We start from the raw sequence: 144,179 nt of genomic DNA, 5'->3' as shown, positions 1-144,179 counted from the left end.
CCAAGTCACTATTTTGCAAGTTGTTGGAGTCTGGGTGACCATCCTTGGACACCGCTATTATGGATTTGCTCTGTTCTTACACCCATTTGATATTGGTGATACTGGTTTCCCTTTGAGAAAAAGCATACTAAGCTAACCGGACCTTTGGTTTGACTCTATACATTCTTCTGTTCTTATGCTCAAATATCTTGAGCTGATCTATATGGGAATAGTTATATCTTACTGTGTTATTGCTCCATCCTTCCTAACTTTTGCAAACATTTTCTGCAGCTATTTGTGTAGACAATTTTTTTCATGTTTCTTATAAGGTATTTTTCCATTTATTTGGGTAATATCATAGGGCCCATATCAAGACCTGCTAAAATTTATTCATATATATTATACCTATGAGGAAGAAGCATATATCAACATGTCATGGTTTAACCCCAGCTGGCAACTAAGCACCACACAGACACTCGCTCACTCCCCCCCGGCATGGGATGGGGGAGAGAATCGGAGGGGTAAAAAGTGAGAAAACTCACGGGCTGAAATAAAGACAGTTTAACAGGTAAAGCAAAAGCCGTGCATGCAAACGAAGCAAAACAAGGAATTGATTCACTACTTCCCATCAGCAGGCAGGTGCTCAGCCATCCCCAGGAAAGCAGGGCTCTATCACGCATAATGGTTACTTGAGAAGAGAAACACTATCACACCAAACGTCCCCCCCTTTCCTTCTTCTTCCCCCAGCTTTATATGCTGAGCATGACATCGTATGGTATGGAATATCGCTTTGGTCAGTTGGGGTCAGCTATCCCGGCTGTGTCTCCTCCCAACTTCTAGTGCACCCCCAGCCTACTCACTGGTGGGGTGGGTTGAGGAGCAGAAAAGGCCTTAATTCAGTGTAAGCACTGCTCAACAATAATGAAAACATCTCTATTATCAACACTGTTTTCAGCACAATTCCAAAACATACCCCCAAACTAGCTACTATGAAGAAAATTAACTCTATCCCAGCCGAAACCAGCACACAAGAGAAAAGTAAACAAGGCTGTATTGGGTTTACATGGCAAGGTTTTGGTAGCGGGGGGCTACAGGGTTGGCTTCTGTGAGAAGCTGCTAGAAGCTTTCCCTGTGTCCCACAGAGCCAATGCCAGCCGGCTCCAAGATGGACCAGCCAAGGCCGAGCCAATCAGCGACAGTGGTAGCGCTTCTGGGATAACAGATTTAAGAAGGGGAAAAAACAACTGCGCGACAGCAGCCAGAGAAGAGAGGAGTGGGAATATGTGAGAGAAACAACTGTGCAGACACCAAGGTCAGTGAAGAAGGAGGGGAGGAGGCGCTCCAGGCACCGGAGCAGAGATTCTCCTGCAGCCCGTGGTGAAGACCATGGTAAGGCAGGCTGTCGCCCTGCGGCCCGTGGAGGTCCACGGTGGAGCAGATATCCACCTGCAGCCCATGAAGGACACCATAGCAGAGCAGGCGGATGCACCCAAAGGAGGCTGTGGCCCCACGGGAAGCCTGCACTGGAGCAGGCTCCTGGCAGGACCCGTGGAAAGAGGAGCCCATGCTGGAGCAGGTTTGCTGGCAGGACTTGTGACCCCACAGGGGACCCACGCAGGAACAGTCTGTTCCTGAAGAACTGCACGCTGTGGAAAGGGCCCACGCTGGAACAGTTTGTGAAAAACTGCAGCCCGTGGGAAAGACTTGCCTTGGGAATGTTCAGGGAGAACTGTCTCCATTGGGAGGGACCGCGCACTGGAGGCAGGGGAGGAGTGTGAGGAGTCCTCCCCCTGAGGAGGAAGGAGCAGCAGAAACAACGTGTGATGAACTGACCACAACCCCTGTTCCCCATCCCCCTGCACTGCTGAGGCAGGAAGAGGTAGAGAATTCAGGAGTAAAGTGAATAAAGTTAAGCCTTGGAAGAAGGGAGGGGTGGGGGGAAAGTGTTTTAAGATTTCGCTTTTATTTCTCATTATCCTACTCTGATTTTGATTTGTAATAAACTAAATTAATTTTCCCAAAGTCAAGTCTGTTTCGCCCATGACGATAATTGCTGAGTGATCTCCCTGTCCTTATCTCGACCCACGAGCCTTTTGTTGTATTTTCTCTCCTCTGTCCAGCTGAGGAGATGGACTGATAGAGCAGCTTTTGTGAGCACCTGGCATCCAGCCAGGGTCAACACACCACAAAGGCTGAAATTAAAAAAGGAGCATAGTAATGTTTTGTAAAGGCCATTTTTCATTTACCTGTTTAAAAAAAATAAAAAGGCCAAAATAAGTGAGAGACACAGCTTTCCAAAATATTTAGAGAAATGTAAAGGAGTTCACCTTAACATCCTATTTTGTAGCGAAAACTTAGAGGGCTTTGGTATTAAAAAAAATACCTTCCAAAACAGATGAATAATCAAATAAAGGACTATATCCACTGATTGCTACTCTAGACTGTGTCTACAGATTTGCAAAGAGAATGAAATTAAGCTTGGCTCAATATCCACTCACACTGAATTGCAGTCTTTCCCTTTCCATGCAGAGCCATAACCTCTGGGTCTGTAGAGACTAACATCCACTCCAAGTCAGTACTGTACAAAAACAGGTGAAAAAAACCCAAACTGACAAAAAGTGCAGACCTATTTAATTGTCATTTTAGGGTTTGGAAGTATTGAAGAGTAAGTTAATTTTAAAGTTTGGGAAGGCTGAATTAAGACAGTAAGAGTATTTGGAGCACAAAAACTAAAGGAGTAATTCCATGTTTAAAATCTATACAACTAGCTGAAGTTCTGAGGATGAATACAGACAAAGCGAGGAAGAGATAATCTGTGAACGAGTTCAGCATATTTCAAAGACTACCTTGTGTTTATACCAAGCCACCAGCATTGTGTTTTATGCTGCCACCCCCATGGCACTCTGCCTCCTATTGGTACCTTTCAATTTGGCAAGATAAAGTAGGACTCAAAAAACACACACTATAACAAATTATCCCCGTCATATTAGCATTTATAGGAAAGGATTCTAAGTAGGAATAAAGTTAAATTAACTAAATGTAACAGTGACATAATTCTCTCCAAGAGACACACTCTGTGACTCAAGTTCCTTTGGATTATGGTGATTCTGGGGCATTTTGATGTGACTACTGCAACGTGACAAAATGGTATTTCATCTGTTATCCTACACACAGTAGAACATTGATATCTGTAGGAACAGTATGAATCTTTTGCATTTTGGAAATATTTACAATCCGCATTTTTGTGTTCATTAGTAGAATGCTTACCTTTAAGTCAGACATCTTTGTAATACAAATATTTAAAAATAAACAGAAGTCTCAATGAATTCACTTGGAATAGTGAAAGAAAACATAAGGAAAAAATATAAACTTTTTTCAAACACACAAAATCCAGTAGCATATCAAAAACTGTAACAAAATGTTTTATCTTCAAACGTTGACTTCTCCTATGGCTTTAACTTATGTAAATCACAAAGTAGTACCTTGTTTGAGCTGAAGTCAGTCAGTCTCTGGTTGAGTCTTCCATACACTGCTTTCTTCCCACAGAACCTGAAAAAAAAAAAAAGACAATTCTTTAAAAGCATTTCCCTTGAGGACTGTAAGAAGTATGCTTAGCTACCATTAGGAACCATACTTTTTTTTTTCTCCATAGTTTTTGCGTTGTTGAGAACACCAGTATCTATACTTTAAAAGTTGCAAATAAAGTAAGTGTAAAAGAAACCTGGAAAAAAGTTACCTGGTGAGTAATTTCATGAAAGGGAAAGTTTAAAAAGCCTTGCACAGTCCTTCTGAAACAATGCAGGCGTGCATTGCCTTCCTGTCTAGAAGAGTTTAAGAATAGGGATATGCTACCATACCAGCTAGAAAACCAGAATTCCTTATTTGAGTACAGCATTTTAACTGTGTAAACAAAAGCAGGAGCAAATCCAGTAGAGCCTGAAACAAAATTGTGTACTGTAGGGTATCAGTAGCTCTTTAAAAATTAATCTATTCTCTTCTAAAATTGCTGCTGTCCCAAAAGGTCAATAACTAACTACATATTATTATCACTACTTGCTTTAATGAAACCACATATTCTCTCTCTAATTAGCACTAATAAGCTCTAGTTAAACCAGTTTACAACGATATGAACAAAAAGCACCTCTCTATCATCTTAATTTTACAGCAGGGTAACACACTGATTATTCAAAAAGCTCACCTCTTCTCCAAATATACAAATGAAAACAACTGAAGCTAGAATCTCTATACAAGACAAAATGTCTAAACAAACACAGTCAGTGAAAATCAAAGGAGAAAAAAAACATGTTTAAGATTAATTGTGACGCTGAGGAGATTTTAGTTGCAGTTTGCGAAGAGGGAAGAGGTTAGATCAGTGCTTTCCTTCCTTTCTGTACTTTGTCTCTAGCCTTTCTTAACAACTGGTTAATCCAGAAGAAAAGGCCTGAAATTGCATTATGGAAAGTTCTGGAGGACTTCTTCCACAACTATTGTGGTCGAATCCTACGGAAGGTTACATCTGCTATTATGTTTTGATCAGTTTTATGAACCAATTACAGACGTCTTACCACTTCCATGGCTGTTCACTGTGAAAGATGTGCATGCTTCTACAAAACATCCAGATTTCCCCCCCTGTTTAGCAACAGATGCCTGTGACTGTGAGAAGGGGAATGGGCCTCAGAAGTGTGTAACTGGAATAGAGTGACTCTGACAAAGGAAACAGCAATTTTGTCTTGTTCTGACTGGCTGCTTCTAGGTCTCTGACTGATCCAACATAACTGAAGACATCCAGATTTGGAAAAGGAGACAAAAATCACCACCAACTCAGCATAATCTAATTGGAAAACCAAGACGTGAAAAGAACATTTTCTCTTGCCCTATGGTGGATACTGCTGATGAAAAACTTGTCCTGAGAAGTGGGGTCTTGCAGCAATGTGAATGCTTTTCAGTGGAAAGTAAAGCCAGTCAGAATTGAGATGCTTTTTCACATTTTTATGAAGAATTCAAAAATATGCCCACTACAGTGAAAAAAAAAAAAAAAAAAAATCATGCTTCTTCGTGGCATGTTTCTCAGAAACAGACAACTCTGTCATAGCTACATCTTAAGCAAGCAGGAAAAACTGAATTCCCAATCAGTATTTTCACATACACCAGTTCTGAAAGTCTTCCTATTGAAGGAGCCAAAGGATACAAGCCTTCCACTGCATGAACAGAGAATAACCCCTCAGACCATCACCAGGAGGCCTCAAAAATAAACACTAGCCTTCTGTAAATCAGATCTTCACAAGCCAGTAACAGCCAAGGGCATAGGATAGTTCTGGCAAACACAACTAGCAGAGGGTAGGGTGTCAACCCCCACAAACAGGAATAAAATTTTCCCTGTGACCTTCATAAGAGTTTCCAAGCATTTCACATTGTTCTTGTCAGCTTGCAACTATTGCTGAAGTTAATCTGCTGCTTCGGAAAGAACACTCTGAGAGACCAGGCTTCTCTTGTTTCACCAAAAGTGAAGACAGTCAAATTCCTGTATTCCTTGTGGAGGCCTCTACTCTCTCCATGTAAGTCTCCTGACAAGTCCAAAGAGCCAACACACCATTTTATGCACTGGCACAGCTAATAATTGTAATTTAGCTTTAGAACACATAATACATTTTTCTGAGATCAGAGTTCTGTTAGAGAATTGAGGCATAGCTTCACATTTTTAATTTGAGCAGACTGCCATGAACAGATACAAACATCTATGAACCAGCAGAATCCACAACACTCAAATTCTAGAATAAAAGAGAGCAAGCTTGTAACAGGTATATTCTTCAAGACTGAGTTGATTACATTACTATTTTTATTGACAAAACAAAATTAGTAGATGGAGGCCCTTAGCAGATTTAAAATATGTGGCTTTTAGAGATTTAAAACTGTGTTGCATAAATTTAGTCTCAATTAATTCTTATCAGGTTGGAGACGAGGTCTACCCTACAGAGTAAAAGATGGCTTAAGAAGCACAAACAAAAAATAATATTAAATGACAAGCATATGAGGTTTGGAGGCATCATTGCTAGTCCTATTTAATACTTTTAATAACGATCAGGAAGACAGCAAACAGCATGTTAATGAAATCTCCAGATTAGAGGCATTAGAAACATGAGCAGAAATTACCAGCAAAATGCAATTTGGAAAGTCACAGGCTGAGACATTTGGAAAAAAATAATCCAAATAGCTGGCCTACACATTTTCAGTAGTCGGGAAAACTGAAACTTGATAATCTAATAAAGCAGTATATGAATGTATTCCTATCTAGAGAGATATACATGTACATACTATTTGTATATATATTGGGACCAGCTATAGGCAGAAATTTTCTAACTGACTACAACTGATAGAAGAACATGGACATTTTCAAGAAAGCATTCAGAAATTTTTCAAAACTGATTTTGTTCTTTAAAGAAAATGTTATATAAAATTTAGTTTGCCTTTAAGATTGAAGCAAAGTTATGTAGTGCAATCAGCTCCATAATACAGACTAAACTTCACTCATAAGTTTATGCCAAAGGTCCCAGTTTGCAGCTGAACTCTGAGTTAAATTTCCAGGCTCCAGCAGTGAAGCTACATGCTTATTAGTGAATTAAATTTTAGGAGTCTAACTAGACAGCTATGAATCAGAAGGAGTTCAGAAGGAAACAATGAAAAGGATAAAAAACAGAGAGGCATTTTGCAAACGAGGACTGAAAGGAGCTGGACATATTTATGATGGCTACAGGATAACTCAAAGAAAAGGGTGGACCAGCCTTTAGCTATACACTAAGAGAGTCTCAGTACCAGACAATCATAAAACAACTATTTCCCAGACAGGGAATTAAGGCAGGGGGAACATTAAAAAAAGATAAAAATCTATTTTACTGTAAGATATTCTTGAATACAAAATACTGTCCCAAGTGAAGCTGCAACATTTTCAGGCATGAGTCAGCCAACCTAGAGTGAGTGTATAAGATGGGACGTCTGTCACTAGCACTTAGCACTGATTGATTTCATAGCTCTATCCATTAATAATTCTTGCAAAGACATTCATTCAATTATTGACTAGTATCTCTTTAACAAAAAGAACAATATTTGTCTGCCTAGTGAAATGTCTTGGCTCTTTAGTCCTTTGAAATACACATTAGTCCTGTTAATTCTCTGAAGTAATAAAGAGCAGTAAAACCTAATTTATTCCTAAATGTAAAGATAGAAATAGATATATGCAAGAGTTTCCCTCATGTTATAAATAAGAAGATTCTAAGATAAACACAGATCAGTGTTTCAAATATTGCATGTGTGTAGATACACCAACATAAAACTTGCACTGCCTTAAGCATCTGAATACAAGCAGCTTTTTCTCTCCTCACAGTACTTCTTCAAGAAGCTTGATTTTAACTATTTCACACTTCCTGCTCTTGTATTCACCTATTATAAACATGACATCTGAAAAGGGGAATGGAGAGGACTTGTTAGCTATCAGAAACAGTAATCCCACAAGTTAGTGCAGACTCCAAATCAGTGACACACTGGCATGGCAACAAATACAAAGGTGAAGTAATTTAACTCCATGGCATAGTAAAATATCACAAAATTTAGTTAAATAGGAAATCAAATTTGAAACTAGAATTGCTACATAAGTCTGTTAGGTTTTGCAGTTAAAGCAACGTAGAGTTCACCTGGCTTTTCAGAGAAGAGTACATAAAAAAAAAGTTAAATCACATCAGCTCATCTTTACATGTCGAAACAAAGCACTATTTATACCCAGTTAATTGGCACAAATGCCACTCCCTAAAAGCTCCCATCATCAGCCCATTTGCTTACATCCAGCAGACCATTTGAAGCAATCTGCCTCTGCCCTTTAGGGTCAGCAAAGCTAAACCACGCAGCAGTTGGGTTTGTAAACTATGTCCCAATGTTTTAACAATGCAACCACAGGAAACAGCTAATTTTACTACTTTGACTTTTAAAATTTTCTGATTTGTAAAAACCACACAAGCAACATTATTAGAAGAGCACTTAAAGTTTAATAAGTTTCCCTTAAAAAAATATAATTACAGTAGACTTTCAGCAAGCTATAATTATTCCTGTCCTCTTCTGACTAATATTGAAAAGCAATTAAAAGAAAAAGACCAAAGATCAGTTAAAGGAAGAGGTACATGCTGGAATCAGTAGGTACAAAACCAGATTTTTACACGATCACAGGGGTTAGATTCACATAAAGATTTAGGGCCAGTTCCAAACATAGGATTTGAACCCACATCCCAGACTGATGGGTCTGCTATACTAGTGAGCCCTACCACTCAGGTAAACTTAACACAGGGTTTTGCCAACAAAACAGCGATAAAGCTTTGGGGCCCAAGTTGATTCACGCTCCACCAAGTATGAGCAAGGGCACAGCTTGTCCTTGCTTCTGAAACACGACTCTGCACCTGACTGCATGGACATGCTCTAATTCACCTTGAGGGAACTTGCATACCAAAAATCAAGATTGCTTCTTTAGCTGGGGAGTCAAGCCACTTGGCAGTAGTCATTGCAGTGCTAAGCATCTCTAATTCTCACCCTTAATTCCCCTTCACTGTTTTAGTTATTTGTATTGGTTGCCATGAGTTCATGATTAATCTAGGAAGAGTGATCAACAATTTCATAGGACAAGACCTCCAGCTGCTCTAAAGCCACTGAAGGCAGACTCTTCACATGCCAAAAGGCACATGTGAAAAAAAATAGTTGATATAATTTTAAGAGGTAAAAAACAGAGTTAACAGGTAACAGACCAGAGTTCCGTTTCAAACAGCATCTTAAGCTAAAACAAGTGATTTCTGTAGTTGTAAATGACATGATTTAAACTAACAAAAGAAAAAAAACATCAAAGAGAAGCTACACTAACTCAAGAAACAAAACCATCTGTCAGCAGCATTCAAGTAATGAGGATCCTGTTCAGGTGGGGATCACTTGATTTATTGTGGAATAAGAATGCAATCCCTGTAAGAGTTTGGGGAAAAAAATATAAAACAAATATCAAAAAAATTAATCCTAGAAGCCTGATGTTTCTGGTTTATTACATAACTTCTGAGTGCAGTGCTTGATTTGAAAAGGAAACCAAACTCTGAACTGAATATACTGGAAACACGTGGCAAATCTGGAGAAGTAATGAAAGGCTAGCCGAGAGAGGCAGGTCAGACTCAGATAATTTGGAGTAAATGGATATACTCGCCATCTTGTAGAAGTACTTTCAATAGAGGGGAAAAAAAATGCTTGAGACTGTAGAGATTACATTTCAGATTATAAAGAAACCCTACATTTATTAGGAACCTAGGTAACACCAGCACTAATAAATTATTTTCTCTTTCCCTTTCCTTTCCTTTTTCTGTATATTAGCTTATCAGTGACTACAATGCCAAACAGTCTTTTAGAAGCTTTGGCTTTTGTCATCTAGTGTTCATCAACTGTTGGACCTGAGGTTCCTAGATGGTCTCAGCCTGAGTCCTTGGAGATATCCAGGCCAGGAACTAAGCAGGGAAATCACAGTGGGAGATAAACTTCAAGAGCTACACTCACACAAAAATTTCCAAAGAAACCAAAATGAATGGCTTACTGGATTTTGTGTCCTGGGCAAAGAGTCTTAGGTAAAAACAAAATTACTTTTCATGCATGTTCTCCGGTAAGTGAATTGTTAAGGGCTCACAATCACAGAGTAACATGTACTGAAGCACAACTTGCCTTATGTACATTCCAGTTTTAAAACACATTAGTTTAAGCATTGTAGTTCGCACACTTCATAAATGCATCTTCTATCCTACTTTAAATCACTTTCACATTCAATAACAAATCAAGGGCACAGCATTGTCCCATCTCTTCATAAGCACAGTCTTTTCCCTTTAAGAAAAAAAGAGAAGTGAATATCTGTCAGTCACATGGCTTCTCACCTACAACCAAGTGATTTATTTCCTCAAGAAAAACAGAACAGATAAGAAAGGATGATCTATTGCAATGTGCTCCAGCAAGCTGTTACAGCAGTGCCCCAGGTAGCACTGACCTGTACTTGGTCACACCAGGTTTGTTATCACTGCCCTCAAAGACGAGCTACATCTCCACAAAGAGCATGCCTCGAATACAGGAGGCACTCTGACATGTAACATAGGAAGAGAACAGGAACCAATCAAGAACCCCTGTGGAAATAAATCTGGCATTGCAACCCCATGAGAAAAGCTTTTGACCAGAGATACAGCAAGCATAGGAGGAACATTGTCTGCTTGCTTTCCAGCAGCTGAGAATAATTTGGGGAAGATTCAAGGCAAATAATTTGAAAGTAGTCTCTGAATTAAATGGAAATATCTTCACAAGAAGAGTTAAAAGAACCAGAGGAGATGTGAAGAGGCAGCTAACATTTGAACACAAAATATTTGCTTACTTCTAAGACTGAACCTAATCCATGTATGAGTTGTCCCTGTAAATCTGCTCCCTCTGCCATAAAAGAGGGGGTTCCACAGAAAAAGCATTCACACATTAGATCTTTATCCCTTGAAAAGATATATACATTGCTATCTGAATTATCCAAGGAGACCAGGCAAGAGAAACTATCCTCTCACTTTTCTCAGCAATTCCTTCCACTGCAACAATAGACAGGGTTTTTCCCCTTCTTTTGTTTTACTGTCTGAGAACTGATATAAAGACTAAATTGAATGGAGCTGGTGGGACAAGAAGTTGTGGCAGTGTGATGGGCAGGTGCACATATCTTATCTCCAGAAAGCTCAACACAAACAGCTTGATAAAGGCTGCTCACCATAGCATTGATAGTCTGTCAAAATAAATAATATCTCTACCACAATAAGAAGTAAAAATCTTTTATGAATGAGACCTATACGTAAGACCCTGTACAGAAGCCCCTATATAGTTCTCCTCACAGAGATTTATGAGCGCAGGTTTGTGACTATTGATTTACTGTAGCCTTTTAATCCCAGGCTGTGATCTTGTTAACTCTCACAAAGGAAGGACAATGAGGCCCGCTACTGACTGCGTGGCAGGCTTCTAAGAAATCTTTCTCTACCACAGGCAAGTGTATTGGGATGGCACAATAGATGGATAGATATATCTTGGGCCCTATGCTGAGTAAGTAAGTGGAAGATGTTGCCATGGAGTAGATACCATATTTGCAAAGAGATATGAAAGTAATTAATGCCTGTAATCTCTAAGCATTTTTGGGAAAGATCTATCCATCCTACTCAAATTTTAAAACATAAGTTCTGCCTTAAAAAATGTCCCTTTCAATACAAGAAATGTTTCTTGTTTATTGCTTTTATGATGTGTTGCAGGATAAAACTGAACAGCCATTACAAATCAGGTTCATAAATCTCAGGCCATATTTGGATAGAATCACTAGGCAGGTTGGGGTAAGAAAACAGGAAAAGAAGTATAACTTAAATTACAAATGCTTATTTTGTGATATTCCATTTAGTTACTTGAAAAGTAAGTAGAGATCAAGGTGTGTTGAGAACTGATGCATGGTTATCTGACCAGGAACAGGGTTGTAACTCTTCCCATGCAAGCAAAATAAGTGCTGTATCATGAGGTGACTACAAGTCATTCCGAGACATCCTGCCTGAATCAATAAGCAGCAGCAGATGAGAAATTCTAGCCAGAAACTCACTGAAGTCCCCTCATTGTTCCTTCAAAAAGTTTAGACCTCTGTCTGCAAAGTGACTTAGCAGTTTTCAGAATGAAAGCAGTTGTAGGAAGTTATTTCAAATCAATTCTACAATTGCATCCACTTACACGACACTTAGCTTTCTGTGACAAAAACGACTTGATCTTGACCTGCACATGTTTATTTGTGACATTAGAACTATAGAAGTATTTCTGTTTTGCCACAGGAAGGAAAGATGTCTGATAAGCATTCATCCTTACAGAATCACAGAATCATTAAGGTTGGAAAAGACCTGTAAGATCATCAAGTCCAAGCATCAACCCAACACCACCATGGCCACTAAACTATGTCCCAAATTGCCACTTCTACGTGTTTTTTTGAAAACCTCCAGTGATGGTGAGTCCACCACCTCCCTAGGCAGCCTGTTCCAGTGTTTCACCATTCTCTCAGTAAAAAAATTTTTCCTAATATCCAGTCTAAACCTTCCCTGGTGCAACTTGAGGCCATTTCCTCTCGTTCTATCGCCAGTATGCATCAGGTTTTGAGCTACCCAGTAAAACAGCCAAAAGTTGACCGAGCAAGTTCAGCTCATTGAATTTTACCAACCACATTACAAATTTTCAGATAATACTGGCTGTCACTATTTGTTCCACTTTCATTCTTCCATTTACCGTGTATTAGCCACAAGTCAGTTGTAAGGCAATATATAGCTGGTACTTTATATACGGGAACACATTCTCACCAAGTGTAAATAGGCATAGGCCTCTCATTTGAGAGACTTACATGAATGCACACAAGCTGAAAATCCGGCCTATAGCCTCCAAAGCAATGGAAATACATGAGGGTGCTTTGAGATGAAAGGTGGTTTCTAGAGAAAATACAGCATTTTGTAACATACTAGAGCAGAGCACGCTCTAAACTAATGATGTGCATTACTTCCTGGGATTTAACAGCTCCTTAACTCAGCTTCTTTTTAATGTTTATAGGTATCCTCTTGGCCAGATTGGGCACTTCTGAGCGCTAGCAATGAAGCAGCGATAATGAACTACAGAGCAGCAAAAAGTCAGTGAAGTTGTATTTTAATCTCTTGCAGTTCCATCTACTGCAATGCTAAATCAAAAGAAATGGATTCTCTCTCTGTTCAGTGGGATTTGCCCATCATTTATCCTTCGCCTGTAAGCCATTAGTAAAATACCAATTGACCCATATTCATTTTTCTCTATTTTTGAGTCTCTTTTTTTTTTTTAAGAACAGTTTCTGTGGTTTTTCTCCATCTCTCATCTGGCAACACCCAGCTTTCCATGAATCCTTGAAAAGAAGTCTCTATCCACGCAAAAATAAAACAGGAGGGAAAAAAATAGTTTATATTATGAGATTGATTAGGCCATTGAGTTCCACAGACTTCTCACTGCCTAGGCAGAGCAAGATGCTAGAATTTCAGGGTCTCAACAACTTTGGGTTGCCAAGACAGGTATAGAGGCCTGGAGTAGCTGAAGGTAAAAAACATGAGAAATGTTTATTGGAGAGAAGACTGCATGGTGCCCTATGGATTTGTCCAAGTATGACTCTCAGAAAAACATGCTAACAGAATCAGCTACAAATCTCCAGTTCAAGATTAGAGAACAAGGCATTTAAACATTAGCAAAAATAAGTTTCCTGCTGAGCTAGGGAAGTGCACCCCCTCATGTGCAAGTTGCTCCTCACATATTTCTGCCAACATTGTTAACTGCCAGCTGAGAGCACTCCAGTATGGGATGTACTTCAATTATTAGAGGTTGGGCTCCTCTGAATTTCCTATTACCAAGGACTCTGCTTTCTTGCTTTATTTCTTCCTACCTAACTATACTGTTTTAATTGATAGCTTTGCAGTAGCAACACTGTAGTTAAAACCAAAATGGCACTTCCACTCTAAACTTCTACTTTGTTCCTTTCATTTGAGTTCATTACTTCAGTTACCATAAAAATGTGCTTTCTGGCAATCCCTGTCATCCTCCTCCCCCTCCGCAAAAAATATTTGTCAGTCCCCAAGGACACTGGATGGCTGATCCTGTGCTCTCTCTTTCATAGCCTGTAGCTTTGTCTTCGATAACAACTTCTGGAGGTAAAAAACCTACAAGGATACTGCTGTAGTGTTTGCCTAGGAGAGAATTTGAGTTTCTAGAGAATGTAAAGGAACATATATTTTCCTATGTAGAAAGAGAGAGAAGGGGGCTTTGACCTCTGCCCTAACAGCACTTTACTTCTCTGCTTCTATTTTGAGGTTTCTTAGATTCCCCAAAGGACCCCTCTGCAAATTTTACAAGATATATGCACCAAAAGTCAGCGTGTACAACAGTTACATTAGAAGTCACACAGCCAACACTCTCAGGCTGTACTTTCTGTGCAGGCTCCTCAGAGAGCAATAGGGTAGCTTTAGTCACAGAACTATTACCCTAAAGAGGAAGCAAAACCAGTCCACAAGTCTGAGACCTGTAAGTTCCTCAGCTCCATGCATCTATTTGATTAAAGATCATTGAAGTAAAGAGACAAGGTAGAACAAGCTTTGTTTCTATAAAACCATGCAGTATCTCAAGAGACTTGTGGGAGCAATGAGTAAGGGCTATTGAAACTTCACAAAGGATAACTGCCCCACCCCAAGTTATGGTGATGGGAATTTGTCAACTTTATTAACAGGTTTTATTTTGCATAAACATTAAATCCTATTTCATAGTTTCTCCAATATCATTTTAGACAAACCCACATTTTCTTATTAACCTAAGATTTCCAAAAGTGAAGAGAGGCTTACTTTGATTCAACAATCCACAAAATTCTTCTGCATATTCGTGTGCATACATACATGAAATACTGCAAAATCTCCTGCCCAGTGGAGAAGAAAATGGTTGTGCTAACCACCACCCCAAAATAAATAAAAAAATAATGACAACTAGGGCAATTTTTGAAGTTTTATTTATTTTTAGAAGTGCCAGCTCTTCAACTATATCTCCAAGGTTTTCTCTGTTTTGATGTCATGGCAGATAAGGGATATGAAGCAAGAATGGGTGAAAATCTTAGGGTCAAACTCAAACAGTGAATAAGAGGTACTCAGCCAGTGGTAACCTATGTACCCCACAAACTAGTAGGTAAATCAGCTCTTCCCCCTTTTCCAGGCTGTACTTCACATTCAGCCCGTGGGACTAAAAAATTGCTGCTTCTCAGTGCTAGCTGCCTTTGAACAAGAAAAGCTGCTATGAACTGGTTATCTCCATTACACAGATTTTGAATTGTCCTCTGATGCATCTGTGTAATGACCATTCTGTGTGATAGGATATAAGATTGGGAAATTGGAGCAATTGTAAAGAAATAGAAATATTATGGAGGCTTTTTGATAGGGCTTGGCTCACACATGCTTTTTCAGACTGCAGGGGAAAAACAACACCACATTCTACCAATTATTTCTGCCCATTCTTCCTCTTTCCTTTATTTTAATTTATAACAATTTAGAATCTCATTGTTATTATACAGTTGGCTTCCGCTGATGAAAATAGGTCAGATAAGAGGATTTTTAAAATTGCTGACTACCGCATCAGTTCAGTCAGTGCTGTGCATAATGGTCATACTATATAAAAATCAATAAATAATTACAGCATAATGGACATGCCTATTAATGATTTAAATTATAGATGATGTTTTGTGACTTAACTGGAGACTTCAGGGCATCTTTTTTCTTGTTCTTCCTGGGATTTTGAAGGGCAAAAGCAAACATGAATGTAATGATACAAATTGCAGCTTCCAAGACCATCCTTTGTCCATCACAGACGATGTAGCCTCTGGCCTCTCCAAATTAAAAGGAGATACTGTTTTTCTTCAGCTTTAGCAGGGTATACAAGCCCATTTTAATGAACTCTGTCTTTTGATCTTAGGAATGGAAACGGGACATTGATCTTCCCATCCTCTTCAGTAGAGGGAATATTCCTTCTGCTACGACTTGATTAAAACACATTTCCATCAAAGAAAGGTCTGAAGTAGGAGAAATGTATTTCAGAGCATATTTTTAGGGTCCTTCGCAAAAATAGCCTCCTCTTTCAAATAAATTAAAGGAAAATTATTTCTTTCCACTACACTCCAAGGAAAGTTTCTTACTTGTTTAGCTTGAGTAACACAGAATAGAAGCAGCAGCTAGTCTCACTGCTGCCTGTCCTGATGTTAGCTGTGACATTGCAGTGATAGGAACATTTCTGCAGCCCAGAATTTTCTGCAGTTCAGAGGTGTCTGGTTTTTGTCCTGAAACAGGCTGTTAAGAACTGGAAGCAAGAGGCAGTCTCAGAAACTCTTGAAAAATCTGCAGACAGACATCCTTCAAGGAAAAGGTCAAATTTACATCCCTTAGTGAAAATTCCACAAAATGTCCCTAATTCTAGTGAGAATCTATTACTTCTGCTACTTGAATGGCTCAGTCAGATTTTCTTTATTCCTGATAAAAGCAGAACACAACATGACAGCAAAAGCAGAAGAGAGAAAACAAAACACCTCTGATTCAATTCTCTGCTAGTGGTACTTTTGCCAGGTAAGAATCAGCGTAAGACAGTCTCATTTACTGAGTACAACTGACCTGCTATTTTCTGAGCTGTGAACGATTTTTCTTCAGTTCCAGGATAATCTCAAGGCTCTCACTCCCTTAAGTGTCTGAACTAACTAGATCTTCACAAGAGAGGAAAATATTCATTTACCCATGTTGCAAGATAGCGAGGAGGGATGAGAAGTAAAGTAGTAATGTGGAAGATGAAGAAAGGAAAAAAAGTAAGAATTCTGTCTGTGTTCCGTAATGCAAAAGACCTATTAAATATCTATGAAAGGAACTCAAGAGCAAATGTGACACTTGTGACAGCTGGAGATTTAAAGGTCCTTGGTCCTCAGCTTGACATAAAAGGAAAACACACTATGGGCAAACATTAGGCATCATACACCCACCCAGCAGCACCAGGCACTTAACATATTAAACAAGTTGTTCTTCTACAGCAGAGATGGCATTGTAGCTACAGGAGGGAAACTTATGTATCATGTCAGTCCCAGAGTTGTGCTGCCTGGGATTTTTATTAACCATTTTCTTAACAGAGATTTTAAGGTTCCCCTGGGGTACACCAGGACAGGTTTCCCTTGCTTTGAATTTGACTTGACCTGTTCATATTTACAAGTTACTTCTATTACCATATCTGCACTGCAATTCACTGTTGCTAAATTACCAAGGTAACAAGATTCTTTAATATTCACAATTTGTTTCCACCAGTTGTTACAGTCTGCTTTTCATTCCTGCTGTCAGTTTCTTGGCCTTCTCACTAACACTCTTATTTCCATCTTCTCTACTGTACCAAATAATTTATTATAGTTTTTTTTACAGATATCAAACAGAAAAAACTACGAGAAAAGTTACATAATCCACCTAGCAGAAGTGTCCAGTGTTTCATTGTGTTAATACAAGAGCCCCAGACCTTTACCCCAGAGTGTTTTTTCATAAGCTAGTCTCTGTCCAGCTCCAAAAGCAGAAGTAGCAACACCACATTGCTCAATCACTGACGTAACCAGACCCCAGTAAAGACATGGTAGTAACACATTGCTGTCCTCCAGTCTCCTGGTCTCACAGATGACTGCAGCCAAACAAAATCCCTCACTGCCCCAAGACAAACAAAAGCCTACTGGAACAGCACCAGCTGAGGAGTATTAGCTCAAGACCAAGCTATCACCAAAGCCTTCATGCAACTTTTGTGTCAGTTGGTGCACTGCTTTGAGGATTCGCTGACAAGGACTCCTGCCACTTTGTTGAATTTTAAATAAGACATTTGAAAGGATCTTTCTGGCTAGGAAAAAAGACGACAAACAAACCCAAACCCTCTAGACTTAAGGGAAAAAGTGACTGGTTCCCTGTTAGGTATGCAGGACAAAAGGGCTTTGCCTGTCACCCTCTGACTCAGGGTATCCCTGCCTTGCTTTTGACTCAGAGCAAAGAAAGGAAGGAAGTTTTTGTTCAGAGAAGTAACTCAGATACTTGTAAAGCAACAATCCTGCAGATTTGGAGGAAACTCTCAACTTAGTACTGGTCTTCTTAATGTAATTGCAACGAAAGTCTGGGTGATCCCCTGACAAGCCCTGCTGTCAGAGCTCACAAAGGAGCTTTCCATGAAGAAAAAGAAAAAACAAAAACAAAACAAAAAAAGACACTTCCTTCTCTGAAACCAGACACCCTTTTCTGATCCACTGATCAAAGACCTTGCACTCTTCATTTGAAGCCCCTGGTAAAACAACACTAAATATCAAGAAAAAATATATCTACAGCTTTTCAGTAAATAAAAAGTTAAAAATAAATCATTCTGGCCCTTTTCCTTCCTTGCCAATACCATTTCTAATGCTAATGTGTCCCTATTTCCTGACTGAATTCTTTAAGGGAAAAAACAAGGAATGTACACATTCAAGTAATAGGATGCCTTTGTTAGTTCATTCAAAATGTGCATTTCTATTAAACAGCCAGGCCTTTTCCTTCACACCACTGGAATGCCTGATTTTACTCAAACTGCTACTGTCTATACACACACACAAATAAGTGATAATTCTCCTTCCTTTTAAAAGGACTGTGCCTGCCCAGTGGTTCACAACAGACTGGTTCCACTGCAAAAGCAGCAGTGCAACAATATTATAATATATGCCAGCTCATTATTCAAAATGTTGCAGATAATTTCCCCATCAATTCCATGTTCCTATAGCAGCATGCTACAATCTACAAATAAGGCTGTAAAACAAGCAAAGATTACTGTAATCCTTTTCTTCCCATGTCACACAGACACTGTAATCTCCTTGCTATGTCAAAAGTAAATTTCTATCTGTAAATGTCAAGTCTAACTTAAGAATAAGTTGCAGCAGCCTTCATTATATTAGTAAATAGTTATGTAAGCTACTTTATATATATTTGTGCACAAACACACTGAGGGAATATTGATATTCTAGACTAATTCAATCTTTGGCTTCTTGAATTTATAAACCACTCAGAAGCACACTCCCTTTTTATGAAATTTAAGAATTAATTATAGTCTGGTATACCACTGCCTTACATGCTTGAGTCTACACTAGTCTCAACTTCAGAGGTATCTGAGCATTTGAATGCTTTCAAAGCCCCTTGTAAAGATATTTAAATGACCTGAACATACGAAAGCAAACAGCTAAGCAAGTAAGTGGAGGTAAAGGCGGCTACGCAACGCCCCAGTAGCACCACAGATCCTAACTGGGTGGAAAACATTCTGGCTGGAATCAGAGACAACGCACGGCTCTGGGACAGAGCTCAGGTCACCAGACAGCACAGGCCCTTAGCTGAACTAGAGCCAAATGGGCCTAGATAATTTCTTGTTCCCCCACTCTCTGCCCTTCTCTCAGTTTAAGAAGCTTGTGTAACATCTACCTGGTAGGTAGATTTCAGCACCTTAACATACTACATTTAATTTGAGTTTTCTAACTAGCACTCTTTGTTACAACAGATCATTCAAATAAACAATCTGCCCCGACATAGCATCACCACATCTTTTGTTACTTACCTCTCCCCTGTTATTGTCAAGATATTGCTGCTACTACTGAACTAAAAGAACATGAATAAGGAGTTGCACCTGTGATCCAAGAGCCACAGAATTTAATAACAGAGCTTACAGTCCAACACATCCTTTGAAAGGTGCAGCTTTGCTTTTCTCACTGTTTGCAGCTCTTTGCTTCCCCCTTGCAGTGTACCAGCAGCCTCCTTGCTGTGAGCTGGTCAGGGAAAGGACGTGGTTGAAACCTCTGCCAGGAATAAAGGGCACCTGGGTTGTGACTAAGTCATCTGTAGTGGGAAGAGGGTCAGGTCCACTGTACTGACAGCAGGAACACAAACTTAACATGTTCTTCAAAGTACAAGCTGAGAAACTAGGGATTCTTAATGCCATCACATCACCCCCACTCCATGTTTTACATTAGTAAGTGGGACAATGTGGTTCTTTTAAAGCAGTAAGTCCTATGCGGCCAATTTACAGTGCAGAACATATACATCCAGAGGATAACACTTCTGGCAGGATATCATCTCAAAAAGTGACTTCTGGTAAAGCAAAAATAATCAGCAGTTGAGCTACTTAAGAAAAGACATATTGCTCTTTCCCCACCTCAAAAGAGCTATGTTTTACTGATTTTTGAGAACCACATTGCTATTTCATTGACATAAATCATGTACTATAAGGAAAAGAGCTAGCTGAAAACAAAAATAATCTCACTGGCAAATTGCATTTCTGTACAAGTTCCCACAGAAAGAAGCGCTGCAGAAAACAAACAACAGATAAGCCAAGATCCCAACAGCATCCAGCTCCATTAATCTCTGTTAACATAATGGAAAAGTGCTCCTTTCCTAAGGTGGATCAGGATGTGACAGACTAGGAAGAAGGACAAAGTAGAAAGCTCTTAAAATCCCTGTTTGTTCTCATCATCTTCATCCCAATCAGAAAGGAAAAGCGTGTTAACAAAGCGCCACACTGTATGGCTGTCTCATCCTGTAGGCAGCAAGGCTATTTGAAATGGCACTTGCTTCTGTCACCTCACCTTCAGTTTCCATAGGGCTACGGTTGTTGCAGTTATAGACTTGCACCAAGCACAATTTGAATGGGCCCAGAATTTCACCTATTCACACCATTGCTACTCTCCAGTTGGAGAATTATTACCCTTGTCAGCCTTTTGATTACCTCCAGCAGCTCACAATGGGACTTCCCTCCCCAACAATTCCTACAGAGCCACAAGCAGAACTTCTGTGTTCATCGGAGAATCTCAAGTTACCCCAACAAGGCAAGCATGAAATTGATTGCTCAAAGCTACAGTTATATCAAGGAACATAAGGTAATTAACTGAAGAAATTATGTGTTTGCTACAAGCAGAAGTGCTTCTCCAAAGTTTTCCAAGGGGAAAATTTTTCCCTAGGATAGTGAAGAGTCAGCAAGAGGCTGTGACATCTTTACTCCATTTTTGACTATTCCTTGCTCAAAAGAACTCTCAGTAACATCTTTCAAGTACTCAGGAAACTCACCATGAGAGACAGGGGTGTGAAAACCTGGTCTTCAAGAGGTTGGGGGGGAGAAATGAAGGACTACACAACTTCTTACCCACTGCAATGCAGTAAGCTGACAGAAGCAACACACTTCTGTGACCCTCTTACAGTATATGCTGTATTTAGTTGTAAGATTAACAGCAGTTATGTATTTATTTTAAATATGTTTGTTTATCACAAAGTACTCAATGCAAAAAGTCACACTTCAGAAGAGCACAGCTGAAGCAATGCAGAAAGCAGTTCGGCAACAGAAGTTTTCTCTATCTCAAATGTCTTGCTTCATGTCATACAGAAAAAAACAAAAGCTTAAACATTTTGAAGAGAAATTGCAGGTGGGAAGGCAAGGAGGGATTTTTTTTTATTCATTTTTGACTAAGCAAAACATTTTTGCAGGAGAACTGGAAAGACTTTTAATTTTTACTTCTCCAGTCTGTATCAATATATCTGAAGACAAAACATTCAAATCACAGCCAAAAAAATAAAACGCCATTTGGGAAACATTGAAATAGAATGTTGCCACATCAGATTGTTTTTATTTCTTCTTTTCTAAAGTGATATGCCAGTGAATCAACTTGATTTCACAGAGCATTTCACTGTAGACAGAGCTGCACAGGCTGAGCCTTGACTCCAATGCAAGTTTCTCTGATGAATAAGTCAAAAGACTCCTGCCTGACTGGACTTTTCCCTGCCCCCCCTTTTTTTGAAAACAACCACCAAGCACAACAATTTTGATGTTCCATCTGGTAAATTTCTCTCACCAGGAAGCAACATCCTGCACAGAAGAGCTGGAAGATTATGTATTTAACATCTGAAACACATGAAAAGAACAACCTTTCTGTTCAATATTATAAGAGTGAGATTGCTATTGGCTTCAGCAGAGCTTGGAATACTTATATAAAGTCATCAGCAACTCTTAGTGACAACTTTCTGAAAAACTCTAAACTTATTCAAAGCTACAGTTCTAACCATCCTCCCAGCCATGGGACTACTCCTCTAGAAAGATTGTTTTAAACAAATGGCAATAACCCAGCTACACAAACAATAGCTGAAAATTACCTGCTGCGTTGTACAGGTTGCAGCACATAATCATCTATCTTCCCTTTGCTGAAAACACAGCAATGATTATATAGCACTCATTTAAAGTATTTGAATTACAGAGAGACATTACACAAAGTAATCAAAGGCAGTTTAGGTAATGAAGTTGACAGAGAATAGAACATTTCCCAAAGAAACATTTCATCTGCATGTAATAGAGCTATTTTAAGTTCATTTTAACATTACATCATGGTAACAACACCTGTTGACATTTACAGCATTTCAGTGACAAGCCTTCTTGCATTGTGATGAATTCCTTATTTAATTTTTTCCTATAAGCAATAAACATAATTTCATTTCTTAAAGGAAATAACCCAAAATGCTAAATACACAGCTATTCTCACTGTTATATGCAAGATGAATTGACTGTCTGAGCAAATATGCCACAGGACACAACCTTCAGGAGCTTGAGAAGTTAATAAGAGAAGGCATTTTGAAAGATAGCTCTGCATAGCTGCACATACAGGGAAACTAAATTCAGACAAATGCCACCATCATCTGTCATTTGACAGAAATGCTTCCTTTGTTCCTTGTGAGTTATTTCAGAAATATTATTATAAGCCATGCATATTCTTTACTGCAGATGCAGAGGCCAAAAAGCCAGTGCCATTGTGGGCTAGCAAACATGGAAGGGGAAAAGGCACCCCAAGTCAGCAATCAGCTCTCTTAAGAAACCCAAGGCAGCAAGAACGAGCTCCGAACAGAGAGGAGCAAAGGGGAAACCGGTCCCTGTGGATCATTGGCACTTCCTCTTGTCCTGGCCACCGTCTCCTGGCTCAACACGGAGGAAAGGCTGCCAAGAGTCAGTCACAGGATTGAGAGCTTCTTCCTTTGTATTCAGGGAACATAACAGCATAGGGGATCAAGGAGAAATCTATAGTGGAACTTGGGCAGAAAAGGAGTATTCCCAGTCTTTTCCCTTTGGAGTTTCATTAACAATAGGAAAAGTCTAATGTATGCATATGTAAACATAAAGATATGCAGAGATAGCAAAACATTGTCTCTTCTGTTAAGTTTTCCAGGAACACACATCCCCTACCTTTCTGTGCTGCAGCCTGAAAGGGTAACTGGTCCAATTAAGCCTTGGGCCAAAACATAACTCCTGAAACACTTTCATTTACACCAGTTGATGTGAGGCTTTATCAAGGTACATGCACATAGATCTCTCTCCTTCTCTCAGAAGTTCCCTTTCCTAATGCTCATTAATTTACTTTTTATATTAAACTCTCATCACAGTTACAAGGTTTCAAGGTTAAACAAAAACCCACGTTCTACAGAGGATGTGGGAAAATACCATACTTCCTGCACCGCAAAAGAAAATTACATTCTTGCTCTGATCCCAGTCTTTCAGTTGTACTCTGTCTTAGGGCATCAGTTGATTTAACAAAGGTAGAAATCTTAATTTACATGGAGAAATGTAGATCTGTGTGTTGGCAGATACATATATGTGGATGTACATAGGTTAAACCATGACCAGGAACAGCTCTCAGATAGGGTGTCTGCTGGCAAAATCAGGTAATAAGATCTTGTGAATTATCTAGCTTTACAGTGTTTAACTCAAATCAGTAAATATTTATACCTCCATTTCATCAAATTAATTTGCTAGTGAGGAAAAGCATGACTCTCGTGAAGTTGAGTATTTGCTTATTCAAAGTTTCTATACTGAAGACAGACCCAATTCGTGGAAAAATGCTCAAGTTCCCCAAACACAGCCAGAAGCCCCCATGTTTACAGATAACTTAACAAGCTGCCAAACGTATTAGCGATTTTGTAATGATTTACAGTTCCTTTCAGGAGATATTTAGCCATTTAATTGGCATAACAAAAGCAAGTTATCAGTTACCATGCTTATCAAATGTCAGTTCTTACTTTGTTGTAATTGATATCTAATCAACATGCAATCACATGTTGTTTGATACCAATTAAATGTCTAAACAGTTCTTTCAACATTATTAGCCTAATAAGATGGTAATTGTGTGCTCAACATTTCAGTAATATTTGAGATAACACCCTGCAGACCATATCTAGCCCCTTTATACTTGCAGAAAGCTCAGTATGCTGTTAGATGTCAATATTTAATTACTGTTAACTGCCTTAATACATCTAAGCAAACCACTTAAGAAACAATTGTTATAAATAACAAACAAAATTAGTTTGTTTTAAAGGCTTGTAATTTACACTCAATAAAAGTAAACTTGCATGAAATAGACACAGTGATTGGCTTTGACTGACAGTTTCCTTCCCAAATAAGAGAAGGGTCAGTAGCACATATGCCTAGAAGTAGTTGCAAAAACACTATTGTATATAAAAAAAGACAGAAGTTGTGCAAGTGTTCAGTACCTGCTTTCAGTGTAAAAAATGAAGAAACAAATGGAAATAGTTTTGTCATGAAGGGAGGAAAGATGATAAGGTACAGGGAGGAAAAAAAAGGAAAGGTACCTGGCAAGTTCCAGCAGTCCTGGTTCCCAACAATACTGTTCTATCAAGAAGGAACAATCTGCACAAGCACTGTAAGGGAGCACAGTCTCTCCCCTGCCCTGAATGAAATGCCTTACCTGTAGAGGTATTTACTATTCTTTCAAAATATCTCCTTCCTCCCCCCTCATTTTTCAGCATGTATCATTTTGCATCTACCTCAAAACAAAATGAAAATTAAGCTACTGAACGCGATTTTTTTTTTTTTTTAAAGAAACCCCAGTAATTCCTTCCCCACTACATAGCTCTACAATCTTGAATATGAGCTATGAAGAAAAGTGATAAGAACTTGGGACAAACTCTTCAGGCTCAGGCTGCTCTCAACTCAGACTACCCAGCTCCCCACTTTATCTGTTACCTGGCTGATATTCAGCAGTGATTAGTATTGGAATAGCAGCAAGGCTAATTATGGATCACAGAAAAGATCTTTTCAGCAGAGTGTGATAGTACATCAGGAAAGAAGCCAAGTATCGATCTAATTTAATGGCAAGTCCAATCACACGGTGTAAGAACAGGTCTGTGAATATCTGCATTGAAAACACCTTAGGTGCAATTGTTGATCCTTGCCCTACATTTAAGTCTAAAATGCAGCCTTTCTGTAAGCCCCTCTCCTCCAGACAGGGAGCCTGCTTTGTAGTGCATGCTGCATCTTTTGAAAGGGCTTGTTCAGATGAACAGAAGAGGTTTTCTAGGAGGGGAAAGGTTTAGCAAGTCTCAGCTTTAAAGGAGACTGAGCTTCAAGACATACTGTCCAAACAGCAACCCAGAGCAACCTCCCCTGCTTCATAACTGAAATGGTTTGAAAAATACACAATCAAAAAATGCCTTAGACTGAATGAGAAAAAGGAACAAAATCAGAACAGCTTTGGATTAAAAACAAACCCACCATTTTGGCTAGAAACAAGTGGAATAGATGCATGTTTACAGAATGCATTTTTACACCTTGCAGGGCTGAGTAATCCTGTATCAGAGGTTTGCTCTGGAGAAGAAAACTTAAGACAAAACTGCTTTCTAAAGGATACATTCCCTCTCTGCTTTGTAGAACAAATAAATCTGTTTGTTCATATCCTTTCCCATTTTGGTCATTAATAGCACCTGAGTAGCTGCAGGATGAATTGCCATTTTAGTAGAGTGCTACAGTTCAGATCTTTGACTTAGTCCAATGAGACTATTAGTAAAGGATCAATAGACCCTTTACCTGAAAGACAGGAGGACAAATGGTTGATTTATCCTCTCCCCCACTGGCCACCAATTTCCTTGAGCAATCATGAAATCACTATAGCTATGAAGTCAGTAGCCACTATTTCTTCTCCAGGATGGAGTTTTAATTGAGAAGGGAACTCTCAGAGTCTTTGGGAGACTTGGAAGGAAAGCAGCGAGCACCACAGGCCCCAGCCACCTTGATAAATGACTCCATGAAACTGAAACTGTTGAGCAGCAAGCAGTTCCCTCACTAATCACAACTGACCTGAAGCCATCTAAAGACCCGAATAATGTTTTCAAGAATGTTAAAGAAAATAGTATCCAGGAAAAACACTGATGGACAAAGTGCAACTGTCTTTTTTGGCTTGCAGCCATGACATAAAACTCAATACCAGCCCTTAAAAGGGGCTGAAACATCTCTGATAGTTATGGAGAGTTTTTGCCTGGAAAGTCATGCAAAAACATTTTTGACTGAGTGCATTTTGGCATACAGCTGCTACAAATGTGATTAGTGAACATGTGCTCACTTGCAACGAACACGCATACTGAAGTTTATTTAGCACAAAATCTGGTGGAAAGTAAGTCTTAACCTAAGATTTCAAGAATATTCCCATTTCAAAGCTGCTCTTCAGAAGTTGTCAGAAATTCAAACAGTGATGCTGAGATTGCCCCTTAATGGCTTAACATTGCTACAGAAAATCTTGACCAATTCTAAAAATCTAGATGCAGCATTAACATTTTATTATAACAGCCCAGCTGGAGGGCAAGAGGGCAAGCATGAACTATATCCCCTCTATCTATAATCTAGTCTTCATAGCTGCTAGAGCACTCCATTTGGAAAAAGGAGACCCTGGTTCAGTTCTCTACCCTGGCTGAGGGACTGCAAACTCACATCTCACAGCAGACTGGTGTTAATCCCAGGATATGTGTTAGGCAGAAAAGCAAAGTTGGAGCAACTGGGCAAAGTCACTTCCTGTTGAAGCCATTCCAGGAAAGAATTTGGTAATCTACCCAACAGAAGACTCCGGATACACAAAAAACTACTTAGAGCACTCAGCTAGGAAAGGAGGCCACCCATTTTTGTTATTATCAGCAAATAGTTAAGCTGACACTGCAGCCAGGCACCAAGACCCCTGATATGGGACAAAATTTCAGTAACAACCTCCCCACCAATATATCCTACTTCTTAGTGGTAGGTTCTTATTTTCTCAGCAAGTTTGTGCACGCTCATCTCTCTATGTTGGCCCACAGGACTATGTGTTGAAGCATCCAGTTCTCCCTATGCCCTGTCCAGGAGCCACAGACAGCACAGCAACTGACCCCTCCTCTGAAGGCCAAGTGCTTTAAGTCTAGACCTGCAAGTTACTAGTTTCTAGACACCTCAGTCATTTGCTGGCTCTATTCCTAGGAATCATATTTCAGATCACTGAGCATACATTAGAATGACTTTCACTTACTACTGACCTGAATCATATTAGAACTAGTGACTTAAGGTGAAAGGCTCATGCATTTTACTGTCAGTCTATGAGTCATCCAGACCCTAAGGCAGAACATTTCTCAAACAAAAAGACTGAAATATTTTGCTAGAGGCCAAAACCTAAGTACTTTAAAACTGTCTATGCATATTTCCCTGTTAATCAAGTTAATTAATTTCTGACTCTCCTACTTAAACCTGCTGTGTGATTTGTCTGAAACAATAAAAGTGATTCAAAATTCATTTTTCATATGCTAGATTGAAATAAAAGATAAGTATTTTATAATGAGTGGTTTTTGCTTCAGCAAGTTTTGCAGGGTTAATAGGAAGTGTCTAGGTTATGAAAACACAGCTTTGTTTTTAAAAACAAGTAGTCATCATAGATTCAGGTTTTACCATCTACTGTGTCTATAATCAGGTTGACTGAGCTCTCATCATTCCCTTTGTTTACTAATGTACTGGTGACCTGTTTCATGCGGCACTGGAAGTGGCTTAAACGTGGTTATAAAATGCATGGATCTAGCATTAAGTGTTTCATAATCACAAAAGATCCTTACCCTACTATCAAAAATATATAAGGCCTGTTTTCTCCCCTTTCTTCCAAGCTATACTGACAACTGTTGAGCTCTACCAGATGGCAGGAAGAACCTCAACAGCAAGTTAGGCATTGAGTACATTACTTCTTATCCAGTTCCTTGGTCCATTAAAACACTTCAGCATATCTTTAACCAGTAAAAAATCTCAAGAGAGTATTAACATTCAGCAAATATTTAATTTGTTTACCAAATCAGGACCTAGGTCCCAAATTGTACTGCTATCTCAAATCTCCCCTGGCTTTGTAAAGACTTTACCTTTCAGTCCCTCATCGTTCCTTGGCATATACATGTTTTTCATTTACATTGTTTTGAAGGTGCTTGTATAGAATTAAATTTTCCCCTCATCACACTCATTCACAACAGAAAGTCACCATCTGGTGGCATGAAACAGACAACCCCATGAGGTACAGCACACCTAAGTGGCAGGAGTCTCTGCAAGTTCTCTGCGCTTTTGAGTCAGGACTGGACAAATTGCTGTGGCTCAACACAACAGTCCTCCGCAACGCAAAAGCAGGTTTGTGTCCACATTCAGCTGAGCCGCATGCATTATTTTGTTCATTCATTTCATTCAATGTATCTACTCACTTCTCACAATACTGTGTGTGGTGTGGAACTGCCAGAACAAAACGGTCCTGGAAATAAGGGTTTTGTGGGTTTGGTTTTTTTGGTTTGTGGGTTGGTTTTTTTGGGGGGGAGGGTGTTTAAAAAAAACAAAGCCAACTTTTTCTTTCTCCCCCACCCCCATGACACTTCATGAGCAGCCATCTCCGTAGGACAGAATAAGTGCACCCCACCATAAGAGAACCAGGTTGCACTTTGAAAGAGCTCAGCTGCTTTTACACTAGTAGTTTCCACTTTTATGGAAGAAGCAGGTTGCAGACTGAACGGCCTTTCCAGACAGGAACCGACACAATGCAGCTGGCTGCTCTGTCCTTGTCACTGCAGCACTCCAGCCAACATTTCATTATGCTTAAGTATGACAAGTGACATTGTACAGCTGCCATTCCCTGGGATCTTCACAAAAACAGAAAGTATCTCAACAAGCTCTTCCAGAACACAAAATTGGAAACTGTCAAACTGCACCAGAATGATGCAGCTTGTAGGGATTGTGTTGGGAGCAATAACTTACACCCTATTGTGCATTCCCCTCCATATGCAGTGTTTGGTAGAGGTCATGGGTACTGATAATTGTGGTTAAAATGGAGCCTGTTATTTTTGGCACCTTAAGTGACCTGCTGCAGGATATTGCTATGAATACTACAGCTATTTGCCTAGTCATTAAAAAAGCAATCAAGTGCTCTCAGCCACTTCAGAGCAAGGCCAGGGGCAGGATGCTGCCCAGACACAGCAGGCAGCACACGGGTGGTGCCAGGGTGCAATGTTCAGGCCGAGCCTTGCCCCTGCACACGGCCAGGGAGCGCACCAGTGCTCTGCAGTTTGGGAATGGTTTGGAGCCTGGTTTCCTATAGGAACAAAGCAAAGGAACTCACACTGTGCGTGAGACTACATCTGTCAGTGCTTTATAGTAATTTTGAATCCAATGGCCAATTTCAGTTAAATCTGACAACATAAGAAGTCACAAAGGTTAAATAGTTACACATTTCACAGAACTATAGCCAGCAAAGGAGGCAATTCCTACCAATTACCTCCTGAAAAGCTGTGATGTGAGCCAAGTTCAGGATAGGCAGACCCTGGAGTCCGTGCAAAGTAGAGCCATTACTGATACTCAAAACAAAAGCTTTAGTTGTTACTAGAAAATTTGAACCACAATACATGCTCCATATGAAAATCTGACTTAATTAGTTCTTCTGATTGTAGAGCTACTTTATCAACTGTGTCTGCAGCCCACTGATTAACCCTTTCATATTTATCTCCTATATTTCATATATCATTCCAGACAAAAATACTTCCCTGAAAACCAATCTTTTTTCTGTATTTATTTTTTTTCTGCTCCCTGCTTCAACAAAAGCATCATCTTGGCAAAATGAAATTTCCAATTTTAACAGGGTAGGTTTGTAGTTAGCCTTTACTTTCTGTGGTTGTTAACAGTTCTGGAATCAAATATGGAACAGAAGAAAGCCCCTTTACCCCATTTCACAACACCCTTGTTCATGTTTGGTGGAACAGAGAAGCTTGTAGCTGCCCAACATATAACCTACTGTTGGGTGAAAAAATTTGATTATCAGTCTTGAGGTAGCCTGGCCATAGCTGACTCAGTGCTTTCTGTGGTTGACTAGAAAGCTTGCTGAATGGTGGCATGAAGAGTTCATAGCCCCTGCCAGCCACAAGAGTAAGCATCTGAATCAGACTGAGCTTAGTTTTGTTTGTTTGGCTGTTGGGGTTTTTTAGCAACAGCTAAAAAAACTGTGCCCAAACCATCAGTCATCTGCATTATTGTATTGTGCTTGTAAACATGCAATTTACAGCAGGGAAAATAGCTTCCTTTATTGCTACATACTGAGTAATATAACAGTCATAAAGTGAGTCTACATACTACGTCAGCATACTCACATATAATGGCATTTCCAGGTTTCCAGCAGAAAACATTGTTAGTTACTATTTCCTTCTCAGAAATGCATCATGATACACAGACTCTTCTTTTTATTATTAAATCTATCTTTAAAATATTACAGCTATTACAACCTCTTTAGGGCAAATGATTAAAGACTAAAGTGAATTCCATAGTTCCTCGCAAAGGTATTGTCCAGTCTTTGGACCACTGCTATTTCAAAAGGAAGATTTCCACATTAAAAAGCAGATAAAAATAAAAGAAGTAACAAGGAGACATCTACAAGTGTGAGATATAACCTGTCAAAACTAAATCAGGAAGCTTTGATTATACCCAATGTTCAAAACCTAGTATTCCAACTGCAATGCATACTCCTTTTTCCTTCTCAATGAATTCCTCTGGGAGGCTGGCCACACAGCTTTTTCATATTTTTGATCTTTTACTTTTAGCTGAATAAATCAATTGGCTCCCTATCTCAACACTCCCCAAAAAAGTCATCCTCAGTGTTAAATTCTTTTAGCATCCAGTTCATTATTCTTTCTCTCATCTCGACACAGATTTCACCCAAAAGAACAAGATCCAGATCAACACTTCCAATTCCAGCCTCCTCACAAATAAAAGTAGTTCACCAAACTTGCACTTTAAATGATCCATCACACTACAGTTTGAAAACACAACATTGCTAATGAAATTTTCTTGCATTTGTAGAATTGTTAAGGATCAGTGGTTTCTCCAAATATCTGGTAATTTAACTTCTGAAATCTCGCTATTAGGGTCTCAGCCTTTTCTCATGCAACATTGCTTCCTATGCAGGAAATATTTCTTAGTATAATGTATCTCTTCTTGCATTGATCTTTCCACACTGAACTTTCACTTTCGCAATGTATTTTTCCATCTTGCATGTTAATCCATCTGAAGTACTTATTTTGCAAGTCCTTATACATGTGCTGGACTGCACTCGTCAAGCTATTCTATTGTCTCTGAGGGACTCTTGTGTGCAAAAATAAGGAGCTGAAAACATTTGCAAGATGGTGGCCTTATTTTACACACTAATGAAACATCATCTCACAGATTAAACACAGCATCAGTAATAGCAACACCACTATATCCCTGATGATCTTAGTACTAAGATGTAGGACTTTGTTTTGAGAGGGGCAGAGAAGAGAAGCAGGGAGAAAAATCTGCAAAGGACTGCTGTAGACTTTTGTGTGATTTTTCAATACATTCAGGTTCTCAAAAGGCTTGTGCCCCTTTGAAAGAACTGTGGCTTGATAATCATCCAGCAAAACAGACTTATCACTGTCCTTGTTTCTTCTGCCCCCAATGTATTTTAAAACATTAGACTGAATACAACATGGTGCACCAGTTGCACACATGCTCTTACTGTTCATGCAGAACAAATGAAGATGAAAGGGCAGTTTTGGTCCTATCTTACATCAGCACATGTACATTAGCTTGTATGGAAGAAGTTTTAACACTGTAGGAGCCATTTTCCTTTGAGCCACAAAACAAAGTTACTGAAGCAAAGCAGCATCTCTTGCAACAGGCTGTATCACTGGGACAAAGTCCATACCAGTGTGTTTTGATGAATGGTAACAGAGAAATGTGACCTAAACAGCATAAGGCTCATTAAAAACCCACTTTTTCCAAAATGAAATTTTACCTTTTCACCTTAGATTCCCAGAGCCAACAGTACTAGCGACCACCTTCCCACAGCTTGGCAAGAGGTCACCAACTGTGTCATTTGTTAGAGATGCAACTTGAAGTGTTTGTCCCATTTCTCCAACAACTACCTCTTAATCCTTAACTAGAACATCTTCTCTTAAACTTAACAGAAAACTCTACAGTCACGAGGGAGAAGAGGAACATCAAAAGCATTCTGTGACTAACCTTGATTTCTTGAACAGCTCTGAGGTATTCTTGATACGCATGTAATTGTGTTTGCCTTCTGATGCGTGACAGACATCAAAATCATGATACAAGTGTGACACTGGTCACAGCAGTACTGAGAATAACTGTTTACGACTCTAAACAGCTTGAATTACAGAAGAGGAGTTTCTGAGGCTATAAAGCTCAGAGGAGTATTAATTTTGACACTCTATACCATTTTAAGAATTCAGATGCCTTCTTCGCACTCCAACTGAAGCCACCCTTCCCTTTTATATTTTCAGTGCTTTATGTCCCCCTTCTGTCACAGAAACTGCTATTTCCTGACATTTAGTACTGTATCTATGTCTTGTAGCAGTTAAATCATGACTGACTTCCTCAGCAGTGTCTGAGGAAGCCTGTAAGTAAGTGTTAACTAAGGTAAGTAATAAGAAGAACTGCTTGAATCAATCCAGGCTCAAAAGCTGCTGCACTCAGCAGCTGGGACCCAGCCCACCTCCCAGAGCCCTGCTCTCCCGGCAGCACCCTGCTTCCCCGGGGAGCAGCACCCCAGCCAGCCCCAGGGCTTCGCCACTGCCCCCAGCGCAGCACTCCTGGACCCCGCAGGTGGGAACAGCCCTGGCAGGTGGGAACAGCCCTGGCTCGTCACCTGCTCCCTGTTTCCACACTGCTTAAAGTCACCCCCGCAGAGAGCCAGCACACCGCTTTTTCCAATGCCACAAACCCCCCACAGCTCCTCCCAGAGCCCCACAGCAACAGCAGCTACCCCTGCCACAGCTGTGCCAGGCCTGGGCATCCCCTCCGCCCTTCACTGCCACAGGCAGAACCACCTCCACCAGGAGAACCTTTATTTTGTGTAATTTTTTTGCCAGCTAGTTCACGCCTCTGATCACCATGTCAGCTACTGACAGAAAAGATGACAAACACACCTCTCCTCCCGCTTGCCCAGGCTCTGCTTGCCACGCTTGCCCACAGGTTTCCACCTGTCCCTCACAGCCCCCTCAGAGAGGCGCCCGGCCGGCCAGAACCAGCTGGAACTGGCCAGAATGGGCGGGAGCAGCTGCCGCCCTCCCCACGGGGCACCAGCCCAGCCCCGCTGCCGAGGCAGGGATGGCAGCGCTTCTGCCCGGCACAGCCCCAGCAGCCACCTTTGAGGAGCTCGTGGCCACGCAGAGACAGACATGGGGTAAGGAGGTGGCCACAGACATGAACTGGCCAAAGCGGCAGCTTCAGCTCACCTTCCCCAAGCGGGAGACTTATATGCAATGCAAAAAATTTAGTTTTCTTTTAGCGGTTTCTAGGCGCACAGGGTGCTGACCTCCCCAGGGGTGTCTGCCTTTCCTTCTTTCCCCTGGCTGGAAATCTGAATAGAAAGTTTAAAAGCAGTTCCCCATGGTTCATTTTTATCAAGGTCCCAAAACAGTAATGCTGTTTGGAGAGACTACTGTCAAAAAGTATGTCCACTTGAATCCTAATTATACAAATCAAATCTATACAGGGAGTGATAAAAAAAGAAGTCTCCAAACACCACGTAATTCAGCTATGGAGCTCTGTACCTATGTGGACTGACAACCCACAATCTCCTTCGCTTACGATCTTCTTGACTAAAAGAGGACTAGAGAACTGTATTTGATTTAATTTCAGGGCTTTAGCACAGTCCAGCTTTCTTTGTCCTCTCACTCTCCCTTAGCAATGCAAATAGCTTGTAAGTAACCAAGTAAATCATCCGAATCAGCATTCCTGCAGGTACCAGCTAATGCTCCGTCACAAAACTGCACAATTTAAGCTATGATAAACCCAAACTAACATCAAACCTTTCACAGAGGAAAATGGATACAAGCTGCTACACATCACAAGTCTATTTAAATGCAGATTTCATGTCTCTGCTATTTGTAAGTATCCTTGTACTTTTGAAGCAGACTTTCTGGGAAGCAAGTACTTTGTCTAGGCTGCAACCAATCTAATTTTTCATTCTTGTTAAGGAGAATTACACTCTAAGCCTGAGCTTAAATTACAAATCTTAATTTTTGAGAATAGTACAGGAAAAAAAAGTACAATAAGTGCCTACTGTCTCAATTCCACAGCAAATAGTGTGCACAAAGCTCTTGAGAAAAGGAGGCACAGAGAACAGGCAACAAATGCTATTCATTGCTTTCCAAGAAAAAGGAGGGCTTGACTTATTATTTTAAAACAAGATCTTAATGAAAACTGCATCCTGAGTACTACAACTAGGCTTCAACATCTTGGGCTTTTACCTAGAAGTATTGTAGCTTAAGTGTTTAAGTTTGACCGAGTACATTTCCCCTTACACACATAGAGAAGTCCAAGATCACTGAAACTAGATGTGTGCTCAGTTATGTGAGAATCTGTCAACATAGTAACAGAGATCCTGACAGCATGATGACCCAGAAGGCATCCTAAGTCACTAGGAATCACTTCAGCCCAAATACCCTAACATCAAAGAACTGAAAACAGTCTTAAGACATTTGCATGATTTCCAGAGCACTTTCTCTATACAAGAATTCCACACCTCACTGCATTTTTCTTCTAAATACTTCCTAGCATTATTACTAACAAAGCCGCTTTAATGATGGCCATGGAGTATTGGTTGCTGGGACATGCTAAATCTCATCATTGTTCTTATTAGGGAATTTATTATCAGTGAAATATTATCAACAAGACCTAAGAATTGAATACCAAGAAAATGAATTTTTACTGATAACATTTATCTCTATTACTTGGACCACATCTTCCAGTATTGAGGCCATGTCCACTTAAAGAAATACATGGGTACACAGCAACACCTAAGCTCTGCACAAGCTGTCTTGAGCCCTTATAATAGCTGCTTCAAAAGCTCTGAATGAGCCAAATTAACCGACAAAGAACCATTTGACTTTCAGTCATCTCCATTTATAATACAGGACCCGAGATAAAATTATCCTGGAAAGTCTATTTTCCTGACTTTTGTCAAATGGATGCTTAACATCACCTCTGCAGTAATACAGAATTTGATGGAAAAGACGGGACAACAAAGCATTTGCATAGTTTTTGGCAGATGCTTTACAACAAAGGAGAAGAGTATATGCTAGGATTGAAGCCATGTCCCATTCCACAGAGCATCTCACCATCACTTACTCTCTCTGCAGCACAGATTCTAGATGAAGTTCTTAAAGCCTCCTATTGTTCAGTTAATAGCCAACTGCAAATAAATCACCTCTAAACAAAAAGCCCAAGCTACAGTTTTTGCTATTAAAATACTCAATATTGTGAGGTAACAGCTCCCATTTGAACCATAAACTAAAAAACAAACATTACTTTGTTTTATAATTTTATAAACATACAATTATATATCTTTTCCTGTTCCTGAAGCAATAGATTCAAGGTCCTTGATCAATTACAGCAAAATATTTTTCTAGCAAGGTCTTATTTGACCAAAACTACCCAACCCATTTCATTCACCATCAGAATGAACAATTACAAAATTGGTAACCAAGAAGCCATATTCAACCTTTCAAACAAGACAGACAGTTCTAGCTGTGTCATTCTATTTCAAATATCAGAGAGAAGGTAAAAAGTGAAGCTTCAAATACAAATGAAATACCTCAGAATTGCTTTCATGTCCTCTACTGTAAAAGAAATGCTTCAAAGAAAGGAAATGTTCTTACTTAGGTTTTTGTGAAGCATCAGCATCCTCCACTAATTACAGAGGAATAAAAAGGTATCACATAGCTTTAATAGCACAAGACACTTCTCAAAAAAAACCCCAAAACTTTATCCTTTTACCACACGCTGAAGCTTAAATCCTTTCTTGTAATACTTCTTAAAGAAGCCTTCTGAACATACCCATAAAATGTCACTGTATCACACAGCAAAAACATGTGCAAGTCCCGTTTTTGGACTTCCCAATTCTTCCCTTGCAGGTTGGTAACACCTCATCTTCATCAAGAGATGCCACTTCCTGTTACATGCTTTCAGGTAACTTAAATCTGTGGGAAACTTAAAACCACAGGGCCTTGGTCACCTGCATACACCTCTTGAGCTAATCAAATGCCTTCACTGACAGCAGCAGCAGACCCATTGACATTTTTTGTGAACTAGGTACAGGAGGACAAAGGACTTTAACTTACATTGTAAGTTACATTTCTAAAGCCTTTCACAAACATTACACACACCAGGAGCTGCGACACTGGAAAACATAGAAAGCTGCTAAAATTTAACATTGTTAGTAATATTTGGTTTTAGAGGCAAGATAGAAAATTTGTAGCCAATTAGGGATAGAAGCATTAATTTACATAGCTACAGAAACCAGTATGCAGACAAAAGTAGTGACAAGCCTGTGGTTTAAACTCTGCTTAAGGCCACCTTGACTCTATCTCTGATACTGCTTAGTGCTGCTGTTTGCACAAAACTGAGGAACCAGTGATGAAGAATATTTTCACTTTTCATTCCCCAAGATCTTTGCAGACGCAAAACAAAAAGAAATGTTCATATGTATTAGTAGTTCTGTGTGGTAAGACCCCTTCACTGTCTATGGGAGAAGAGACATTGACTTGAGAGCATCTCAAATCTTCTGATGTATATATTATCAGTTTTGGTTAGTAAATCCCTCCATTCATTTTAGCTGCATAGAAGATGCCTTGGTATTTCTAGTAAAAATATAAGGAAACATATCTTGTTTCTGCCATGGAATCACAACATTGTATTGTTACCACTACTCACACAAAAGTCATTCACTTCACCATTACCCAACCTTAAAGTGATACCTTTGTGTGACGGTCACAATTTTTACTTCTTTTAAACTTTGTAGGGATTTGTACCATTACTTAACTATCAGCATTTAAAATGTTTCCTTGTACTGCTTCAATTGCATTACCTAGCCTCATTCTGGAAAGGTAGATCTGACTTCAACTTCCATTGGGTTGGTAGCAACCTTAACATACATGTACTGGAGAGTCATGGGAAAGGAGGTGGGCTGTGTTTTTTAATGAGGAGAAAAACAGCAGTTAGAAAAGGTATTCCCACTGCATCCCCCATGCTCTTTTTCAGGATGCTTTCACCTTCCCAAATGTTTGCCCCTAAGCATCTGTCCATAGGCTTTTGAAAGCTTAACTTAGAAATAACACACATAGTAACAAAGATAATGTTCTCCCTGGAGACTCTGCTGTGGGATAAGAAGGTAACAGATTTCACCTGCTCTTTCAGTGACCCTTTCCTGTCCTCTTGCCTTCCTTAATTCACATCACCTAAAAGAAACAGCTAAAACAAGACCAGGATGGTGCATCAAGCTCATAATTCATCATCCCTTTTCTCTCAACAAACCCACAATCAATGTTGATCTGGCAGTGATTCCTCTCAGTGTTCAGAGACCAGGAAAGCAGCTGTGCCTCCCCCCATACCTCCATCCTTGAAGGCCCCATGAATGCCCACACAGCTCTGGGAGCCCTCAGGCTGCTGACACAGGCTCTCAGACCTTGAGACATGGATCACCTGTCTGGTTCACAGGGCTCTGTCCTTAAACACAGTGCACACTCTTGTTTCAAACTAGGCATCCCTCCAGATTTTCTCTGCAGCTCAGTTCTCATGATGGGAGAATTACTGTGCAAGTACCCTGCCTTCTGCATTAGGGACAGAGCACCTTCCCAGGTCTGAGCCAGAAACTTGCAATGATTTTTCCACCCCTACCTTCGGACTCCAAGTTTCCTAATCTAACATCATTAGATTCAGCTACTACCTGCCTGGGTTAGACTATTCCACATAGCAGTTGCCTAAGGGCTGTTAGGCACTACAGCAATGTAAATATCACCACTCTGACAGTCACAGAAAGGGTCCGCATCCAAAACTCCACCTCCAGTTGAGTATCACACTATTAGGTTCTTGTCTCTCCCTCTCCTACTACTAGAAGTCCCTGCTTCTATTAAATTTTCATACACTCACACACAAAAAACCCCATGTCTCTGAAACTGTTCACTGTATTTTCTCCACCAGACCCCAGTACAAGACAACTGCTTCACTACCAGGAGAGCAACTAAAAAAAGAAAATCAAACTTCATGACACAAAAATAGTCCTACAAGTAGCAAGGTGATACAGTGACTTCAGAGATCTGATATTTCTTTCATTTTTTGCTACACTGCCTGCTCAAAAGTTGCTATTGTGATGTGTACCAAGGGAACACTTAATAGACCTGTGCCTGGACAGATGTAGGTTTTCATTTACCTTCAAGGTTATTTTCACGAAAGCATTAAGTTTTCCCCTTTTACCACAAAGCTGCCAGAGTACTTCAAGTACTTCATCTGCAAATTATGAGTTACAATTCAATTGCCAACACAGGAAATGACAGACCATCTTTAGTTAGGAACATCATCCTCCCCTCCACTTCTTACACTGCGATAATATTACAAATGAGTCATTACAGAACATGCTTAGTAAGCCAAGTACTGCAGTATACACAATTTGGGAGCTTGTTTTGCTCCCTGAAGATAATAGATTAGTGACAATCTGTAGTTCTCCAGTTTAATCTGAAGAAGTGTATTTCTATTAGAGGAAATGCCAATTTCCTTGTATCTTGCTTCTCAACCTATTCTATTATCTCCCACAACATACCTCCCAGATCTCCACACAGAAAAGTTACTCAAATATGATATAAGCAGTTAGCATGCTAGCAACTACATCTACAGCTGCCCTTGCCTACATCAGAAGCAGCTAGTAGGAGAGGCACTTGAGGAACACCAGTCCCAGTCTGCACAGGGAGGCTGTGATGCAGAGGTCAAAACAGGCTGTATCTTCCACCTACTGAAGCAGACCCTGCTCCTCACAGAAGTCTACCCAAATATCTTTTCAAACATAAGCAAGAGTTTAAAGTGTTCTAAGAAACCAAACAAGAGAGGGCTCACAGGACCACAACTACTGCCATATCTATTTTCCCTCATCCCAGCAGCCCTGGAAATAGCAGTGGTTTGTGGGCAAGAGGCCTGGCATAGTCTCTGCTCTGTAGCTGCACTGCTGTTAGGGATAACACCAGTGAGAAAAAGAATAGCTATCATCTAAGAGGAGGGAGAGACTACAACTTCTTAGCACAGAGAAGTCATCACAGAAAACTAATCTGCACCTTCACAGTAAGAAAGCAAAACAGAGGCTCCCAGACCTTCTTGAAAGCATGCAGACTCTTTTCTTACAGACTCTAGCAAGCCAACCTAGCAGCACTTCACATTACCATTTTGCCACTCTTATTGTTTAAGCAAACAGTCTTTTCTTCATAGGAAAGGAACATAGGCCCTACACAGTCAGCCCCCTCCTAATGATACTTTATACTTGGTAAATATCTCCGGTCTTTAGCTCAGACATTATTAAAAAAAAAAAAAACACAAAACAAACAAAACCAAAAATCTTCCCAAAACAATACTTACTGCTCCACAGGCACCTCCCAGCAGCAGTTCTTAGGGAGGAGCTCTACTGGCCTTTTATCTCCTGCCCAATCACCACCTAATAATTACTTCACCTAAATAGCAGCTGTTTCCCTTCCACCCCCACATTTCACCTAAAAGACCCAGCACAAATTGTATCAGCAGGTTCATAAACAACTTAAGTAAAATGGGAGAAGATTGATTACACCTGTTGCATTAATGCTACACTCTCCTCAATGCTACTTTAATATTTGTGCTCATAGCCAGTCATGCAGTGTAGCAAAAGACATCTTTCTTAAAAATAGACTAATAAACCCAATATATTGCCCTAGGCCCTAATTGCAGGTCTCCTCAGGAACAGAGTAAGAAAATCACTTGTGTAAACTCAGTCTTGTTTGGAGCCAGCTATAATGAATCACCATTGATTAAGAAGAATCCTGAAGTGTAGCGAGTTTTTCCCCTCTCCACTTTCTGTTTTACAGATCACTTCATCTGTTTACTCAGTCAGTCTGGGAAACTATCTATTTATTGCCACTCTTAATCCTGTATTCCAATTAATTTCTTAAAGCATTGTTAATTCAAGTTTGTATCTGTATCTACTTTGTGGGCTATTAAAGGCCTTAAGCACATTGCCCCAGATTTCTGTTTCCCCATGTTTGACAGGTCCTGAATTTTAGACTTCTTGAGAAATTGTTTTGGGGTCACTTCTTTAGGCAATGCTTTTCTGGGCATGCTTGGTAGAATGCAAAGCCGAGCTCAGCAGTGAGAAGCTGGTAGATGTCATGCTAACTTCAGGGCCCCGCAGCACTCAGATGCAACCAGTTCTCAGTACCACGCATGAGCAGCTCCATCTAAGGACTTTTTTGTTGGATCTGGTGTTAAAGGGCAATGATCAGCATATGGCCGAGAACTGCATCTCTGGTTTCAATTGAGATTTTATTCTGTTCAGCACTGGGCTTGATCCAGGAGCCTGCAGTTTATTGCATTCTTATTCTAAGCAATCTTTCTGTTAAACGGAAGGTGAGTTCAGAAAACCCCTTTTCTCTTCAGCCTTTCATTCAGCATTTTGGTGTCCTGCATACCCACTGGGGTAAATAGTAATTACACTGCACTGTTTTCAATGGAACCTCACCAATCCAACAACATCCCAAATGACTATCATGATACAGCTGTTCTGGCAATTGGTAGCTCAGCTAAAAGTTATTGCTGTCACTCATGATAATTATCCATAAGAACTTGAAAAGGAAACAATTATTGCTATACCAAACCAGCCAGTGACTCCCAGATTTTAAATTCCACTGCAATTACATTATTTTGACATATGTCAAGTGACACATCAGAACAAAAAAAGCACATTTAAAGCTGAAAAGTACCTTTTCATTCTTTCTACCTGATTTCTGTATCCCTGAACAAAATTAAAGCTTCAGCCTTGATCTTTAGTTGTGTATTTTAGCAGTCGCATTAAAACAATCAGTGGAATCTAGTTTCCTTTTCACTTTCTCAACTGCAGCTACCCATATCCTTGAGTCAGAAGATAAATTAGGTCAAAAGGACAAAACTATTCATTATAAGATTTTATGCCACTAATCAGCATCTATAATAATATGATGCTTATTCTTGCAGAGATTTTTGCAAAGAAATTAGCAGACAAATAGATAACTTTGAATTAATATATGGGTGTATGATAAAGTGTCCAACCAAAAATTGGGAAGAAGGAATGGTAAATCAATGAATAATAACTAATATCTGCTTATTATAAGGCTTTGGTTTGCTTGTTGGTTGGGTTTTTTTTTTCATATTGCCTGATGGAGTAGGACAGCATTATTATCTCAGATTTTGCCTGCATAAACTGGGTGCTAGAGAGATACATGTGCTCATCCATCAGGCAGAGTTGTAGAAGTCTGCTTCTAGAGAAAATTCTCTTCATCACCATGTGCAGTGTTGGAACAGCTGCTTTCATTTACAACCAGCTAAACCTCAGGTTCAGTTGAATGGGCACGTGTAATCTTGAATTTACTATGGTTTGTCTGCTTCCTTCCATTGATGTATCCTTAACGTACCCCTCTAACTGGGATAAATCATAACTGAGGTCTTGACTAAGACTGAAAATAATTGAATTGTAATGGCAAGCCCCCAGACCACCTTCTGGAAGGACACCAGTGACTATGACACAGGGGAGAGCATGTTTTAGCATTTTTTGCAGATATTCACAAATCATGTGAAGCAGATTTCAACACACCATATATTAAGGCTCACTGTAAAGGTGATATTTACCATCTATATTCTTCAGCAAACAAGTACCTAAGAAAAGGAATGGGTCTCAGCAATAGCAAAAGGTAAACACCTGGAAAACTGCTCAGACATTCAAAATCATCTTGTTGGGAATAAGGTACCAAAGCTGACAAAAGTTTTCCCCACACCAATGAAAATCAGTAACTAGGTAAACAATCCATTTAAATCAAGTACATGCCCAAATGACTCCAAAGAAATAAAAAGTACATTTACTGATTTCTGTGCAAATAAATTTCTTTAATGGTACATTAACCAATCTGAATCCTAGAAATTATTTAAAATAAAAAAGACACAAGTAGATGATTTTCAAGGAAAAGTCACTAAAATAACAGAAAACATTACAGCTTCTCTCCAATACGTAAGGAATTTATCCTCACAACATTTCTGTATAATTTTTCAAACACTTCCAAAATAGGCTTATTCATATCTTAGGTTTTGATTTGCTTAAAATTAAAAACAACTATTTCTTTGTAAGAAGCCCGTATCCATTCTGCCTTGAGTAGAACACAAAGGAAAAGAAGGGTAATCCTTTAGGACTGAGATTGTTAAGGAACTTAGGTCCCTGCAGCCAACTAAGATTGAATAAGAGTTAGATGCATAAGTCTCCTTGCAAAAATCTCAGCCTGGTTTTTGAGGTTTTGTCATACCACGTAATCTCAGTGTTGACTTCACACAGTTAAGGAAAATGCACAGAACTTGACTGACAACATTATCTGTATATTAACATACAAAGGCTCAGCACAGTCTTTTAAAGCTAAACATGCCACAGACAATACTCATGTTCTGCTCTATTAGATTACTTGACAGGTTATATATGGTTCTTTTACTTGCATCAAGACAGTCATTTGAAGGTGAATGCACCAGAGGAAACTATGAGTGCACAGGGGATTCACACAAGGAAGCCAAATCCAGAATGAACTCGGGAAGAGCATACAGATCTGAAGGATTTCTTCAAGGACCTCTGGAGTTTCTCTGCTTTTCCCTGCTTGTCAGGAATCTCTCTGGTGCCTGATGAAACTTTGAAAGTAGCAACATCAATGTGATGCAAAGAGAGAAGCCACCACAATTGTTCCATTGGACTCTGCAGATGCCTGGGTGACAGGAGCATGGAATCAGCTTGGAGCTGGTTACAAGCTTTTTCATCACAGCCACATGAATATCCCCTTAGCAGAATAAGACTTGTGTATCTTCACCAGCCTGCATACCCATACACCCCCCTTCACACTGCTCATGCACCAGATTTTTGTAGATTACTAACAGCCAAAAATTCAGCATCAGACGTTGACAACAAAACAGATCATAAGAACACCAAACCCACTGACTTTAGCTGAACTTGGTGCAAGGTGTTTACTAAGAAATCTCTTGATTTTCATCTCAGCATTTTCAGTTATGGAAAGTCAGTCTAAAACAAAGCATACAAAACACAGTTGGAAATAGCCAGGAAAAAGATTGTAAGCAAAAGGTATGTTTTAATCTCTTTTTTTTCTATCCCCCCCCCCCTTTTTAACTTCAAAGGGCTTTCTGGATCTGCACATAATCAATAAATTCCTGGCTCTCTTGAGATATTCGCTGCTCACTCAATCAACAAATATACATCTGGAGCTTCATTTTAAAATTCATAAATTTTCCTTGTGCTGAGATACTCTGTGTTTTTTCTCTCATTTCTCTTTTGTATCAGTCTTTCTGTTTACTTTTTCTTACTACCTACAGAAACCAGAAAACCACAAACCAAATGTATTGATTTTCACCTGGAAGAAGGTGGGCTATTAAAGCCTCTGGCACTCTAAAGGAGAGAGTATTTGCATGAAAACTCTGTCCCCTAGAACGCTGCCTCTATAAAGGCATCAACAGGTAATCAAATTCTGGCAGCTCTTGAAACTTACTCTTCTTTGACTTTCAGTCTGAATAATTTATTATCTGTTTGAGGTTCTGACTGGAATGAAGCATTCACAACACTGATGGGGCTAGGATGCTACACTCAACACATGGAAGCGATGGTTTGATGAGTCAGTCTTCAAAATGTTAAATCTCAGGATAAATTTTCCCTTGCAAGACATACTTATACTTACAGAACAGCAAGGTAACCCCATGGAGATGAGATCCAGATAAATAGTACATCAGCACAGAGTAACTAATTTAAATTCAGAAGATGGATTTTTATGGGGTATGTTTACTGTATGAATTAAAGGCAATCCATCAAGCCTCTCCTATGATGCAAAAAGCAGGCAGCAGAGGTACTAGACTTACTGGTTGTGGGTAATCCTGTCATCTGAAGCATGCTCATTGCTCTGAGCAGGGATGCTGAGGCACTGAAAATCTGTTAGCTGACCAGAAACATGCATATGCAGGCCTGGGGACTTCGCCAGTAATAAGTGCAGAGTATTTGACTCTGCTAATTTTTTCTCCTTGGGAACATGTAGCCTCTGAGAAAAGATGAGCATTTGTTGAGGCACAGCTCTCTCTCAGGTGAAAAACAGTATTTCCCCTTGCCATTTGCCAGAGTGCTGACAGATGATTAAATGAGGAATGGCCATAGACTGTCCATGGAAGGAGGTGGCAGCAGACCTTTTCTCTTACTTCTTGTAACAAACTTGCTCCTACATTAGCCAGGATTAATGTAGGAGGAGAACATGAGAGGTCTACAGCCCCCCAAAGCACCCCGCTTTGCCTAAGTTACTTCATCAAACCTGACCTACATGTCCTTCAGTCTCTTGGATGACAACATAGTTGTGACCCTTCTCCATGCCAACTTGTGAACTTACGCATCTGAACTCATCTACTAAAAAGTTTCTAAAGCACATGAGGCATGCATTACCTAAGGCAGTCATGATATCCCCAAGGTCTAAAAGACTGGACAAAAGGATGATAAAGATAAAATTTCCAAGTGCAAAAACTTATGGAAGCCACTGATCTTTTTAAGAAACAACATTGTGAAAAAAAAACCCTCCAGAAAAAAGGATGCAAGGGAAAGGGGAAACTGCATTAAGATCCTCATGATTAATTGCTATCAATATTTGCATTATTTCTGTAACCACATCTCCTAGTCATGGACAAGGACCTCTTGTGCCAGCTACTAATATATTAATTCTGAGGCATATCTGTGCAGTGTTTGACAGCCATTGTCATTAAAACATAAGGCACTTTGTAGCCTTGCCAACAGACCAAGCTTCTCCTTGTTAACTGTAATTGGCATGCCAGTGATAACTTTTTGCTCTCCAGGATGTCAGAGGAAGTGTTGTATGTCTCATTACTAAACCAAGAACTGCAGTGTGGCATTTAAAAGGCAATGAGGACAATGAGGCAATGTAAGAAATCCCTGTGATATTTCTAATGGGAAAACACTACTAGTTCCTGAGGAGAAGCCCACCTCATACTTTTTTGGCTTTTCCAGTATCGTTGTGAATGACCTTGCTGCCTCTCTTACACTTGCTGTAAATAAGAAAGAATTCCCCTGAAGTCAGTAGAATTATATAGCTATAAAACTTGCAAGAGAAGTCATTGTATAGTGTATAACAAGAAGGCAGATAGTGCCTTGCACTTTTGACTAGATCTAAGATTAAATCTATTTTCAGACTCTGTCAAAAGCAAAGAGGAAAGTTTGCTTTATATTGCTATTGAATGACAACATATTTCTTATGTCTGCAGTCAGACATGCCTGGTAACTGGCTAATACCATGTTTGTATGTGTTGTGTGTATATGAACTGCATATTCATACAAATGAGCAAGACTTCACCTCTATGTGGCTGTACAGAGGAGCTTTGCTGAGAAAAATACTCAGGAGCTAACACCAGAAACCAAGGTGCTGTACTGGGTTAGGGGATTGAGATCCCTCCTGAGTCTGCCTATTTGCATTCATCTATCTTTCTTTCACTGCACTTGTACATGTTTGCATGTGAATGCGTGTGAGGAGGGGTGATGAACAAGTTACAATATTCTACAACACTCTGATACAACTTGTCCCCTTCAACTCTGGAGAGAGGCAGTAATTTAGATATTACAATCTTGTATGCTATTGTTCAGAAATGCAAGGAATAATCTAGTGTGATGTTTAGTTTCATCTGCTCTTCTTTGTGCATGTGCTTATTTCTACCAAGCAATACAACATTCTGGCACTTAAAGAAGCTGCTGTGGAGATATCTCAAAAAAGTGTTCAGTGGGGGAACAAAGTAAGATGTAGGTGGCTATATAAAACCTGGCACCATCCCCATAATGGCAGCAAATGACATTAGAACCCAGGTAACAAAATGACATAAAAAATTAATGCTGTGTGCTGGTTTACAGCATCACCCAAAGATCATGAAGTCCCTCATTCAAAACATGGCCCAGGCTGTGCCCTCTCTGAGAAGCTGTCATCAGAAAGAACAAAAAACCAGCATGTATTACTTGAGTGGAAACTCCTTCCACATGTTCCATGAAGCATCAGTAGTAATGGAAAAAGTTTCAGAAAGATTTTCCTGTTATCATTCTTAATCTTTCCTCATGCCTTATAACATCCTATCAATGTCTGAATAAGAGAGCAGCTTATTCACATACCAACTGCTCATTATGCTGTGTGTATAATTTTAACTGCAGGTAAAGAGCAGACTACTTAGAGCTTCAGATCAACAGTACCAGGAAATCCTGCAAAAACCCCACATTTTTAGGAGAGTTCTCCAATAAGAAAACAAGCCTAGTTTTTTTCTACTTGAGCATTTTCCCCACTTCTTGAATATAGACTATGTTAGAGACATTAGTGCTACCAAGACTCTGGAAAGCAATAGTAACTGGGTTTGACTTACTATAAAGCATTTACACCCACCACTGAGACAGCAGCTTTGCAGACTTCAAAAAACACAGCAGATGTGCATAGCAGTATTAAACCAATTATCAAGATCATTGTTGACTTTCTCTTCCCATACAGTTTGTCTTTCTAATTACAACTACAAATATACAACTTAGATGACCCGCTTCCCATGTATATTCACCAAAGACTGAAAGATCCAGCATGCAATTCCAGATGCAGTCAGCTGGTGGTTAACACAAGTCCTCTTTGGAGAATAGCCATCTACTCTAAACACATATTAATTAAATCCCAAGGTACTTGTGGGAGGCATTTCATTTTCCTGAGTCAACATAACCTCATCTAATGTCTGGGGACATTACTCCTCCCACTGTGACTCGCTGTGCTTAACACAACCCTGGGCAGAGGACCATTGTTCTCTGGTGCTCTGCATGTTGCACATCCATTCGCATTCACAAAAAATGTGCTACTCTTACTCACTTTTGCAACATACTGCACCTGCCACGACTTGCTCAAAGCACAGGACAGAAGGGAGTTGGCCTCTACTTTGGAATTTGTATCCTTTCAAACCAAAGGGACAAAGATATGTTCACTGATCCCTATCTCCCTTCTGCCACTTCCACAACAGTGTGTGACATTTTCCAGACACCATCTGAGACCCCCTGGAAAAAATGTGCTTATTTTAAAACAGTCTGCTCAGTCTGAATAGTGATCTGGGAGGTGGAAGGGTGTTTGCCTCTATTTTTTGCTTGTTTGCTTGTTTGCCATTCTTACCTGCACATATTTACATTAAAGAAGGAATGTTGTATCATCTTCTCCCAGAGCTTATTCCCCATCTGAATCCTGTTGATGACAGCTTAATCATTTCCACAGCAACCAAGATCATGACATCAAATAGGGTATAAGCAGCAGGAACGATGATCTCTCTGGAAACAAAGATCCTTTTCCATGTACATAAATACTCTGAAAAACAAGAGAGAAACAGAAATACAGAAAATATCTGCCGCAAAAATGTGATTGTTCTAATGGGGAATGGCAGTTATTTTTTTTCTTTCATTGTCTCTCTGCTGCTTCTTAACAGCACAATGTTATATTATGTTATATGGTTTAAAACAGTATTAGATGACAGACCTAGCACTAGGGCCAGACAGCATCCCTGGTCAGAGCTGGTAAGGCAGATTTACATGCAGTTCCTCTGGCCAGCACAGCCCATGTTTTAGATGGTTGCAATGGAACTGTTCGCGGTCTGTTTGGCTTTAGCAACTTTTGTTGAGTTTGGTCTAACTCATGACCTTAAGGCCTTACTTTCATTAATTTCAAGTGCTTTTCCTTTGACAATATTCCTTTTTGTGGTAAAACAAAAACCAAACCTGTGTTCTTAATAGGGAGACACTTTTTGTGTAACCTTTCTGAACGAGTGCCTCAAAATCTGACCTTGCAGTTCCTCCAGCAAATGAGTAACGTGCCACAATGCAGCATGTAGCAAGCAGACCTGAGCTTCTTGTCTCCGGAGCATGTACTGACAATTGAAGCATCAGTGCTTGGTTCCTGTGTTAAGTACAAATTACTCAGTGATTGGGTTTTAGGAAAAGCGGATCCTTCTGCTGCACATCCTTGCCTATAGTGCAGTGCCACACAGTGTGTAGGCTGCTTCCCTACTGCTTGTTTTTCATTCTGCAGCTCCTTAAGTTAATTGCAGCTGTACAGGTAGATGGAAATAGCTGTATTTTTTGAACCCTTTGGGATGGATCACAGATGATTGCTTAGTTCAGGGATGACCGATTGCATGCAACTCAGAATTACTTAACCTTACCTCCCATGCCAAGCTATGCTGTGGCTCAGGGCCACATGGAGACTCTGGTGTGCCACAGTAGGGTCAGGGACAGGCGTATAGTCATGCCAGACTGAATAGATAACATCAAACCTGCAGGTGATAAAATTGCTGAGGAAACTAATACCTGAAACAGGAATAAACTAAATAAAACTGCCAGCGGAATAGATTATCGATCACCCTGCCTTGTGTTTGAAAATGAATGCTACAGAGGGATAGAGAGCAATCCTGCTCCCTCTCCAAGTGAATAAATCTGATAAAGGCAGGAGCTGCTAAACTTAAGATCTGTGGCCCTCAAGTGTGTGTTAGTGGTAATGCGTGTGGGAAACACTGAGGCAGGCAGGCGTGCTCTCATGCTGAGGGAGGTAGATGCTGGAAGAGTGATCAGCAATTGAGCACAGGAAGGTGTCACGCAGGGACCAGGGTGGAGCAGGGAATGTAACACCAAAATAGCTTCGAAATGTGCAGGCTCCTGGAATAGCCCGAAAGCCCTATCATACCAGTTAAAGAAAAGCCTTTCACTAACCTGCCACCAAAGGCAGGGTGACAGCCCACAGGATTTCCAGCAGGGCTTTTGCCTTTGATCCAGTCTCCTTCATTATTGCATAAAGTCAGCTCATGTCATGCAAACCGGGGCACAACTGAAAACCATCTCATTTTTTCCATTCAGGGTGGTTATGGACTTAGATCTTCTGGGAGATTTCTGAAAAGCTGGGGATAAGATTAGTACAGAAAGATTTGCATCTGTCTAGGTCAGATGCTACAGTGACGTCTTCTGCCACTGGCTGGTAGTCAGAAGGGAGCTGACGATTATACAGCAAGCTTTAGGCAAAGGTGAAAATCATGAACATCTCACTGACTAGAATAAGCCACACTGCTAAAACTGGGGGATGACTCTAGAGTTTATGTCTTCAAAACAGCAGATAATCTCTTCCCCAAATCTTTGGAGAGGACCAAATAGCAATACTTTTTCATGAGTTTCACCATGAGCACTCACATTTTTAAATTCTCTGCTGCTGGAATCGGGTGTTAATGCGAGAGACGTGAGCCTCATGACAAACTGCAGGTGGTCAGCTCCTGTGGAAAAACACAACAAAGAAGAAAATGTGGCTATACACAGTTTAAGGTATCAGAAAGCAAAGGATCACAACTTTTTTCCTAGTCATTACTTTACACAAGCTCCGCAATGATTTGGGGTCTGGCTCATGAATTTTAAAATGCTTTAAGCTGGGCGTATTCCCTGGTGACTTCTTGAGTGCTCAAAGGAATGTAAATCTGCCAGTTTTTATTGCTGGCTACCCACAAATTCAGGTCATTTATCAAAGAGCATTACACACACTCACCTAGGAGTCTGCCCTATCATCTTTCTCACGGGATGTACTAGGGCAGCCACACATAACTGTTTACTCATAGAGTTATTCTGTTGCAAGTAGCTAAACCCCCATTGTATCCACAGATAGATATTTTTAAAAAGAAAATTTGAGATACCTGAAACATGAGCAGAACTATACACATAGCCAGGTACAAATCTTTGATTTGAAGGGACAAAACAAATCTTTCTGTGACACTCTTTCTACAATTCAAACTTTATCATGTTTTTCACTGATTTTTTCCCTTGTGCTCCAAGTGGCAAATGTTTCTCAATGGCAGAAGGTGTCTTTCTGAATGGCTGGTACATACTAGCACAAAACCAGTCAGGAGGGGGTTAGCAACAACAAAATATCCAAATTGCCTTTCCAGCGAGCCTCCGAAGGACTGGGCCTTTGTTTGTACACACACTTCAGGCAAACACTGTGAACGTTTTATGCAAAACCAATTACGTGGTAACCAAAGGAAAGATGTGATGTGCAGCACAATTTCCCAATTATTGTTACTCTTGTCATCACATTTCCTCCCAGAGTATTTTTCATGTGGCCTCTAAATTTCCAAGAATCAACTTAATTAGCCATATTGAACAAAGACTTTTTGACCCGTGTAAACAGACATGGCTATAAAGCATCCTCATTTCTTAATCAGTGTTGCTTCCGTGCCACGCAAAAGATTTAGTTTACTAAGATATGCTCCTCTGCTGAGAAACACATTACCTAGGTTTCAGTGATGGAGTAAGCAGTTTGCAGCAGCTCTTTTCTGAATAGCATGGCATTCCTTCAGTTGAAAATAGTGGATTGCCAAAAGGCCTTTATTCTCTATATCCACACACTTAAACAGAAGAAAAATGTGTTATTCTGCACTAATATATTGGAAGAACTGTAATACCCACAGCAAGCCTTGGGCATGACAAAGCTGTGGGCCACTATATCAAATGTATCTCATTATTAGTAAATTGCCCAATATTTAGACATTTAAGATAATCTTTTTACCACTTTCCCAGTCACAGAAGTCTCTTCCTGAAAGAATTGACATTATATCTACACCTGTGGGCAAAAACTTACATGCAAAATGCACAACCTTTACACATACGCTGTGTCAAATGCAGGAGGCACTCATTGCACACTGACCAGCAGTTTCTGCAGAAGCATCTTATCTTCATGCTGACGTGCAGCATCTTGGTGGCAGAGCAGGAGGGACACCTACACAGTCATGGTCCATGCCAACAGATGTGTACTGCTGCCAGCTGTACAACTTTCCCTAGGTCTGTCAATAAGGAAGAACTGACCTCTATGAAAGGAGCAAAGAGACTCCAATATACCTTATTTCAAGAACAGGAGGGATCCAGATTTTTAATGAGGCACATTTCAGCAGCTAAAGCAGCTGGACACTGTCTACTGATCAAACTAAAGCACTGGAAGTAGGAAGATGGGCTTACTCTTATCCCTGCCAGAGATGCAGGGGAAAAAAGAGGGGGAAAACAGTGAAACTTCTCACTGCTGCTGTTCCCAAAGTGTACCACAGAAATGTTTATTGACCTCAGGGAAGGTTATGAGGTGTTCATAACTAGAGTGTGTCAGCAGTTGAGTATCTTCATGTGGAAAGAGGTAGAGCCAAAGAGGATCTGTAAATGCTATTGAAGACAAGAGCACTCCACAGAAATTTTCTTCACCCTTAGTTTACCAGAGAGTCACTTGTCATCTAGTGCCAATGTGAGCATCAAGGACACGCCCCTCCTTCCCCATTTCCATTGCTCTGGAGAAGTAATTCAGGTGTCGAAGTATTGCTTGGATGAACTGCTAGAGAACAGAAAAAAAGAGCCAGACTTCCCAGAGGAACAACGTATTTACATAAGGTAACTTAAATTCATGTAATAAATCTACTTCTTCAGCTTTTATTGAGGGTCCTGGTCTGTAACTACAGATCTGTAAATAGCTCTATATCACTGTCAGTTTGTAACAGCTGATACGGCAAAACTCTTCTTTCAAACCGAAGCGAATTATCCCTCTCTGGAAGATATTTTTTTCAAGTGAAAAAGGCAGCCCATCCATGTGGCTGCAAATGAGGAGCTGAAATGTGTTTTCATTATTAAATGGCACCAGCTGAAAGATTTTCTGCCTTTTACTGTCCTCAGAGTCTCCCTGAGGTCACCCATCTCAGAGAGCACTGGCACAGAAAGACAGTCTCAAAAAATTGTTTCATCTGCCAACCCTGCCTTCTGCACAGCAGAGAAGGACATACTGAAGCACCTGTGCATTGGCTCCTGGCTCTGCCAGGGTAAGGGACGAGTGAGGCCACACAGGTTTGTGCATGAAGAAAAGAGCACAAATGGGATAGCCACTGACTGGGTCAGTCTCGCAGGGTGCTCTCTCAGAGCCCTTTGGCTATGCAGCTCCTGAAAATGAGCCAGGGCATGCTAGCTGCAAAAGGAGGCTGTTTGTCATGCGAACCAAAATGCCCTTCGCATTATGCAAACCCTACAATGCCTCAGATGGTATGTTATAGACAGAGTTATTTCCAAATGAGGCTATTTCTTGAAGCCTCTCTCATGGAGAGCTGTTGCTCTCAAAATACTTGTACCACATCTTCCAGTAGCTCAGCCTGCTGCACTACCTGGCTCCAAAAACAGAAACCCTGTACCAAAGTACCAGAGGAAAAAGAAAAACATAGTGTTATTATTCCACCCCTATTGATCTCACAGAGGTAAGGAACTATCAAACAGTTTCAACACTTCAGGAAGATGTCAGCTGAGTTTCAAACTCTGTCCTGCAATAATTTGAATAGTACGAAATACTGACAGTAAGCAATGGATGCCTTTGTCTCTTATCAGATTGTCTTTAGCATGAATTTCAAAATCAAGTAAGCTGAAACTTCAATGAAACTTAAATATAAAAAACATTACCTGAGACTTGTCCCTCCTTATGTCTTTCACAAGCACTATCACAAAAGACTTGCATGACAATCTAAAGCAGGAAAGAAACGAATGGACCAGGATGGGCAGCAGCAGAACTTGAAGTGGGTGGATGTAATCAGTCAGACTCTGCCTTTTCCGAATTTTGTTAACCCTCATGGTTTCTGCAAAACAAGGAAAGACATGATGAATTAACATATGCAAAAGCAAGTAACCTCCTTTCCCATCACATACAGGTCCTTCTTTCCATGAACTTCATGGGACTCTAACTTGAAAAGGTCAGCAGTAGTATTTCTGTTGCTGTTCAGATATAGACATATGGGGACACATTAAAGCAGCGGACGTGCAGCATGTGACATCCATCTCTTAGAGGATGACCAATGCCTTCCAAGGGGTAAATGCAGCTATACTCAGTTACAGCAGAGTAGACTCTTCCTGCAAGTGAAGTGAATCTTCAATATGAGCCAAGGCCTTTTCAAGCACAGGCTATGGCACTTAAATGCTGAAATGTATTTTCAACAACTAGATTAGATGTTGCAAACCTCCACAGATTTGGGGACAAAGAAAGACACTAGCAAGGTGAACCACCAGAAATTTCTTAAAGATTTTTTTAAGGAATCCGACTTCGCTTGTCGATTGAGCAATATAAGCACTAACATTGCCAGGAAAGTTTGCAGCCCAGCTGAACTGTACATTTGAATCTCACCAGTTTGCTTGCCCTTGTTCAAATGCTAAGGAGGAAATCCTGCTGCAGGAAAAGCACCTGCAATCCCCATCACTCCTGGTGAGTGGTGCCTACACATCCTCAGGGCTTCTTTATCCACTGTCTCTGAGATCAGGCAAACAGCACATCAGAATTTTGGGACTGCTGAGTCTGAAGCTTGGAGTGGTGACACCAGGATTGTTACAAGATTATTTCTGACATGATGACAGAGAAATATGAAGTAAAAAGTTAAAAATAGCTTGTGCAATAGCTAAAGCAGAATCATTTTAAATGCATGAGATTCCTGCCCCCCCCAAGAAACGTCTGCTGCACTCTGCTCTGCTATGTCTGTACTTACATTCACTTCACATAACTCCAAGTGCAGCACTTGGAGCTCTGACATTTGTGCAGGGATACCTCAGCCTATTTGCTGCTGATCTGTTCCCTGGAATCAGCTCTCAGTTACTACAAAAACCAGATACACAACAGAGGCAGCAATAACAAAGTTTGCAAAAGTGGCTTAATTTTGTTTCATTTTATAGAATGTTTTTGAAACTCTTTCAGAGGCAGTTGAATTATGGGTAACATTTGTATAACTTTTTGCATAAATCATCAGCCAAGATTTAATTGCCAGCAGTACTGAAATCTCCACTGCTCCAGTGATGTTATTTATTGCTTGATCCTCGGTACCTTTACCCACATACCCACATCAAGCTTAGTGGAGTTTTGATGCAGAGAACAGATCTTCAAGGATTTGTCGAACTCTCCTTGTCCTAATTTACATAAGTTAAATGTTAGGGTTGACCAATATCCCTGAATATTCCTCAGCTCCTTAGATGATAACCATCTTCATCTGAGACTGCCACCTGCATGTCCCATACACACACACACAACTACAACCAGGGCCATGGTCACAGACATGAGCAAGTGTACTCTTTCAACCATATTTCTGGAAGGATCAGCTGGCAAAGACAAACAGTCTTAGTGTCAGGAGATCAGTTTTTCCGTAGGTACCAATATCATTCAAGGAAGAAACAGTCTTCTGAAACATTAATGCTCAAGCAAACAGCAGCCACTTTAATAGGAACTAAATTGAATAACAAATTCTCCAACCTTCCTCAACAAGTATACAGGGAAAAAAATCCCTGTCTCCATCTCCGTTCTCTTTTCCCTCTCCATACTTCTGATTTCCCCAAAGGCTGTCAAAAGGAGTAACATACCAATCTTGTTTGTCTCAGTTTTCAACCCCAAGCTTTATCTAGTTGCTCAGAAGTAGACAAATCACCTGGCCTTAGCAGTTTACTCCAGCATTTTCCTGACAAAAATATATAGTCTCAGAAAGGCATTAGCTTGCTTCTTTCTTTCCTCCCAATATGTAGCATCGCTGATCTCATTACCTTGCAAGGTATGAACTGATATACAGAATAAGGCAAGCACACATAATGGCACCTCTGCAAAATAAAGACAGCTCCTTTGCTTTTCTTCTGCTACCATAAAAGCCTGCACTGCCAACATTTACATGTGATCTAATTCCCGATCAAACCTGTCTCAAATTCCCCAGCTGTTTTGATTACCAGTGACCAGAGGAAAGGAAAGGGCAGGATGGGTAAGTTGTCCGCCAGTAGCAGTCACATAACAGACATACAGATTCTTTCTTTCTCTCCCTTAAAAGAAAAAGAATTTGCTGGGTTGGATTTTCATCTCCTTTCCCTTTTCATTCAGAGTGACATTATTTAATTCTGTGTGGCATGTCAACAGTCTGGGTAAATTAATGTATACCGCTAGGGCCATTAATGTATACCACTAGGGCCATTAATGTATACCACTAGGGCTGTATTTATGGCAGGAACATCTCATGAAAAGCATAGGTTAGAGACTCACTGACTAAACTATTGCAAACTATTCCATTGTCTTTATGTCCTTAGCAGTAATGTTTATTCTAGCTATTTTAGCTTAGGGAGGTTGCTTGGTTTTGTTTTAATAGGCATCTGATTGCAAGTCCCCAAGAAAAGTTCTCGACTAAGAATCTATCCACTAGATCATTCAGTCTCTGCTCAAATCTGGAAAGACCTTGTTATACTCATTAGAGGCTAGTTCATGTTTCCAAAGCTGCTGAGATTATTAACAACACACCAAACTCTCTGCCAATTCACAGACAGCTCAAACACTGCAGCTCTAGTGTATGGGTAGACACACAAAAAACATTACAAGAGAAAATACTATAATTTTCCATTAGCTACTGCATTTTACCCAACCTTAAATACCTCCTGGAAGTGGCACTTGGTGCATACTTATCTCAAAGCTTTAGACAGCTAATATCGGCTCCAGTTCTACATATTACACTACAGCTGTCCCCAGAATCTCCAGTAACTACCATCCATTTTCTTGTACTTTTGCATGACCACACGATGCCCAGCTCTCCTTACCCAAACATTGACTAATTGTGACACCAGCCTGGAGTTCTTCTCCCTATGTGCCTGTTCTAAGCACTCCTTGGAGAGATATCAGATGGGGAAGCAGGACTATGTGTCTTTCACCCAAGTAAAGACCATGACATGTTCCCTCCTCCTGCCAGCGTGGAAAAAAATGTTGGAATTGTCCATCTCTGCCGATCTTTCTTGGACTAAAACATCTCTTGTCATTTCATTCACTTAAGAAAATCATTGCTTCAAATAAAATATCCTTCAGTTTTTGAAGTGAACTTCACACTAGACTGACAGACCAGCAGATTGACTCCTTTTCTGTATTGCCAGAAAACAGACAGGAATGGCAGTGGCATCACATCACCAACTGCCCTTCAGCCCTTGCTGGCCAGGACCGTCTTCATTACATTTCCAAGACCACCATCACTACATTTCCAGGCTTATCACTTTAGTTATTTGCTTCCTTGGTGAGACTAAGACTAAATGAATGCCATGAATCCTATTCTTTAGACACTTATCTGCCAGGAACAAGAAGAGAACTCACTTCCTGAGAACGACCCAAGACAATAATCACTGTTGGAAGCCAATTTAGGAGGGAAAGATGTTACAGACCATTGGCAGTCTCCTGAGCCATCCCTGCAAAGATTTCTTTGTAGGAGGAAGAATGGATGAAACACAGATAGAAAAAGGTAAAGGACTGTAGTTGTCAGATTGAGAGGATGCACATAAGCTTTCTCCTTTTACAGGGTGAGAGCATGCAGACTGGTGGAGTTTTGAATATATCTGTTGGAAAGGACAGAACTATTGATCTGTTTTGAAGGGGAGGGGAATGCTGGTGGGAAAGGAAAGGGTGGCTAAAAATAAAACAGTAATTCTGTTTTTCAGTCAGAAAGAAAAAAGAGAAAATGTCTCTTTCTATTCTACTCAGCAAATCAAAGACTTAGTGATTTATAATCAGAATAATAGACCTAGCTTCTAATCTGCCAAATTCCTCACTTGCTGTAAGTCTACACCTGATCTATCAGCAGCAGAGATGAAAATGATTGATCTGTGACTTTGTTGGCATAATAAATGCTAGTGTATATAGATGGGGATTTTTCTTATCATCGGCTACTTCAAAACATACCAGCTACCAATGACTATAAACACCGACACTTTTGTTATTCTCTGTCCCCTGCTTGGAACCCCTGGCTGCCTGCAAGGGATTGCGAGGAAAATGAGAGGGGCTGTGTGTTTTGGTGAGAGGGAAGGAGGTAAACCAGCACAGACACAACCTTAACATTTGATATTGCTGGTGCTTTTAATTTCATTTTTGTAACGGCTTTCAAGAGCTAAGCATTTCCCTTCTGTGCCTCTGCCACAAGCTAGTACACGAACAACCTTAAAAAGAGAGGAATTTGATTTTCTTTAAGCAACAGAATATTTTCTGTCCAAATGAACAGTCCATATTCTTCTCTGAACCTTCAACATCCTCCCTTCCTTTTCACTGCTTTCCTCCTCTCCCCTTCAGGACTTCCCTTTTCTGACCCTCCACCTGCTCTGTCTTGGTCTGGAGCCTTTGAAAAAACAGACTGGACTCCCTTTAAAAGCCATGAGCAGAGCATATTCTCAGTCAGAAGAGCATGCATTTTATCAATATTTACTGCAGTTCATATTTCCACAAAAATTTCTAAATGAAGAGGACACAAAATGCAATAAAAGCAGAGTCAAAAGATGCATATTTCCTGTTGCCGTTTAAAAGATGAAAGCAGAGAACAGCTCAAAATTAACCCCGCGGTTCCCCTCCAAGATGAGTGTTTAAAAAAACCCCCGAAGTATAACAGCAATAACAACAGAGAGATACCATTGTTTCAAACCTTTTATTTTCCTCATTCTTTTTTTATTCTTTTCCTTTGTGTTTTGGCAGCTGTGAATAATTCTGTACTCTGGAATTGTTCCGCAGGCTGTTAATGTCTGTGACCTTTTACATCAACAACAGCTCCACTTTCCAGTCATTTCTTGAAGTGCTACCTAATATGAATTTAACATGACTGAGGCAGCCTCCTACACTCTCTCTCTCTCACCCCTCTCTGAGACATGCAGAAGCACTTTTTATCCCATCCATTTACAAAAAAAATTGCACTTCATCAAGAGAGGTATATGCTTTGTAAATAACCGTGTTTCGCGGCAATGGGGAACAACCAACTATATTACAACTTTCCCAAATTCTCTTGGGGAAATAAAAGGACTGATATTAGAGTAGGATGATTTCATTATATAAGAAAATAAGATCTCATTAAGTCTGAGCCATTATGGGGTTCTCCTTTGAGTTAGCTGCTGCTGCTTTTACTTTTTAAGAGTGTGTAAAGAACCCACATGTGATCAAAGAGATATCAAGAGCATTCTCCAACTCTGTGATAAAATGCATGAATATATCAAGAGTGTCTCTAATTCCTTTTAGATTGATTTAATCAAAGATGTTAATAAACTGGAGTCTAGTTATCAGCAGCACAGCGCTGCTGCAACAGTCTCCCATGATGGAAACAAATGGCAGGTGTCCTGTTGCAAAACAGATGGATAAAGTGGGCTGCAGATATGCAGGATGAAAGGGCTTAAAAACCAGATGCTTTTAAGAGCCCTTTAAGCCCATGCATAATTTCAAGGTATACCTCTCTTCACTTAGGAGCCAAAGATTGGTCAAAAGAGTTTGCAGAGGGTTGGAGTTTTTTTAACAGGTTAAATGAATTGCCCTAACAGGTCAGGAATTACCCAGCTTAACTCCTGACTATGATTTATGCTTTTTAGAAGTCAAAGTTAAGTTCCTAAATGTTGCTACTCCAGTTAAAATTAGAAGTGAGATGTTAAAACAAGCTGTAGAGTTGTACTGAACTACAGCAATGCCTAAAACCAGACATGAATATTGTAGAGCAGCAAGTGCCTGTGTAAGCTTCCTTTGGAAAAAACAGTTTTAGGGACTCCAAAGTTTTTTTCCTGTATCTGACTTAGCTATGTCCCTTGCCATCTGCCATCAGACATTAACTTCTTTGACAAAATTTTTTGGGTCTCTGTTTCTCCTGGTTCAGGCTTTTCTTTTTCCAGTCACACAGACCAATGAGCAGGGCCTTCAGGACAATTTCCTCTGAAATCCATTTGTCAGGAAAAAAATTAGTTTCTGACAAAACAAAACATTTCAAGAAATTTGTCTTTCTCGTGGTGCACATCGAATGCTCATAAAAATCTGTTCAATTAAATTCTTTTTAGATGAAGCTCTTCATGTTCTCTAATGGGAATCTGACAATTTTTAAGGCAAATGAAGATAAAAAATGTTCTGGTCTGGTTTACATTTTTCTTGGAAAAATCCCTCATCACACACCTGTAGTAAACTGGCTGTCAGATCAGGGACCCACAGTAATAGGGAAAGCAGACCTAATGTACTTCTGGAAAAAAAAAGAAATTGCTCTTTCCTATAATAATGTCTTTTAAGCTGGGAATAAGGGAGGGAACATTATGAATGCAGGGGAACATTTTAGGGTTCCTGAGAACTTCTGAGCTCCTGGGAATGACTAATCCACTCAGAAACCCATCTTCCAAAGTGGATGATGACTGTGATTTCTCATACTATGTATATGGTATATTGCCTAATGATGATCCTTCATCTGGAAATTATTACAATACAAATTCTGAATAATAGAGCTTCTATTATTCTTCTATTCTTCTTCTGCTTCTTCAGAACTTCTGTTTTTAAATAATTCAGCTTCTTTCAATCACCTACTGCAGAGTAGACTTCACTTCGAAGTTAGTGATTTGAGACCAGCCCAGGTAAGGAGTTACTGCTACCTAATAGCTTCTTCACAGTCACATTTAACTCCTGTGGAACAATTATTCAAATGACCACCATAAACAGTTGCTCTTCTGACAGGAAAAGGCCCGAATACCTATGAAAGCTGGTACCTTGGAAGTATTAATCCATCCATATGGCTTGGTGAGGACTGGTTTGGCAGAGCAATGTGGGGATATTAGCACACCTGCTGTCTGTCTTACACTTGGTTTAGAGAGAGAAGCACAACTCTCTGTTGATGTATTCGTGAGAACTAACACACTGCAAAAGAAAGAACCTTAAAAAATGTAGATTTGTTTTGCTGTATCCAATATGTTCTTGTTTCTTGTCTAAAAAGCCCATCTGGTCTAAAAATATACAGCACCTGTGTAAACGTTCATGTATTGAAGCTTGAAGTGCTAAATATTCCTTGTTGTAAAAACAAATCATGGATATTAAGGGAAAATTTTTTTTCATGTTTGCAAATTGATATACCTCTGACTTTACTGACTTTACATTTTTTGATTTTTTTCATTGAAAGGGTTTTCACATAAAGATGGGCATGCTGGACAGAGGAGAGAAATTAAAAAGATGAAACAATGGACAAAGGACTTACCTGCACAGTTTGCGTATCTCAGTGATAGCTTTCTTTACAACTGTCTAAGCTGAGCTCCTCCAGCTCTTTTCTGATGGAGGAAAACATTCTCCATCTTTCCAAAACATAGCTGAGTCACAGAGCAAAGAAAGAAATGAACTACTGTAGAAGCAGTCTACATCTCAGATATACACCAACGAATCCCAGCTAGCGATGATGCTAAATATGTTTTATTTTTCTATCCCAACCAAGTGCTATGTCCCTTGCTCTTTTCACTGCTGTACTTTCAAATGTCAGAGAACTGTAGCAAAACATTGGTATCTAAGATCTTACGTCTAATCTTCAGAATAAAAGAATGGGAGAGAATTAACGGATGCTCTTGAGGTCACTGCCATAACATCCTGGGCTGCAGAAACAAACTCAGTCCACACCTATTTACTACCCTAAAGTATGCTATTACAGCAGGACACTAGTGAAAAACATGCCCACTTCCTAACTGGTTAAGATGTAATTTATGATTCAATTATCTGTTTTCAAAACACAGCATGAAATGCTACTGTGATGTATATGATTTGTGTTTTAATGTCTCAAAGCAAAGAATAAAATCCACTTTGAGTTTTAATGATTATTATGCAATTGTAATGATTGCATTAAAAAAGAGACATAAAGACTGTGAAGTCTGAAGTCTGCCAGGGTACAGAAAGATACCACCCATGGCTGGGAACCACCTCAGGCTCCTACTTTAAGCTCTGCACATGGAGAGCCTGGCATTCTCTACAGAACTTTGCCATATGTCAAGACGATCATCCAGACTTCTCCTACAGTCAGAAAGCACACCTGGGTGCTCCAAAGAAGGGATGAGAAGACCCTTCTCACACGGACTTACAGGCCTTCTGCTGTTGTTCAGAAGGGGAATCAACTATTTATTGCTCTGCTCTATTTCTAGCAGAAGGCGTTTTCATTTAACTCACCAGGTAATCCTGTGCAAGGTCAAGTAAGCCAAGAGTAGATGAAAGACCTAGATAAAGGGTGGAAGAGCAAGAGTAAAAGTGATCCTTAGTATCCTGCTCAACGGAGCTATTCCAATGCTGCAGTAGGATTTAAATAAATCAACTTAATCACTCTGCTTATTATCATTGCAATTAATCATTGGATTTCTAAGGCAGCATCACTTTCTTATTTAGTATTTTCGTGACTCTTCACCTTCCTCATTTACAGATCTGTTATAAACTAAACACATCTTGGGGGGCTGCCTGTTCCGAAAGGCTCTTTGTTATGCAATTCTTCATAATTTCAAGTTTTGAAACACAAACTACATGTTAAAATCCAATTAGAATGATAAACGAATTGTGAGAAAATCTAATGGCGTAAAACAAATTTGAAAGATTAAACGATTTCCAATTTACAGTTATATTGTATAATCTAACGCCGCTCACCTTGCCAAATGGCATCATTAGAATTTAAGCTTCAGAAGAACACTATATGCAGTGAAAGAATATTGATTACTACCCACTACTGGAAGGAAAATTAAAGCTAAGAAAGGTGTGGCAGTTCTGGGCGAGGTGTGCTTGCAATCGCCTTAACCCAGACTCAGGGACTAAGAAGGTCATCTCTGTATGGTTGGAGCTGTTCCCTCACTGGTAATGTATGTGCAAAATGAAATGATCCCAGATTCCTCTGTAAAGATTCCTGTAAATCCATTACAGATAAACAAATAAATTGCACTGTTTTATCTCTTCACCCATCTCTGACCTGACTTTCCAGACTCAACAGACCAAGCTAGAGAAGTCTTTTTGCATGCAGGTCCCAGATCAGAAAATGGAGACATGTTGATTTGCTAAGCCAAGAAAGCAAAAGACTTTACTTCAAGAGATATTTGAGAAGAGGAACTAAGGGAGGTGATATGGGAGCAAGTTTAAGTGGAAAGGTGAGAACAAAGGAACTAGGAAAAATTGTAATGATTGCATTGAAAAGGAGACATAAACCTGTAAAGTGAGTGTTCAACATGAGTTGAGTGCATAAAAAAATTTAGTATTCAGTCACCTCAGCAAATATGGGAAAGAGGGAGGAAAAGCAAAGAACTGAATAAACACAGAGAGGAGAATTGAAACATAAATGGGACAGGGATTAGAAGGGAATGAATGCTAAAAAATAGTTCATCAGAAGCCACTAAGGACTGCCTTGCTGAGGTCAGACTGGCAAAAGTATGGATTTAGCACAGGCTGAGGTTTTATTCTGCTGCTGTGCTGCTGTAATTAGAATCAGCTCTTTTTAACAATTACGCTACTACAGCTGTGGCTAAACATAAATCCCTACAATTTAAGCAGATGCAACATGACACGTGTGCATGAAGCAGAGGACAGTTATGGGAGTTTTTAAGCTTTCAGGACACCTGTCAAAGCAACTTGGCACAGGGGTCAGTACCAGTGATGAATAAACCTCACCAAGTCTAGACACAAGTCCTTAACTTTGATGCAGAGCAGAAAAATAAGGCTATGTATTTTAATGTTGTAAGTCCTGTGAATGTTCTGACAGCTCCTCTTCACCCACTTTCAAAAGGTTGTCTCGCTGGCAGAAACTCGTAAACATGCACAGATCAAGTTCAGAATTTATATGTAATCTTCAACTCATATTTGAGCACGAGTTGAGAAATGTAAGAAAGATCCTTTATTTTTTGCTTTCAAAATGTTACATTTACAATCAAAGCTAACTGAGGCTGAGCTAGATTATATAATGCTGCCCTTCCAACAGGGAAAGAATAGAAAGGTATCAAGAAATCCAACAGGAAGAAACCAACTTAAAAAAAAAAAAAAGCAAAAGAGACAGAGGTAGTTACTTACTTATTCCCTTTGCATAGCAATATTGCACAAATATCCTGCAGGACAGTATGCAAGCTTCTGGGAACACAGTAAACCTTGATTCTCCAAACATCTCGACTAGTTGCTTAAAGGCAATGGCCCTACTAGCCAGTTGAGACTGAACATCTGGAAGGTGAATGCTTGATTCATAGGTGGATCCTGAAGCCCTGGCTTCAGGGTGCTGTAGAAATGGCAGATGACATTTTCATCCTCTGCTTCTGTAACACCCATTCCTGGCCTTTGAGAGGCTGCATTGTTAGCAGACTGTAGAGGTTGTGCCTGAGTGTCTTTGGTTTGTGAACAAGGACTTCTAGATCAATACTGGACCATTAGAACAGATTACAGAATTGGTCATGTGCACTTTCTAGAGCAAACCAGAGGCAATAGAAATCACACAAACACTTTATACACAGAATTTAAATCTCACCTGGCGTTTAGGAAATGTACAATAAAATTGCACAACGCTTTCCCTTTCTGGGACTCTTATTCAAAGTGTAAACTCATTTTTATAAAGATCTCATGGCCACAATACAATCTGGCATGACTGATGATCTTAGCACATAGAAATGCTTCATCTCCATTGTGCAACTGAGGTGTCTTTGAAGAGTTGTGTGCAGGCTCAGAATTTAAACAGCTAGAGGTTTCAAGAAATCTGATGCATTGGCCAAGTGTGCATATGTGTTTGTGCCCATGTAAGTGTGTGCATCATTAGAAAAGCTGAGGACATTGCAAACTAGGATTATTGTGCTTTAGAAATAGGAAAGCTGTACAAGGGAAGTTCCTGCCCAAACCATGATTGCTACATGAACGATCAAACCCAACTGCCATTCAGTTCCTAACAGTAACCATATGAAAAACTTTGAAATAACTTAAGAATTATTCCAGCTTTTGCTACTACAGTCATCTCTGTGCTAAGACCCTCTAAGTTTAAGACAACCTTTTCACCATAACAACAATGCAAAATACCTGACTCATCCCTCATATACAATGTGTGTTTGAGTTCATATCCCATCTGTCCTGGTCACTCTGCTTCATTTCTTCCTTGGCCTGACAAATGAGGAAGCTGAAACATATGATGAAACATGTGTAACAGAAAACAAATGTGATTTTGGACATGGGTTATTTTTGTGTTTCTCCTGAGCTTTCATTTAATTTTTTCAGAAATTATGCATAACCAGTGTGAAGATGAGTGTGAAGATTCTTACGATTTTTTTTTAATCGCTGCTTCCAATATCAGTTTCTACTACCTTTTTTTTTTTTTCCCCTGCTCTTATATTTTGGCTCTGTCACAAAACCCTTACAGAGAACTGAGAACAGCTGCAACCATCCAGGGCTGCCATACCCTGGAAAGCCTGCAGCCTTGCCTAGCAATTGTATGAATGACAATTTGAAGATTATCAAAGCTACATGAAAACCAGTGTACGTCCCAGGCATGACTTGCCTGTTCACATATTAAAAGCATTTCTGCATATTTACACTGCTGAAGTCTGTCATTTATACAACAAACACAAGTAAAAAACTCATAAATGTCACCTGCCAAGTTCCAGATCCAAGAACGCAGAATCTTGGAAATAGAATCTGAGCTGTTCAAAAGGGTTTTGTAATTAACCTTTATAAAAGATGAGTTTGGAACAACTCACTTATTCAAGGCAAGCAGCATATGTCATTATTGTATTTCACTGCACGTGAATTCCTGGAAACATGACTCTACACATGCCTGCGTACAAGAGAATTTTTGTGTAAATGTGCATGTTTAGGATTCTTATGGTTATTTTCACATCTCTTTGTAGATAATGTCTGAATACAGCTGAACCTGGGAATAGCTAAATGACATCCAGTAAGTACAGAGTTATATCTATGTGCAAATATGTGGGAGAAACATACAGACGTGTACCTATGAGGATCACTCCTTATACATGTCTGTTATCAGAGGTCAGTATAGCTTATTTTGCACACAGCTATTTGAAAGTGCTTCCTGCACCAGAGAGAGCTTCTGTAGCTCTGATCCTCTGCTGCAGCTTTTCTCACAGGTCACACGTGTTGTGCAGCTGTTTAGTATAAGCTATCCAAACAGGTGTTCTTCATGTTCACTGGGTTTTCTGTTCCTGTTCCGCCCCCTGTAGCCTTCAAAATTGTACCCTTAGGTTCTAGTTGCAGAAATCAGGGGACTTATGAGAAGTAATTTTTCTCCTGCCTGTTTGTATCCCTTGGAGTATGTAACAGTCAAGGCACTTGATGGCCTGCTAGGAGGTTGGCATAAGCAAGGGAAGAGAAGGGAGGGCTGCCAGTCATTTCGTCTCAAATGAGCACTTGAATTCCTTCACTGCACAAGGAGAAAACTAGAATTTTGTACAAAAGGTCTCAAAAATATGACCCGGAGCTTCAACAGGATAGAGCTCTTACATTCTGTAAAGAATCACAGGTTTTGCTTTTACCTGCTACGTTTTGTGTTTCTGACAGGGATAGGTAAGTGTAACATATATATTAGGGAGTTTTCAATCTGTGCTTGTTTTGTAGTAAAGACCTGATTAAATGACTGGGAAAGCCAGGGTGAAATGATTAATAAAGCTACTTAGTACTGCTAGCCTTCATAGTAAGGTAAAGGGAAATCCAAGGAACAACGGAGTAAAAGAAATGGAAGAATGATAACATGCAAATAGCAAAAATGGCTGACAGTACGTATTCACTCAAGTATTCAAGGTATTTTAGAGGTGAATTTCGCACTGTTGATTGGCAAAGTGTTTGATTGACTGACTGATGTTCACTTGAATCTTTTGACAGCTGAAAAGTCTCAAGGCATTTGTTTAAGTTACGAGGGAGGTAAAACCTTTCCGATACAAATCACAGCTACTTCACAATCTCATTCTACAGAGAAACCCATTAAAGAGTACAGAGCGTATCGACATTTCACTCTTTTTAATTCAAAGTTTCTAGTCATCAGGTCAGTTACAAAGTCTCAGCACAAGGTAACAGCTCTAAATAATTTTCTCATGTGTGATCATTATGACAATGCAGTAGTACCTTTCAAAAGGAAGTCTCACACTGTTTTCTCCTAGCACATCTCTCCTTGTAATGAATTTCACCGTTGCTGCTTATGGCCTTCTTTTTAATGTGGTAAGTCATTATCTAAAGGAATGTTATACCCACTATGTGAGTTTTAGATACCTGCAACAACAGTGTTCATGTTTTGAAAAGTTCTTCCCTCCACCCCCAGTGTGAAAAACTGAATGAATTTACATCTTTCAAATTAGTCTGCTGGACTTAATATTGCATTTTAGACCTAATTTTCCCAACAGAAAGTTTGGCCTTTAATCTTCACTGTTGAATTACTCTGAATTCAATCCAAATATAAGCTGCTGTGTGCTGCTTTGAGTTTACCTTTGTTTTGCAGGAGACTTTTTTCTACATTATCTTCATGTGAGTTATTACTAGATTAGTGGCATTTTCTGAGTTTTAGAAGAAAATCCCCAGAAAGTTTAACTGCCCTTGTAACTTCAGAATGAGATAAAGAACAGCCTACCTATTATCTTTGTATCATCTATTCTCTGGCATGACATTATCTCATGCTGCTACAAGAAAACAGATATTTGCATTATTTCTAAGTCCACTCCTTTCTCAGACCCAAACAGAAGATCTATACCTCTCAAGCATCCAGTAAAGGTGGCTAGGTAATAAGAAGTACTCTATATTGTGAGATAAGCTGCTTAGTGAAACCTTTCAATAAACACTGGTTTCACATGTAGGTTTTTCATGTGACAGACAGAAGAGGTTTGGCTTTTTGATCTGTTCAGTTGGTATCTCAGAGTATGAATGGATGTGCTCTTTTAAGTATTTCTGAAGATTCCCAGAGCTACTCAGCACTGTATTCTCCCCTTTCCTAGCTTGCTGCCACCTCACAACTGGTGTGATACAACCACACATCAGCTTTTTCCCTAACCCAATGTCAGTCAGTATAGTCCTGGCCAAATATCAAATGTACCTGCCTATCTATTTATCTACCTACTGGTACATGGTTTTTACCCTAAACTTCTTAATATTAACAGCAGAGGTTTGGGCAGCAACAACAGGCTGTTAGGCTCTGAGGGGGAGGTATCCATCATCACCTCAGGCTAGGGAGACCTAGCTCACCTGCCACTTGTGCAACACATCTCACTGCAGCCTGATTTACCCTTCTTCCCTTTCTGACAGACAAGATTTCACTACTTAGAGAAGACAAAACAATGCTTGTTTCAAAGGAACAGGTCCTATTATATACCAGTTAGAAGCCTTTGCAATGTCTGATCAATGAGTTTGGGCCAATTTAGACCAGCTGATTCTCTAATGCAGTCTGCTTAACATTTCTGAATTTCCTTTCAGAAAACAGAGGGTATTTGGACCCAAGATACATGACCCATAATGTGATGGGAATGTGGCACCCCCCAAGAGTAATTCAAAGAAAGATGCAGCTGGGTTTCTGAAAAGTTTGTTGTTTTTTTTTTAATATTCTTCATTCTGTGGCACAAATTGTGCACGTTCAATACCCAAAGCACCACAAGCCTTTTACTGGGCTTGCATGCAGCAACACTGGGCCCCAACAGCCTCGGAAATCCACTCGAGGATTACCAAGCCTGCCAAGATCAGTGGGCTGATGTGCTATTTAATTTCCTGGGTATAGATAACAGGCCTTCTCCCTGGAGTCCCTCTCCTGTGCAGAGTGCTGCTGAGCGCTGTCCCAGCACTGCCTGCAAATTACAGGGTTCAGCAGGGGGAGGGGGGTAATGGGAGAAGGGAGTACACTGGCAGAATGCTGACCCAGCCACGCAGGACACCTTCTGATAAGGTATCTAAATCACAGCAATTTGTGAGACCAGCAGAGCCCACATGAATGGCAGGTGTGAGATTTATAGAAACTCCTTGTAATTCTGCAGCAATAAGCCCTTTGGAGAACGGAGGTGTGAAGGGGGAAAGGAGGAAGGCAACGAGGGAAAGAATAAAAGCCATATGAAGGACAGTCATGTCCCTCATCATAGGAACAGTAGGGAAGTGGAGAAAAGAAAGGAGAGGATTCTTTCTTTCACACGGATTTATTCTTCATTTAAATTTTGTTATAGTCCTTTCCAGAAGCCGTTCTTTTAAACTTCTTCTTTCCTTTAAACTTCAGCTAGGGAAGTAGTCTTTCCACTAGCAGATTTTCAGGCAAATCAAGTCAAGCTGCAGCCTAGATCAGCCCCTGGCTGTGTCTCCAGCCCCAGTATTCCACTGTCAAATTAACCAAACAATTTTGGATTGCAATTTTCTTTTTGCAGCAAACCCCTTCCTTCCCCTCCCCTAAAGAATTCCCCAAGACAGAGGGGAGAACATCTTTTCACTGCTTCACGTGGCCCACCGCACAAAGGAAAAAGAGGCACAAGAACAGTGAATTTCATTTGTGCTTGTTTGGTAGCCTCAATCCCTAGTTGTAGCAATAATAGCTTATAGTTTTCAGGGTGAAATAGTCTACTTTTCTCAACTCCTTGTTATGAATTCTGTTTGGAGACATTCCCAGAAGAATCTAGGCAATACAAGACTAAATGTGGCATGTTCGGAAGTTCACTCGTTGACCTATGGCAGTCTGGCATGTGAGAAAGGCCCCCAATACCACTGCAGAGAGCCACTGAAATAAAAAGGATGCTCACACAGACAGAAAGATCACCCACATATTTCTGATTTCAGGGCTGGGGCCATATTTTGTATAAAATCTTTCCAAATATACTGCAAAACAATTGGCTATTGCAGGTGAAGAAGTGTGAAAAAGGAAGAGAAATGACTTACAGTGAAGAACACATCCCTTTGTGTCTTGACACTCTTCCCTGTTAGCTGGTGTTCAGGACTACTCTGTCCTTATCACTTGCAGAATAATCTCAGCAAGATCTCAGAGGAACTAACACGGGCAGGATTCCTAGTAAAATGTCACCCATCAGTCCTAAGTTAAAGACAAAGGAAAAATGTGAGTTGGAGTTTATAGCTCAAATATAAAAACAGTTACAAAATAGCAAATAGCAGAGGAAAAAACTCGTGAAAGAAGGACAGGAAACTGCATAGGTTTTTGTAGCCATCAGCTAGAGCACCTTTTTGCGCTCACCCAGAATGTCCAGGGCAGTGGACTACATTTCACTTCAAGCTGTAGATACGATTCATTACTCCTGAAGGAGAATAGACATAGGTTTTTTGCCCCTCTGGTAAGACAGGTTTAATCACTTAAGTGATGCTGATACAGAACTCTTCTGGAGAGCAGTGAGACTCCCCACTGACAGATCAGACTGTTGCTCCTTGCTAAAAAGACAGACAATGAGTTGATTTGGCTTATGAGCTTGCTTTTGCTCTTACTTTCCAGGGACTCTATTTATAGAGGAAATCTGGACTCTCTTCTCTCCTCTATGTAACCTAAAAAGTTTCCCACGCTTCAGTATCATAGTTCATAATTTGTGTGTTTAAGAAAAGGGGGTGGAGATGGAAGAATGAAATAGCTTTCCCTCCACTATCTTGCAGGTTTATTCAAATCAGATCACAGGAACAGCAAGAAACATCCTGAAAATATGTACTCCATTAAAAGAACCCCCAGGTTTCATTATGCAGTCTACATCTGAGTCAGCGCCATTTCCTTTTGATAACTTCCCTGCTATCGGAAAAAAAAAACAGCTGTATTATCCTGCAAAAAAATAATATGAAATATAATACATTTTGTCCAGTAAACATGCAGAACAAAAGCCTCTCTGCAACAGCACCACTGTTTTCCAAGCCTGAAACACACCTGAAGGATCTGTATCATTCTATCTTGTAGTGTTTGCAGCTGTGAGAAGTGTAACCTAGATAATAAGGATGTGATAGTGTTACAGAAACCTGGTGATAGAAGATCAACTCCTCTGGCAGCTAATTTATTCCACGTGGCTCAATCATCATTCCTCATTTCTCTGCTGCAAGAGTTATGAACCGTTGTATCACATTTTGCAGATTAAAATGAACTGATTAATAAAAGTCGAACATTTCACTTGGCACAACAAAAAAAATCCGAACAGATTCTGGGACACTGTTTATTTCAACACAGAGCTCACAATTTCACTTATCTTCTGAAATTCCATTCTCATAAACAGTATTTCTGTATTTCCTGCTGTATCGTATTCTCCTCCATCCATGCACAAATGAGTAACCACACCTGATGTTTATACAATTCTCTGAGTAACATTTCTCTATAAAGGAATGCTCAGATTTCGTTAGTGCCTCTGAACAGTGTAAGGAAAGGTTCTCCCCTCCTCAGGTACTAGGTAAAATGGCACATAAAACAGTTTAGAGATATTCTTTCACCAGCAAGAAACACATCTCTGCTACATGGCTTGGCCTTCTCCCTGTCAAACTACAGCAAATCAATTCACAAACTTTTTTAAAATACTCAGGCAATTAAATCTGGGTGGAAAATAACTTTTACATCCTGCATAAAGGTTAAAGTTTTGAAAAGTTGTCCAATCCTGAAACATGCTGAAATATGAGTATCTCAAAATGGTTTGAACTCAAGATACTAAGATAAGAAAATAAGTTTCTGGGGCAATCAAAGTGTTTTGGACTCCTTATGTTTGTGTGTTTCTCTCCTATTTTTGACAAGCTTTGTCTTTGTTTTTTAACTATAATCGGCTGGCATCTCAAAATGAAGGGAGACTGCAGATCTGAAACCCAGAAATGTTTGCTTTAGAAAATACCCAAACTATGATTTCTATAAAATTTTATCAGAAATGTAAGTGGAAAAAAAAACAACCAGCCAAAATAAAAGGTCTCTTCAAAAAGTTACAAGTTCAAAAAAACCACCCCAAATCCTACCATTTCCCAGTTAAAGGAAACAGGTTGCCCTAAAAAGCTCCAGGCCAGTACTATATTTAAGAAAAGTTTTTGTTCTTCCATCAGTTTCTCAGTGATAAGGGCTGTCACACTGTTACTGACCCACCTTAGGAAATGAGCAAACCCAGGGTATGGGATGTATTATACTCAGACCTAATCTCAAGCGTATTTCCTCACAAAAAAGCTATCCAGAAGACTGACACCTCCCCAGGATCTTTCCTCAGGCAACCATGTGATTTTCTCTGCTGGTGGAGAGGTTTTCAGGGGCTGTATTTCACTCCAGCTCTTATTCCCAGCTTCCCAGCCCCCTGAGGACTGTTGCTCACCCTAATAGTTATGCTCCCCTCCTGCTACTGACTCTAGCAGCAACTTTTTGGAATAAGACAAGACAACTCAGGTTTCCATGCTGAGAAATCATGTGTGCGCAGAGGAGATCAAATCCTCATCCATCCACTAGAGATGTAACAGCCCCTGACTTGGTGGAGAGAGTGACACAGGTACCTGGGCTCCTTCCCATGACCAGAAGGACAAAACTAAGCCTGGATCAATAAGGAACAATTTATGTCTCTCTGTTTATGGACAGAAAGCTCTGAGAACATTTTTTCTACTTCTTCTGAATTAATAAAAGCCCTGATATAATTGTCCTTGGGAGGGAGGTAAATGAGGGGGAATAATAGATGTAAAGAATCATATTGGCACTGCAATGTAATATATATACAGGAATCAAGGCTGTTGGTTTGCCTTTATAGCATCCTTATATCGGTACTGCATGGTATTTTGCTGCTAAATACTACTCCTTTTTCATTATGACAGTGCATGCCAGCTGGTGATTGATTTGGTGCTGAACTTACAAAAGAAATACTCTTCCTTGTGAAAGGGCCGCTACAGTGTGCTTAGTAAATCATACCTGGTAAGAAATTCTTTCCAGATGCAGAATGCAGTTACTGCAGGGGTTAAAAATATTCACTAAGTTGCCATTTGTCTTTCTAGCACCTACATAAAAGTAAGAAAACGGATATATTCTACCCAGAACTACTACTGTGCAGATGACCCATTGTCACTTTAGCAGCAATTACAGAGAAAATGAATGGCACCATTTAACGAGTAACATCATGGCTTCTTGCAGCTCCAGATTACTTCTTGGAGGCATCTCAAGAAGATAGAGGCTGAGACTGATCTTTCAGTTGAAAGAACTTGAGTAATCAAAGTGAAAGTGGACATGGCTACAAGCAAGATGGAAGTGTTAAAGTATTCCCAACCTGCTGGAGAGTATCTGTGGAATGGGTATACACAATTTACAGCTCAAAGCAGAAATATGTACGTTGTGTGACAGACTTTCAGATAAGCAAGTCACAGCAGTCCAGACTGAAGTCCTCAAGTTTTTCTTCCCTATGGCCTAAAATGGTCTGTTGCTAAGAGATCTGCAAGTCACTGCTGTTTTTATGTACACTTCAGAAGAATCACAGATCTGACAGGTTTTGAGATCAAACGCTGAACAGATTAGACCATCCTCCATACAAGTCAACAGAGCTCTGCCAGACAGTCAGTGCAAGGTTGTGCCAAAGGCTTTCCCACCTTCTGAGGACATCTAAATTCACTGGCAGGAAGACTAATCTTGTTGACAAGCAAAGGCTGTGACTGGAAAATGACTGGCAATTTAACTTCCCAGGTTATGATCCTTCTAAAGACTACAAAACCCAGGAGAGAAAATCATGTTTAGAAATTGGTTCAATGGTGGCTTGAATCAGAAATACTTCTGCACATCAAGAGCTGATGGCCTCAAACCCTGAAGAAGTCTTAAAGGTGAGTTCCTAGTCATACTACCACTTGCTGACATTGATGCAACAGAAAATTATTTATGTAAATTGTGTATGAGATGAATATATTCCAGTGCGTTTGTTGCATCTATGGAAATCCTGATGTCATTGGAAGAGTTGGAAAGTTCAAAGACAGATTTCCTGGGATTTTGCAGACAGCAAGTATTTTTCTAACCCCTGACACCATTTGCAACAGACCTCATGACTCACCTTCTGGATAATTTCCTAAGGTGGTGTCTTGACGCTGCACTTCATTCAATGCCTATTCTAAAATAGGCTTCCGCTGGGGGTCATAATAAGCCACACAGTCTGGACTATGGGATCTTGGTGAGGTCCTGCAAGAGGTATAAGAGCATCTGCTCTTTTAATCAGGGCCAGAGTCAGTAGCAACTAGACAAGCAAAACAAAAAAGAAGAAAACAAAAGAGTGAAGCTAGAGGGTGAGCTACAAAAATCAAAATGAAGCTTCAGAGGCACAGCTGGGAAAAAGAAGGAATAAATTTATTTTGGGAATCCATTCTGCCATCACACTGTATGAAACACCATAAGTTTCGCTCTTGGGGTCCAACAATACTAAGACTTTGGTGCTTTTAATTTTCAGTCAGTAATATTAGTAGGTCCTGAGAACATATTTTTCATTGGTTTCTCTGGTACAGTCTCAGGGGCAAAGACCCTGACACTCTTTCATTGAAATTCGTTATATGCGTCTCTCTTCATGGTGGTTCACTTTCTCAGAAGGGGAATTGTAGAGCTACTCTGACTTGTCCCCAGGGACACACAATAGTGGATGGAAAAAACACCCAGGCTTTGCAAAAGTTCTTAGTCCAATTGCTTTTTGCTTGAGGTAATGCAAGAATCAATAATACGTGGGCATCTGGTGTGAAAACCTCTCATTTATTTGCCTGTATCAGTCCTTTTGGATTTTCAGTCTACTATGAAGGTAGAAATATTTGAGGGAGGACATGTGAAGTCTATACTGAAAAAAAAAAAATAATTGCTATTTGGCACAGAAGTACCAAGCCTCTGAGAGAAATAAAATTTCTAAACCAGACTAGCTGGGAGCCATATAGTCCAAAATATTATGAACAAATACAGGGGTCCAACCATTCATAAATAACTTCCAACATCAACCAAACACTTTAAGTCTCTCTTCATACTTTCTCTGAGACTAAAATGTAGTTTCTATGGGTAGGAAAACCCCACTAGTTTTGCTATGAAAATGACAAAGTTTTCCTACTTTCCCTAAGACGAAAATATTTAATTTTGAAAAAAAAAAAAAAGAAAATCTGACAAGCACAAAGTTTCCCCATGCATCGATTCCACAAAGCTTTTCAATTTTGCAGGTTTAGAGCCTAGGACTTGCAAAGAGAAAATGGGTCCAGTGCTCAATAGAGAATGCTTTAGATATTCTTGCTTTTGGCTCTTCTGCTGCTACAGGTACTCAAACAAACCTGTGGCAAATGCATTTGGCCTCAAGATTTAAAAATAGGAAGAATTTTTAAGCACAATCGCTTAACCTTTTCCTTGCAAGAAACATGGCAAAAGAGCAAAGCTCCCTTTTTGCAGCAGAACTATGGAAGATGAGTAATTTGTACACTTTGTAAAGTTGGAATACGTTTGATGACACGTTCTGTCAATAAAGCCAGATGATGGTTTAAAACCAAACCTGTGTTTAAGGGGAAGTTCTGCCCCATCTCCCAGATCCTGGTGCTTGCAGCAGTTGTCACATGCTAGCTAAAAACTAATCCTACAACACGACAACAAAACATTAATCTTCAGCTGGGTCATCTCCCTGGATCCTCTACAGCAGGGCTCAGCTAGTATCACTGTCTCAGAGGGGGCAAAGGTGAGCGAGATCAACAAAACCCTCCAGACACAAAGAAAGCCTCTCCTCATCCCCAAGAAGTGCTATGTATGGTGTAATGAGATGAACGTGAATGTTATGAGTATTAAATGTATCAATCAAACTTAAATCCCTCTATTTCTGTTTACAAATACTAGCTTGGTCCTCCCTTCCAAGAAATACAGCATCCCACGTTTAACCTGGGAAGCATTCAAACTGCAATGCCAATCCCTATCAAATCAGAGGGAAAAAATGAGCCACAGCCTTAGGCAGTTCTCGCACTCAACTTCTTTGCCACAACTCTGAGGAAAGAAAACCTTAAATGACTGTTTCTTTTTGGTGCTGCTAGATGTTTCTTTTCATTCTTTGTTCTCTTGCAAGGGTGAATAACACAAACTGTGAACTCGGAGCAAGCAGGGAAGGTGGTTACTCTACTGAGAGTTTCCTTTTTTTCCTGAAGAAGGCAGGCATATGTTTTCCTGGGTTTGGCTGAGACACAATGTCAGCTGCCACTCTCTTTCCGTTGGCCCAGCACCTCCATCAGTTATTTTGCTAGCAGGTTCAGTTTCCGAGGGAAAAAATTGCTATTACATGTACTGAGGGACTGTAATTTCCCCTAAACTTGATGATTACAGGGCTTCAACATTTCTGAAAATATACATATTTTGCCAAATTTTGCCTAACAAAATTTCTTTGAATGTTAACTGAGATTTCATATCAAACCGAACTGTCCTACTTTGTTTATTATTTTTGTAAGACAGTTTTGGGTTGTGTCTTTGACATTTGACCAAAATGACTCTTTAAATTATGGTCTTATATTTGTGGTATTCTTGTAACAGATAATTTGCAAAATGTAATATACAAACCAAAATGGCATGTTTACAGTTATTGTTGAAAACTTGGAATAAAAAAGAAATATTCTGAACTGGGAAAGCAAAATCAGAATTCTAAGGTGCATCTCAGTATCTCCATAACCAGATCTGGGCATGATAATAAAGGTTGATACATTCTTTGATACTCGATGCTTCTCCCCAGTAATATAAAGCAGAAAATTAATTACATTTTGCTAATTAACTTGAACACTTCATTTAATAATATGAGTAACCAAAACATAAGCATGTTATTAATATTCTCTAAGCATTCAATATATGAAAATGATTGAAAGTGTTTCCGAGCATACTTTAAAGGCAAAGGCTAGTTTGTTACAGCCTAGACACTAAGACTGTATTACACAACTGTACTGGTGCATTTTGTATTAATACTAAGGTCCAGAAAGCCCGGATCCGGGCAGGAGTCTGAGCGTTGTGACTAGCAGCAGCATTGTCACCCCCTTCAAGAAATGACAGTTTATTTGGACAAATTGTAAGGGACTATATGACTGAAAGAACAGCTTTTTATCAATAGATATAATTTCATATGAAATTTAATTTGCCTGTTTTCAATTAGCTTGTTTATTTTGCCATGCATACTAATTTAAAATTGTGGTTTAGACACACTTAAATAGCATTTGCTAATTAGTAAATTAGAACATGGCAAATCACATGCAAATCACTGGTTTAAATACACAGTGTGAACACCCTTGGCTCCATTTTTCCAGCAGCATTATTTAACTCAGGAGATCTGAAAAAACACAGGATGTAAACCTCCCTTTATGGCATATTTGGGGTAGGGAGTTGCTTGGTTGGTCAGTTGTTTCAACAATTAAATGAGCCACTTTTTGCTCAAGTCAAAATGATTACATGTTAGGAGAAAAATATTTTCCTATCACAACAGTCCAGTAAAAAATTATGATAGATGACATGATCAATCCATCAACATTCAGACTTCTGGAGAGACAGAGAGGCAGACTGATCAGCCTTGCCCTGGCTGATGCTGCCTCGGCTGCAAGTCACTGTACCTCCTTGAAATACAATGTTGAATTTAGGCCAGGAAATTTCAGCAGTTGCTTTGTCCTTAAATACAAATACTACTTGTCCTTACAAACATGGTCAGTATGTTTCTGTCTTCAAAGTGCATTGTGTTTAATAAATGCTAGGCACAAAGAGGCACTAAATTCAGAATTGTCTTTTCACCTTGTCATGACATACATATCTAAAAAATGTAAGTAATGCAGGAAGGATGTCCTTTTTAGCTTTTTACTTATGCCCCCAGTGTATTACAGACAAGTCCGTAAAGAACAGAGGTTGCTAAGTTTACTTTAGACTTCTAAGGTTAACATGACTGGGGTCTGAACCTGTGGTTGCAGGAAGAACATGTTATAGGTCTTGGATGTATCTGATAGTCAATTGCCATCCTGATGTTTCAGCGTGTGTTATGACCTGCATGTTGGACACAATTGTAGTGGGGGGTTACCTGTGAGAAACATCCCTGGCCTGCTACACAGGCAAGAAAGGTACTTTTACTGAGCACTGCTCAGGGCAGCAAAAGCACTGATACCTCCCGCATAAATGGTGGCTCTCAGCAACCGGAGGTGATGAACTCTCCAGCCAGAGCACCCCTCACTGCCTGCCTGCGAGTATGCGTGCCGGCTCCACTTAGCGTTCACTAGTGACTTCCCCTGGTGAGCAAACTCACCTCGCTCAACTCCTGGCCCTGTGCAATAGCTGGACACGGCTCCAGAAGAGCCCATAGGGCCCCACTACTATGAATATGGCCAGGGCAAGGTACCTGGCCTTGAGGGCTTGGTGTGCAGCCAGGCACTGCTGCTATGAGTGTTGACATACCTTGTGAGGCTCGAGCCAACCTCTTCATCCCTAAAGACACATCTTCAGCTATTGATCAGAAAAAACACTGGGAATGGGAACAGTGATTTCATGGAAGACCACCCCTATGCCTTATTCTGGAATAAAAATAGATGCATTAAATGTTTCTTCAGTTTGGAAATGCAGTATTTATTTCCATCAACAAATCAAAGTCTTGTTTCCAGTTATATCTGTATTGAAGACTGGGAGAAGGAGTGTTTCAAATTTCAGTATTATTTCTTTACTTTTTCCAATGACTTCTGCAACAGCCATCTTGTATCTTCTCTAAGGATAGGGAACCACTGACAAATACAGGGAAATACATCTAAGAGCTGTGTGGCAATTTAAGACATCGCATTTGGTTGCAAGAAGGCTACTTCCTTTTTACACTCTCAGGCAAACCAAATGTAAGCCAATCATTTCATTTTTTAATTGCTCACATGTTACTCACGTGTGGATAAGTTCCCTCAAGAGAATCCACTGAGCTTTTAGTTCTAAAATACACAAGACACAGGACTGAGATTTAGCCTCAAGCCCCTTCCCTCAATGGTTGTCAAAATAAAGTATAAAGGAATTTCTCCTGAAATTGACTGTGTTTCAGAGACTGTTGAGACACTTCACACTACAGACAGAAGCTAACCTTGGAAAATTCCCTTTTTTCAGGATAAGAGAGGTCAGTTTCCCTTCCTTTTAGAAACTTTGACTGTCTAAAAGGAGACTAGGTCATGTTCAGTTGTGCATATTATTTTAACAGATTGTCTCCGCAGCAGGAGGGATCTTCTTGTTTTTAAAATAAATTCTTAACAGCTTCAATTGTGGCCACCTACAGACCAGATTTCATGCAAAATCAAGAGTCCCTATTTGAAAGGAGAAAAAAGGGAAACGAGAAAAAAGGGAGCTGTGAAGAGAAATAACTAAGTCAGTAACTAATTGTAAGATGTAGGGATCAAAACATGCTATAACTTTACAAGGGAAACGAAACAAAACAAAACAAAAAAAGAGCTGATAAAAGGGAAGTGAATTACTTGTATGCTCCTTTCAAATATATAGAAAATACATTTTCTAAAAGGTCTGTCTGCTGTTCGGACTCCCTGCAGTACAGGGAGTCTTCCTAAATGTAGCTACAATTGTAGAAGAATTGGGGATGCCTGCATACAAGGTGGGGGTGCAGATCTTTTTCTCTCTTACCAAAGCAGAAACAAACACTGGTATTTTTGAAAACTTGTGGAATATGAGGCAGCTGAGTTAAACACTCTGACAAACGATGAGTGAAATTTTAGTCACTGATTCTACATGTTATGCCCTTCTGCCTAAATCTTGTGAGTCCTACCAAAGTCAGGGGTGGTTATACACATACCTCAACTTTTCTAGGACTGAGGCCTTACTGAAACACAAGTCTGCCTCTGCTGCACGTGTCACTTCAGCATTTTAGCTCAGTCCTTAACAGGGAACATCCAAATCAACATGAAAATTTAGGTCAGATAATGTAATCTAAAACCTAGATTAAACTACTTCAAAGAAACAGATTATTTTTTAGCCAGATGTGTGAGGGCAGGCACTGACAGCTGGGAGAATTTGAAACGTGGGCTCGAAGCCAACACAAAACGGTGAGACTTCTCCTTTTGCTAGTGGAGTGGATTTAGATTGGGCCAAACCCCCTTCACCCTACATGTAGCCTGTTCCATTGTTGCCCTCAAGCCTCCAGGAATGCACACAAGACAAGCTCTGGCAGTTTACAGGCCAATGTGGTGTAGGGGGAAGCCCAAAACTCTTCTGCTCACCAGTTCCTTAAATTAGGTGAGCCTCAAAGAAAGCACACAAGGGTGTGACAAGAGTACTCTGCACAAGAGCTGTCACTGCCATCCAGTTTGAATGTGGTGATCAAGGACCTTCAAACAAGTGAAGATGTCTTTGGTGAAAGGAATAAAGAGATTAAAGATATTTAGATAAACAGGAAAAAACAAAGCTATCGCATACAAAATCACTTCAGTGTGGAAGATGAGTTTGGGGATTTTTTCCTAGTTTGATCTGGCTTTAATCTAAACAAGCTAATGGCACTACCTATATCTGTATATTGTTAGGAAAAAACCCTCTTTAAAGTCTTCTGTGACATGTCAACTTAAGAAGCGCATAGTTACATGAAAAGACCTGCAAGTAATTTTGCATTTTAGGTGACCAGCTGAATCCTCACTCTTTGAATCAGTAAGCAGGAAAAAACTAGCATTGACTTTACTGTCTTGTTTATTTGAAAAAACAGGAGATGAAAGGCACAGAGAAACAGCCCACATGAAACACATGAATAGCATAATGACAAACAAATCAACATACGAGCCAGCAGAGTACTGAATGGCAGTATAAAAGCTAGATAACCCTGTATAGCACATTCGACCAAAGGAAGAATGTAGTGTGATGAAGCAAAAAAGGAGAAAAGAGGAGAAACAATGATCACAGAATATCAAACATTTGAAACCCTAGAGTGCCTAGGTGAAGAAAGGTAAAGTTGGACATATTTTCCGAAACAGGTTTGCTCAGCAAGGTGGAATGCTCTCATGAAAAAAAATCTGATTTTTGTCTAACATTGGAGTTCAAAGCGCCACATTTCTTCATTTTTCCTTTTTCTATCTCCATAGTTCCCCCTGCTTTGCAATATCATCTCTGCTTTATGCCTTTCATGCAGCAATAGTATATGTGGCTTTAAAAAAAAAAAATCGAAAAGCACTACCATTTTCCCAAAGCAGCTTCCTGCTGAGGGATGTACTTCTGGGTACAGATAGAGATCAGCTGTGGGTACCCAGCACACTGAATCCTGCAACCAGCTCCGCAATACAGCAGAACAGGGAGTCGCTGCTATTTCCATCCATATGAAATAAACGCTCTGAGTTTTGGCCAAGACCATATTCCATTTCACTCACATTTGAAGAAATCAATACAGGAACTACCAGCTGATCAGTACATAAGAAAGAGACTGGTTTTGGTGTGTTATTTGGTGGTACTATATAAACCAGGGCAAAGCGGTACCCTGCACCTCCCGTTCTAACAATCACTGACAAGTGCCAGAAATCCATTATGTGACAGGCAGTGGCCCCGGCGTCTGCCTCCTCACTCTGCCAGCGGTCCCCATGCCCCAAGCAGAACGCAGGAGCAGAGGCTTCTGTCAGGCCATCTCAACTTAGCATTGGAGCTCTTCTAAGGCGCCACACTGTTCCCTGAGCAATGCAGGTAAATTAGGGATGCTGTAATAAGATAAATTACTGTGAATTATTTTCAGTGATCTGGAGCCCGAGCTCAGATGGTCAAAGGACACGGTGGTATTGGACCTACAATTCCTGTGGATTTCAGGATGCCCAATGTTCTTGCAGTAGAAAGGTTGAATTTACCTGCTATTGAGATCTAACAGAATCCATTATCTCTGCAGTTCACCCCAGGTGCAGGACACTGCAGCACTGGCCATCTCTGTGCTGAGCACTTGCAGTCCACGGAGCTGAGAGAGAGAGCAAAAGAAAGGAAAATAATTATATTCATCATCAAGAATGGGTCCCTAAGGACCTGATACATACATTAAATTATGCACGCACTTGTTTCCTCAGTTTGGACGTGGAAATCAAAGGTCCAGATTTGCAAACGCCTTTGCGTGTCACAGTATTGAGCAGGCACAGTGGCTACCTTCTCACCAAGCAAGCCCTGAGTCAACTACCTAGGATGTATGTGCTACATACAAGGAGAACTAAATGCACGATATCCCAGAAAAAAACCTATATAGCCTAGGAATAAATCATGACTATCTGACAAGTTCCCTTCAAGAAGGAATCTGCTCTGACCTGAGCAATGTCATCCTTGGTCTAAGGTAAGTTGGTTTCCTATCAGGGCAAGTGTCTGCATGTAATTGTCCCCAAACATTTGCCTCCAGGCTCCTCCCCTGACTGCCATAGTCTCAGAATTGAACTACAGAAGCTAGCTAATAAGCTGGGACTGCTGAGCAGGGAGGCATCTCTCTGAGCTAGCAGGGAATCCTGAGAACAAATCCGAAATCTCATCCTTTCCAGAAATTAAAGCTAGAGGAATGTATCTGCCTTTGAGGAGTCTTGCCCCTGTTCCCTCTCCTCAAAACCACTTCCCTTAACCACCTTCTTCAAAGCCAAATAAAAACTTCTCCTTCCTTTCTTTCAAAAGGCATCACTATCCTCATCTTCAGTACCTGAGTGTTTAAAGCATTCACAGAAAATATAGTGAAAGTGTAATTTACTGTCTCTGCTTTATAGGCTCACAGCTGTGTATCCCATCCTTTAAGTGACTGTTTTAACAGAGGCTACCCTTATCCTTAGACGCAGGGCTGAGGGACTCTCGCGGCCAGGGTGTCCCAGCAGCAGGACTGGTATGTGTGCCCTGGGATCCTTAGCCTTTGACACAAACCCTCTCAATATGGGCAATTTAGTCTGCTGAGCCCTTCACCTTAAATAAGACACTCAACCTGAAGGGACAGACTCAGTTGGCTAAACAGTGCTGTACGCTGAAAGAAAAAAGCTCATCTAACCTCTGCAGTTTTTAAAATGGTGAATGAATAGGGAGAGAGGGAAACAGTAATGTCTTTTGAAACCATGCGAGGATCTGCTTGACCAGATTTGAAAATTACTGTCTGGAAATGAACTGGATGCTCTACTTGGAGGGGTTGTTTTTTCCCCTGGAAAAAAAATCAGTGTGTTTTAAGACAGTGCTTTGTAAACCTTGCATAGAGCCAGCTGCGGTCTATCATACCAAATTCCGGACTGATTCTCCCAGAAGGGTTTCATCAGCTTACAAGCAGCTAGGTTGTAGTTTCATTTCCCCTTAGGATTCTGCTGTGTGTCAAAGTAAGAAATTGAGACTAAACAAGAAAACGTGGAGTAAAGTTTAAGTACCTGTACCATGAAAGCTGTTAAATGAGAAACAGGCATTGCAGACTACAAGTGTCAATTAGGTACTGGTTCCACTGGGAAATGACATTTTCACATTGTTTCTGCCTTCTGGTTTGCTGTTGACAAATCTGGGCTTAGAAAAGTTATCCTCTAGTTACATGTATTCCTGACGTCTTTCCTTTGCAGGCCTGTCAGCGCAGACATTTCACAGCTAAACTTATTTGCCCCTATCATTTTAAATTAATCAAAAAATTCAAATACTATAATAAAAATATCTGATTGCCTCCTTATTTTCTGCAAATCTGGGGTACTCAGCTGTCACAATGGAGTAGTGATTTCAGAAATCTCTGGGTTTTGGCACCCAAATGTAAGTATTTCAGTGAGATCTGATCTGTGATTGACAGACAGGTGCAATGCAGTCCTGAAAGTCTCCCTTACAGATTGTAAATAGCATTGCCTTTGTGAAAAAAAGAAGAGTTGGAATGACTGGGAGGCAAAACATCCAGTGAATGAGTTATGGAATCTAGGGAATTCCAAAGACTGAACATCATTTCAGAGTCTTCCAAAAGTGCTTTCTAGGAGCTTGACTCTTTCTTAAGAGCATATCCTCTGCTATGTGGGGCATGTAATTGCAGCGGAGAGTGCAATGGTCCTGCCTTCTAGCGATGAAAAGACCAGTAGAGAGTCATCATCCCTGACAATACTCTGCTGCAACAGCGGCTTTCGGGACTGGGAGATGCTCTGTTCCAAACCCCACAGAAGACGGACTGTTAAAAGGTTTTGAGCCCGGCGCAAAAGGCTTTGCAACAATAACAAATCAATCCATACAGAGACCTAGTTTATGAAAAATGGCTGATTGAATCCTGAGTGGCTGAAAAGGTGTAACTGAAATTGAAATTCGGTCTTCTAATTCTATCTCCATATGCTATTGTAATTCCATCAGTCTCCTTTCACCACTCGCTCCTGGACTCCTTCAGCCTGAGATTTCTTTTTTCACTTAACCCCACACTTACATCTCAAATCAGGAAAGAAACCTGTCCTTGCAACACGCGGTGTCATGCCATTGTGCTTCCTGAGGACCAAAAATACCCTCCCCCGCACCAGCACCAGGATAATCGGAATGCATTGCCATCAACACAACAGTGGATGTTTCTGCTGCATCTGCATTCCACATGGACTGTGAATTTGACAAGCTCCCATAATAATGGAAAACACTTCCTACAACTTTCAGAGCTAATATATTCTGATCCCTACAGAGCAAATTTTGAAAAAGAAAAGTGTATCAATTTACAGCTCTGGATTGGTTAAGAAAGGCAGAGCTTTCCGCAGAGAGGAATATAACAGTGAAGACACAAAGGAAGAGAAAACTTATTTTCAAAACTTTCAAGCATATGTTGTGCCGAAAGCAAAGCCAGCATTTCCCCTTCGCAAATGCCATGAAATTGCAGGGAAACTTGGGAACATGTAGTTGAATTAGAGCCATCAAAAACTTTGGCAGAGGGCCCGTTCAGTTACTGACACAAATTAAACGCTGAGAGCTTCCCCGCAACATCCTGCCCTCCCCTACTAACACAGGGAGGACAGGTGAGCCTGACTGAAGTCCCATATATAGCAGGAGCTGTTGGAAAGTAGCAAAACACGTGTCAACTCGGAGCCAGCAAGTGGGCATGGACAGAACCAGAGAAAAGCCACAGAAACTCCCCATGCAGAAGGAATGAAATATGCAGATTCAGGGCTGTGCAGGAATGACAGACAGTGCCCTCCAGTAAGGCAGGCTAACATATGAGTTCCCCTTCTTGCTCTGCAGGGACTATTTCATAAGGGATTCTGGGCTAAGTATCACTGTGGCAGAAATGCAAACACAGTTCTCTAATGGGATTTTTCCTCCTAAGGGCTGCCATTGTGCAGAACACAATCAAAATAAACCTTGCAAGACAATAAAAGTTGAATATACTGTGTGGCACAAGATGGTATGCAGCCTCTCTTTTATGCAGTCAGCAGCCTATGCAGTTTTATTTGTTTAAAGCCTTCAGATAACTGCAATTTCTATGCCACAAAAAGTTTCTACACTTGGGGACAGCCAAACTGATACCTTTGCAGTGTGGACAGAAAAATTTCCATGACCGAAGTTTTGATTTGGACTTTGTTCCTTAGGTTAATCCAAAATAACCCCAATGCATTTCATCTCCAGATTTAGCACTCTGTCCATGTTTTCAGGGAACAGGAGCTACTGACATTTCTGGGTCTGGTTTGGCCTAACACCACTCAAACTAATTCTCAGTCTGACAGCAAAAGCAGTTTCTGCTTTTTGTCTTATTTCATTATATTTGAAGTTATGTCAAAGGTGTCTGCAGTCAGAAGCGGCCTTTATGATATGGGATTAAAAACCAACTGAATAATTTCAGATAACACTGTTTATGGAGCAAAATCGTCAAGCACAGCTTATCCATATGTTCATACATTGGAACCAGATGTTCACATTGCTAGGTTTAAACTTGACAGCAGGGCATGATAAATACGATACACAGCTATGCTACATATTTCTTTATTGTATTTCAGGCTGTCTATTGCAACAACATCTACAAGGGTCTATTCAGCTAGAAAAGAAGAGGTATTATGCTATCTAGAAAGTGGTATAAAAACACAATATTGAAGTTTAAATTTAAAGCTATGAATGCACGTGAATCCAAACAAGAGACCTTCCCAAGGTCATCTTTCTCCAGGAGAACATTTCTTTCCAGGTGAACATTTCTTTCCCTTGAACTGACCATTCACCAGGGATGAAGAATTCTCCGGAAAAGTATGCAGAAGTCACTTTCACCATTATAGCTGCTCACATTCTTTAGTTGTGCATGGTTTAGTGCCTTGATGGACTTAAACGTCATTAAGCTACAAAGTGGTTTTGTGAGATTGCCTCAGCACCCACCAGTTGTGTTTTTCTTTCAATCCTAAACTTGTCATCTGAATGAGCAGATGGAAATAAAAAAGAGTACTTCTAGTAACAAATTGTCTCCTATTCCTGTGCTTAGACAACACAAAACATGAGAAACAATTCAAAGGTACTCACCATATGCTGCATACAATCCACAAATTTTGACCTTGGATCAGCATAAGCAGTTCAAATACATTACTTAAAAATGAATCAAGCTGGCAGTCTTAGAAATTTAAGCCCTAATATGAGCTATTGATTCTGGTTTTGCATAACAATTGTCAGCAGTTCCTAGATTTTTACTTAAAAGGAGAAAACTGGTAAGGCACTAAGCTTTTACTTAATTTTAGCCACCTTCTCTCCTCTGAATAAAACTGGCCATGTTTTCTAGAATACCATGCCTCTTCCTTTTTCTTGCTATTAAGGCCGTCATTTTTTACTTAGGCAGGCAGACAAGGAGGGAGCATATGGCCTATTTTGCTATGATGAAAACCTTGCAATTACAGCAAAGAATTCCCATCAGAAATCTGTGAAAGCAGCACAACAATGCTCACATTTGAGTACTACTCCTGGTCGCACACCCCTCTTCCCTCCTTGCAGGCCTCTGCTCACAAGCCAGCGGGGTTATTGCTTCCTTAGTCTATTCAATAAAGAGTTGAACTTTTAGGTCGGCTCTTACAAACCGTATACTTTGCGTGGCATGAAAATAACATATGAACACACCTACTAATATGATTAGGCTTATCAGTTTCTGCCTGCACCTTCGCAAGGCACAGACGTTAAGGCAGTTATTCACGGTAAACCATACTTCGTTGTTCTGATTACCCCCGAGCTGCAAATAGCACACAGAGCCAAAACATTATCTTTCCTTTAAAAATCCTCCAGGGGCTTGTAATGTCTGCTGAAACCCATGCCAATCTGAATTCAATACACTGCCTCTACCTTACAGGCTTGCCAGACTCATTAGCAAGTTTTTAACTCACCTTATTGCGGCTGTTCTGTAGGGTATAAGCAACTTCATATTGCTGGTAATGTTCTCCAAGCAGCCTGATGCTAACTTTGCTTTCCCTATCGATTCTGCTCACTTGGCAACATTGATTTTTTTTTTTTCTATTCCACTTTTCTATTGTGATGGGGAAGCCACTGCATTTGCATTAGCTCCTTTTTTGTGCTCTGGGATTGTCTGTGGAGAAGCAGGCACCACATTGCCAGTTGAGTTACTGAGGTGAATAAAAAGGGTCCAAAGAGAGTAACTGGTACAGCTGGCCTGTGTATAGCACAGAAAGGGCAACTCAAATACATGTAATGTAAATATGCATGTATGTATATACATATGTAAAATACTTCTCAGTAAAAAAAAGATAGTATAATTCCTTTCCATGTGAAAAAAATTCTTCCTTTATGAAGGAAAGAGACTGTAAATAGAGCACATTCAGACATGGTCACAGCATGTCACAGCTGGCCTCTGGTGGCCTGTGCCTACCAGGTAGCATTCAAGATGTTCCAGTCTATGTCAATGCCAGAACAAAGTCAGTCTCAGATCAGGGACCCAGAAGTCCCTCTTCAGTCTTTTATTTGTACCCAGTGAACACTAAGGGCATCTGTGAATCTTGCCTGGAAAACCTTGAAAATTTTTCCTCCAGTTTTGAAAGTAGCCACATAGGATTGTCATTGACAAAATGCTTCTGAAAAAGGTCCAGTCTATTCCGATGTGCCCCTTCTGACCATTTTCAAGCCTTTTCCAATGGTGTACACTGTCAGTGCAGAGACATGACAGTGTGAAAGCATCATCACCTCTCTATCTAGCTTTTAAAAAGGGAAGAATATTATCCCATTGTCTTTTACAGAGAGTAGGCATACAAGAATGAGAGCCATGAAAATTCCTGGAACATACTAAATACTAAAGTGCAGCCTGGGCTCTAGGGAAGGCAGTCACTGGGCCCTGTGCTCTCCCTTAACACAGCTCTTCTGTGAATCTATTTGCTACCTTTCAAAAGCTTACAAGTCTGATACTGCAGCCATTGAACCTTTGAAAACCCTGAAGCAACTACAAAATCTTACCAATTGTTTTAAAAGCTGCAGCAAAAAATCAATAGTCTTGATTTGTTCCAAGAAAGCTTCAGCTCTAACAAAACTCCCACTGACCAGAAAGAGAACAGCAATAACCAGCCCTCCCTTCCCTCAGACCACAGTCCTGGTACACCACCAGGACCTATGTAACTATACTTTAAAATATCTCGTAACAAACACATGAAGAGACAATTAAGCAAGTGTTAAACAAGTTGAACAATTTCCTTCCATTTAAAGGACCTTCTTTACTTTTGTCTCTCAAATGGTTAATACAAAGCTTGAAAACATGATTAGCAGGCTGTAAGGAAAAAAATAGGAGAGTCTTCAAAATTCTAAGCTTTTGTTTTAAAATAGCAATGGCCATATCCTACTGATCCATAAACACATAATGCATTCTGGAAATGAGGATTTGGTTTAGGGTCCTTTTTGCCCTTGTGTCTCTGGACAGTCAATTTTCCACCTTTAACTATCGCAAGATGCAATTTGATGCTGTGCTTCCAGGTTCCCCCCACTCAGTCCACACACTAGTATACTCCAAGAGCAGACCTGCAAACACCTTTCCATACATGCTATCTTTCTTAATTCCAGAAACACAATCCCAGAAATATATTAGCATTTCATCACCACCAGTCATGTCTCTAGGTCCTCCTGGCGCTTGTGCCACTGAAGTTGCAGCTTCATGAAAGGATGCCTATTGTAACATCAAAGAACTGCAGAATTCACATCACTATTGGCAGATGTTGGGAATGAAACTGAACAGGGAAAAGCATGCGAGTGAGCACGTGAGAGTCAGGCACGCACTCTGAACACTGTCATAATTTCTCAAAGCTGCACCATGCACTTAGGATTGTAAGTAGGAAGCTATTTTTTTCCAGCAGAGGTGGCAAATGGTCCCTGCTAGAAGGATTTCACAAAGCATTTTCAAGACTGTTTTTGCAAACAGAATAAAACCTTAGAGAGTGTTATCAAGTCACTTTTCTGTATTATGTAAGAATATACAATAGATATAAAATATGCAGTAGCTAATCTCAAACCTATTCTTATTTACCTCAGGAAATCTTTACATACTCTGTTCCTGCAACAGTCTGACGAGTGTGTGAAACACAGAGGTTACTTGAAATGAATACCGTTAATTTAAAATGACATTAACAAGCTATTAAAGCAGAAAGGTAAGTATACTGTGGTTTAAACACACCAGCCAACGAAGACAAGCATCAGCCTAGAGATGTTTGCTGAAACAGGGACTCTGCTGGTGGGAGCCATTTTGCACTGAAGTGACAAGATGTATATAGCGTAAACTCCTTTCAGCTTAGGAGCATATTGCGCCTTTTTGAGCCCCTGCACTGTGGTCAGCATACACAGACTCAGCAGCTCCTGTGTCAGTCCGATCAACCCTGAATGCCAAACCCCAAGGAGGGCTGTCTGTGCAGATGCCAGTCCCTACAAAAAGGAGCTGGCTGGTAGAGGCTGGATGCCGGATGGGGCCAACACCTCTCCTTTTCCATTAGGACTTCAATGCTTCTGCATGTCGCAATGGCGCTCTTCGTTATATCCTCCCCTACCTTTATCTGATTAACCCGCTTGGGCAAAGGAGACCAGATTTTAACAGTTCTTCAAAGATAAAATGTCAAGAATATTCAAGAAGATCTTGCTTCCACTAGAATATGCTTCAGGAAATCAAAAAGTTTTGCAGAAGAAAATTCTTTTAGCAAAAGTTTTTAATGGCAATTATCAGAACACTATGCCTCAGTAAGGTCAGGGGCTTGTGCCCACTGCTCACTTAAGTAACGGTAAATAAACCAGGAGAAATATTCCAGCTCTCAAAAGAGCTGGACACCCAGGTACTTTGAAACACCCCCTAGCACCTTTCTGCATCTTTGAAAATGTTCCAATTACCTCTTTGTCAATAATCTTTCACTTTTCTTTGCTCTTGCTGATCCTCTGGGAGGACTGAGGGAGAAGATTACTATCTAAGAATAAGATCATTCTTGCTATTTTTTTACAGATACCTCCACATTTGAGTAAGTAGCACACCTTTAAATATTTGAAAGCTATCATGTCGATTTGCTTTGGAGAGCAGATGGCAAAACCCTACCTCCCATGCTGAGCTTAGTTTCTATTTTAAATAAACTATCAGTGTCCTTTCCTTCTACCGCCCCATTGCTTCTTTTTAATATTTAAAGGGAAAAGCAAATTCCCCTTGTGCAACTAAATGTGAAGTATAGTAAAAAGAATCTTTATATTGTTATATTATTAATCTAAAATGAAGGGGTATATATTAAAGTTTACAGCACAGCAGAAACAAAAATTATTTAGAGAAATTCATATAGTAGAGGTGTCTGGAGATTACTTTCTTCTTTTAAATTTCGTGAAGCAAATTATATTTTGATACTTGGACAAATTCCAACCTCCAAAGGAAATAAAGACAGAAAGAAATATATATTTTTGAAGTGTCTCTGAAAAATTTGCAAATGATGATTTATTATGCACTTTGTATTAAAACAATTGGGGGAAATATATTACAGAAGACATGGCACTTTATACGTGTGCTCTTTGAGTAAGTAAAGGCAGGCCCTTTGTTATACCCCAATTGATTTTAAATACAGATTTCATACAATGCAAGCACTTAGGATATTTCTCATTTTTAAAAATTAATATAGGAAGCAGGGAGATAGATTTAGAAGTGAACACAGCACATATTTGTAAAATAATTGCAGTTTATTGACCAAAACCATTAAAGGCACTGCAGACAACAGCGTTACTTGACAGTCCTCATCGGGTTATTGATTCATTTCTCTCTCCCAAAAGCGCAGTTGCTCAGGCTTTGTTCAGTGTACTGAACACAAGGCAGAAGGAACCTTTTCATTGCCACTGTGCCAGTTGTTATTAGACATCATTCTCCTGTGCTACTTTTGGCAGGAAAGTATTGGTGTAAGGCACCTGCAACAACAGAGGCTAACACTTTCGACTCAGAGGTGTGTTTGCTATTAGCACAAAGACTACGTCTCTGGCCTGAACAAATAGCAGAGTCTCCTCCAGATGCCTGCTTTGCCCTTGTACAGGCATCTTAATTGGTATGAAGGGCTTGCAACAACCTGTATATGCAATGGTGACATCTTGATACTGCTTGCAAGTGAGAAAACCCTGAAGTCTGAGCTTCCTGATGGAACACAATAAAGCCGCAGAACTCTTCTCACAAAGGAATGGATCCTAATGCTGTGAAAAAACTGAGAGGTGCCCAAAGTCGGATGGGGAGCGCATGCTTTGATAAAGCAGCCAGTGTTCACAAAGGGATGCAGTGTGGCAGGAAGGCCAGGCAAGCAGAGATCTAAATTCAGATCTGCTTATGTGCACCCAACTCAAGCTCATCTGATTAAATTAACATTTGAATCAAAACCTCTTATAGCTCTGTGTTTAAGAATCAGGGATCTACAGGGAGCCCTTTAGCCCCCCCACGAGCTACAACCACAACTGCACATGCTTCCAGGTTGCAAAACGTGTGATAATCACTGCAGGTCCTCCACCCCATACCCTCTGCCGCCAGGCAGTGGCTGTTCCTGCTGAGTCTTTTCACAACGCTATTGCTTTGGAGCAACATCACAGCTACCTGAGATTCAGAGAAACCTTCTGGGAAGGGATTTTGTGGAAAAGAAGCTTCTGCAACTTGCTAAAGCTGTTTCAGAAATAGCCCACCGCTTTAGTCCAGTGATTCCTCTGCCACAGCTGCCGTAGCCCTTGGAGAATTCAGTGTGTTGCTTCTTGTTCATCCTGACACTGTTTGACAGAGGAATTCCCATAGAAGCGCCACGCTTTGTAACTTTGTGCCATAACACAGAATGCACGATTCCACAATTAAAAGCATGATTACAGGCACTTGTTCTTCAAATTCTTTTCAGCTATCCAATTGCAGATCAACTGGAAAAAGCATGCATGATTTTGTTTCAGGTCAGCTATCAGGAATATAGTCAGACTTTGACTATATATCTCATTTTCTGGACATATTACCCACTCCACATCTGTGCTTCTGGAATGGAATTAACCACTTCATCACATCTTGGCGCGTAAGTTGAAAAAGAACAGTTTAGGGTTCTCAATCTTCTCTATATGCTGTGAACGGTGACACGTGCACAGTGAAAGCAGCAATATAACTAGCAGAGGCCCCAGCCCTACTTACAGCTGTCTTTTGACAACTTGATGTCTGCTTGAATTTCCTTCAATTCATTCTAAACAGCTGCAAATAATGAAAACACATTAATCGCTGTGCTGTACAGTAACTTCAGAATGAAAAGTGCTTGTTCCAAGTGGGAAAGTGTATTCATAAAGTAAACCATTTGCCAGTCCATCTGATATGTTTGGTGGATTGGGTCGGCATTCACCAGCAGCAACATGTTCTCATCAGAACTCGGACTTCAGTGCTATTGCCTGACCCAATCCGATCCCCATACCAATTGCCACGGGAGGTGATCAGCATCTAACTCCTCTGTTGCTAACCGATCTTTTGACTCGGGAAAACTTCTTCAGTGGATGGGACCAGATCAAAAGCAAGCTCTCAATCTCTGTACTGGTTAAAGAACTTCCACTGTCTGCAAGGAAACCATTGCTATGGAAATATGGTGTCACAGAAGAACTGACATACGGTACTTCAGCTGTCAAAGGTGAAAGAAGGAGAGGTCAGGCAATGGCAGAACAGTCTGTTCTTTGAATTAGAGAGAAAAGTGTCAGCTGAGAGACAGACGAAAAAAGCAGCTAAACCACATGGCCTTGCTCTCCCAAAGACTAACAATACCAAAGAGAAGCGACCTAGGAACCACTCTAATTTATTAGAGCACGAGGGAACCTGCCAAACAACTCAACCGTAAAACAAAAATGCAGGGTTTTTTACTTACAGTGTTGGGGGGTGGGGGGAGGGAGGAGAACAACAGGTTTCTTGCAAGAAAAACAAGAAAAGAGAACAGAGTTCTCAGTTCAAAACTAAGCGTATAGAAAATAAAAATAACAAGGTAATGGTACTAATTACATAGAAGGGGCACTTAAGTCCTCATTTTACAAGCTCCCAGTCACTGCTTACATCCTGCCAGGTACAACTGGAAGCAAAATGCCTGGATATTGGTACCAGGCAGTGGCACACATTTTAAGAGCCCCACTCTACATCTTCCCTTATTGACTTATTTTGAGGGAGGAAAAATGCAAACTGAAGGATAGTGTCATACTTCTTAGCAGACAATGGGTAAAAAGGTGGTGAAAGAAGTAAAGACAGCAGCTTTCATGGTATATGTGCAGAACAAAAGAGGTTCTTCCAGCTCAGACAAAATAAGGAGCTGGGGAAGCCAAGACTTAAACAATTTTTTCAGTCACCAGATGAGCAATGAGTGCTTTACTTTTGACTTGTGATGTGAGCTTATTCCTTTTGCATTAATTACAATGTTTTGAGCCTTGGTGTATTCCTCCAGGGAACAATGGCTGAGAACTGACTGCATGGCAACAAACAGAACTGAGGGAATGCCACAAAACTAACAGAAACAGTCACTTGAATACCTTAGTGAATTCACGTCAACAGTATTTACACCCATTTCATGTTTTCTCCAGCTGAACTTGCTAGAGGATGTGACTGTTGGCAAGAATCAAGCAAATAATAATAAGCTCCAATAGAGATTATTCACAGGAACTGAATGTGGAATTTGCATTCAGGTCAGGAATGCCAGTGATAGCAGGCTCTGTTCACCCAAGCAGGGACAAGCACAGACTGTGGCTTCTCTGTCCACCTCTTGACTCTCAAAAAATCCCCTCAGATGGGTACAGACCACACCTTACTTTATTCTCTGAGATTAAAAGATGCAAAACTCTGAGCTGATTCAAGGAAAGGATGAAGAGAGACATCTGTCAGAAAGATGACTTGTTTTCAAATGGCCTGTCTACATTGGGTACAGAGTCATCCGTAATGGCACTAGTGGCCATTAGGAGTGGAAAAGAGCACTTAGAAAGTAGTTGCTAAGAAGCCCTACAATATAGACAAGCAAGAAGCACTTCATATCCAGCCTCTTCAGTTTGCTGCTGTTTTGAAAGGAAGCCAGACTCTTTGTACATGGCGTATCTTCATTTTTATAATAATAAACTTCATCAATTGTGTCTGCTTCTTGCAATTTTAAAACCCAGCTACAGAAGAAATCAAGACACTTCATAACTCTCGACCCCTCAACCCCACAAAATTTAGGAAAACAAATGTGCTTTGCAAGGCTCTGTCAGTCCCCCTTAGGCTTCTTAAGTTTCTGCACTTTCCAGTATGGTAACTGCCTTTGCTGCTATTTTCAGTGACTAAAGAGAATTCCCTCACTTAACTGCATTGTCACAAGAGATTAATGCAATGTGGGAGCTGGAAGAGAGGAAACTTAGCTTGCCTAACTTTGTTCAAGGCAATTCAACCAGTGGCTTTGAAACAGCCCTCTGGCACCTAAGCCTTCCCACCACAGAAATTATTCCCTCACTATACTTACCCAGAGGCAATACTAAGTCATTTCTAAAAGTATCTAAAATCTTAAGCTGTTTAGAGAAGTCTCAGGAAGATCTGACTACTACTTCTCTCTGCTTTATACTGCGGCTAGCATGACTCCTTCTCACCTATGCCTAACACACATGGACAGCAGAGCAACGCTCTCTTCGAGTGCTTTGTCTGGGAGCTGCAATGATTTACTTCAGCTGGGGGAAGCTTCACTTCCCTCGTGGAGAGGAACCTGGGGCAGGCAGCTGCGGTCTTTTCTCTCCAAAGAAGCAGGGTTAGTTCTCAGCTCGCAAAGGTACTGAGTTTCCACAACGGCTCAGACTTTTTAGTACTCACCACTATATCCCTGGGAATTTCAGGTGATCAGCATATTTTTAGATGGGACTCTGCTGGGTCCTATCACAACAAAAGCTTCAGGGCTGCATTTACGGTAAAAAACCAAATTCCCTTTCATTTTAAAGTCACATTTGGAGCAAAAGTAGCTATTTCACAGCAGTATTTGTAAAGTACAAAACTAGCTGCAGCCCAGAAAAGGACTTTGACCTCATTTGGAGGGCTGTTAATACTCAAGTCTTAAGTACAGGAGTTACAGTCACAGTTACGCTTTACAGCAAGTTACCTCATCACAGGGCAATGGATTAAAGCCTTGGATTAATGATCTGTGTATATGACACTTTCACAGCTGATAATCAAATAAATCTGTGTGTCTTCTAAACAAACACCAAACTTGTGGGCATTTTTTCAGTGCAGAGGACACTTAACACACCAATGCAATTATGAAGTTGTCCATAACTGGCTTCTTCAGGAGCTCCAGCAGTGTGAGGTCCCCAAATCTCTCAAGACTATCTGAGAATGCTGGTTTTTTTCTTCATAGACATACTCCTTGTCATGGTTACAAATACGTCCTCTCACTCCTGAACTATTTACTGCATGCTGTACTTTCATCTTCCCGCTAAAAATGGTGGTGTATGTAATGTGATGTCTCAACACTGCAAACCAAAATGGGGGAAGAAGTCACACTGCAAAAACATGACAACACCAACAAAAGAGAACAGACATCTGTTTCTTTGTAAATATCTCATCCATTGTTCTGGCAAGCATGCTGACAAGAGAGGAATAAAATGTCACAGACATCCTCTAGCAGGTTATGTCTGTTTGACCATTTCATACCCCCATAAGGCAGTTCTATATCTGAGGGGGTTCCTTTATTCACTGAAAATAATCAAGGTCCAAACAGTTCCTATGATGCTATTTTTCTTCTTCTTCCTTTACCCACTACACAGACTTATTTGATCGCATCCTCACGCAGTATAAATCAGCACAACTTCACTGCAAAAGGAGAAAGAATAAAGGTATCCACATACACAGTGCACGTATGCTGAGAAGTTTGAGCAAATTACCTTCATTAAAATGTGGGGTTAATTAATCAGTGCACCAATAAATGGTGCAGACACCTCAAACTCCTTTAGCATATATAAAGCATTTAGACATTCAGAACTGCCAGCCACAGATTATATCAAAGTAGTACAGAGAGGGATGGGAATGAGCAAAATGAATGTATACAGAGGGTCAGAGTTAACCCATCTAAACTAGGAACTGGATTTTCCCAATTATCTAAGTTCTTCAAGTGTCCTATATGTCTGCCTCTCTGTGTATCCACAACATCCCAAGCAGTAAACTGCTCAGGTCATGCGTACAGCAGAGTTCACAAACTCAGTAATTTACTGCTTTTTACACCCCAGCATGGCTCTCTTCCGATCTCCTGCTCTTACCTCATAGCACAGCGACTGAAAAATTTATCTAAAACATGGCAGATTCAGATTCAATGTTCTTCCCTTTCTGCAAGCCCTATAAACAAGATTCCAGTCAAATTCCCTAACATTTAAACCAAAACGTATTATCAAACCTCCCTGTTAAAGTTGTAAAATACTCCCTGAATCACAGAAAACAAAAGAAAAAAGAAAATTAATTACTGCATAGCATGCTGACTGGAACTTCCATCTGGGAAAGGAGAAAAAAGAAGCTAAATCCAAGGACATCTATTGTGAGATAAATATGCCAGAAATCCAAGACTTTGCAGTTAAAGAAGGGACTTAGCTACCACATTACTTCTCACTCCTACTTACTTGGCCTCAATCAATATATTGCTCTTCACTGAAAATCAAAACCTCAGCAGACTCTGATGGCTAAGGGACCCTACCAGCCCACACAAGATGCAGACTGTGGTCCTGTCAAGTTAAGAGCAGTAAAATCATGTCTCTCACATCCTGGATATGAGCTCTGAACACTGATGTATTCAGTATAATCTGAAGAGTAGGAAGAAAATTACGTTCTTCCTATTTCACCTGTCTAGTGAGAAAGAGCTGCTTTAAGTGCTTGTTTCTAAAAAGAAGTTCATCAATATAAATCCCAAGTTAACTTCAGAGCTAAGAACAAGAACCTGAAAAAGACTTGGTCTGCTCAAAGTAGACACTGCAATATTCTGCACCGAATGCCCCAGTTTTCTGTAGGTAGCTCAAAGACAATTATATTCTCTCAGTCAATTAGTCAGCACTTTCTCTAAGCAATGCATTCATAGCACACAGCTTAATAGGCTTGTTGTCATGTCTGACTCAGCTCCTGTAACGTCTTGTGGTCTTTTCCAGTTCTCCATCTCAGAATCCAGTTTATTTTAAGCCCAGAGATATTAAGACAGTAAGAAAACTTCTGGGGGATGCTGTTCCATGCATAATTTAGCTTCTTGTGTCATTTGGATGTCTTAGGGGTACAGCACCAACTCTCCAGAAACAGAGGGAGATAAAGAGAGAGAGAGTGGAGGAGTTACGTTTGTAAGTGTTTGTATTAGTTACCATCTTAACTGAAACAGATTAAACATACTGGAATTTTGAGGAACAAGCTTCCCTCCAGCTTAGCTGGTGGAATATAGCTCCCTTCTGTGGAGACAGCATATCACACACAGGCACAGACTGGCTAATTCCTCCAGCAGCCTGAAGAGGTGAGGGGAGGGGAAACCACATTTCCTAATTATCTAACACAAAGCAACATACATATAGAAAGATGAAATGCTTTGGCTTAGTCTATCATTACCTCGTCATAAAATACTATTAGCCTAATGCTTCATTTGACAATAGCATCCCAGCAGTATACTCTGTTTTGGGGGACACAAGCAATTGGCTCCAAAACACATTCTGCAGTGGAGGAGTGTATATTGAGGGTTTAAATTATCTGCATATCTTTAATCTTAATCCATGGACCAATGGAGAATCTGCTAGTTATTTATAGCTGGGCTGGGGTGAGCTGCTGTGAGCAGGGTAATTGAAACAGTATTTCAGCCTGTCTGCCACTGATTTGTGTAATGGCTGCTGTTAGCTATGGCATAATCACAACACTGAATGGAAAATAAAAAATAAAAAAGCATTAAACATATGTTTTTCTGTTGTTCTTTATGATCACATCTTATTTTTTTATTGCACTTCCAAATTCTGTTGTTCCTTCCTTTCTAAGATCAATTTACTTGCCTGGCAGCAGTCTGCTATATTAAAGCTCGAGAAAGCTGATCTGCTTTCCCTTATTCTCTGGATTAACAGAGCTTTCAGCTTGAGACCTGCTAAATTCTTAAGACTGAGGGCTGTGACCTCTTTATAAAGTTGCTGTTACACTAAAGGATCGGTTCATGTAAATTTTTGTCCCTTAAATAATAATTGTCTTCATTTGTCAGAAAGGTATTACTTTGTCCTTTCTTCAAGCTTTAAAAGCAGCATAAAGAAATCTTAGAAGAATCAGTCTCTATGAATTTTTCAGCAAATGCTGTTAATTCTGCAATCTATCTCACATACTATTTTTGATATTTGACAATGATTTCAGTTAAGTGATCAAATCAGGGGAGACATGGCATGACTTACCATCATACCCATTATTTCCTCTCCTTTTAAAGGAGAAAGTACTCCCAGGCAATGTACACTGCCTTTGGATATTATGCCAAGGTGCCTTGCAATTCCTCCACCAAGTGATAAACGCTGGTTCATGTCCCTACCTTTCCAGGCTTGGTGACTTCCAGGTGGGTCACACGCATCCTGCAACTTGGTATCATAGGCCCTCTAGTTTATACTCTGCTCCCAGCACCCAAAGCTGCAAACTTTTGTCACTCAATGCAAAATGACATCCCCTTGACAAACTGCTTACCAGATTTCCAAAGCCTATCGCATCCGCCTTTAGCAGAGCAGACATCTGGGACCTCTGAGAGGTCTTCCAGCTGTAATGCATGGTCCACCTTGTGCTGGAACAAGGACATGGAAGTCCTGGAGCAGATTCCCTAGAGCAATACCTCTAGATCCTGAAAGCTCCAGAGCAATCAAAGTAGCAGGAGCCACCTGGACACGGCTGGCGCTCAAAGAGCAGGCAGCACCACCACCAGGGACTCCCGAAGCCCCTACTCTAGAGCAATGCGCTGGTTTTAATGGCAGCAAACCAGGTTCGTTTCCAGTAATTCCTGTATGTGTTTTGTCAGAAGCTCCTCAAAACTGGCAAATTTCTGTGAAACATGTCAGCCTTGACAAATATGCTTTTTCCCAAGAAAAAGCCACTTCATCAGAGAATGTCCAGCTTGCAGAACCTGGGACAATCCCAGGCCATGCCAGACTGCACTTCCAGGCAGGCCTTAACTGTCAACTATGAGCACACACTACTGCACTAAGTCTGCACATGCCAGTCACAGTACCTGTACCCCCAGCCACCTCCACGGTAAGCTCTCAGGCTGCAGTCCTCTTTCCCTCAGTCTCTGCATTTTAAATGTTACATCTTCCATTACCTTAGGAGCCATTCAGCCTAGAGCTTAAAGACTTCTCAGGCTCAAACTTCAGTCTGCAAATTTAATTCCAATCCAGTTCTGCTCTCTGTTCTGACTTTTAGACATATCTGGCAAGGAAGAAATATCGTCTTTCAGAATCTCCTTCTAGTATCATAGACACCACCATTACCAGATTCATAATGCTCTGACAGGAAAGGATGGGCTGAACATTAAAAAAAAAACACTTGTAGGCTGGCTGGACTTAGTCTAGTCTATTACACTTTAATACCACGCACTGACAGATACTGAGAAATGTCTTGTAAGAAGCATAACTATGAACTATTAAGTATTAAACATGTTAATATTTATATAGGGACATAATAAATGAAGTGCAGCCAGACCACCCAGCATGCAGTGTCACACAAACTGCTGGCTAAAGGCAGACATTTTATTCAGTGCCCTTTTGCCATGTTCTTTCCCATACACACAAACTCCCAAATCTTTTTTAGTATGCAAAAAAAAAAAAAAAATCTGGTATTTCCATAAGGAAATTCAGGAAGTAAAAGAAGAAATCATGCTGGGATGAGGGGTTCAGCCAAATGAAGCAAAGGGACATGTGGGCCACCAGAACATGAAGAGCAACAAAGATCTTGTCATAAATCTATTAGCAGTGAGTTATCACTTTTCTCTCTCATGAGATGGCATTTGGATTTCCTGCCTGCCTCCCAATAACCTTCTAAGAACAGAATAAAAAGTTTTGTGGCTTGCTACAGGGAAAAAATATCATCATCTGCACTATCCCAGTGAGAAGAGGTCACTTGCTTCCTTGGAAAGATTACAGAAAAAGGAAGAAATCATAGTAAGGGAACTCTCTGATTTATGAGTACCTAGAGACCCACTGAGAAAACCTGATCCCATGTAACTGCTGTGCAGAAGCTGAAAGGCAGCCATTTAACCTTTGGACTGCCACTGCTACACAACGTACAAAAGCATCCATGTGAAGCCTTTAAATGATAGAGTTGGGAGAGACCTATTCTACTATCATGAAGTCTGGCCCACTCACAGTGCCAGAAGGAGTCCCCAGACAGAGGATTCACCAATTACATCTAATAAATACTTCACAGGTACAAAAAATAAGCATATTTCTAAATATGGAAATGATACTCTTTCTAAGGCAGACAGTTCCTCATCTCAGCAGGCAGTACAAATGTATTTTTCTATTGTAGAGACGCTCACTGCTCCTGACAGGCGTTCAATATTACTGAAGTAACTTCTTTTTCATAGCGGGGACATGTTCTGGGGAGGTCAGGATATGGTTTTACAGACATACAGGCTTGGGTGAATCCTGCCTTAAGGATGTTGTTATCTAATGGTAAATATACTGTACACAGCTGCACGGAGGGTAACGTTACTTTTCTTAATCTACAAAATGTGTCTATGACAGAATAGAGATTATAAAATTAAAATCAGAGAGATAAAGTTATTTAGGAATGACAGCCACAAAGGCTCTGACAAGGCTACCGGCACAGAGAGGAAGCACCCATCAGCACAGTGCCCTCATGATGACCTAGACTATACCCCCGCAAAATGGGTCTCTGGACCAGCAAATCTCTGCAGGTCAATTGGCAGAGCCTGTCTCAGATGGGTCTTGCTGCGGTTACTGTCCCTCTTCTGCAAGTCATCACGCAGTAAACCAGGTGTTAGATACAAACTTTTTTGAACACTTTTCTCAATCAGGATGTGCATTCCCCAGACTGGGCCTCAATATTTTGTGAGCGCTCCTCAGTCCTGTGCTCCTTCTGTTCTCAGGAATTTCTTCTGTCTGCCTTTGTGTGCTCTTCCTTCCAGAAAGCCCCCCTGCTGCTGGCCCATTCTTTAGTGCCGTGTCCATGCCTGTTCCTCACTTCACTGGATATTTCCAAGGGCTAACTGTGCAAGGCTTAGACTCACTCATACCTCAGCTTACATTCATGCACAGCACTGTGCGGAAGTGCAGAGAGGAAAAAACATGACGGCTCAATGACTTGCTTAGTCTCTGCTGGATCAGGGCCTGAGGGAAGCTGATGAAAGAGTAATGTGGTTTGCACACCATACTGTTCAGGCAATTCGTAAGAGACATCTGCACCCAGAAAAAGATTCATTCGAGTTCTAGCGTATTGCGAAAATTTGAGAAAATGTAAAAATAGAGAAGGGGGTTAGGAAGAAAGTCACGGTGAAATACAAAAGCATGGGTTTTTTTCTAAAGTGAAGGTGAAAAACTTTCAAAAATTTCCTGTCAGATTGCTGAACAACTGTGGCATCTGATAAATAAGAGATGGACTCCTGGAGGTGTGCAGCACACAGATGCCCATACATCCTCAATATTATGAGGAGTTTTGCACATTCTTGGGCACTGCAAGTCCTCAATACAAATAGCTTGAGAGCTCTGCTGAATACAGGTGGGCTTAAAACATGCTTTAAATCAAACACTTGCTTACATGCTTTGCTGAATCAGAACCAAAATCCTGTGTGTTGGCACAGCCTCAGTTTTACAGAGTCAAGAATTATGCCAAGGAGAATGAAGTGAGTTTGTAATTTCCAGCAAAAGTAACCAAGCTTACAAAACTATCAAGGGCCACAAACAAGGAGGAGAGAAACAAGGCCAAGATTTCTATCTGTCCTTGAATCATGGCAGAGTGCAAAGGAAGAAGCAGAGAAAAATCTTTCTTTTACCCGCTTTTTTCCTCACTTAGCAGAATGAGTAGGTGTCTGCAGCTCCATTCAAATTGGATTATCTCACTTTCAGAAATGAATTCACCAAGGAAACAGCTGCTTATCATGAGGCTGCAAATAGGATGCGCGCCAGCCCACCAGCCCCCAGAACCTGGGATGAGCAATTAAAAATGTGCAGGAATAAACGAACGTTTGTTCTTCATCACAGAAGACAAGTATTGGTAAGTTTTCACTATGCCAGTTCCCTGCTGCTTCCTTTCTCACACTGCCTGCCCCAAGGTAAACTGTATAATTTGAAAACTATGTCAGTCACATTCCTATTACTCTACTAAAGGCATGTGAGGTTCCCTATAAATACCGATGGTCAAACCTTTTAATGTTTCTCTTTAACAAAAGGAGAAAATCATGACTTTAGTTTGAAATGTATATTGATGATTCTGTCATTTTTATTTTCATTGTATAGTGACTGCAATTAGCTTGTTTAAAGTAGGAATGACAGGCCATAGCACTGCTCTTGCTTTCTTCACATTCCTAAAACTAAGTTGATCTTTTTTCACTTTTTTTCTTTCTTTCCCTTTTTTTAACAGATAAACTAGATAGAGAGGGCAGATTTAATTTGGGCAACTTTTTTATATACCTCCACAGAGATGTCTAAGCATATCAGGCTAAGTGTTCTTCAGGTGTTTTAGCAACAGGACAGAAATGCATTTCCTAGCGTGGGCACCCCGGAGTGAACTGAAGAGCGGTGTGTCCCGCACCAGAGCCGGAGGGACAGCACAGCAGGCAGAAGAATAGCAGTCTTTGATGAATACACAGGGTACAACTTGCAAAATCAGAGGCCAGTGCAGACACATGCAATCTCCCTCTCTGCATGCTCCTAATTGAAGCAAGGCAGCTCCAGTCCAGGGGCCATATGGCTGCATTGCTATGGCACTGTACCAGCGGTAATAACCCTTGCTGAGAGGCCTATCTGTTACCTCAGGCACAACACTGAACTACTGCAGCTGCCAAGCCTCCACACCAGCATGCAGCCAGTTTTAAGCATGGGCAAAAGACGTATATATCTGCACCCAACCAGACAGACATATCCATTATTCAGTGTTTAGTCCTGTCGTATGTCTGACCACTGGCACATCCCTTACATATGTAGCATAACCTAAAAGATAAAGCTTACTAGCTAAGTAGTGGCATGGATATAGCTTGTCTGCAGCTCATTTTGGACCGTCTTTCTTATCTCCAGGCAGTATTCTGCTGTGCCACACTAACATACCACTGTGGGTATCTTAGTGCTAAAGCCTGTCAAACCCTACGGACAAGCATTGGCTCTCTGCACAGCCCAGCAAGCCCCAAAGACAGTCCTTGCTACAGCCACCCTTGCTGAACAGGCAATGCTCTAGAAAGTGCTGCCAAGAGTTAGTTACCCTCAAGCCCTTGGAAAAAAGCGTGTAGAAGCTTATTTAAATATTTCAAGTAAATTAGATTGTTTTGTTTTTCAGAAAAACTACATAAACCACACAAAATATTTTGACAAGAATATAAGCTAAAGAAACACGTAACCTGAATAGAGAAGAGCCAAACTCAAGGAGCACTTGTTCCAAGAAGGAATACAGAAAGTGCCTGAAACTTTCTGCAGCACTTACCTGATGCAACTCTATATCCCACAAAATCAGATCTTTCCAGAGCTGTCTGCCAGCTTTCAAGGATATTAGAAATTTCTGCACAAACACAGATTTCAAAGGACACACTGAGGACTGATTTTGAAGTATAAAGCAGTCACAGAACAGAGACTTGGATGGTAACTTCTAGTGAGCACAGCTTGAAGTTGATCATGAAAGTGGCCTTAAAGAATAACTTCATCCTGTCATGAACAAGTCACAAGGACAATGAAGAAATGTAGTGAGTTGGAGAGAAATGAACCTTAGAATTCCAGAAATGTATTGGACTGAGACCTGTAATTCAGTGTCGGGGACAGGCTATGTTCCTAAAAGTGCTGATACAATGAGGACCATGACCCAGGGACTGCTGAGGTGAAAGAAACACTGCCATTGAATTTAGTAAGTTCTGGACCAATAATCAACCCTTTTCAGCAGCCCAACATCTGGCATTCAGATGATGGATTACATGACTTTCGTGTTCCTAAAAGAGGTGCGTGGTCCCTTCTGTCTCAGGTTGACAGGACTAAGGATTGATGAAGTCTGGAGTGGAGCGCCCACTGGTGAAATCAAGCAGCCGTCATCGCCCTTCCTCCCAGAATGAGTCAGGATTTTGTTTATTTGTTTGTTTCACATAGTCAGACACTGCCACACCACTCAACACCACCAAGAAAAAGAAGAGCAGGAAAAAAATAAACAACAAATCATACTTTGGATTTGCAACTTAAATCCTGAAATGAAACATGGGAAAAGCTAGATGGAACAGCAAGCCACTCCATTTGCTTCAACTTGTGAGTGTTGCTGTTAATCTCTACACATAAGCAAGCAGGGGTATAAAAAAAACACCAAAGATGCTCAGTGTTCACTGGTTTGCCACAGCCCTCATCCTTGCTGAGCTCATGGCTGGATGCTGTCAGGTTCTGGTCCCCCCGCCAAGCACAGAGCAGCCTGCCTCACCACACATTGCTTTTGCTGGGGTGGTTACCTCTCTGCATTCTGGCAAGTCTGAAGGGAAGGCAAGAAAAGGCAAGACTAATTCCTGTTGCTACTGCACAGCTCAGGAAGCATGAAGTATTTATCAGTTTGAGCAAGCCAATTACTTTGCCACTCTCAATAGCAACCTGTTAGATGAGTGCTGCTACTCCTAGCAGTGTAAGGAAGCTGCAGAGCTGGAGAAGGGTCACTTAGCTCATTGCTCACTCAGCTCCTATTTTGTATGACTAAGATAACTATGCAAATAGATCCCAGAATAAATTATAGCAATAGTCCATTTGTGATATGGGTGGGTGTCTCCATACACACATGGCTGCCTTATTCCTGAATCATAGGATTAATGAAGATACGCCTAAGAGTCTGAAGGTGAATTGGGAACAGAGACATCGATTTTGCAAACAGCAGAGCTGAACTCTGAATTAAATGTGAGCCCTGGAGATAAGTAAAGTAGCCCTTAAAGCTGTAACACCCTACTGCCGCTTCCAGGCTTCAATTTCTCTTTCTCTCCTGCTCTGCAACAGATTGATATGAATTACTCAAGACTAACCACTATCTCCCCTGGGGTTCAGCTTTCAACTGACAGCGAAGAGCTTATTTCTGTCCTGTTAGTAAATGGTCCTGTTTCTTTTTTCTAGTTTTTCAACCATTTGCACTGAACTTTAAGGACAGGATATCAGATTCCTAAACATAGCACAAATTCTTCTCTCAGTTTATAATAATCAGGAAAAAATGTAGTAATCAATAAACATATTCAATACACCTTGTGTGTGTATAAGATTCTGCACATGACTTTACATAAGTCACTGAATTTTTTATGCTTCTGTTCCCAGTCTGTTCTGAGAAATGATAGTCCTCTCTTCTTTCTGCTTCTTTTGTTTAGTTGGACCGCAATCACCTCAGGACAAGGTCTCTAAAGCAGCCCCCTGAACCACAGCAGTGCCCAAAGATACATGTAATGATAAATACATACATACATGCATATCATATAGACAGGTACTTCAAACTAGAGTTATGATTAAACCTCACATATTACAAATTTTGCGGTGAGAGGAAGAATACTATCAAACTCAGAGGCACTAAAGAATTGGTAAAACATAAGTATATATCCTAAATAAACCAGGCCTTATTAGCTGGACTCTACCATTCCCTTTGAGAGAACTCTTTCTCAGAACAACAAGAAAATGGTATTTCAGGCTCTAACTCTTCCTTCAGTTTAAAGCAAGTCCTTAGCAGTAGCAAATGAAAGAAACTATTTTAAGTAGATAATGAGTTTCAAGGTGAGCACCTTACCCCTGGCACTTTTCAATTATGAGTGCAGGACTTGCATGTCTTGAGAATAATATTACTGACAGCGCTGTTCTAATATATTTTTAGAGGATTGCCCTCAGGGCTCCAGTTACTTCAATCCACATCCTCCTCTCTTCCTTCCAGAGGTTCCTGCTGAGTTTCTGCCAACCCATAATACTTCAACCTCTCTCATCCTTTCCACCTTCTTCCTAACTAAAAATGAACAAACATTTTTTTAACCCACTTTATTGTTGTTGTTCTCCCAGCTGAAGGCCCCACATGTGAATAGGCTGTTTGAACATTGTCAAGGAAAGCGGTGATGGTTGATGAGAACTGTATTAACAGAACGGCCTAAAGAATTTTGTCGGTGTTATGGTGTGGGACTGCATACAGATTTGCTCAGTTTAAGCCTCAAGTATGCTCAGTGGTGGAAAATCAGCAAAAACCTCTATATGAATAAACACCAACCCTCCCCCCAGCTCCTGTTTTACACGAAATACAAAGTCTGAAATCGCTAAAAGGCAATTTTGGGGAACTTTATATTGCAGCTGCTTATAACAACCTGCCAGACTTTGGACTTATAACAAACCTGGACTTTGACTAACACAGGAGATGGCTTTGCCAGTCCCCACCTGTTTCACAAGGCTGCTCTCCCAAGGGCAAAATAAAGCCACTGAAATGTCCAGACAGAAGAGTTCCTGTCTGCCATTCCAGGATCACATGGATTCACACTGTTTTTCATTCCTCTACCTTTTGTGATAGATAAATATAAACAAAACAAAAGCTCCTCTAATTAGATTCAATATCTTGTCACAAGAATGAGAAGTTACAGGTTGTGGGTCCTGCTGTAACCACTGACAGCTGTGATACGATGATGACTATTAATAACAGCTACAAGTATGCCTGAAGTAGCACATGATCCTTGAGCAGCAGCCCAAAGAGATTATTTATTCTTGGCTGATGTTAGATTTATTGTTTTAAGGGTTGTTTTGTAATTAATCCCCAACTCCAGAAAACTCCCATCTTTCTAATGCAGGGAGAATGTGTATCCCATGAACTCAGTGTGAAGGCTATGAGGTATGTAATGAGACTCAGTGTCCACAAAGCACAGCAACAAGTCCACCCTTTACCACATGCCTGGCAAAATGGGGTGTTTACAAATCCCTATACCTTTGTGAAAGGACATGACACCCAGTTTCTATTGCATACATCATTTGCCATTGCCAGGAGGAGTCAGTGATGTGGACAGATACACCACTGAGATGAAACTAAGGAAAAATAGCACCTTCCCCAGTTTCCATTAACACAGAATAGTGCTGCCCTCACCTAAAACACCGTTCTCCAAACTTAGGTGAAATAGCTTGGATATCATAGGGGAGAACAACAATTTCTCAAGATCTGATAAAAAAAAAGACCGAGACAAAAGCTCAAAAAACTTGCTAAAAAGACAGGGAGAGTGACCTTTAAACAGATGAGTGTCAGGCCTGTGCTTTGGCCCCCTCTTTCAACATAGGTGGACTTCTATGCAACTGAGAGATTTATAACAGGGGGTTACAGAATCTCAGAGGGCATTAAACACCTCAGCTTTCACTTAGGATCTGTCTGGATGGGTTGCTGCAGAGGTATGGTTTAGGTTCACACCTTTCCTTCTGCATTTCAATAGTTTGGGTTTCCTGGAAGACCAGCTATGTGAATCTGTGAAGTTTTAGGTGAAGTCCCCTCTTCATTCAGGCCACCTTAGGGAAAGGGAACCTCAGGACAAAGGCAGTGGGAGTGGAGACACCCTTCTTCACAGTGAGGAGGGAATAAGGGAAAGATCCAGTCTCACTGACTTTTAAGATGCGAGACCATCATATTCCATTATTCTAGTTCTTCCCTCTCATATTCTAGAGACTGCCTACTTACACACACCTAAGTCTCAGTGTGCAACAGATGCAAAAATGCCCTTTAGAGTGACCAAGATCGCTAATGCTCTCTCTTCCACAATATCTTTTCATCTAGCCAGCCAGTACATATTTAGAGTGTTAAAGTCCAAAGAGATGACAATACTCTGTAATAATAAACGTGGGAAACATTTCATCTGCTTAATGTCTAGCTTACCTAAAAAAAAAATTAAAATGATTCCTCATTTTTCGGTAGAAACCTCTCCAATCTTTCATTGTGATGGCAAAACTAATTACACTTTGCACCTTTAAAAACAGCAATATTTTTATTTGCTTGCAGAGTCAACACAGTAATGAAAAGAGATTGGGTCCCGCTGTAAGAGTTAGCAGCAGCAGCATTAAGTGACTGTCACTGCAAACTCTGATCTCAGTTATGATTTTAGCAAATGCATTTTCTGCAAGCATCTTGCTTACAAATAGATGAAGGCAGAATTTGACCTGCACAGCCTTTACAACTCTTGACAGGTCCAAATTAACACATCTTGCTCAGATACACTACGTTTACAGGTCAACAGCTAGGAAGATCATCATTGCATTTATGAGTTGCTTGTAATTAATATGCAAGTCACTAGAATACCAAGATACAAAAATATATTTCCTTAAGTTCATGCTTACTTTTTGCACACACTAGTCTTTTACACAAACAGCAAATCACACTTTAACATGTTCACTTTAGGAAGCATAAGCCATAAATATAGACCTTCACCTTGCAGTGATTACATAGAAGTATAACCTATGCCTCTGTTAACAACATTGGGATGACATAATGCAGATAGTAGGCCATCTATTTCAAGACAGACACCAGAAAGTGTATACTGGCAAGAAGCAGCACTTCTGCTTTATGGAATTGATATGTGGTCTAAGTCCCATATACATGTTCACTGACATAATCCAAACTCCCTTTTGACTTGACATTTTTAGCCTAATTTCTCCCTAACAGTACCAGCTGCTTTCTAAATGTTGGCATTTTCTCCAGCCCCTGCCTCTCCCAAGCCAGTGACAACTCTAGACCGCTGTAACAAACACAGCATAATACCGGAACAGGTCAGCAGCAAAGCACTGCAACACTGCCATTTCTGTGGCCAGACAATAAATCACAAATCCTCCCTCTCCAGCAGAGTCCAAAGCATACTAACAAACTACACTACACATCCCTAGCTGAGTACAAAGCTTATGCAATATTTGACATACACATACCTGTAACACTCAATAACCTGAGAGCACATTTGGCATTTATTATATAAACAAGTGTCAGCTAAATAAACAGAGTCACAGCTATTGCTATAAAAATGTATAGTATGTAAATATATGTAAAACTTATATGTTGCTGTATCTGAAGCTATCTTGGCTCATTAACGGATTCATAAAGTAGGTAGTACACACAAACCAATTTGCAAAGTCAGACTGAGGTGGTTAGCTGTAAGCACCCATCCACATTATTGGCACAGGACTTCTTGCTTAGTTGTCAACCCTTGTTTTTACAAAAACAAATGCAAGCCTACACCAGGAACTATTAGATTGTAAATACGGTCCTGTTTGTTTGTGAAATTGTAACTACAAAGTGGTTTCTACTATACTGAATTATTCCAAATGATTCAGGAGAAGGCAGATTTTTTTTCGATGACAATTTCTAATTCTAGTCTCTTCTAAATGGTGACTATTATAGGAAAATCGGTTGAGGTATTTCTGATACATAAAAACCCTAAAACCAGTTTCCTCACATGGTTAAGATCACAGTACCCTGAACCCTATTTTCCTGGTAATGCACTAACAAAATAGTTAATAAGCAGTAAAGGAGATGAGAGAGACTGAGCAATATGAGATGTATGGCAGAGTGAATTTTCAAGCTTTCATGTGAAAGCTGTCAATGTAATAAGTATAATGCCAACCCATTAAGTCTCACCTTCATTTTGAAACTACACAGCAACACAGTTGTGCTTCACAGGTAAATTAAAAGATCTGCACTTTCTATCCTATCTCAGAAACCCTCTCCAAAATTTCCCTCAAAGCTCTGCTTCAAGCAGCTGCGCAAACGACCACACTGAAGGGACCCAGAGGACTCTGCTGTAGTGCCTTTCTAGAGAGCTGTGTGGGGACAGCGAGCAAAATGACAGCTGACCAAGGATGGCAACAGTAGATACACAGTCACTAAACCACAGCCACTGCTGATACCAGTGCAACCTCTAATGCAATGTGTAATCGTTCCATAATACAGCTGCATGTGATGCACACAGCAGCTCTGTTCTACCTCCTTATGCCAAATACAATCACTTTTCAGAACTTCAGCAGTGCAAAACTGCAATGGACATGACACTTCGCAATGTTTTGGGCTCTAGTCATACAATGGAGATGTAGCAGCATCCATTGCTCATACAAGGCAACGGCTATTAAATCACACTTCCATTATCATCCATTTTCACTTTGTTAGATGCATTCACTACTTCAGGTCACGGTCCACTGCACGTTAGCCTTCACCTACTGTACATGTCTGGGCAGCCAAACTGCTTCACAGGCCACCTGCTTCTGCCAGGCACATAGGCAGCCAAACAGCTTGAACATGCCCCTAATCATGTACAGAGATAACCTGAAGATACTGATAGAGACAGGTGGGAGAAGGCTAAAAATGGAAGTCTCCAATAGCTAACCAAATTCATGTAAGCTGTGCATCCCTCAGTTTGTATGTTAGCTGCCTTGGAATTTCAAAAAGAGCTAGAAAAATTCAGATGACAAGTATGCTCCCATCTGGTGAAAAATGTTCTTTAAAAGTAGTAGAAAATCATGCTGTACTGACCAAAATGCCTTGCCAGTAAGACTTTGTAATAATGTTGCACAATTTTCTCCAGCTGAGAAGAAAACTGTTTGGAAAAGCTTCCAGTCACAGATTTGAAAACCTCTGCAGGCTCACTCAACCCAAAAATTCAAAACAGATTTCATGAAAAGGCAATCCATGCAACCCAAAAAAATCAAACCTACCTATTAGCAAAATCCATATGCAATAGCACCTCCAGCTTGCATAGAGTTTAACTAACATACAGCAGGCTTCTCTTCTCTCAAATCCATCCAAATCCATCTTTTTCACAGAATAATACAAAAATAATTTACATTCCTATTTCTCATAACAATAAATTGAAGAAATCTTTCTTTTTTTGTCTTGACTCAGCAAAAAATAGTTCACCACAAACAAGTCAAGTTTGTTTAGAGCATATGGAGACAAAATTTTATATGATTTTAAGCAAACTTATGCAGATAAGAGTGAAAGGAAATGATAAAAATATTTTTTATTATTTATTACAAGCTGACCAACAGATATATATGTAATATATAGTACTTATATTTTATTCTAGATAATATCTAAAATAGATACTTTCCATGAATAAGTTTTTTTAATGTCAGAAACATTCATTACATACTGGCTCCTATAATCTGTTGGGAAATTACTGCTTCTAGGCTAATCAATAAGAAAGCTTACAGTGATAACATAATTGAAGCAGTGCACGTGAAATAAATGTGCTGAGCAACAGCAATCCCTGTTCAATAACCTATTAATACACCATCTGTACTAGCCACTTAACCTGGCATCATTCTGCAGGAGGCAGAACAAGAAAAAAAATACTAGTGAAATCATCTCAATTGTTTTAACGACATGAACACCAGAGATTGTTCTGGGTAAGTCTAGATGACACCATTAGCCAATTATTAGCATCTTTTTTTCTAGACATCCATATCCATTTCCACCACCCTAGTTGCATTAGAAAGAGATTTTGGAAATTCAAGTTCGGTGTTGGGGAACCAAAGATGTCAGAGACTTAAAAACTGGTCCTACCAGTTTTTATTCCTGATGCAGAAAGATCAAAAAATTCTGGTTTTAACTGAGAAGCTCAACTCATTACTTAAACTAGTAGGTGCCTTACCTGCCTCTCCAACAGAAAGTGAACAAAAAGACTTAAAATGAAATACAGTACCTCATTACACATGCCATCCTTTACCTTTTAATTTTAGCCAGAAATACATGAGCAGGAGGTGTTAACAAGTCTTATCCCAAGCAAAAGCAGGAAATTCAAAGGCGTACTGGACACACAGAGTTATCCAAAGATTTTTAAGGGCAGGAAGAACTCTGGCAATCACCTAAGCAGATCTGCTTGAGAGTACATGGAATGCTCCCCAGCAATTTCTATACCAAAAGCAATAAAATGCAGCTGAATTAAAAGCACCTCTCTTAGAACACAAATTCTTATTTAAAGACTGAAAGTAGTGATCAACAAATCACTTTCCTCAATAAATTACTGTAGCAGTTAATTAAAATTTGTCCCTTATGTTCACTTTTCTTTGGCATCCAACTTCTAGATAGCAGATTTTGCTTTATCTTAGAATACATCCAGGCAAAGTTTGTAAGGTCTGGCAGTAATTTTTTTCTAGACAAATTGATAGAAACTGGAGGCAACCTTTCTGGTACATTGCCCGATACATCTATACCATAAAAAAGAAGGCACAAGCATTATTTGTACTCCAATTTATGCTAGCGGCTGGTATCTGAAAGGTTTGTGTTTTAGTTGCTAGCATGTATCGCAACTCGTGCCAACGTGTTTTAATCATAACCATTACCCGCCCTGGCTAGGTTAACTCTAGTCCAGGAGTCCCAACACATCCTGCCATCATAGCTTCATTCTGTGGTGATGAGAGATCTTTCTCTAATAAACATAAAAGCTCTTTAATTTTCAGCAGTTTTCCTCCACACTGCATATGTACTTGATGAAAGATCCCTTGTTATTGTCTCTTCGGTACTCTGAACTGACTGAACTCCCTAAACTCTCACAGAAGGATACAGATTTCAAAAGATCTATGGGTGCAAGCAGGACAAAGGACTCTTTGTTTCCCGTAGCCCAGCTTCTCCTACAGACCCCTTTTTTCTCCCCCACCCCCAAGTTAACATAGACTCCCTCTCCCACCGCAGGAGGGGGAAAGCTGACTCCGGTGTTGCCAGCAGTGTGCAAGGGGAGGAGGAACTGGCACTGCAGGCATGACCTAGCCTATGCACGCCAAGCCCTTCCTAAGCAGCAGTGGGCAGGGATGAGTGGCTCTTCCCTGCACACTGCTCTCACAGCTATCCTCCGTGCCCCAGAGCCAAGACAGGGAAGCCAGTGCACTGCCCTGGGCAACTCTAGACTTTGCCTATGTCTAAAGCTTGCCCTGCAGCTACATTCATGCAGACACCCTGACATCAATGAACTACAGTTGTGTGTGTTGGGGTGAATTCACTTCTGCAGTGTTTCACATTAGAGCTATTCAGTACTGGGAATTTCTATATTTATAACACACCGGCAGAAACTAAAGTGCTCCAAGGTCCCTGGACTCACACACATCTATCTTCTGGAATTACTTGTCATCAAGGTGTCAAACCCAGGAACATCAGTATGACAGTTTGTTAAAATGGGCAAGTTAAAATATTCTGCTAAGTCAACTCTTGAATGACTTATTAACCACTCATTTTAATATTTTGAGTGAGTTGATTGTGCAGGGCCTGACAATAAACAAAGGAGTCACTCACACTGCAAAACCACAGCATTTTGCTTCAAACCAAACTTGCAAAATCACAGCAGGCTGTCTCTCATTCTGAACCTGTTTCACCTACAACTGATTCACATTCACACTAGTCCTGGTCATCATCTACACAGCAACAGTCAAAATATGTGACAACTCTGTGATCCAGACATGCTTTTGTTTCGTACCATTATTTTATTTGCGGATGTTTTGTAAATACTCAGGTGGCTTCTACCCTGAATGTACATGCTTTATGGTGCGTTAGGCTTTCTAGCAACAACCCCCTTCCAGCTTCAGCTATCACGAGAGAGGGTATTTCATCTAGGGCTCTCAGCACTCAGTTGCTTGCCACCATCTCTCTGACAGCTGTTACCAAATTGGGAAGGCCACACCTTCTGGCAGATCTGGTTGGAAAAGCACTTCTTGTTTCAGTTAGAAAAAAAGCTGGGTTAGCCAAAGGGAACAGGCTTGACAAGTATGTGGGGTTTGAAGAAGGTGGTAGATGGGATGTTGTCCCCGGGCTGACATCGTCTCATACCATGCAAGCCCCTCAGCACACATAGCGGGTGGATGTTTTTAACAATGCTTGGGCCCTTCTTTCACATCAGACACTACCGCAACCCAGCCACTAAAACACAGCACAATGGCAGAAGTAGATAAGAGCTCTTGAGTGGGTCTACCCACACATCTCGCCTTAACAACAAGCACTCCCTGAGACTCCAAAAGAGCTTATAAAATTCCAGAGGAGTTAGGAATATCTAAAGACATTTTAAGAGGCAGAATCCAGAATGAGTTACAGTAAGAAATAAAAAGGGCGTGGAAACAAATTTCTTCCCTGTCCATTATGTCCTTGCCTGATCCAGCCCAGCCTTTAGTTGGGTGATGATTAACACCTCATCATAAGTTCCCAAGGAGAAGTCATCCTTTTTCCATTTCTTCCAAGACTGGCTTTGCTTTTCACACCATGATCTCAGTCTCTGGCAGGCTGCTGGCTGAGTCTCCCTGACTTACCTTGTACTCCATAATCTTCTCCCACCAGCCACCAAAAGCTATTCTTGAGGGAAGAGCAATCTCCTCCTTTCAGAGGCCCCAGTGAGCTGAAAGTGCAGCAGCTGAACAAGGAAAACAGGCAAATATTTCCTCTGCTGCCTGGTCACCTCCTTTTCAAAGGGATGTAACTCACAGTGCAATTACAGAGGAAACAAGTCAAAAAGTCACTATCCATCACACATACAACTAATGCAAACTACACCCAAGTCCTTAATATTATCAGTGAGGAATTCTAGGTATTTGTGCATTGGTTTATGGCAGCATGGACAGGATCTAAAATTTATTTAGGAAACTCCTATTAGAAACACGGTATTTTCATTTAAAAGCCTCAGGCTAATTTTTAAATATATAAACAAGTAAGATGATCTTTGCTATTTAGGGAGATATGGAAGGAAACAGGGACCAGAACACGTAGGTAAGAACACAACTAAAGACAGACCAACTGAAATCACAGTATAAAAAAGCAACACACGAGCATACACATCTGACGGGTCTAGGAAGGATACAGAGAAAATTTCATTGTGCACGCAAAGGATCTAATGTATACAGCCCTTATTCTTGATTAGAGCACAAATATGCTACTGTAAAAATTAACTTTACTTAAAAAAATATATACCTATAAGCCCCATGACAGTTCTCAAAAGTCCACTCAAACAGAAAGAAAATGTTTGAAATTTTTGCTTCACTGAATCATGAACGGATTTGCTATTCATATTGCCAACTTTTCTTTATATTGGGTTCAGGGGATCTTAAAGTCCTAGACAAAAGTAGCAACCACTGCAAAAAAAGGATGTGCTTCATCCAGGTGTGATTATTATATTCAGACTGGATGAAGCTGCAGTGATGATGAGGTCAGGGAAGATGGGCTGTGGTTTAGTATAACTTCCTCCATTACTTTCCATGTAGCCTACTAGAAAATACAAACAGATGGGGCTACAGCCCCCAGTGGTCTTGGCTGATGCTGGTAAACCTGCCCTCAGTTACTGCATGCAGAGCTGAAAACAGTATGTACAAGAAACGATATGACTAAAACAGATACTCCCTATACTACTAAAGCAGGAAGTCTTTCCAACATTTCCGCACTGTAGCAAAAGCTTGTGATTAAACCTGTGTGAAAAAAAGAAGTTTTATTTGGGAGAAATTCTAGGATTTTAAAATTTGTCCTCAACTTCCAGGTCTCAAAAATGCCTGAGAATAAAAATTCCATGAGTCAGAAATATCAGCATAAACTTCTTGAAGCACTTATTTCTGCTTATTCTGGCTCTTCATAATTTAAAACACATTGTATATGAAAATCTACCATCCCAATTTTCATTTTATAATACAATATAATGAATCTAAATCAAATATTTCAGGAAAAAAAAAAGGAAGAAATCACAGAAATGAGAAAGCCATAGTTAGTTCAGTTGGTATTCCAAATAATTTGTTTGAAAAATTCAATTTCTTTGAAACCAGCCAGCTCCTGACAGATCTTTTTAACTCAACAGGATTTTTCTAATATAAACTACTCTGTTTATTATTTTTTGACTTCTTGACTTAAAATAAAGCTCATTAAAAGCAGATTATATTGCAATTAAAACTAACAACTTCTGCAAAGCATGGATTAAAACCTGCATCACTGAACTCTGACGGAGAGAGATTTACCTTAGACCACTGGATTTATATGCTTTAATAAGTCTACTCTTGTTTGTGAGGAAGTGGCTGATATTTCCTGCAGTCAGACACTGAAATGACCTTTAGTAAATTGCATACAGTTAAAAGATTTGCATTGTAGGTTTCTAAGCAACATTTTTCACCATCATAATGCAAATTCAATGTCAAGTTGAACATTTCTGCATGTATTCAGTTATACCACTTCTACTCAATCATTTTGCTATGACTAAAAGTCCTCCACTTGAATAGCACATCTGCACGTCTGAGTTCAGATAGTGTCTGTAAGTACAATATAGTGACTGTAAGTACAATCAAAAATTTGTAGGCATACTGGCAAACAACATAGACCCATTTTCTGTTGGCTGTACATTTCTGGTTGGGATATTCCACTTCCTCGAGCTGATAAAGCATGGGACAGCCTGTATTTTATTTTTTTTCTAAAACATATTTCATCCAAAACATGCCAGTTATAGCATAAAATGACAACGTCTTTGAAGAGATTGTTTTTCACAGAAGAAAGGTGAGTTCTGCTGAATACATAACACTGACTTTGACAGGAAATCTATGTCTCCTCTAAGAGGCAGAGTTTCAGATTAGCAAAGACAGTACAGTTCTAGAAAACTGCAGCTCAGCATTTAACTTAAGCAAGTGATGATCTCGGCATAAGTGGCCAAAGGATTTCACCTCCTTAGAAACCTCCATATCTGTAATAAAACAAGAGTGATTACCATGCACAACTCTCTCTGACTAACATGGGGCAATGGTGGGACAGATCCATCTAGTTGCATTTGGCCTGCTCTTGATGTTGAGTCAAACAGGGTGGCATTTCAAAAGAAGGTGCTAGAAATGCCCATGTACCTCCTGACTTCTATTTTTAAATGTCAGCAATCAGCAAGGATGGCAGTGTTGTGGCTCTGCCTCCACATTCATAATACAATTTAAAAAAATACAAACTGTGGTGAATTTCAACAGATCCTTCTGTCAATGTAACCATTACAAATGAAGGACATTGGCAGCTTAGACAATATTGGTATTCAGCCAGTGTGTACATTACCTCATAACGCACAGATGGTTTCATGGTTTCTGCAGCTACAGAAATGACAGCCTTTCTGTTCCAACCTACAGTTTATGAACAGACTCACTTTCCTTTTAAGTATTAATGAAGTGCTATGCCCACCTAATGAAAGTAAGTTTTCTCTACTGAGTTAGCTGGGGCCTTGGCAACCCAATTAGTACAAGATTTTGCAACTCCTACCAATACTGTTTAGCGCTGTTCTAGGAAGCGTTCATTGATGCCCCTGATCTCTGTCTCTCAAGATTTCTTCTTTTAAAATAGATTACATTTTTTGAGAGCTTCCTGGTGAGCTGGCAAAAACCAAATTGACAAAAATAATTTTCCCCCAAGGGCGTAATCCACTTTGATACATTTTCTATTTTAAAAAAAATAACAAGTGTTTCAGAACTGCCACTGACTCCTAATGTTTTGGATTTTTTTTAAAGCACCAGTCTCAGATTTCAGCTTGTCATTCCTTGTTTTGAAATTATTTGCCTTGAAATGTACAAGAATGTATTATTTAATTGAACAACAGCCTAACACAACCCAAGTAGAGACATAGATCATACATCAACAGCAGGATACTTTAAGCCTGAAGAAGCAAGGTACCAGGGACAATGATAAGAACTGCAGGATTTTTAGGAATCCAGAAAGAGAAATAAGAAAAGAACTGAAAGATTTAAGTTTTAGGACAGCTTACAGAAGGTATGATTGATTGCAAGCAGTATAAGTAGTCCCTGCTTTCAGACATTAACATGAATAAACAAGCACAGACCAGATTACAGATACTTGGATGAAAGGACGAAATATTCCCACTTTTGAAAATCACAGAATCACAGAATTATTAAGGTTGGAAAAGACCTGTAAGATCATCAAGTCCAACCATCAACTAACACCACCATGCCCATTAAACCATGTCCCACAATGCCTCGTCCACACGTTCCTTGAACACCTCCAGGGATGGTGACTCCACCACCTCCCTGGGCAGCCTGTTCCAGTGTCTCACCACTCTCTCAGTAAAGAAATTTTTCCTAACATCCAGTCTAAACCTCCCCTGACGCAACTTGAGGCCATTTCCTCTTGTCCTGTCACTCATTACTTGGGAGAAGAGGCCAACACCCACCTCTCTGCAACCCCCTTTCAGGTAATTGTAGAAAACTGTAAGGTCTCCCCTCAGCCTCCTCTTCTCCAGACTGAACAACCCCAGTTCCCTCAGCCGCTCCTCATAAGACTTGTGCTCCAGACCCCTCACCAGCTTCGTCGCCCTTCTCTGGACACGCTCCAGCACCTCAACGTCTTTCTTGTAGTGAGGGGCCCAAAACTGAACACAGTATTCGAGGTGCGGCCTCACCAGCGCCGAGTACAGGGGCACGATCACCTCCCTGCTCCTGCTGGCCACACTATTTCTGATACAGGCCAGGATGCCGTTGGCCTTCTTGGCCACCTGGGCACACTACTGGCTCATCTTCAGCTGGCTGTCAACCAGCACCCCCAGGTCCTTTTCTGCAGGGGAGCTTTCCAGACACTCTTCCCCAAGCCTGAAGCATTGCATGGGGTTGTTGTGGCCAAAGTGCAGGACCCGGCACTTGGCCTTGTTGAACCTCATACAATTGGCCTGGGCCCATCAATCCAGCCTGTCCAGATCCCTCTGCAGAGCCTTCCAACCCTCAAGCAGGTCAACACACCCGCCCAATTTGGTGTCGTCTTGCAAACTTACTGAGGGTGCACTCTATCCCTTCATCCAGATCATTGATAAAACAAAACTGGCCCCAATACTGAGCCCTGGGGAACACCACTTGTGACTGACCACCAACTGGATTTAACTCCATTCACCACAACCCTTTGGGCCCTGCCATCCAGCCAGTTTTTTACCCAGTGAAGAGTGCACCCATCCAAGCCATGAGTAGTCAAATGCTCAAGATGATCAAGCACCTTTGCTGTGGTCAAGGAGCTTCTGTATTTCAAACAATTCTCCAATTATTTGTGACCCACGGTATGGTGTAACTAAGACTGGAGGGCAATTAAGATACCAGCTAGCCCCAGCACCCCTGAAAGTTTAATGATTAGATAGATAGTACATTCTTACTTTTATGTACTTCATGTATTTTATGCAGCTCAGCTGTTGCTAAGGTCAAAACCCTAACAGACTTTCCCTTACAAGCATGTTTTCCAGTTAACCAATGACTGCCTAAACTTAAATGTTCACAGCCTAGAAAAAGCAGTCATTAAATTGTATTTGTTTATGGAAGATTTTCCTAGATGCTAGAGAATGCCCTCTCCTTCCTCTGAGATTTTCACTTAATAACTTTTGAATAGTCTTTTATGCACTGGTGTATTGAAACATTGAGCTCTGACAAAAGGAAGATTTCATGGAAAAAAAATCAAATTTGAATCATCTCTCTTTAACGAGCCAAGTCTATGGCTGTTTTCTCGCAGTTTGCAATAGAGAAAGAACAGAGTTCTTGCATAAGGTGGGAAGCAATCAGAAGCATCAGCAAAAAGAAAACACTTTCTCCTAGCTGTCATGTCAGTCTAATTATGTGCTAGAAAAATCATACGTTTCTCAGTGCTATCAGTTAGCAAAAGAAACCAAGTGGATTATTATTTAATGTCACTGGATTGCTGACATTACTTCTCTATGCCAACATGGAAAAGGTCTCCCAATTCCAAAATGCTTATACATCCAAGCACATCACAGAATCATTAAGGTTGGAAAAGACCTGTAAGATCATCAAGTCCAACCATCAACCCAACACCACCATGCCCATTAAACCATGTCCCACAATGCCTCGTCCACACGTTCCTTGAACACCTCCAGGGATGGTGACTCCAACACCTCCCTGGGCAGCTTATTCCAGTGTCTCACCACTCTCTCAGTAAAGAAATTTTTCCTAACATCCAGTCTAAACCTTCCCTGGTGCAACTTGAGGCCATTTCCTCTTGTCCTGTCACTTGGGAGAAGAGACCAACACCCACCTCTCTGCAACCTCCCTTCAGGTAATTGCAGAGAGGGATAAGGTCTCCCCTCAGCCTCCTCTTCTCCAGACTGAACAACCCCAGCTCCCTCAGCCGTTCCTCATCAGACTTGTGCTCCAGACCCCTCACCAGCTTTGTCGCCCTTCTCTGGACATGCTCCAGCACCTCAATGTCCTTCTTGCAGTGAGGGGCCCAAAACTGAACACAGTATATGTATATATAAACATGGGTATATTTAAAAACAATGAAGCCCTAGAGAGTTCCTGGCTTTACAACATCAACTGCAAGTAAGATATCATATCATCTTCAATAAGAAAAAAGAAAGAATCCCAATAATACCTTGTTCACCAATCAGATAATAGACTCATCCCTCTCACTCACCCTCTCCCCTCCTGCAGGCTGTCCTTACATCATCTTCTGTCTTCCATATATTTAAATGAAAGACTCCCCCATTTCAATGTTATTGGTGGATTTTTGCCTAAAGAGTGTGTCTGACCTAAAACTGTATTCCTTTCCAATGTGTCTAGCTTTTTTTTTTCCTTAGAACCAAAGCCATATACACATATGCACCTAAACCTGCACATGGACAGAAACTATGGATTAACGGGGAAGGAGGAGTTTTACCTGTCTGCAGCCCTCCATTTTCCTCATTTCACTGCCCAGTGTGCAATGAAAGCACTTTGTGCAATGCTATGCAGCTTCACAGGGCCCTCACTGACTCCATATCCTCCTTAACAGGATAGCATTCAAGTCTTACAGTCTTTCCCCCCCACCATGTTTCAGAGTCTGTAAGCTGACACGCACATTAGCACAGAATAATTAATCATACAAATGTCAAGAAACAGTGAAATGTATAACTATGCACATGCAACATCACCTCTGAATCTACTACATGTCTATGTACAAAATACAGAGGTAATATCACAAATTGAAATACAGTAACATGATTACAAAATATATGTAAGCTAATGCTAAGCAGTCCACCCTTTGCTCTACTTTTCATTAACAATTCCTATTCTACCTTTTTAGACAAACAGAAGTTGGAGAAGAAAAAAAGGCATCCTGGAAAACCTCACTTTAAATCTTTGAAGCTCTGCAATGTCAGTGCCTAATGTAAACTCCATAATCTGGGACTACATGGCTAGATCATCCTGCCAGAACATCCTGCCCTATGTGGAAGCCTGGAAGAGGGACTCACTGTTGATCCACACATCAGAAAATACACAGCTGAGCAAAGGCTGCACGAAGATACATTGAGAAGTTTTTCTAAAGATCATCACAGTTGCGATGGAAGCACTGTGTAGGAGACTGCAGTCTACACAGACTGCCTACAAGGTAATCAGAGCCTGTCAATAAACCCAATCCCCTGCGTGACTCATCCCTATTCTCCATCCCTACAGTCTGGTTTGGAGATACTTTGTATTCCCTGAATTGCCTCTCTGCTTGAGCTACTCAGAGGCACAGAGTTAACAAAACTCAAATACGAGATCATGCAGCTCTGTCTTTATGAAGGGAGGGAAGGGGGGGAAGGGAGAAGCAGAATGAAGAAAGTGCAGATAATGCTGTTGCCTTACTGTGGGCCTTTCTCAAAGCTATTGATTTTCTGTCGTAGCTTTTTACTGAAATCACAGCATGGCCTTCTGGCTGACTGAGATGCATTTTTGTGTACACATACTCCCTGGTGTCTCTATATTATCACATTATCCTCACATGCCAATTCTCAGCATCTCTGTCACTACTAGAAGCTGACACACAGGTTTCCTTTATAAAAAAATAAAATAAAGCTGCAACAATTTCCAGTCCAGCTTAAACTAAATCCATTATTGCTGTTTCTTATTCATAGTACCTTATTCCAGCATCAGAATTCTCCCTCTCCCTGTTTTTCTCTCTTTGAGGGAAAATGGTGTTTGCTTGAGAAGCTGTACTAAAGCTCTAATTAATATGTATTGCACTGAGCAAAAAGCACACCAGCAAATAGGCCTGGTTTAAGCCTATTTTTTAATCATATTACATTCAAGACATGCTCCCTCTGTTGTGCAGGCCCACACAGTCACTTAGGGCTTACTGCCTGCTTCAATTGCTGGCTGTTTCCCAAGTTTTCACTCCCTTCTGTCTTATTCTATACCCATGGAGACAACAAACGAGCTATTTCCACCATCAAGAGAAGCTCCTTGCTGAGTCAAAAGAATGAGCCCTAGTTAGAGAGGAAAATGCTCTGACACAGGTGTGCAAGTGACATCATAATTACAGTCAGAATAGATGGCCTGCAAATTGCACGGCATTTGTAATTAACAGTGCTTTATAATGAAGACCACTCTGTGTGATTACAACCTAATAATGCTTTATAGCTGCATGAACAAAGCTTTATTTCACTGAGAAAATGTAGATCAAATATTCACAGAAGTAATCTACCCTACAGTGCAAGATCCCTGAGTCACAGATGAAATTGTGGGTTATTTAAATACCAATCAAATTAAATTTGGTCTTAAACACTTGTTTTGCACAGAACATGGAAATCTTTCCCTTGATTTAAAATCAGTACAGGGAGCATTTGATTTGTAAAATAATACAATAGCAATAATAAAAGAACATCAACTCACTGAAGGTGAATTTCAAATCCTGTCAGTGTTTTTACCATTCAGTTGGTTTTCAAGTAAAAGAAATCAAGGTATACTAATTTTTCATAGCCCAATGAGATAAATTTGCTTCTTAACTGATTCACTCAGAGTGCTGTCAAAATTACCATTGTTTAGCAACAAACAACCTAATGTCCGATGCATGCAAAACCATGAAGTGCTGTAGGCGTGTGCACCTGCCTCTCTCCAAATACATATATACCAACTTTCTGGTCACCTGACATGCCAGGAGACATATTTCATTTACAAGGAACGAGCTAGTTCATCCTTATCCTCCACTTACCCCCTTGGATTTCCGTTTTTTCTGCATGTTGCTCCATTTGAGGGTTCACTGGAAGCCACGCCTCTTCTAGTCTGCATCAGCTACTCTCATTCTGCCCCTGGAACAGGTGAAAAACAGCTACAGTGAAGTCAGCAGTATTAAGTTGGTCATTTTTACCTAGCACCACACTATTAAACACACCTTCCAGATACTCCTAGATTTCTAGATCCCATCATATTTAGTACATCTCCTCATTCACATACCACCAATTCTCTCCCCTCAAAATTCAGTGCATAAGTATTGATCAGTTTGGCTCCCAGTTTTGACTAGCTGAGTCCTGCTAGCGTGTGCTGGATGAACAGTTCCTTCAGCTGGGCCCTAGTGACACCAGGTATGGCTGCACCATATGACGGTGGTTTTCTATAATTACTTTATAGCAGACTGATGGTTGAATTCTGCTCCGTGCCCAGCTCCAGGCCTTTGTTTTGTACCCTGGTTTCTTTTCTCACATACTGATTCTGAGACTGTATCTTGTTTCCAGCACAGTCCTATCCACTACTCTAAACCATTCTGGCCTGGATCCCTTGCAAACTGGCAGCTTATCCTATCCATTTATTCCCATTTATTATCTCAGGCAAGTCCAACTTTTTCTTTTTTCCACTAATATTGTGGGTAGCTCTGTCACCTTAGTTACTCTTTTGCACTATGCTTAATAGGAATAAGACAACAACCTTTCCATTTACTGTAGTCCCTATTTTCCAACAGAAAAATTAAATGTCAGGAAATTGAGCCCTGACAATATCAACAAAATCTTGCAATTAAAGAGATTAATTTACAAGAATCTTGAAGAAGTAATGCCATATGTGTGCAAATGACAAATTACAAATAAGGTTTTTTGTTGCTCAGATTAAGATCGTTCTTTGTTTTCACTTCAAACAAATGTGATTTTTTCTTATTCAATGAAATAATTCATAGAAATAAAAGCAGCAAATCTTGCAGGTGAGAAGGAAATTGGAGCAGTTTCTTTAAAATTATAAAACACTTCACGTGGTTTACTACCAACACTACCAACTCTGAATTTTTAATTTTCTAATCACTGTTATTTTCATAGTGTTATGCAATGACTAGCATCCTGTTTCACATAGTCAAAAAAGAAAAACATTTCTCAACACAACCCTCTTCTCTTGCTTTACAAAGTCAATTTGGGCCTTCAGAGTTTCAGATTTGTAGTGTCTTGAAGGCATTAACTAACCTCTATACCTTAGAAAACATCACATTTACTAATATTTTCCATCTGGAATTGTCTCCTCTATCTCCAGTGCTTTGTAGGCTGTTAACTGTTAAAACTGATAAAGAAAAATCTTAGAGAGTATATGCAAAAATAAGATTAGAAAAGATGACAAACTTCCTATTGCATCTTAGATATCAAAACAATGTTTCTTTGGTAAAAGGCAGCTTGCAGATCAGTTAATGCTCTGTTTAAGGACTTGATCATTTACCCTTGTCCTTTCTTTTTTTAAAAGGAAATCAGCTTCCCTTCCACTCCTTGTAAGCACAATATTGAAACTTCACACTTTCCCTCATAGCATTTAGCTTTCCCTGTGCACCAACTTTAGATTAAACCTGACTCTTATTTCTGGAGTGAACAAATGACTGAAGACCAACAACAGTCACGACAATCTGAGTCAAACATATTCCACAAAGAATTCAGCTCACTTTGGAAGACTTAAGCCTAAAATTACATTTATCAATTGTTAATTTTCTCTGTGAAATAGTAAAGTCTGAAGAATTTGTACTCGGTTGTAACTTATAAATTGACTGATTTTACAGCATTAAGCTTAACAGAACAACTTTTTTGCTACATGCTTTCTACTGAAATTGTCCCTTCTGCCATGCATTTGTGTTCTGCTTTCTTCAACAAGAGTCCTGTCCTTTCAGCGATACGAGCAAATGTCAGAGATTCTAAGCAATACTCCAGTCGTTGTGCAGGCAAAAGGTTCCTACTGAACAAGACCATCTGAGATGTCCGAAGTAGAAACGAAACTAAATCTCTGAAAGGGTCCTCCTAAGTCAAAAAAGGAAAACAGAAATAAAAGGCTGCTAATGCCTCAGAACCGTATGTCTGAAAGAGAATCCAAGAGAAAATCCAAACATTAAGAGAAATAACCAAGATGTATCTGAGGATACAAGCTTCCTCCCTTAGGCTACTACAGAAGGTTGGAGGCATTTACTTTCAAATGATCCATTGTGCCTAGGACTTAGCAATTTGCATCCTCTAATGTTCTTGAAGCTTCTTAAACACCTTCTTTTGAGTCTGTCTACAACACTCCTCTTTAGTTTCAGCTGAATACTAAGACACTGACAAGTATTTTGTTAGTACACTGACAGAGGAGTAAGCATCTCCACCTCCCCACCACTACAGCAACCACAAAGCAGAGCTCTCCTGTTAACACTGAGCATGAACAAATGGGGCTAACAGTGCTCTATACTAAAAAGACCTCAGTCAGTGTTGCTGGGGACAGATTTTGAGCTTGTTTACAGGGGCCCTAAAGTAAGTACTGAGAGGATTCCTTATTCCTGAAGACAGGAGAGTTCTTCAGCAAGTTCCTCCTCTCTCTAACTCATCTTGGACTCAATCTTAAGGGTCTTTTCCAACCTAAATAAATGATTCTGTGATTCTATGATCTATGGCAGAAAGGACAAGAGGCAGAGTTGCAGCAGCCAGTACAGGTTTTGTTCCAGAGCTTACAAGTCACTTTGCAGAAAGTATAAAGCACTTTAAGACTCTACTGGTACCAGAGAGTGACCGTTAATGTCAGTTTTTAATACAGCCAGGGTTAATAGAATTGAGGAAATTTCAGTGTAAAGATGTTACATATTTGCTCGTTTCCAATTCAAATGTTATTCTGATGAGCTCAGGGCCTAATTGTACAAGGACACTGAGACCTGCAGAATAATGATAAAAACATGCCCTGATTTCTTAAGAAAGAATAATAACAACGATTAGCATTTATATCACAATTAGTGTCAAGGTATCCCTAAGCACTTTACAAAGCACATCTCTGGACTCTGCCCCATGATGGTTATTCAACAGTCCTTGAGGTTAGCAGCACAACTGCATTATGCACCAGCCCTTCATCCTCGTTCAAAGGCAGCTACTGAGAGAGCCGGACAGCACTGGCAGAGCCAAGCAAATAAGACTAAGTAAGCAGCAAGCAATATTGTTGCATTTATGAAGCAAGCAAATCCAACAGCCCCTGAAAGCTCCTGGGGCTATCTGGCATTCTCCATTCCTCCCGCAGGAACAACTTCCTATCCCCTGTCCCTTCGGCAGTACAAGAATACCTTTGCTGGAGCAACAGAAATCAGCTAGGTCTACAGAATACCCTATCCATAATCAGCTTTGCACAGCTCATTGTGAGGCAAAAACAAAACACGACAGGGATGGAGGGGAAAAAGCTTGGCTTATCTATATGGATTTTGGTGGTGTTCTGATAATTCACGCCAACCTAAATCTTGGCCGAAATAGTTTTCAATGGTAGCAGAAAGTTAAAAGGAAAATGTGGTGTCTGGCCACACAGAGGGATTAGTTTTGTCAGAACAAAGCCTCCTATTGCTGACTTAATGACTTGGCAAAAGTACTGTAAATAAAGGCAACACTGAATCTGCCAATTCCCAGCTTGTCAAGCTCCTCAACAACCAACAAACCACAAAAGTAATTACAGACAGTTAAAATGCAAAGAGCAGGAGACCGTTTGCTAAAAGGCACAATTACTGTGTCCCTTGAGGCTGGGTTTAAGTCTACACCCTGAATTAATTTCCATTCATTTCCATCTGAAATTTGTTTGGCTTTCCCAAGATGTAAGTTTGAGGTGTTTCCTATTTATCTGAGACTTCGTCATGAAGGAAGTTGCAGTACATATTTCAGTGACATCTTTAAGTCCCTTATTCCCATGACATTTGGCAAATAGCCAGCTTTCTGTGAGGCAGGTTTCTAACCAGCCAAAAATAAAGACCTTGTTTTCAGCATCTTAATTTACAGTTTGCAGTATCAATGCATTTTGCTTTGTCTCCAAAAATTAACTCTTCATTTGCAGAGACATGTTGAGAATCACAGAATCACAGAAACATTAAGGTTGGGAAAGACCTGTAACATCATCAAGTCCAACCATCAAGATCCTATGAATCTGTGGGCTGCAGGGCCTAAAGATGCTCCTGTGAACATCTAATCTTGTTTCCTGTATAAAAATGCTATGAATTTCACCAAGTATCCACAAGTGCTTGTGTTCCTCAGAACATTTATTGATTTCTGAATAGATATACAAACACATGTTCAGTAGGGAAACAAGTTTGAATCCAGCTACCTATATGTTGTAACAGCAACAGAGGAAATGAATGAGATATAATAGCCCTTTCACATTGTTCATGCAGTGGAAAAAAGCGTTGAGTTTATGGGAGTGCTTTTGTTCTCAGGAATTGTATAGCAAAAGGCAGGGAATGAGAAGAGCTGAAAATCACCCCAAAAGTATTAAAAAATAAAGAAAGTAAATAACTACCGATTTAATTGTTGGCTAGAAAGCCTACAATGGGAAACACTAGCTCCTGTCCAGATGTGCATGCAGCAACATCTGTGTGTCCAGTTCCTCTCTGCCCCAGTGCAACTCCTGGCTGCAGCCTCGGTGCAGCCAGCCGCTCAGCCACAACTGCCATGCTGTACCTGTGCTGCTCAACACCCTGAAAGCTGCTGACTGTGGGGCATTCACACCATTTAACTTTAGGCTTTCCCAGTTTGATACCTCACCTCAATATACAGGTAGTGAAGAGAGGCAGGTTCCTAAAATGGGTTCTCTGTATCACCCTCCGGAAGCCTCATTTTCCTCCAGGGCGCCCAGGTTCTCAGAAACTATTTTAAGAAAATCCTTTATTGTTTCACTTTTCTGGCTCCTGGGTAGAATAAGTATCATTCTTTCACAGTGGATAATTTATTCAGAGACATTTTCCAAGTCAGAGGAGCTACTCTCTGCATCAGCTGAGCTTCTTGGTAAATTTGTCCTATGCAGAACAGCAAATACAAAGAGGACAAAGCTGAGAAGTGTTCAGCTGCAACAAACAGTAAAGCACACTCTGGGGCTACACAAGCTCTTCAGCCTCACTGGAACAAAAAGACTTTAAATTTAGGGGGGGAGGAGATCTTTTCTAAATCTGGGAACAGATGGTTTCTATGTGTACTGTACTTTCATCTACGATTTTCCCAAGGCCACAAAGGAGCCCAGGCAGATGCTGATTTGGAGAAGTCCAGACCATTTCTGCCATTTGTTAACATGAACAGTGCTGAACAGGGTAGCAACCACAGCCATGCTGGTTTCACCTCTGTACACAGGGAATGCATACACAACACACCAAATGCAGATGCTTATATATCATCTATAGAAATAACCAGGTCATTCTCAGGAATCACTAGGAACCACACTGCCAGCGTTACATACCTTCACAGTGAAAACTGCTTTGAGCCCAGGCAACACCATGGATCATAACCAAGGTTACGATATTTTCCTGTTTCCTACTCCAGTACACAGAGGTAACCAAGGTTTCTATAAGACCTGTCCTTTCCAGACATTCTCAAGACACAACCAGAAATCAAAAATTTCTAGCTGCTGTTTAAGTCCTCGAGGTTAAGTCCTGCTAGTGTATATCTGCATACTTCACTAAAAAGCTCCATTAAAGCTAAGTAGATTTATGTCAGATGAGCATATGACACTGTTTCTTTCTTCTCCTTATGCATCTTTACCACAGACACACCAAGCACCTTTTTGAGTTGTATAACAGTTAGAAAGGACATTACTAAAAACGCAGTCTCCATTATTCACAGAAGCCTATATAAGTTACTAGGCTAGTCTTTCAGTTATCTAGTCTTATTTTCTGCAAAGAACATACAAGTTAATATGACCTTTTTACAGCATCTACCCTTAAGATGCCTCCAAACTATGATGGGGTTACAGAATTTGAAATCTTCTGAGGCAGATTAAACATTTCCTATTACAATGACCTGTAAAATACAGGGTATGCCCATGTATTCCCTAGAAATTCTCACTCAGTGGCTTTCAGCTTTTTTTTCTCTCTGCTGATTTGTGGACCCTTAAGCATTTCCCTTTGGATCCTCCAGTGTCAGCATACTAGAAATATCCTTGCCTTTCTTAACTACCTTTCTCAGATCTCTTAGAAGCAGCTAATAGACCTCCAGGGATCCATAGAGTAAAATCTGAAAATGATGAATTAATAACCTTGTAAGGACAGACCCTTAAGTAATTGTCCTTCAAAGAAGGACATACTTTAATAACATCAGATATATTATATACTAGTTGCCTATTCTTCTATCTTGCATAACAGAAATAACAACTGCAATCTCCGTAATCCTTTGAAACTACATTTGTTTAAACTGTCATAAAACCTGCCCAAAGCACATTGGGGAAGTCAGGGTCAGCAGAATGGTGAATCCCAGGCTCAGTAATTACACACAGCTACGGTATGAAAATATACCCGATGGTAACATTTATTTTTATATGGCTTCCTCCATGAGGAGGGTTACAAAATGCTTCATGCAGAACCAATCATTCACAGTTCAAACAACCAGGGAAGGTGCTGAATGAATCCTCATTTCAAAAGGAAAGTAATATAGATTTTAGTACTGGAAGTTTTAATGGTAATGCACACTAGAGAGAAATAGCACTTAGAAAAATGTACTAATGATACTGTCTTTTCAATAGAGACATCAGAGCAATGATTTCTATGGCACTTTTGATCCTGGACTCTGAAGGTGAAATTTTCTGTTCAGGAGCTGATGCATAAGCTTTTATGAGGCTCTCATTAGCCTTAGCTTGAAACTTTCAGGGGCGCACATGCTTTTGCTAGACACTATGTAGAGGTAAATTTGAGGCAGAAGTAGTTTATTAAAAAACAACAACAACAACAAACTACAAAACCAACTCATCCACTCAGGATTTTTTTTATCTGAACTCTCATTTGATGACTCACAACTGTTCTCAAACCCAAAGGTACACTCACCTGGAACATCATGTGAAGTATGTTGCAGACACACACAAGTCTGGTTTGTAAAATCAAGTTAGGGAACAGACTTGGCCAACAGGCAAAATCCAGGGTAGCTTTCTACAGTGTTGGGACACTGACCCGTGAGAAAGAAAAAAAAACCCAAGATAATTCAAGACCACTTAAGAGTGTGCAGAAAAATAGATTTTCAGGTGTTAATCCTCAACACCAGGTGCCCAGTTCACAAGGTAATGGGCCGGTTGTGACTTTAGCACCTCAGCAAGCAGGAAAAACAGTATTTCTGTTCTTTTAAGTCTTAGTCCTGCTTGTGGGGGCTGAAATCTTTGAAAAACCTGGTCCTTGGTGACTAAACAAACAAACTGTAATTTTGGCTATAATCTGCGGCTGAAATGTGTGTTTAAATTATATACAGAACAAACTCAAATGCCATCCATGCTTCAGATGGTTTTCAAGAAGGTATTTAAAGATTTCTGTGAAGAATTTGCAAAGTGAAAAAACCCAAACCTGTTTCAAAAGTTCTTTGATGCAGGCACCAGCTCTATCTCTACATTAAGTTTTCATGCCTCCATAGACAGAGATAGAGAGCAGATGGCCAGTGCAGGCAGACAGTTTTTGGTTGGGGTGTGTCAGTCTCTCAGTCATAGGGTTATCTGAGCAGCATGTGCCACTCCCTGTTTTACAGAAACATCCTAAGCCCAAAGATCAGGATTGCTTAACTATTTTCCATAAAAGATGAGGAAGAAACACAGACAATACAGGAGTTCATTGAATGATGCTGTTACTTGGCAAGAGTCACCTGTCAACCTGCCACTGGGATGCCTGCTGAAGAGTAACACAAAATCTGCACATCAGCTGCTGGATCTAAATGACAGCAGGAGGAGGTTTGGGTTTAGTTCTCCATGGAATAAATCCCAAGTATTTAAACTTTTAGCATGTACTTTTAAACCACTCACTGGCCCCTTCCCTTCACAGCAGAGACTGTGTGGCAGCAATCGTGTAGTTTGTGATATGTTTCATCACCAAAGGGCTCTCCCTCTTTAAACCAGCACAGTGGCTTCCCTCTTCCTCTAGAGTTACGCAGTTGCTCTAGCTAAAGCTGCATTAGCACAGACAGTGAGAGTAAGAGATGAAGTGGAAGCACTTTCATAGTAACTTTCAACATTCACATCTGTGCTATTGCACCAGGGGTAGTTGAACAGGGGAATAATTTCGGAAAGCTGCCAATCTAGCTGAGGCTATAATGAAGGGACAGTCATTATAGATGTTTCATTATGCAAGAGGTAGTTTTTCATGAGTTGGCTGCCATCACCATCATGGTGAGAGACAGGAACACGTGGGACCTCAGCTGTAATCTGTTTTCCCTTGCACTGAAGAATACCAGGCAGAGTAAATAAATATGAACCATCTTCTGCTCAGGGGTATCTGTCACCTACCACGGGTTCATAGCAATAATGTTTTTCAAAGGCATTCATGATTGTTATACTTGCCTTTTCTTCCTGTCCATGAACCTGCATTTCTGTTAAGCTTAAACAATAAGGAAGGTGGAAAAGGGATAATAAAAGAAGGGAAGGGGAAATTTTGGGCTTGAAGGCTAAGCCATTTTCCCCCAAAATGACAGTCTCCATTCAGAATATTGAATGTCTTTGTGAACACAACAGACAAGCAGACAGCCGTACTTGCCATTTTGTGGGTGGCACACAAAACTATGCCAAAAGCTTCAGCTCCATAAACAGATATTGGGGAAAAAAGGTTCATCTGAGGAGTACTTCCCAGCAGGAACGGAAGTACTTCCAGTGGCTTCTCTGGCTATTCAGACACCTGCAAAAGACCTGTTTTCACAGTCCTTCTGTGAAAACCTGAACACCATTTGCTCTGTGCTGCACATCACGTTAGAGAGCTTCTACAGCTAAAAATAACACCTTTGCCTTCCAAATGTTTCAATTGGCTGAATTCTGACTTCCCAAGCATCACTTCTCTTTGCAAGTTTAACTTGGTATAATGTAGATGGAAATAGCACAGAATGCTTCAAGCTGCCTGGCTCTGAAGGAACAGAAAGAACTTAATCTTGGAGGTGAGAAAGGATGGAAAAAGAAATGCTTTGTTGTAACACACTCCCTCCTTGTTCAAAAGACTGTGCGACAGCTCAAAGTTTTGACAACACAGCTGCATTTATATCTATATGTGATGAAAGTTCCCATCAGCTCAAACCTGGCATTATGCCGGACTGGTAATCCATTACTTATTGTAATGTAGAAGCACTTTCTAAATCATAGCAGTTCCTCTTTAATGTTATCTTTCCCCTGTACCCTGAACACGCCAACTAGCTTACCTGCCTAAGTGGAGATGTGCACACTACTGAGTGCCAGGTCTGCGTCCCCTAGCTGGTGAAAAGAAACAGCACGTTTATTCCTAATAGGGACCTGAGATAGGGGCTCTGAATTGTACTCTGGAGCAGCCTCTCTCCCCATCCACTACAGAGATAGCCAAGATACACAAAATGAATAGTGAAGGAACAACAGCATAAAGCAGGGCTCCATTCAAGAATTAATGTGCTCATTTTCACTCAACAAGCTCGATCTTTCCTATTTACAGCCTGAATTATCTCCTTCAACACTGAAACAATAGAGAGAGAACACTGTCACTGCTTTCTTCATGGTAAGCAGACAGGTGCATGCTGCTTGTTGGAGGAAAAAATGAGTCTCCTAAAAGGATAATATAGTTTGGATTATATTAGTTATGGAAAAATTGAGATGAGAAAGCCTCAAGGGCATAATTATAAGGAGGCACAGGACTGATTACTACAAAGTGCTGAGCATCTGCAGTTCCAGATGAAGTCACTGGGTGTTACATGTGCTTTATAATATGACCACTACTGTCCTTTCAAAAAATAGTGGACAAAAGGTAGATTTTCCTACAGCTACACATCAAAGTTTCCTTCACTGAGTATTTTTTCAAATATACATTTTAAAAATATGTAATTCATAATTCTACCTATTTAAACCTCTATGAGTGCACAGAACAACAGTACAATTATTTATAATCCATATATAGAATGCAGAAATTGTGCAGCACTCCATGAACATGCACTGCTGCATATTCATACAAAGCAACAATATTATGGAGACATTTCCGGAATGAAGATCAATTCTCTTGCCCAACGTAATGTAAAGAAAATTAGGGCTAATGAAAAGATCAATCAAACAAAATTCAAAGACTTCTAGGTATTTCTCAAATTAGAGATCAGAGGAAAAGCGCTTTTAAGTCACTGGGATTTTCCAGTGTGTCTAAGGGACCAGAACAGTCTGTACAATTTAGCAGGACTAGGGCTATATTCTGATAGTGAGGTGAACAAAGGATCATGCGGTACTAGCTGCACCTACTGGTGTGCTTGGCAGCCTGTACTATTATCCTATAGTGAAAATAAAATTACTGCAGTGTAAAGGAATAAGATAAAAACTTGGTGATCAAGAGCATTCTTGAAAAACCTTTGCACCTGTGCCAAGGGAGCATCTCTGCTGGTATCATCCCAGGTAGGAGCCCAGAGCAAACAGGATGAAGGGCAAAAGGTGGAACTTCTAGCAGAAACTACATCAGTGATACTTTAAGTGACTCAAACTGTGAGCCAAGAAAAGAATAAATCATAACATCAAAGACTGCACTCATATAGGCGACAGGTTGCTAAAGTAATACTTATTTTATGTTGGTGGAGCTCGTTACCTACAGAAATGTTTATGTGCTCCCTAGCAAAAAAATGCACTTTTTTTTTAAATTACCTTTATTGGCATTTCTACTGGTGGGGAAAAATACAGAACCTCACAAAACTGCCAAAATCACAACGTAACACTTGAATGTGTCCATCAGTTAATGCTAATCTATAATTGAACACTATGTAGGTACTCAGGAAATCCCTTAATCTATAAAGATTATTTCTTCAGGATCAGGGCTTCAGGTTACTTTACTTAAGGAAAGGCATTCAAGGTCTAGGACACTGTTAAAAAACCCATGGATTTTCAGAAATACTTACTAGGTATTTCAAGAAAGACATCTGACAACTAGGATGCTTCATAACTTCAGAAAGAATACACTCACTGAAGATGTCCACTATAGACAATGTTTGCAAAGACCTAAAAGGACTTGACTGATTTTCAAAATCAATCAAAACTTGTTCAAAATTGTGATCCCAAGGTTTAACTCTAGCCATTTCTTTTCTTCACGCAGATGGCCCTTCTGTTCGACTATAAAACAAATTTGGCAAGGAAGACAAATATGTTAAGAGTCAATTTATGTTTTAACAGTTTTTAATGTTATTTGCTAACTGTCTCTACTCACCAAAATGAAGTTGTAGGGTAATAAAATTGAGACAAAACCAAGAAAATCACAATTGAAAACAAAAAAAGGAAATCTCATCTCTCCAGTAGAGAGGTACTACTTTTACTTCCTCTGAGTCAAAATGCTTTGCTGTGAAGACCCACAACTCCCACCCGCTTTTGAAACAGAACTCCCAGCGTTCCCTGAGAAGCAAAATGTCAGAATGGGTTCAGTGGTATGCCTAAATGACAAGCACAGGGGAACAGGGCACCATTGGTACAACTCGGAGCAGATGGAAATGCTCTGCAACACAGTTGTAGTCCTTAATTTCGTTGAAAAGCACATTTCTTTGCAATACTACACTGTAAGACAATTGTTATCTTTCCCAAAGACTCCCAATTTCACAAGTACTAGTTTCCTTCACTGACCCCAGTTGTTCGTATGGATTTTCACACACACAATACTCTGATTTGCACTTCTCTATTTTGTAAGAAGTTGGAGATGAAAAGTCTTCTGAAATCTTTTCATTGCCAGAAGAAACTGATCAGTGAAAGCATGAGCTTGGCAACATACCAGAGGAGAAAACCCTTGTTTGAGGACACGGAGAATCATGTGTATGTGTGACAGCAATCCAACAGAGATTTCATTAATGGCAACTCACAGATTTATTGCTGTGCAGCTGAGAACAGAAAGTGCTCCAGTCTGTGTACACACATGGTAGTTGAGAAGAGTCTTTCCTAGTACGTCAGCCAGCGCTCACTGTGAATTGTGTTTTGCTTGTTATGATGGATGGTTCAGGCTCACTAAGATAAGCACACCAGGTAGCCAACCATACCTGGAGATTATCTAAACAAGTATCCCAAGTAGTATGTCTACTGCCATTGAGAAGAACTAGAGCAACTGAACTTCTGCTGCATCTCTTGGATTAAGAATTCAAGAAAACGTCATGAAAACCATTTCCCAGTGTCAGCAAGAAGATGATACAAAATCACTACTTGCCTCACAGATCTGCTGAGAACTTGGGTATGAGGACTGATAAGCAGAGAAAGTTTATTTTCCTTATTAGCAGAAATGGGAAATAAGGCAAGGCTATATGCCTTAAAAGGGAACCATGTTTAGAATGCCTTGAGTACAGGCTCCATGAGAGTATTCAGAATTGGCACTCTAAGCTAAAGGAAACTCAAATTATTAGTCTGCTCTGAAAACTAAAACTGATGTGCTTTAGCCCAAACAATTAAAATACCACACAGTCTGCAGAACAACACTGAAGTGTATCAGCAAACCTCTTACCTTCTTTACAACTCTTAACTTGTAATCATTTTAAGATTTTAAAAATTAACTGCTTATCCCATGCTTTATCTGAAGGAGACAAGCCATTTCATGAGACCTATGCCTGTTCCTATATATGTCTAACTAGTAGGAGATCTCTAGAAAATACTATTTGTGATAGTTAGGAATGCTAGTGTGCATCTGTTCCTTGTTCCTCTTCTGCTTTGCAGTGTTATCAATAACAGACTACATCTGAATTTGATTTCCTATTTCCACTGGTCTCCTTGGTACTCAGAGAGCCAAAGTCACCACTGAAATCTTGGCAGAGGCCAAGCTTTAAGGTGGACTAATTCATCAGTAATGCAACCCATTAGAATTGCAGATAAACTGCTTAAGTGCTGGATATGTTTATGCAAGTTGTGTACGAGAACTTCTTGTCATTGATTTATCCTTTGCCAATCAGTTAAGCCCTCTGGAACAAAACACAAACTTTCAAAGAGCTACTATCATTCCATTCAGCAACACAACATCTGTGAGTGAAAGTAAATTCTACTTTTACAGGTATTCTTCCTTACCCTGAAAAGGAAGAAATACAGATTATTGGTATGGAGAATTTTTACAATTTACTTTTATTTCATTTCTTGACTTCACAAAAGCATTAATTCATTGAAGTTTTAAAGTCAAACCCACTGAAGGAAGGGTATCACCCTTTACTGTACTATGAAGTGAGTGCTGCCTGCTGCCCTCCAAAGGCACTGCTCCAAATTAAAAGATGATTAGACTCTCTAAGGTGACCTTGTGAAATAGCAGTACTGTGTTTACTTTCTCTGCCTTCCAAATCAACCTTGCTCAATTTAAAAGTAAAGAAAAAATGGTTTTCCTAATTGCCAGCCCTGAAAACTCAAACAGTTTTCTGAGACTCCAACTGAGTCTTTCAGGCTTGTGCATCAGCAACAACAATAAAGACAGGGAAATAGTTAATGAGTCTCAATTAAGATAGCAAATAGTTAATGATTGTGGGAGCTACCTGCAAGCAGAATAGACTCCAGCTCACTCATCCATAGCTGTGCTGAATCTGCAAAAGGATGACAAATAAAAAGCAGTAAAAGTTTATTTTTGTCACCAAAACAATCAAGCATAATTCACAACACACAGATACTTCAGAGCTTCTCTGCAAGAAAGTGACTTATCATCTGCAGCTTAATTTTATACAGCAATAAACCAAAGGTTTTCTCTGCCTTTTTCCTGAAACAGCACCCATTATAGGAGATAGATGTTAGCATGGGCAGCAGCTCAAGAAATCCCCCCTGGGATGTGAGGCCAATTGATTTTATTTTAATGGAGTTCAACACGATCCCTAACAGCTGGCTTCAGTCATGGCCAATGCAATTGGCTCCCTATATTTGGGAAAATCTTGAATTCCTCTCCAGAGCAAAAGAATAACCTGCATTCCCAGCAGGCTCACAAAAGATTACCAAGAATCAGCATTCTTCCACCTGAGAAAACAGCTAGAGGAACACAGCACTGAGTCACTAGTTAATCTCCTACTGAGACAGGAGCAGAAGCAGTAGTTGTCAACCCTGCTTTTCTACCATTGAGGCTCAACACTTTGGCCATCATAAAAGTGGCTCTAAGAGAACTTGGGTGAAACTGCAAAGTTGAAAGTGCAGAATTAATTGGATTGCACTCCCAAATGTTGCTAGCAATCCCTGGGGACTCAGCACTTGCTGAACAATGCTAGCTGCTGTTTTCCAGAATAAAAAATCTCTAAATTACAGCCATTTTCTATCTACACATCAAAAGTGACAGGGGTATCTTTTCCATGACATCACTTATCTACCTGTGTCCCATCCTGTTCCTAGCAGCAAGGACAAGCTTCCCTTCACAGTTTAGAGATAGCCACTGGAAAAGTGTGCTGCTGAGTGGAAATGAAAACTGTAGTAGCCATTAAGCTGGGAAAAATGCATTCATTTTAAGAGATAAATACGACAACGCTTGTCCCACCTTTTTCTACACAACACTCATTCGGGTACTCCTAACAAGATGCATGTTTTTTGCTCACGCACATACTCTTCCACGTTCAAATACAACCCCAGTCTGATTCCAAACTAGTGCTTGCATCAGCGGGCTGTGGTGTATTTTGAGACTGGTCTTCTTTAGCCCAGCCTACTCAAGAGGGAATACACCCTACATTTCCATGTGCTGCATAAGTGGAAAAAAGCATTTCCAACACAAGAAATCTATTCTTTTGCTTTTGTTGCCAATGTCTGAAATGAAAGGTCACATGGAACGCAGCATGTAGAGCAAAATATAGTATGTCAGCTTTATTTTTTCATTTTAGTAACTGAAACAAAATTCTCACACACACACACAGTTGTTTGGTTTTTGTTTTTTTTTTTTAATTTAACTAATAACTTGCTCAATTTTAGAGAAGGCTACCAAAATGAACTAACTGTAACACCACTGATTACTTTCACATGGCAACCTCTTAAGCCCAGGTGCAAGCCAGAAGCAGACTTGGGCATTCATTTTCTCTTTATTTTCAGGCAAGCAGGCCTATCTGCCTCATTTTATTCACCACCCTTGGGAAATATTCCTGCTGCCTCAGTTTTAAGACGCCAAAAGGTAGCCTCTGAAGAGATTAATTTCCATGCGGATAAAGGAAAGAAAGTTCTCCTGGAGGGTAGTTCAGAGCAGGACCTGTAACTAGGCCCTCAGAGTACTGCTTCCGATAAAGCTCTTTCCTCCCACTGAGTAATCAGGGAGAGTAGAAAGGCTAACTTCTTAAATTATGTCCCCTAAATTAGGCAGTTTCAGTATCTTCTTACAGCTGAAATAGAACATTCTGGGTTTTGAAGCTTTTCCTGATTTTTTTTTTTTTCCTTGAATTCAATCAAAACCAATCTATTTGCATAAAAAGCCCATTTGAAAGTAACTACCTACAAGTGCCAAATTGTCAGCCCTGGAGGTGAAGCACTTTTTACGAGCAATACAGAGTTCTCATGAGCAGAGGCAATGGAAAACTGTCAGCATAGTCACAGTTTCAGTACACTTCATACATTCCTGGCATGTAAAGACCACCTAAAGCGATGGGAGGGAAGGATTAATTTCAATACTCTTTGAAATTGTACCATCTCTGCTAAAAATGGTAAGATAGGTGTAAATACGTATCAGCATGGACTGTCCTTTATTAGGAACTAGAAAAAATATTTTGATTCATTTCCCATAGAATTTGAACTGGTAATTAGCTTCACAGAGACCACAAAGTATGTAATGTAACTTCTGACTATTACCACACTGAGATGTATCAGAAAAACAGGGAACTTACGGTAGAAACTTTTTGTAACTCATGGTTGGTTTTTGGATTGTCAGAGTGAAGAATAAATGCAGTAACTTAATGGGAAAATATAACAGCCATTATGTACTTAACAATAGCTCATGTCCAGTTTCAGACTTGAGAATATCCTCATCCAGCAAAAGCAATTAAATACACGATTAACTTTAAGTAATGCCACTGGAATCTACTACATCTAAAAGCAAGCAGTAATCATGAAGCAAAATGTTACTCCTCATTCTGAAAGAATATTTCTATAACTGAATGTCCTAAATGAGGCAAAGGAAGAATTTCATTGTGAATTTCTCACTGTTGAAATTATTTGCCTAATCTTTGAACTATTCGTTTAAGTGAAGCGTGTGTGTATGTATCTATGTGAAAGAGGACAAGAAATGCCTGGCTTTCATCCTGGAACCCATTTGCTTACATGTTGAAAACCCCAGAGTTTCTGGAAAGTGAAGTATGGATTACAAGAGACCTCTGAATGACAACCAAACTAGTGGTAAGAAAAGTATTTTGCAATTATCTTTCTCAAGTACATTCCTAATTCTGATTCTAGGTCATCTTTAAGTCCACCCACTGACACCCTTGGCTTTTCCTCATATATTAACTCTTCTGAGAAACAGTTGTTTTGTTGCACGTTATCCTGTTCAGCTGTGGTTTGGTACATCCACTGCCTTTTCTCATTGCACAGCCAAGATAAACACCAAGCACCTCTTTTGCTTTTCTGTGATAGAATTACTGGATGAAGAACTGAGGACACAGTACATGGACATCCTATTTAAATAATGGATGAGGGAAGATCCCCATGATCGATGAGGTGCTCAGTGGACTAGCTTTCCTAATAACTTGCTAAACCCAAACAGCTCATGACTTTTTTCCTCACAGAGCTCAGAAAACCATGCATAATTCTGTCTTTCAGTTGCTTTGAGAATGAACCACTGGGGCCTTGATAGAGGGTCGTAAGTTGACGTTTCTCTCATAGGAGTTTTCTGATAATAGCAAGTGTAGAGGATACCAAGGATTACAAAAAAGTTTCTAGTCTGGGTTATAGGAGATGATTACAGTCAGCATTTTTTATGCACTGAACAGATCATTCACCCAGGCAGTAAGGTTTGGAGAGAACTGAGAGAATCAAAGAACATTCTTTTGGATGCTGCTTGAACATAGGCGAGGTCAGGCCTATAGCACCATGTCTACTTTGACAGCATGGTAACAACATCTATGCCCTTGCAAAACATGTACCGTCTAACTCTGCATCACAAGACTCCTCCCTGCTATCTGGGCAGCCAACAGTGCTGTCCGTAACCCAGTGACAGTAGTGAGCAGGGTCAGCACCACCAGCAGTCTGAAACAAAGGACAATTTTGTCATTATTCAGAAATGATATTTATAATAGAAAACTGAGAATCAGACATGTAGGTTCCAATGAGTCATAAATCAGGTCCAGAGTGTCACAGTCAGATGCTACCGTGGTGGCTTGAACTTGCAGGTGGGCATAGCAAGTTCATGACCCTTGCTGGCTTCCCTATCTGTCCAGGCAACCGAAAACTCATCTTTGAAAGAAAAGTGACAACTGCCTGATAACTAGCTTAGGATTTTGAGTTACTAGGAATCACACATACCGCTAAAAAAAAGACACAGGGCAACCACCTTAAAGACAAGGGTGCTTAGAGTTAAATCTCCTCACATGTGCCAGACCTGTTCTTCCACTCCTGCTACAGCAACACACATCTTGGGGCTTTCCCCCCACTCCCCCTTTCATCATATTTTAAAAGGTACTGAGTCTGTTAATTAGCGTCGAAGAAACCATGCAATCTAGCTGAAAGCAGCTTTTCTGCCACTGATCACTGACAAGCTATTAGACCTGACATTTCCTTCAGCACAGTACTCCTTTGATTAATGCAGCTGCACAATTATTTTTTTCAAAATTTGTATAATACTCTCCCATGACAGGAACTGATTTATAAATATAAGATTAAGAAGAGGTGGACTTTCAGTATGGGAAAAAGCTATAATGAGGTTCGCAGTCACAGTCAGGGAGGCTGTTATACTGACTGTGTATCTTGGACAGTTTATTACTGACTAAAGTAATAGCAAGGATCTCTTAAAAGGCAGAGAGGGGTCAGCAGCACTTTCCTGTGATGGGGGCCTGTTGTTAAAAATGCTTAGAGAACAGGAGAAGCATTTCACTTGTGGCAGACCACGTGCAGCAATTCTTCTTATCAACTGGACTATGAGAAAATGGTAACTGGTATGGCAGATCCCTTGTGCAAACAAAGACAGAAAGCAGCAGGCAGTGCTGCACAGAATGCCTCAGGCTCACAACCTGATATTCACCTAATGCATCCTTACTCCCTCTCCCCTCCTGTGTACTGCCATGTTTCTTTTCTCCCATCTTTTTCTCTCCCACCCCTACCAAATGCTAGGGTCCTGTAAGATCAGAGGTCCTTCTTTTCCTGGTAGTTAAACCAGGTCTTCAAAAATAACCACAGCTCCCTCTACACCAAACTTCACATCAACCCTTAGGATGCTGCCATACAAACCATGTCTTTATAAGCCATATATTCACATCCCATTTTGACCTACTGCCACGCTTCCAATGGCAAAGTGGGAGGAAAACAGCTGCCCTACCCACTGCAGTCATGCTACAACTCACAGTGCAATCAGGATTCTGGCCCCTTTCCCTCCCTGCTGAAGTTCTTTTTTCTCTTTTTCTTTTGCCTGTCTGACTCAGGCTCAGCATAAAAAGGTGTATGAAGGCTGCCTCCTTGACTGATTCCTTGAACAATCTCCCAGCTCTCTCTTATGTGAGACTGCAACACTTCTTCAAAGGACTTGCACAAAAATAAAGCCCTTCTTGAGTTTCAATCTGAATTATTGAAAATAAGTTGCTATTTTTTATTTATCATCTTGTTCTCTGCTGAGTCAAGCTGCCTCCAGCTGTCTATCCCAAAGCTCAACGTCTGGTTCAGCCTCCTTTGAGCAAAACAGATTTTCTTGTCTTCATGCTTATATACATGAAATGTAACAGAAACTTCACAGATATTCTGCATTTTGTATTTTCAAGTCTGAATAAATTTGCCATATGAAATACTCAACCAGAGGGGTTTGGTCTGGATTTTTATTTTCAGCTTTTCTTTGGCAAAAAAACAGCACCCTCTCTCCATGTAAACATGATCCCCTGTCCAAAATCATCAACTGGAGATGTTGGACTGAAAAGTGGGACACTTGGTTGGTTCTTGTTTCCAAAGTTTCCTATATGGGTCATAGTAAACCCAAAACCCTCTGATGACTCTGTCTGGGGTTCTTGAGAAAATATATCATACATGACCTTACAGTACCTTTGTGCCCATCTATCCTTCTGCTCTTGTTCCTTCCTTTCCTCAAAGTGTATTTTTAATCCATTACAAAGTTTGAAATACAAGCAGTTCCAAAAAGTTGTATGAAAAAGGCAGCCACATAGAAAAGAGTCTTCTTAGCTGTGAAGTCTTAGACCCTAATTAATTTTTTTCTTCCCTACATACTAAAGATAAGCAAGCTATAAAATCCACTCGCTCCTTAACACACAGAAAATCCAATCCACACCAAGGATCGACCACGGGCCCCAATTTTAGAAGGCCCACTGTTCATTGAGCTATCTGTCTGAGAAAGGCCATACTACGTCTTGACAGGTAGGTATGTCTAGCAACGTACTATGTCTACGGACAGGGTTATTCCCTTGAGAGAGACAGCTTCAAATTCCTTTTCACTTCAGTCCTAAAAGTGAAACCTAGGTCTTCCCTGTCCACACCGGGTACCCTTGCCACCAGGCTTCTAGCTACTCATTTGCTACAGTGTCTGTCATTTTCACTTGCTTCTGGATCTGCATAATTTCCTGGACACTAATGAATTTCCATGAAAGGTTTCAGTATCAGTGAATCAGCTTTTTCTAATGAAAAATGACACTGACAGAAATTTCTCTGCCAGCTCTCACATTGGATAACCTTCAGCAACTCAATTCACCTCTTAGTTTCTCCATCTCGAAATAGGGTAATAATACTGACCTCTTTCTTATAACCCTCTCTCAGATCTATGGACAAAAGCATCATGTAAAAGCAAAGTATCATTGTTATTTATTATTCTAAGCATCACAGAGATGATAAAGGAAAACCAAAACACTATGATATTCACTGAGGAAACAAAATAAAGCCATTCCTCTGGCAAGACTTTTAATGGTTACAGCTCAGACTTTCCACCCACCCCACCCCCCACCCCCCCTTTGGGTGGCTATCTAAAGGGTTGGTATAATTCCCCAATATAAAAACTGAAAAAAATACTTCATCCCGTAAAGTAGGCAAAACAAGCAGAAAAAAAATTTTGTAAGCATACAAACAGCCAGTGATACTTTTGTCTCACAGCAAGATTTTCTGTTTCCAGCATTTTCCTGAGCACACAAAGAATCAGTCATGAAAAATATCTCCATATTGCAAACACCGTATCAGAATTTTACACTTTAGAGGTAAAATTCCTTGGTATCTCAGAATAAAATTTAAATTTGAGTAACAAAAGCAAATCAAGCACTCAGTATCCTGCCACTCATATCATGAGCAAAAAATCCACACAGAACAATGTTTTATGGAATAAATCTCCTTGTCAATAAAGTATCTATGTATTTAAATATCATTCAGCAGAGATTACCACCCAAAGTTATTTCTCCCCACATTTCAGTGAGATTGTAAAATTTTACAAGGCACAGAAATGTTCAAGACACAAAAGAATTCCGCTCCCTTCTGCAGATAGCTCTGGAGCTACAAAAATGCCCCCTCCGCTAGTAGTGATGACACTTTCTGAACACCAGTCCCATCAGGCTGAAGGGCCTGCAGTCACAGAGAGATTGAGAGCTTCTCTGTAGCACCACTCTGATAGAAGGGGCTAGATTTCTCTATTATGTAAAAGGAACTATTTTTCCAGTAATTGTTCATCTACTCTGTTAAATTCTCTGGAAGATGAGCTCTGGCAAATGTTGTTGCAGTGGTTTAAGCCAGTCCCTCTTCTTGCTAACTGTACCTGTCCTCACACCCTGTGCTGGGATTTTAGTGTGACCCCAGAGATGCTCCTGTGGGGGGAAACATCAGCACCAGCCCTGGCTGCTGCCCTTGAAATCCAAACTGTTACCTGAAATCATCAAGAAGGGCAGCTTTCCATTCAATGCCCAGACTGTGAAGTGGACCAGAGGAAGCTACAAGTGCAAGTCCGATTCTAGCCAACCTGTTTATCAAAACTGGGACCTCTAGAAGAAAGGCAGTAGCAAAGTCACAAGAGTGTGGTGGCATCTGAAGCCCCCACTGTTTGGTCAGATCAAGATAGATCAACTAGCTAAAATTGAGGCTGAGTGCTGACAAGCCCATTAGTTTGAGATACCAAAGAAAGCACACACCATCAAATCTCTTGAGAAAAGGCCCACTTTATTGGATACAATCCTGACTTCTTCTGGACCAGGACAGAGACTCCACCTTACATTAGTACTTTGCCATATTTCCTTGGTGTTTCATAATGATCAGGACTTAAACATATGAATGAACTCTTTCTTCCTGTAAAACCTCTGCACAGAGATGGTGCCAAAAAGGCCCCCAAGTCCCTGCAAAAAGAATAGGAAGCTACATGTATCAAAATACATTTTGTAAGCACAAAGTTCCAGCTTACATGTCAATATAAATACAGAAAGCAAGAACACCTAGCAAGTAAGTAAAGAACAGTGTTACATTCACCAACATTCAGGCCGCTGCAGTAGGTTTTGTCCTGATCTTCCTCTCCCCACAGTTCCACCGTCTTTCAATTATCCAAATACCAAAGTATAAAAACCCTTCTAGAATCAAGGGAAATAGGACAAATTATGTCGTCTTTGCTACATCTTCCATTTCCAGAGTCTTTTTCAATTAAGAGGTAATATAGCATGACCATAAAAATTATCACAGGCTCCTAAAAGATCCACTTGGCTTTGGAAAGAGCCTTTAAAATGTTCAATAATTTCTGTCAGAGTGTTCAAAAGTCATTTAAAGCCTTTGGAAAAGATTCAAACTCTGTGCCTGAGAGAAAGAATTATTTCTGTAACTGAAAGAAGAACAGGAAGACACAAGTTCTGTAA

The sequence above is a fragment of the Gavia stellata genome, chromosome 9 (assembly GCF_030936135.1).
Source record: "Gavia stellata isolate bGavSte3 chromosome 9, bGavSte3.hap2, whole genome shotgun sequence".
NCBI classification, from domain to species: Eukaryota; Metazoa; Chordata; class Aves; order Gaviiformes; family Gaviidae; genus Gavia; species Gavia stellata.
The sequence above is the reverse complement of the archived record's forward strand: the minus strand, read 5'-3'. Positions refer to the sequence as shown.